The 144179-nt window shown below is 41.8% G+C and overlaps 1 protein-coding gene across 1 annotated transcript; it reads right to left on the bottom strand.

Moving 5' to 3' along the window:
- Positions 1-69113: 69113 nt before the first annotated feature.
- ADGRE1 (adhesion G protein-coupled receptor E1) lies at positions 69114-119542 on the bottom strand. Its single transcript, XM_036740767.1, has 20 exons — positions 119473-119542; positions 112815-112859; positions 109753-109932; positions 105922-106071; positions 104633-104776; positions 104364-104483; positions 97806-97952; positions 94322-94407; positions 92714-92797; positions 90961-91138; positions 89848-89979; positions 87714-87913; positions 86662-86832; positions 86198-86392; positions 83921-84156; positions 82603-82669; positions 80322-80413; positions 75131-75299; positions 74930-75034; positions 69114-70654 (listed from the first exon to the last, which is right to left on the bottom strand). The coding sequence occupies exons 1-20, from the start codon at positions 119501-119503 to the stop codon at positions 70649-70651; spliced, it is 2538 nt and encodes an 845-aa protein (XP_036596662.1). The 5' UTR covers positions 119504-119542; the 3' UTR covers positions 69114-70648.
- Positions 119543-144179: the final 24637 nt, after the last annotated feature.

Here is a 144179-nt window from a genome sequence, read left to right as displayed (position 1 = left end):
GAGTCTGGCTGCCCAGTTGAAAGGCTAGAGGTGTCAGAGAGAGAAGAGTTCATCACTATAGAGGCTGGGCTTACCAAAGGAGAAAGTTCATCTTTAAAGGATGGTGAGTAACTGTATATAGGCTTCCCGCGGTGTAGGCCTGGAGGGCCTAGGATACCCCCGGAGGAAGACCATCTTGGGAGGGCAAAAGGTGGCAGTGTCACTGGTTGTGGCCTGCGTAGGTGAGGTCTGTACTGTCTCACAAAGCCGATAATCCTTCTGGGTAGAAAGGAGGGGAAGCTTCCCAAGCTGCCAGGGAACCCCAGAAGTAAATCTTGCTCCCAAGGTCGGCGTCTGGAGTGAGCATGTAGTGTCGTTCCACCCTTCTGCCAAGTGGAACGCCTTGAGAGAGAGCTGGGTTTCCAAGGGGGGACGGTGGTAGCATCCTGTACTTTTGCATTCTTGGTGGATGCTGAGGAGGCCATAGAAGCAATCAATTTATAGAGGGACTGGGGGTAGCAGTGTCTGGATTCCAAATCTTCATGGAGAGAGGAATGGTGGTGGCGGTATTGTCTCTGTGGCCTGCAGCCTCCAAACCTGATATTGGTGACTTTTAACTTTTCACTGGAGGAAGGTGGTCTCCCAGGCAGCGTTGTGGTCTCCTGAGTCCTAGGCAGGGTCTGGAGTAGTGCAGGTTGACCCTGAAGGAAGCCAGTTGTGGAGGGTTGGATGGTGGTGGTGGTGGTGGTGGTGGTGGTGGCCAGTTGCCACTGAATGAAGCTAAGAGGGCGAAAAATGGTGTCATTGTGTTCTCCCCTGCTGTGGGAGGGTGCTGGGGGAGCCACAGTTGCCATGTGAGAAGAACTGAACCAGAAGGATAAGCTGTGGTTGTGTCGGCGCCTCCTGTGTCTGGGAGGTAGAGGTGTCATGCCTTGCTGGTGAGATCTCAGTTGTCCCCAGAGTGGGCAAGAGATGTCAGTGTTAGGTTGCTGTTTCTGGGGTTCAAAAGCCATGTTATAGCAGCCCTGGGGCTCCTGGGCCACAAGTGGAGCCTTCCAGGTAGCCTTCAGAGGACGGCGATCTTGAGGGGCAGGAGAGGGCCCCATCTTGTCCACCCACCCTTCAAGAGAGTGCTGGCGAGACCTGAAGAGAAACGGGTGCCTACGGAGACGGGAAGTGCTGTTGGTGACCCGACGTCGTGCTACTCCCTCCTTGCGAAGCCACTTGGGCACCCGCGGTTTCAGTGTTGGTGTAGGGGGTGCAAGGCGGCGGTTTGGAATCCACCCTATTCTCAGGCGGAAGCCAGAGCCAGAGTGGAGGGCATGAGTCAGTATTACAGAAGCAGGAGGTGGCAGTGTTCCAGCCTCAGCTGGAGAGGCCCCAGGTGCCACCAAAAGTTTGTCTTCTAGGGTGGGAGTTGATGGTAGCATATTACATATAAAATAAACATAAAAAGAACAAATGCAAATACAAAGCAGTTAAATCCAAAGGTGGATTGGGCAGGATGCCACTAGCAATTGCAGGGTTATCAGGAAGGGTGTCATGCACAAAGTGGACCTTGAGCTGCCTGGTGACAGATATTGGGGATTCTATAAGGTGGAGGCAATGAGGAAATGCATTCCAGACATGGGGACTGCCAATGTAAAAGCAGGGAAACTGGAGATACATTGTCAAGGAAGAGAGAAAGAAAGAAGGCCATTTTGGACCACAGAGTATGAAAGGGCTGATAATATCTAACGAGACTTATAAAGATAGGTTAAGGCATGATTGTAAAGACCAAACAAGGCCAGAGTTGGCCTTTTTTTTTTCTCCTATAAGGAATCACTAGGGTTTATTGAGCCAGGGAACATACAGATCTTCACTTAAGGAAAATTACTTTGGCAGCCATGTGGAGGATTGATGGAGTGGGGAGAGAATTAAGGAAGCAAGACCAATTGGGAAACCCTTGTTTATTGCAAAATAATCCCCTAGATTATTTCTAGGGGAGAGGCAGTGGTTGCTGTGGGGCAATGAAGGCACCATCTGGTAACTTGAGGACATATTTGAGGTGAGGATAACAAGGATGTGAGGAATGTGGGAGACCAAAATAGAATGTCTAAATAGAATGGTGGCTACTTCAATAGAAATAGCTAAGTACAGTGGAGGGTTAAGTTGGAGGTGGGGTCAGATGATGAATTCTGTACTAGAATTCTGCTGAATTTAAGATGATGATGGGACATCCAATTAGAAACATCCAATAGGCAGTTAGTGATACGGAACTAGAGAGAGACTAAGACTGGAAATAGAGATGTAGGCATCATCTGCATTGAGACAAGAAAAGACATGAGAGCTGATTAGGTTACTGAGAGATTGTATGCGTAGAGGGAGAGGGAAAGAGGGCCCGAGACAAAGAGAACCTTTCAGAACATTTATAGTTAAAGTATGTGATTTGGTTGACAAGCCTGCAAAGGACTGAGAAGGAGCAGGCAGACATGTAGAAAAAGAACCAGGAGGAAGGTGTGTCACAAAAACTCAGATTTCTCATTGTCCAGGAAGAGGGTCACTTTTAGTAGATGATTGAGAAGGACAGAGCCTGAGAATAAACCATCAGATCTGACAATTAGTAGATCAGTGGTCAATTTGAAGAGAGTGATTTCAGTTGAATGATGAGGCTGGAAACCAGATTGCAAAAAGTTGAGGAATAAATGAGAGAAGAGGACATAGAAGCAGCAAGAGCAGACAGCTTTTTCTAGGAGTTTGGCTCAAAAGGGGAAGAGAGATATAGAACAATGACTTGAAATTGGATTTTATTTTTAAGAATGTGGGAAATTGCCGTACTTCTAGACAGTGCATAAGAACAGTAGGTAGAGAGAGAGATTGAAGATTAGAGAGGGGATGACAGAGGCATCATTCCTCTGGAGATGAAAGAAAGGGGTTGGGTTCTAGGGCACAGGTAGAAGGGGTTGCCTTGGTAAGGAAAAAGTCCAAATCATTGCCAGAGACTGAAGGAAAGGAGGAGAGAGTAAGAGGTGATGAGTAAGAGATGATGACAAGGGTTTTAAGATGAAGAAAAAGTGAGAAGAGGTAGCTCACATCAGACGGCATTAATTTTTTTCAGTAGTATAAGAGGTGATGTCCTCAGATTGAGGAAGAAGAATGAGGGGAAGGTATGGGAAGTTGGATGATAGAAAATGTTTGGAACAGTTTCTGAGGGGAGTGAGGTAGGGAATCAATTATAGACCAATAAAAAGATTGCCTTGCCTAGCTGAAAGTGCATGCCATGGATTTATACTGTAGTGGTAACTTCTCCAGTTTGGAGCAGCAGCACCTCAAGTAGGGAAGAGAGGAGTGGTAGATGATAGGAAAAATCCAGAGTTTGGCTTTGGCAAGGGATGAGCAACAAAGAACAAGGGGGCAAGGGATTCAGTAGTAGAGGGCAGTGTAGAGAAGAACTGGGTTGAGATTAGAAAGGGGGGAAAAGGGAAGTCAGAACAGGAATAATGACCTAAGAAAGTATTGAGGGATGAAAGGAATGGAGGTCAGGGAGAGTGCAAATGGTGGGTTTAGGAGGGGTGAGACATAGAGAAAGGTGTAATGATTCTAGGTTATGGTCAAATAAAGAAAGGCTATATTTATTGCTTTGGTGAGAGGGACCATTAAAAACCAATCTTAATTCTGCTCTCCTCCAGGTTAAACAGCCCCAGTGCATTCAACCTTCTTAGCTAAATTGTGGTGACTAGAAATGAATGCATTATTTCAGACAGAGTCTGAACAGGGAAGCATACATTGGGACTGTCACCTACCTAACTCCAGAAATAAAGTCTCTCAACACAATCTAAGATTGCTTTCTCTTTCTTAGTTGCTAGACTATGTTGGTGGGTCCACTTTTAGCATGCAACTCATCAAAGCTCCAAATGTTTCTCATAAGGACTTTTTTCTAGCCACACCTCCTCACTCCTATCCTGTAGGCAGCTGGATAGCATAGTGGATAGGGCCCTGGGCCTGAAATTAGGAAGACCTGAGTTCAAATCTGGCTACAGACACTTACTAACTGTATCTTGGGAAAGACACTTAACTCTGCTTCAGTTTCCTCAACTGTTAATTAGGATAATAATAGGATCTACTTCCAGGGATGTTGTGAGGACCAAATGAGATAATGTTTGTTTGAGATAATGTAAGTTTTTAGCACTTTATGTAGTAGGCATTTAAAAAGTGCTTATTTCCTTCCTTCCCCATCCTGTGCTGCTACATTTTATTATTTGAGCTCAAGTGTGGGCCTTTATATAAGTGTCCTTGTTTCTAAATATCAACATACCTTGACTTGATGAAATTTCAATCTTCAAGAAATAAATGAAGCAGATGCCACCTGGTTGAGAGAAAAAAGAGGGCAGATTGATCATTTGAGGTATTTTGTTAAATGTGTGGTGGACCCACAAAGCTCTTTCAGGTACCTACTCAACAGTCCTCCCTGGTAGTGCAACTCAGAATCTCAGACAGGGAAAGCCTGGGAGTTCATTTAGATTCATTAAAACCAGACCCCAAAACCCCTATATAACATCCCTGATGAATGATCATCCAACAGCCACTTGAAACTGTCCCTCCTAAAAAAGATGGGGAGATCACTTCTTCCTTAAGCAGTCCACATTCCTTTGGGATAGAGATAGCTCCAGTGGTTAGGAAATATTTTCTTTCTTGGAACCTACATCTGCCCTTTTGCAACTTCTATCCATAGCTCTTAGTTCGGTCCATAGAGGCCCTTGAGATACTTGAAGACGTCACTATCCTCTCTAAGTCATTCCTTCTCTGGCTAAACACCGCTCAGTTCCTCATGCAATTCTCTTTTGGCGTGATCTCCAGTCCATTCTTCATTCTGATTATCCTCTTCTGGAAATTCTCCAGTTTGTGAATTTCCCTCATAAAGTGTGATCTCTGTCCCATATATACCAAAATATTTATAGCTATTGTAGTCCTTTCAATAGAAACAAAAACCTTGTAAACAAAGTGGGTTCCCATCAATCAGAAGAGTGGTTGAATAAATCGCGGCCTGTAATGAAATATCACTGTGCTGGAAGAAACAATGAATGTGAGAAATTCGGGGAAATATGGAAAGACTTGCATGAACTTGTATAGACTGAAGCAAACAGAACCAGTAGGGCAATATTCACAATGAGTACCATAATGTAAATATTAACCATACTGAAAGGCAGGTGAACTCCAGTTAATTGTATTGACCAGTCTTGGTTCGGAAGAACAGATGGTGATAAGCATATTTCCCTCCTCTCAGTAAAAAAAAATCACTTTGATAGATGACTTAAGAGAACATCCCATGTTGGTGAATGACATCATCATTCCACTGAAATTGCTCTCTCCAAAGTTACCAGTGATCTCTTATTTGCCAAACCCAATGGCCTTCTCTCAATCCCCATTCTCCTTGACCTCTATGCAATCTTTGACACTGTTAATTCCTCTCTCTTCCTTGATGCTTTCCTCTAGGTTTTTGGAATACCACTTTCTTCTGGTTCTCTTATTTTGCTGGATCCTCTTCCAGATCACACCCTCTAATTGTAGGTGCCCCACAGCGGCTCTATCCTGGGCCTTCCTTTCTTCTCCCTCTGTGTTATTTCTGTCTCTATTTGCTATCTCATCATCCACCATAGATTTATTTTATTTTTTAATTTTTTTTGGAGCGGTGGAGGACCAGGCAATTAGGGTTAAGTGACTTGCCTGAGGTAGCATAGTTAGTATGTGTCAAGTGTCTGAGGTTGGATTTGAACTAAGGTCCTCCTGACTCCAGGGCTGGCGCTCTATTCACTGTGCCACCTAGCTGCCCCCCTATCATCTACCATAGATTCAATAACCATCTCTACACCAATGATTCTCAGATCTGGCTACATTGCCCCAATGTCTCTGCTGACCTCCAATCCAATTGCCTTTTCAAACATCTTGAACTGGATTTCTAGTACATATCATAAACTCAAGTATGACCAAAATAGAATATTTCCCCCTAAGCTCTCTCCACTACACACACACACACACACACACACACACACACACACACACACACATACCCCTTACCTATTACTGTCAAGGGCAACACCATTCTCCCAGTCCCTTAGGCTTGCAACTTAGGTTTGATCTTCAATTCCTCATTATTTCTCAACCCCTATAGTCAATCTATTGACAAGACCTGTTAATTTCACCTTTACAGCATCTCTCAAATATGTCCCTCTTCTCTTTTCTGACCCTGCCCCCATCCTGGTGCAGGCCTTCCCCACTTCACCCCTGGATTATTATGATAGCCTGTTGGTGGATCTGCTGGCCTCAAGTCATTCTTCTTTCCAATCTATCCTCCATTCAACCAAGTGCTTAGTGATTTTCCAAAAGTGCAACTCTGACCATGTCACTCCCCCTATTCAATGAGCTCCAGTGGCTCCCTGTCACCTCCAGGATCAAATACGAAATGCTCTGTTTGGCATTCAAATCCTTTCATAACCTCGCACCCCCACCCAACTTTCCAGACTTTTCAGACCTCCTTCTTTGCTATGTACTCTTCAATCCAGTGATAATGGATTGAAGACATTCCATTTCTCCACTCTGGGCGTCTTCTCTGGATATCCCCTCATGCCTGGGATGCTCTCCATCCTCATTTCCCCCTACTGACCTCCCTGGCTTCCTTCAAGTCCCAGATAAAATTCCATCTTCTACAGGAAGCCTTTTCCAACTTCTCTTAATTCTAGTGCACTCCCCCATTAATTATTTCCTGTATGTAACATGTTTGTATGTATTTATCTGTTTGTTGTCTCCCCCATCAGATTGTGAGCTCCTTGAGATCACAGACTCTTTTGGCCCTTTTTCTTTCTCCAGCACTTAGTAGAGACTGTTCCAAGAGAGCAGATGGGCACAGCCAGCAGATAGGCATCAGCCTCTCTCTCCCCATTGGCTGTGTAATCAAGTGCTGAGAATTTCTTCTCTCATTTCTTCTTTCCATATGAAGATGATTTTTTTCCTCTAGTGTTCTCCATCTATTACATAGATTTTTCCCCTGTGCAATGGTGTTTTTTGTTATTATTAAACCTTATTCATTTAGAAAGTGTCCATTCAAGGGCAGCTAGGTGGCAAAGTGGATAGAGTATAAGACAGGAGGACCTAAGTTCAAATCTAGCCTCAGAAACTTGACACTTGCTAGCTGAGTGACCCTGGGCAAGTCATGTAACCCTGACTACCTCACCAAAATGAGAGAGAGAGAGAGAGAGAGAGAGAGAGAGAGAGAGAGAGAGAAAGAGAGAGAGAGAGAGAGAGAGAGAGTCCATTCTCCATTATTTTGCCCAAGTATTGGTCACATGCAGCTCTTAGGACATTTAATAATTCACAGAATATATAAGCTAGAGGCTCTCAATCCTGATTTGGTGGTCTATGACAATGGTATCAAATATAAATAGATACATCTTCCCGCTGGCTGCATAATGATTTAGAAGACCACAAGTTAACATTATCTATATTGTGTTGTATTTTCATTTATTTTGTTAAACATTTCCCAATTATATTTTAATCTGATTCTGGCTGCACTTGGGCATTTTTCAGGCCATTTTCAGTAGCCATGAGTTAGACACCTCTATTAGGAGACTACCTAGGGTCATATTTTAAAAGCAACTGATACTATGTGGTTCATGGCTAAAACCCAAGAGCAGAACTGGGATGGAACCTGGGGCTTTCAGTCTGCTCCTCATACCCCAAATCTGTCTTTCATTTCTATTGCTAAGTTAGTTTGGCAAGCCCCTGAGGTTAAGCAATTCCATCACTTCAATTCCCCTTCCCCAGAGAGAGGAATGATGAGTGAGGAAGGAGAAGCCAGAGATGAAAGCCTTGCTCCAGCTGACCCAGGAGGCAGGGACAGGACAGTCTGAATATTTTTCACCTTGCCCATTTCTGGTTGGGAGGGACAGGGGCGAAGAAAGGACAGATTGCAGTCTACTGGAATGACATCTAAAGGATACAGGCTACAGAAATATGGTCACAGAAAAAGAGCCTCTTGCTCTAGCACTTCCACAGCCCCAAGAAGATGGGAGATTATTGTAGCTGATAACTGGACAAAGCATTCCAATGAAGGGGGACCACCTGACGGTTTCTTTGAAATGTTACTATGTATAATCAACCATGTGGCTGCAGAACAGTTGATTGCCCGTTTAATGTCAACATAAAGGGTAAAAATTGGCACCGTGCCTGCAACATAACTTAATACAATGCCTAGAACACAGTAGGTGCTTAATAAATGTTTATTGAGTGATTGATTGATTTCTAGAAACCGAGGGAGGAAATTTCCTAGAAAAGCAAAGTAGGAAAAGCCAGAGGAATGTCCATTCTCCTTTGCCAGTTTTTCTATTGATTTCAGATTGATTCTGAACCTGGGTCACTGAGAGGTTTCTTCATGCTTTTTTCTTTTTAAACTAACCTCACAGAAAATTTTTTAGTCATGTCTCAAAGGGACCTTGACAGACGCACTAGGCTGGTTTTTGGTGTATCATGCCACCTGATGGGCAAAATTATAAAGCACACTCCCTTGCTGGTTTATGGTAAAGTGATAACTGCAGTCTTTTGGAAAACAAGACGCAGGGCTATCTCCAGTCATCCTGATCTGTATCTGGCCACTGAACCCAGATGGCTCTGAAGGAGTAATTGAGGCTGGTGACTTTGCACAGCCCTCCCTCACTTCAATCCAATTCACTTGCATGTCATGTCATCAGCTTCTTAATGTTGTGGTCCTCTTGGAGAACAAAGGACAAACAACAAGCAACAATAAACCCAAGTTAGTGTAGGTTGCTACGGAGACCGTTGCATCTCACATGTTATCTGGGATACGCATCATGCGCCTGTGTCAGCTAACAGAAAACAGCAACGATACTCCACTCTAATACTTCCCTTGACTTGGTTGCTTCCTTATTGAATTTAATATGGGTAATTTTGTTTCTTTTAATAATTACTAAATAATAGAAATGGACAATCACAATTCTTTTTATGATATTTTAATTCATGTTTTTGATGGGTACTTTTATTCTTTACTGACTCTTCATATATTTGAATGCCTATCCTGGGCAAGGGGAGTTGAAAATGAAGTATGTTAATGAAATAATTACTACTACTGGTTCCATAGAAAGCCTGATCTGGCCCATTCCTATGTGATCTGACCTGGTCTGTTACTTTTGTGCTGAAGTTCCTAACCCAGCTCCCTTCTCAGCTTGCCAGACAAAATGATAATATTGAAGAAGATTTGCTGAGAAGTAGCTAGTTCTGGGAACCACTTTTGGCTTTCATGAAAAATTACAATATAATACTGCGATCTCAAAATGTCCATATTCTAGAAACTCGTGGATTGCTAAAACCAAAACCCATCGGTATCAGGAGCCTGTGATTGGATCAATGTCTTCCAGAGTCCCTCCTCCTTACCCCTACCCTCATTAAATAGGCCAGGGTAGTTCTTTCCCCAAAGGTCAGGGAGCCAAGACTTAATTTATGTTGCTTTTGATGGGGCTTCCTGATGGACTCAGGCCACATTGGCTTGGCTTCCAAGTCACTTGCCCAGGGTCACACAGCTGGGACCCAAACTCAAGCCTTACTGACTCCAAGTCCAGTGCTCTATTCAAGGTGTTACTTTTTTGTAGATCCTTAATGTCAGAATTATATAATGTCAGAGTTGAAAGTGGCATTAGAGATTATCTAATCCAATTGGTTCGATTTACATGTGAAGAAACTGAGGCTGAGAAGGAGGGAATGAATTGTTGCCATGGGGCTAGAAAATTAAAGAGCCAGGATTCAGACCTAGGACTTCCTCCAAATATAAGGCACCTTCTACTGCAACCATGCAAGTTAATTTTTATAAAAAAACCCATTTATTAAATGCCTATCATGTTTAAGATGAATGATGGTATGGGATACCAGATAGGTGGCCAGACTTAGAGTCAGGACGACTTAGTTTCAAGTCCTGCCTTTGATACACTCTTGCTATGGGTCCCTGGGCAAGTCACTGTTCCTCTTGATGCCCCCGTACAACTCCCCTCCAAGACTGGGAGTTACAGATGACTTGCTGAGCTTCCTTTTCTGTGGGGTTTCTTCACCAGAAGTTCCCTACACTGATAAAATCACAAGTCCTGATAGAAAACAAAACAAAACAAAACAACAGAAGCTGGCAAGGCACTGGAGACAAAAATATAAAAAATGACTTGTCCCCTCAATTTCTAATGAAATTGTTTCCCACCGTTGTGGACTAGAGTGATAATTCTCCAGGAAGAGACACACCTACATGGAAAAATCAAAGGAGACTGGGTCAAGTAAAGAATTAAAATAATAACATGAAGATCCAAGGTGCACCAAATCAGATTCACAGAATTTGAGAGCTGGAAGGACCTTCAAAGAGCATTTAGTCTATCCAATACATGAATCTCCTCCACAGTATGTTCCCTACAAATTGTCATTGAGCTAATGCTGAAGACCTTCATTGATGGAGAGCTCACTACTTCCCGAGGGAACCTTTACCACTTTTGGACAGCTCTCATCGTTTTTCCTCAAATCATACTGAAATCTGACTTCTTAAATCATACTGAAATCTGACTACTTAAATCATACTGAAACCCAACTATCTCTACCTTCTACTCTTTGATCCTATTTCTTCCCTCTGAGGCCAAGAAAAACAAGTCCTATCTCTTTCCCACATTACATCCCTTCACAAAGTTTAGGTTAGTTATCGTGTCTCTGCTATGTTTTCTCATCTCCAGACTGTGCATTCCTAGTTCTTTCAACTGTATCACTTATGGACTGGTGTCTAGTACTCTCCTTACTTTTTTGACCCACACTTTATAACTTTTCAATGTCCTTCCTAAAACACATAAACAATTCTCCCACAGCTGGATGCAATACTCCAGCATGTCTGGGGCTGATGGTTGAGCTAGATTGATTACTGCCCAATCATAGGAAGATGCAAGGCTGCTTGTCTATGCAATAACAAAGAAGTGCAAAGGGCATAGATGCCCATCATGGTAGCATAAAACACATTCTAAAAGGGAAACAAATTGTTTGATCCTCTGAGGTACGTATTGAAGACAATAAATTTTCTAGAGACCAGCTCACAAGTTGAACATTTTTCAATTAGTCCAAATTGGAAAAGAATAAGTTAGTGAACACTTACCCCAGAGTAGCAAGCCCTGACACCCAGCCATGGCGGTTCTTCACTGTTTACTGATAAGAAAGAAGAAACTAGCTGACCATCCTCTTATCATCTGAGGTTTCTCAAGGAGTCTGGGAGGCTGTGTTTTCTTCATATGGTTGAAATAGCTTTGTTACTTGAATTGGGGAACATCGCATAATTTGACATTCAGAGAAGTTACTTATTCTAGAAAGGGGCCGTGAGCATCATTATTATAGCATTCAGCCAAAAGCATTTTCTGTAAGTGCCCAGTTATACTGAAAGGACCAATTTGGATAAATTTCAGTTTCTCTCATAAAATATATTTTAAAAGTCTAGATTTATCTTTTCACCTGTGAGGTAACTCCTGTCTTGACAAGTCTGTCCGACAGCAACTGATAGTCATAGACAGTTGCCTAGAAGCACATACAGGTTAAATGATTTGTCCATGGTCACATGGCTCATATTTGTCAGCAACAGGTCCTGAACCTTATCTTCCTGACCCCAAGGCTGGTCTCCTATCCATTCCATACCTTTCAATTACCATGTCAAAGCCCCATGCAATAAGAGAAAGGTGCAGATATATAATCAGGGTTATGTAGAGATAATGTTAAAAAAAAGTGCTCCATAAACTTTAAAGTACTTTATATAAATTAGTTATTGTTATTATTATTACTATATGAGTAATTTTGCTATGATTTGCTGTTTTTATTTTGTCCTAACTAATCTAGTCTCCTCCCCACCCCAAAAGAAAAGTGTCCTGTGAAAGGCAGCATGTCTTGATGGGTAGGAGGACCAGTCTCAGAGTCATAAACATAGAGCTCAAGTCCTGCTCCTAACGTACTGCCTCTGTGAGCATGGGCAAGTCACTCTTTTTGCCCCCGTGTAGCTTTCTAACACTAACAGTTGTCACTGGTTGGAGTTTCCAAACTTGGCATCTCCTATACAGATTAAGACAAGGTCTACCTGTGTTCCGAGGAAACGACATAACAAAGCTGTGCCAGAAAGGAACTGTGCTCCAAGCTGGACAAAAACAGCATGGCAATGGTGGCAGCCAGTCTCTTCCTTCCTGGTCCAACCTCAGAGTTTCATTGTCAGTGGAGAAAAGTCTAGGGGTAATGCAGCAAGCCAGGGACCCTTTAACCCAGGGTCTCTACTTCATGTCTGTACCTTCTGAATTTTATTCTATTATGGTCAAGCAATCACTGTCTGTCCTAGGGGCTTTACCCTCTCTGGATTTCAGTCTCCACAACTCTACCATGAGGGTACTGGACTAGAACCTTAACAAAGACCTTTCTAGCTTTAAATAAATGAGCCTATGAGGGGATGGATACAGAAGAGGCTCTCCCTTAGGTGCTCTCCCTCAGGGGGCAGAGCACCCCCTCAACTTTTGGAGGAGGTGATCTTCTCCCTCTAGGAATTAGGTACAGGTGTGTGTGCCCCTGCCACAGGGCCCAGAAGGTCCAGCTGATGGGGGAAAGGGGGAAGCAGTAGCAGAGATAGGTAAGGGAGAGGATGGGGGAGGAAATAGATGAGATGGGGCAGAGACAGGGAGAAGACAGGGAGCTTAGGAAAGAAAAAAGATGAAGAGAGGAGGGAGGGGAAGAGATTGGCAGGGGCAGAGTGGGGAAGAGATAAACAGAGGAGAAGTTGAAGAGGAGGAGCAGGGAGAAGTAAAGAAGTATGTAGTGAGATGGGGGTAGGAGGGAGGAGATAGGTAGGAGAGAGGAGGATAGGGGACAGAGTGGGAGAAGATAGGCAGGAGTGTGAGAAATGCAGAGATGAGGAATCTGAGGTCTCTTCTCACCCCAGCACCACCTTTAAATCACCAATATAAAATAGATTGAGATAAGCCACGGGATATTTATGTGTGGTTCCCAACCTTTAAAATGTTGAGCTTATTCAGAAACCCCTGAGAACAGAAATGGAATTCTCATTGTCGATGGGGAATGTTTTAGGGGCAATGAATTAAGGCAAAGACCTTTGATTCCAGTCTGTACCTTATGGACCGTGTTCAGTCATGATCAAGCAATCAATGACCATCCTTGGGTTTTCAGGATTCATTCAGAAGATCTCCATTTTTATTTTGCAGTCATCCTTAATAAATGCTATTTCGATTACTAAAAAGCAAAGTAAAAATTAAAACCAGGGAGCTTGTAAGTAATCTCTATTTTAACACTCAAAGGATCCATGATTTCATCAGCATGGCTGTGCCTTCTGATGATGTTGATCCTAATTCTTCCATGCCAAGATGAACATCGAGAAATTCATCACACAGCAGCCAACCTGGTGATGAACGTATTTGGCCTCATCCAGTCTGGTCCCCAGATGGCAAGCCCAAAGCCTGCTGGAAGCCTTTTCAGCTTGGGAGGAGGACTTGCCAGAATTGTTCTCTCTGTCTCTCTTTCTGTCTCTCTCTGTGTCTCTGTGTCTCTGTCTCTCTCTCTCTCTCTTTCTCTTTTTCTCTCCCCCTCCCTCTTCCTCCTCTTCCTCTCTCTCTCTGTTCTGTCTCTCTCTGGCTCTGTATCTGTGTGTGTGTCTGTCTCTGTACGTCTCTCTCTCTGTGTCTGTGTGTTTGTCTGTCTCTGTATCTCTGTCTCTGTCTCTCCTCTGTCTCTCTCTCTGTCTCTTTCTCTCTCTCTCTTCTTTCCTGTTTCCTCTTCCTTTCCCTTTCCTTCTCTTTCCTTTCTTCTTGTTCTCCTCTTCCACTTCTGGAATGGTCTGTTAGAGCCCAGGGTCACCTTCATACATGAGCAGATATAAGAGAAAGACTTTAGGGAGCATTCCCAACTCCACTAAATGTTTACTGAGGGCCTTCTACATCTCACTCAAAATGCTAAGTGATTGCCCCTCTGCAAAGCATTGTGGAGTGCAGAAAGAAACGGGATTTGGAATCAGAAAACATGGGTTCAAATCTAGCTTTTGGAGAATAGGCAATTTACTTCACTTCTTTGGCCCTATATTTCCTCATATTTACAATGGGCGTGATAGTATTTGCATCACATGCCTCAAAGAGTCATTAGGAGGAAACCCCTCTGTAAATTGTAAAGCTCAAGACAAATGTGAGTTGTTATTTTTATTGTGAAACAGTGAAAGACCAAAAAAAAAAAGCCTAAACAGCAAAGAAATATTTTCTCATAGTCATGAAATGACTTTTAAAAATAAAACTATCTGAAGACAGATAAATGATAAATAAATACACCTAAAATATAAGGTGATTTATCAACTTCCCAGGTGGGAAGGCAGGATTATTAGTCCCAGGTTCCTGATATGGAAGAAAAGAATCTTACCACTGTCAGATGCTCACTCTTTATCATGTTTCCAGTGCTTAGCACTGGCACATAGTGGGTACTTAATTAATGCTTATTGAATTGACTAGGTAAGAAAACATTTTTATCTGGGGCTAGACATGAGCCAGTCTCTCAGCCCAGCACTCTATTTTGCAGAAAAAGAAGCCAGAAAATAGAAATAAAAAGAACCACCACAAAATATTTAAATAGGCATGCTGTAAAATTACAAAGAATAAGCATGACCCCGAAGAAGAGAACCGAGAAGACGCCTCCACCCGATTCCTTTGCAGAAGTGCAAGGTCCATGAGTGGGGCATATTGCATATGTTTTCAAACTTTTTTGATATTTTGAAGACTTTTGCTTATTTTTAATTTTCTTCCTCTTATTTTAATTTTTTTCTCTTAAAAGATCCATTGTTCTATGGAATAGCTCTCTGGGAAAAAGGTAGGAGAAGGGTACTGGGAGAAATTATGGTGATGAGAAAACAAGATGGCAATAGAATTGTTTTTTGAAAGAACAAAGTCCTAAGAGCTAGAATACTTAGATAGCTATCTCCTCAAGCTATTGTCCTATATCTCCCTGTCTCCCTTTCTCAGCCAAACTCCTAAAAAAACTGTCTGTATTCATTGTCTCCACTTCCTCACCTCCCACTCATTTCTGGACCCTTTTCAAGCTGGCTTCTGATAAAACCATTGACTAACTATTTCCAAGGTCATTGATCATCTCTTTTAAAAAATAAGGCTGATATCTTGTTTTACATCATTTTCAGTTACTAATAAATCCTCTCTTTCTCCTCTACCTTTATGAGTCATCCCTTGTAAAAAAGCAAAAAAGAAAAAAAAAGGAGGGGGGGGGAACAGTTCATCAAAATTAACCAATACATTTCAGGCAACAGTTAGTTACAAAACATTTATTAGGTGCCTACTATGTGCCAGCCACTATTCTAAGCAATAAGGATACAAAGAAAGGACTCTGATCTCAAGTAACTCACAGTCTAATGGGGAGACAACATGCAAGCAATTATGTACCAATGAGATGTATAAATTGGAGATAATCAACAGAGAGAAAGCACTAGAATTAAGGGGGATGAAGGAAAATTGCTTGCAGGAGGTTGATGAAGAGGGAGAGCATTCCAGGCATGGCAGACAACAAATGAAAATGCCTGGAGAGTGGAGATGGAGTGTCTCGAGCTAGGAATAGCAAAGAAACCAGTGCCATTGAATATCAGATATGTGAGAGGTGTATGGAGTAAGACTAGAAAGGGGGAAAGAGGTCAAGTTATGGAGGGCTCTTTAAAAGACAAAGAGAACATTGTATATTTAACTGGAATAATAAGGAACTATTAGAGTTGATTGAAGGGGAGGGTGTTGATGTGGTCAAACTTGGACTTGAGGAAGATCAGTTAGATAGATCAGATTGGAGGATGGACTGGAGTGGGAAGAAACACAGGGAGGGGAGACCAACCACCTGGCTACTGCAGTTGTTCAGGCATGAGATGATGAAGACATGCCCCAGGGAAGGAGAGAAGATGATATATGTGTGAGACGTTGTTAGAAATGCCAGGACTTGGCAACTGATTGGCTATGTGAAGAATAAGTGATAGTGAGGAGTTGAAGATGGCACTGAGGTTTTTGAGCCAGAGTAACTGGGAGAGTAATGGGGTCCTTGTCAGTAATGGGGAAGTTAGGAAGAGGGAAGGATTTGGCAAATATAATGTTTTCTGTTTTGGACATGTTTGATTTGAAATGTTGACAGGAAACCCAAGTGGACATATCCCCAAAATGCTTGGTTATGCAAGGTCATTGAATCCATGTGAACCAATGGGATGGCCAAGGCAGCCAATATAGAGAAAAAAGAAAAAAGGGAAAAACACAGATCCTTGGCAACCTCCTCAGATGTGGGGTTTTAACTATACAAAAAGGAAAAGTTGGGATTCTTTTGAACATTCTGCTCCACTCTTCCTCCCCTCTCTGAAGTAAAGAGACTATGACATCATCACTCCAATGTCTGAGTAGGTTTGGAGGATCACAGTCCTCCTCCTGTGCCTCTAGCCCTCCTGGGGCTTCAATTAGCTATGCTGAAAATCCTTTAATAAATTTCATTTAGACACATAAATCTCATGAATGGTTTTACTCAATTTCTACTCACACAGAATCACACAGAATTTGAGGGTTGGAAGGGAGCTCAGTAGCTGTCTAGTCCAGCCCACAGTGTAGATGCCACATAATCATCCAAATGGAAAGACCTATCACTTCTAAATGTTGGCATTGAAATGGGTAGGAGAAATGGACCATCTCCTCATTTTAAAGTGACTAGAACTCACAGAAATAGCGATTTCAATTGCACCAGTGAGTGACTTTGGTTGAATGAATGGGTTCATAAAATCATAGGGTGGGCACTCTAGAAGTTTATTATGGAATTAAAGTGTTTTTAAGAGAAAAGAAAAAAGTAAAAAGCAATATATAAGTGTCAACTACTTTTTATTATTGGAGAGCACTATGATATGGTAAAAAAAAATACCACTAAATTTGTGGTTATAAGATCTGAGTTCAAAGTTTGCTTATGATACCACCTGTGCTCAATCAGTGCATAAACACTGTCCTAGTTGTAGTCAGAGAGTCTTGCCATCCAGAATGGATTTCTCCATTGTCTTCACCCTGTTGATGTTCCCTCAAATAACCTAACTTCTCGGATCCTCAGTCTATTCAGCTTCCATTACACTTCAGTTGCGTACAAGATTGTCACACCCTGGATCTCGCCATTACTCACAAGTATTCCACTTCTTCTTCCATGGGCTCAAAATTTCCTTCATCAGTTCGGAATCTTTTGTCCTTACATCTCTCCATAAGCCTCACTCTTTTTTCAACCTACTTTCAATCTACTCTTTATCTTAAGCATGACTCTTCCAATGTATCCATCCCTCCCTCAGGCCACACCACCACCCTTGCTCTGAATATACTCTCCTCTCTTCCCAATCTTGCCCCCAGGGTGAGCAAGATCAACTTTAAATCATCTTCTATTTCTCTTGTCTTTTCATATATCATACTTTTCCCAATCTCAATCCTGAGGTACTCTTACCATCTACTTCCTTCCTTCCTATACATGTGCTACTGAACGGAACTAGAGGAAATCATGGAAACCATTTGGTCTACTAAATATTTTTACTAGCTAATCTTGTCACTACAGCAAGGCAATCCTACTACTCCTTCCTAAGTGATCCCCTATCCCACTCACAGCAGCTATTCCAAACCCTTATTTCTCTCTTTAAGCTTCTCATATCTCTCTATCACTCCACCATCTCAGCTGAGAACCTCACTTCCTAATTCACTAGAAGTCTATCTTCAAAAAGTCACTTCTGCTCCTCTTAATTCTCATACAAATTCCCTACCATTAGACTACCAACCTCATCATTCAGTGGAAACAGTTCTCTCTGAAATTACCAATACTAAACCTTTTCTTCATTCTCATCCATCCTGACCTCTTTGCAGCATTTGACACTGTTGCCCACTTCTCTTTTAGGGTTCACTGTCTTCTGGGTTTTATGACTCATCTTTCTCCTACCCATCTAACAATTCCTCTTCAGTCCCTTTTGCTGGCATACCCACTAAATTTGCTTGTCTCTCAAGGCTCTTCTTTTTTTTATCTCTGCACTCTCTCACTTGACGGTTTCATCATCTCCTATGAGCTCAACTGTCATCCCTATGCAGATCATTCCTAGCGCTATTTATCTAACCCTCATCTCTCTCCCCTGAGTTTCAGTCCCATACTACTACTTGCCCATTGGATATTTCAAGCCGAGTTTTCCATAAGCACCTCAAACTCACTATGCTGACCCTTATTATCTTTCCCCCCAAATAACCCCATCTTCTGAACTTCCTTATTACAGTCAAGGACACCACCATCCTCCTAGTCACCCAGTTTTGCAACCTTGGTGTCACCATCCTTGGCTCCTCTTTCTTGATCTCCCCACATATCCCATCAATTTTGTCAAATCTTGTAACCCCTTTTCTATACAACATCATTCACATATATTCCCTTCCTTCTACTCACAGAGCCAAGAACCTAAATTAGGTCATTGTCACTTCTCACCTGAAATACTGCAATTGTCTTCTAACTGAAGTCTTCGACTCATCTCTCCCCACCTCAATTTGTCCTCCATCCAACTGCCAAAGAAACATTCTTAAATGGTAGGTGTGAACATGTCACCCTCCTCCAGTGGCTCTCCCTTACCTCCAGGATCAAATGTACAATCCTTTTCCATCTGAAACTCTTAACAACTTGACCTCTTCCCACCTTTCCAATCTTTTTATATTCTACTCTTCTCCATTAACTCTATGACACAACCATACTGACCTGCTGGTCTACTTGCTGTTCCTAGCCTAGGACTCTACATCTCCCATCTTTGTCCCTTTGTACTGTGTGTTCACCATGCCTGGAATGTTCTCCCTCCCAACATCTGACCCTTAGAATCCCTGGTTCCTCTTTGAGACTTAGTTCAAGTATCACCTCCTCTAGGAGAGTTTTTCTGGTCCCTCCTGGTGCTGTATTCACCCTCTAAGGTTACCTGCCTTTTACTCTACAATTATCTTCTATGTACTACTTTCTATATGTTCCCTCATCCATTTGAATATAAGCTCTCTTAGGGCCAAACCTATTTTACTTTTTCTTTTCTTTGCATCTCCAGCACTTAATATAGTCCTGGAACACAATAAGTGCTTAGTAAATACTTGATTGATTCTTTGATTATTTCTGAGGTTAGGGCCAACTTTGAAGGTGCAGTGATAAATCCCTGACTGTTGTAACAGGTGGGATTCTGGAGGCACACACAGTAATGTAACACTCATTTGAAAAGAGCAAGAGGGGCAAGGATCATTTGCCATAAGATTAGAAACATATGAACCTGGGGCCAATCCCAGACATATCTATCAGTAAATAAGCGTTTAATCATTTAAAACCATGAGGACAACTCTGATGTTGCATACACGTTGGATGAGGCCTGAACCTATAGGGATCCAAGAATTTCCTTTAAAGGAAAAGAATCCAGGCAGAGAGCTTCAGTTGTATTTTGCAGAGAATGTTGGTTGGTTGGTATTGGGATCACAGAGTTAGTGTCTGGAAACAGTCACCCACATCAAAGTGGAAGATGTATCTGTTGAAAAGCACTGTGGTCATTGAGATTTCATCAACAGGAATCAAGGCATTTACAAAGAAATACATGTTGGTAACACACCTGAGAAGCATTAGGAGATTCTGAATCACAGAACACAAGGTTGTAAGGGACATCATAGGACAACCAATCCAAACTCTGGCCAAACAAAAATTCCCTTTACAGTCAAACAGACTCCCTTTATGGACCTCCCATCCAAAGGGACTCACTAACTGCCCCAGCAATCCCTTCTGCTTTTGAACAGTTGTCATCATTAGGAGATTTTTCTTTGTGTAATGGGTCTGTCAGTTTGGGGGCAGCCCCGGGAGCTTCTTGGTGGTTGTTTCCCTAGTCACTGCTTTGGTGAGACATTTCCCTGACTGAGCAATGAAAAGCAAATGGTACTACAGCTCCCCATCTTCATTCAAACAGTAAGGATGGCTGGATGTGTGAAGCAGGACGTCAGAACATGCAGCAGTGAGAGGTGAGTTAGGAAGGGAAAGGGAAAGGCAGAAGCTGAGAGGAAGGCAGCCAAGCAAATGGGATCCAATAGGTTATGTCACCTCCAGGACCAACTAACTTATGGATATCAAGACCTGCTCTCTCTGTCTTATACGTGATAGCATAGTGGATGACCATGAATATTTCCTGGTGCTGAACCAGCAAACTCCCTAATTTCCTTTCCTGTAGTCCAGGAGTCCTGGGGTGTAAGAATTGAAATTGGCTGTGGTTTCTTCTACTGGAGCTGCTACTTCTGATATTGCCATGCTTTTTCAGGACATCCACATGATTTGTTAACAATATACCAGATTTAAAGGGATAATAATTTGTAAATGGATGGAGGTCAAATGAGCCAACGAGAGTGTGTGTCAACCAGAAAGTACTAAAAAAGAGAACTCTGGGAGGTAACGTACATTACCCTGATCACTCTTATATGGAATCGAAAACTTCCTACGACTTCCCCAAATTTCTCTTAGGTTCACCCATGGGGGGCTAGAAGAAAAAGTCTAATCCCTACACATTGTTCATCTTTATGCAATTTATATAAGTTCTTGTAGTTCTGGCTTATCAATCAGCTAGGTAGTACAGTGGTTAGAGTGCTGCCAACCCTAGAATCAGGAAGACCTGAGTTCAAATCTGGCCTCAGACACTTACTACCTGTGTGCTTGTGGGCAAGTCACTTAATCCTGTTTGCCTCAGTTTCCTCATCTGTTAAAATGAGCTGGAAAAGGAAATGGCAAACCACCCTAATACCTTTGCCAAGAGAACCCCAAATGGGATCACAAAGAGTGGGACATGACTGAAATGACTGAACAACAACAAAAAGATCTGGCTTACTTGCTTCTGAGATGATACAACAATCTATATCCTGCACAGGCTGCACTCCTGCCTACCCCACCCCCTCCCACATGCTTGGAACACACACCTTCCTCTGCCTCTTAGAACTCCCAGTTTCCCTCAGAGCTTAGCTCAAGCACCACCTTTCCTATGAGACTTTCCCTTAGCTGCCAGTGTCTACCCCCTCCACCACCAAATTACTTTGAATATATGTTTATTTACTTTTACATGTACACATTTGTCCCAAATAGATGTGATCTTCTTGAGAGCCAGGTTCTATATGGCTCTCTGAAGAGAGATGTTTTTCTTATGCCATTTGGCTATGTGACCGCCTTTGAGGCTCAGAGAAGTTTGCTTAAAGCTTAGGTTTTGACTCACATCTATTCCCAAAGGTAGGAACAAAGAGGTACTCAATGTGCAATGTTATTCAGATACATTATAGCTATTTATTTTTTCCATATACAAGAAACCCGAAACATATTCATGCTAATAAACACTCAAAATAGGATACAGTATGTCTTTAACTAACTACTGTTACGCTCTCCAAAGGATGCTGATGCAGAAAAAACTGAAACATAAAATATTTTGTGAAATCTTTGAATCAGCATTTCATCTATACTGTCCAAACAACTCCTTCTGGTCCTTGGCTTCTCATGAGCCAGATCAGGAGCTGAGTGTCTCCCTCTTTAGAGGTTCATACTCTCCAGCTCACACTTGCCACCAATTAGCTCTAACTGAGGGATCCAGGAACTCTAGATCCCTTGAATATAGCTAGCATTTATGTAGCACCTACTGTGTGTGAGGCACTTTGCTAAGTGCTTTATAAATATTATCTTATTTGACCCTTACAACAATCTGGAGATATAAGTGCTATTATTATCCCCATTCTACAGAGGAGGAAATGGAGGCAAATAGGTTAAGTGACTTGTCCAGGATCACACAGCTAGTAAATGTCTGAGGCCGAATTTGAACTCAGGTCTTCCTGACTCCAGGCCCAACACTCTATCCACTGTACCACCTGACTGCCTTGAACTCAATGGGTCGCCTCCAAGGCTGAACTATCCGTCTTGGGATCCCTATTTAGTCACCGATGATCAGACGAAGAAACAAAGTGGTAGTCAGAGGCCAAGGTTCATCTAGCTAACCCGCCATTCTAGCTGTCATACCATGCTATTGGGTAAGTGAAACCACCAGCACCATCTCCATCCCCATCCTACTAGTGAGAAGTTCTAAGAGTCTTGTCATATTCAGCAGATGGGAGGAGAGGGAGGGGCTGAGTGTCATCTCTATTTCAAGGCCCACTGAGTTTGCAGCTCTTCTTGCTCAGTGGCCAATAAAAGGATGGTTTCACCATATCAAAGCAGCAAACCCTCTTGGTGTTGAGTCAGCTGGTGAATTCCAGAGCTCCTTTAGCTAGGGTAAGGACAGCTAGGTGGCCCAGGTGACCCTGTTTGCCACAGTTTCCTCAGCTGTAAAATGAACTAGAAAAGGAAATGGCAAACCACTTCAATGTCTCTGCCAAGAAAACCCCAAATAGAGTCACAAAGAGTAAGACACGACTGAAACGACTGAACAGCACAAGGGCCCTTAGCATAGAATAAGCAGAAGTCTCTTCTCTTTGACTGCCTCAGAGACTCAGCTTTTCAGAAGAGAGTAGACTAAAAGGAGTAAAAGATGCGGAATGATCTTATGAATTGTGAGATGAGAAAGAGGGGGTGTGAAATGGGAACAAGGGGGAAAAGAAAGAGCTCTTGGCAAAAAGCCTCAGTTTCATGGAGATAAAAGATGACATTGATGGAATCCTATTAAAACTGCCCCAGCCCCAATATTCTAATTTCCTTATGAGCCTCACAGAATAGGTTTAACTGTACAACCTGGCTTTTACCACACCACAGGCCCCCAGACTCAAACATAGACCTCATGGAAAAGCAGGCCCATTGCCCCTAGCTAGCCACTGCCCTGCCTCCAACTCAACATCCTAACTTCTTCATACACACCTCACTGCCTCACTAGAATATCAGGTATGTCCATGAAGCCATGCTCCACTAGAAAAGAAGGTGTGTCTATGGGATGGAATGCTTGCCACTGCCTTTAGTTAGCCACTGCCCCCAGACCCATTCCTCATATTTCCCATAGAAAAAGAAGGAATGTCCATACACTCAACCACAGCCACATCCATCTAATCTCAGACAGGACCACAATAGCCAGCCAATCAGAAGGCAGCACCACCAGGATGTCCAAGCAGGATGTGGACCCCAAAACAATAGAAGGGACTTTTCCTAAGTAGGCACCTGTGCAGTAATAGCAAAAGCTGTCCTTTTGGCAAACTTATGACATAGAAAGGCTTTTTATAATATCATTATTCTATATTAATGCCCCCCAGTTGGGTTTTTCTATATGCATTGTGGGTAATTGCATGCTCAGTTCCACCGAGGCTGTGACCCCTCCCCTATTAACTGATCTTTTAACAAAGCCCTCCAGCCTTTTTCATATTCATATATTCTGTTATGTAATTGCATCTTTTGCCCCATAAAAACCCCCATCTTCCTCTGATAAGTTGCTGGTTCCCCCTTGTAACCCAGCCCACTTCTGAGATGCATCACTCTCAATAAATGCTTTTGCTTAGGTTGGGGATGGTCTGAGTCTGTGAATTCATTTGAGATGACCCCTACAACACACTATGAAACCAAAACAACATGAAGGATTCAGATGAATGGCTGGTGTTAAGGAATGCTGTTAGAGTCTTGAAGAGAGAAGGGGTTTGGACTAGTCATTGTGGAGAGCAAGACTGAGAATCAGCTAGGGAGGAGTAATTTCTACCATCTTACCTCCTACCCAAAGAAGCAACCTAATAATATGGATCCCAGAAGCGGTGGAACCTTGCTGTTGGAGCCATCAGATTTGGAGGAATTCTATTGCCTTGCTTCAGTGAAGGCCCAGTAGAGATTAGATGAGATAAATTTGTACTGGATCAAGTTAACAGGTTGACTTCCTATAGTAGCATTCTGGAGCAGGTGAGAACGAACGGAGGAGGCAGATGATAGAAATAATCCTAGATTGAGGTTAAACCAGGCGTGAGCAGTAACAGGACAAGGGATCATGGGATTCAAGAGTGGTGGATGGTATAAAGTGGAGCTAGTTCACTAAGGGGTCCATATTGTGAAGGGAGGGGAGTATAACAAGAGCATGCTGATGGCTTGGTAAACCACTCTGCAGTAAAGAGATTGCAAGAAGCCATGAGGATGAGCAATAGGTTTTGGGAGGAGTGGGTTGTGATCTGAAAAACGAATTTTGAGTTCTCAAAATGTGGAAATGGAACAGTTATGGGTAATGGGAAAGTCAAGAGTGTGAAATCTAATTTAACATGTGCATGGGCATAAATTATTCTTGAACACCCCCAATGTGTCATCAGTCAGCCTCATGGGAAGGCTTCCAAACGCATAGCAGAGCTATAGTGGAAGAATAGGAAGGACATAGAGTCTGGGCAGATTGAGGAACCAGGCTAGAGTGTTAGAGAGGATATCAGCACATATATTGAAGTCTCATAGAATGAAGGCAACAGCTATGGATGGAAATGCTGTGAGCCAGGGACTGAACTCATTGAGGAAGAAGGGAGAATGTCCTGAGGCTCAGATAATAGCCACCAGGATTTGGATTGGGTGAAAAATTTGGATAAAGCAAAGCTCAGAGTGGTAGAGGGAGAATCTGGAAGTGGCAATAGAGAGCAAGGACCAGTGAGTTTTGAGACACAAGAGAAAGTGCAACCTATATTAGAAGGGAAGGCCTTGGGTCTTCTGTCATACAGGAAAATTCATACAGGACATTTTTGTGAGAGCCAGAAGATGGAAGGAATGTGAGAGGAAGAGGTCTAAAATGAAGAGAAGCTTCCAAATTAAAGAGGAGGATTTCCAGAGGACATAATGTAATAGGTGAAAATATGTGGGAAGTACATGGGTAAGGGACATAGTTCTGAGGCTGATGGGGATGAAAGAGTTAGCAATGGGGGCTGGAAACTGGAATTTTCTCTTTAATAATCTGGGTTTTAGTATCATATGGCTCGGGAGAGTAAGAAGAGGGTAAGAGCTAGCTAACTAACCACTGGGGAATAAGTCTAGGAGTGTATCAGGAGATGAAAGGAGCTACACTAAATGCAGGCAATTGAGTAGGACAATTTCCACAATCTCACCTCCTACCCTAATAATATGGATCCCAGAAGGGGTGGAACCTTGCCGTTGGAGCCATCAGATTTGGGCGAATTAGAGAATTGTTGGTAATTTTGAAGAGAGACTTTTCAGTTGAGTGCTAAGGTTAGAAGTAAGAAAGGAAATGAAAAGAAAGGAAGTGGAGACAATAAGCATAGTTTTTCCCCTAGTAAACTGGCTGAAAAAGAAAAGGAAACTATAGAGTGATTGAGATGCAAACTTGAAAAACATTTTAGTAGCCCATACTGACAGGCAATAATCAAATGAAATGAAATTTAATGGAGTTTAATGTCAGGTCTTACAATTAAAGGTCCTTTTTAACTGCACAAGTATTAGGATTGAGGAATTGTAGATAGAGAAGTGGAAAACATCTGGGTCTTTTAGTTAGATCCTGAGTAGAATGTAGATGAGAGCCAATAAAACTGATGCGATCTTAGGATGCCTTGAGAAAGGTTTATTGGTTTACAAAATGATAGTCCCACTGCACTATGTCTCAATCAGACCCCACTTGTGTTATTATGTTCAATCTGGGTCCTACATTTTAGAAAGAACATTGTGACAAGCTGAAACATACCCAGAAGTGATGGCTGGAAACTGACAAGTGATGATTAGTTAAAGGAACTGGGTGTAATTAGCTTGGAGAAAAGGGACCTTATGGAGAACATAGTAACAGCCCTTCGTTATTCAGAAGGACATTGTGTGGAAGATGTATCAGGCTTGTCAGGCTTGACTGGAAGACAGAGTGAGGAGCAATAGATGTGTGTTCAAAGCATAAAGATTTTTAGCTTGATGCATGAAAAAATTGCCCAACATTTAAAGCTGTCCAAAACTGGAAGGAGCTGCTCCAAGTGTACTAAGTTCCCTATCTTTGTAGGCTTTTCTGCTGAGACTGATTAATCACTCACTGGGTACCTCAGTCAATAGAGTTCCTGACCTGGCATCAGGAAGGTTCATCTTTGTGAGTTCAAATCCAGCCTTAGACATTTACTAGCTTTTGTGAACTTGGCAAGTCACTGAACCCTGTTTGCCTCAGTTTCCTCATCTGTAAAATGAGCTGGGGAAGAAAATGGCAAACTACTCCAGTACCTATGCCAAAAAAATTGCAAATGGGATCATGAAGAGTCAGGCATGGCTGAAAAAATGACTGAACAGCAACAAAAAGATGAGATATCCTACTTGAATGTTCCAACTCCTAAATTCTATCATTCTGGTAGTATAACCTTCCTGAAGTCATTTCCTTTCTCTGAATCTGTTTCCTCATCCATAAAATGAAGGTGTTGGACTAAATAACATCTAAAGTCCCTTCTAGCTGCATCGGTCTGCAGAAGTTCCTTTTTTTCCTTCACAAAAAGTTGTGTTTTGTGTTCTGCTTAGACTTTTGTAGGAGACTTCTAACTGGTCTCTCTACCTTCAGGTGACCTCCTTGCATGAGTAATTTTCTCCTCACTATACTCCAACCATGTCACACTTGTACTCAAGTCTCAATTAATAATTGGTTATTAATATGAGAGAAAAATTATTTCTTTCATTTGGAATGCAAATGCACAGAAGTGAAAGAAACAAGAGGAAGAAAAGCAAAAAACAACTTTAAAAGGAAATATGCTCACTATATAAGCAAAACAGACAGACATGATGAGTACAGACAGCCTAAGTGAGGATCATAGATGTCTCTTGCTTGGGGTATTCAAGAAGCAAATAATCTCTTCAATTCTGGTTTTCATTCTAAAAATCTCTTCTTTATTTTTGAATATTCATCTTTTATCCTGTATATTTAAGCTCAGATTTTCAAGACAGGTCACCCTGAGCTGCAACCTGAGCTCCTGTGTTCCTCAGAACACATTATTCCATTCCCTTCTCTTTTTCTGGTGGGTGCAGAATAGTCTTGTGTTATTCAAATGTCCTTTCCTTTATATTTGAAGGTTTTTCTCCTGATGGCTTGCAGAACTTGCTGTTTTTGAATTGTTAAATTTAGCCATCATGTGTTTTGGCATTTGCAACATCAGTTGTTATTTTCTTGGAGATGATCTGTGAATTCATTGGAATTCCATTTTCTATGTTCAGAAATTCTGGGCAGTTCTCTTCTATTTTTCATTCATTATGGTGTTAGGGTTTTTTGTCTTGTTATGTTCTTCTGGGAAATCTATCCTGCAAATCTGAGCTTAAATATACAGGATAAAAGATGAGATTTTTAGAAAGAAAACCAGAACTGAAGAGATTATTTGCTTCTTGAATACCCCAAGCAAGAAAAATACAGGAAGAGTGAATAAATGTAGACAGCAACAGCTGTCATGATTAGTGAATGAGAGTCTAGAGTAAACAGAAAGAGAACATGGATAATGAAGACAGTGAAAGAAATCTTTTCTGGAAAGGTACACCAAACAATACATTTAAAAAAACAACTAATGAACAGAACTAACTGAAGTGGAAGAAAAGAAGGGAGAATTTACCTAAGAGGAAAAATGAGAAGGAAGAAATACATAACCATGGGCAGTTAGGTGGCACAGTGAGTAGATCACCGGCCCTGGAATCAGGAGGACCTGAGTTCAAATCTGGCCTCGGACACTTGACACATGTACTAGCTGTGTGACTTTGAGCAAGTCACTTAACCCCAATTGCCCTGCCAAAAAACCAAAAACAAACAAACAAACAAAAAATAAATACATAACCAGATAAAAGCAGGGGATAGGAACTAATAAACAAAACTCAAAAGAGAAAAGGTAATAAATGAGAAGAGAGGGTGGGTCAGAGGGAGGGGAAGAGAGGGGAAGAGAGCCATCTTAAAAAAATTAAAGTAACTGAAGAAACATAATATTATGTTTACAGCAGAAGTAGAGAAAAATCAAAACCAGAAGAAAAAAATGAATTTAAAGAAAGATGGAGGAAAATATAAACCTAACTATTATCACTTTAATTGTGAATAAATTAAACAATACAATAAAAAAAGAGTTAAAGGTGAGATAAGAAAGCAAAACCTGCAATTTGTTGTTTACCAAAAAAAATTTAAAAACAAAGATATACACAAAATAAAACTGAGAGGGTAGAAAAAATATTCACTGTGCATCAAGGGAATACAAAAAAATAGATGTTGGCATCATGCATCCAAAAAATAAAAAGACAAAAGAAGAAACAATATTATGTTGAAAGGAATCTTAGATCAGAAACCAATATCAGTAATAAACTTATACACTGCAAATACCTTAGCATCCAAATTCATAAAGGAAACATCTGATCTTCAAAAAGATACAAACAGTAACACAATATTGACAAGAGACTTCAATAACCCTCCATCAGTTTTGCTTAAGTTTAACATCAAGATAAACAAAAAAGAAAATATGGAACTGAATCCATTTCTGGAGAAACTTGAGTTAAAAAAAAGTATGGCATCTTCTGTTTTTCAGCACAACATGAAACTTTTATAAAAATTGACCATGTATAGGGTACAAAGATATTACAAATATATGTAAAAATAGTCCATTCATCTTTTATAGACCATAAAGCAATAAGAAAAGAAATTGGTGCAAGAACCACAAACAAAAGATACAGACCCAAAAGGAGAGTTAACACTGAAATTTTATATAGTGAGTGGGTTGAATAACAAACTGTAGAAACAATTAACAACTATGTAAAAGAAAATGATAACAATGAAACACATACCAAAATTTCTGGGACATAGCTAAAGCAGTTGTTGGGGTGGAGGGGGAGGAAATCATCTTTATAATCATACATTAACAAAATAATAAAGAGAAGATTAATGAATTGAATGTGTATTTTTTAAAAAATTAGCAAGGATGTTTATTCTTCCTGCTATTATTTGATATTGTTTTGGAAATGCTAGCAATAACATTAAGACCAGAGAAAGGAAATAAAAGAATAATGATAAGTAAGAAGGAGATAAAATTATCCCTGTTGGCTGATGATATGATGGTTTACTTGGAAAACCCTAGGGAACCAGCAAAGATACTATTTGAGATAATTAATAGCTTCTGCAAAGTTACTGGCCACAAAAGAAATCCTCAAAAATCAACATCATTTCTATATAACAAAAATGATACACAAGAAGCAATAATAGAAAAGGAAACTTCATTCTAAATAACTACAAAATAAATAAAATATCTGGGGATCAACCTCCCAATGCACATAAAAGGATGTGTAAATGCAATTACAAAATACTCCTGAAAGAATTAAGAAGCAACCTAAATAGCTGGAGGACCATTCATTTCTCATGGATAGGCCATGCCAATATAATCCTTCTCTAAAAAACATACTATTTGTCATTTGAGATGGTTCTTGAGGGAGAGAGGGAGGGGAGAAATGCATGGGATGCCATGGTGATGTAAGAAATAGAAAACATCAGTTAAAATTTTAAAAAAAAACTTTAAAAAGCATTTTTCCCTTCCCCCTTGTTCAGTTCCCCTCTGTCTCTCCTTAAGTACTATTATATAAATCAAGTCCCACCCATTTTTCTTCTATTTGTCCAACACACTAACGGAGAGGTAAAGAAGACAAGTTGTCAGGATAGCTACCCTTAGAAGCCCCTTTTAAACCTAGTTAATGGCAAAGGTACAGTATTGATCTAAAATCTCATAACCTCTCTAACCATCCTAATAGTCCTCAGCTCCTCGGATCCAACCCTTTTCTCACATAGGAGAGAAGAATATAGCCTTCTCAAAAGAAGAAATGTAATCTATCAACAACCAAATAAAAAATTTTCCATGATACATATGATCACAGAAATGCAAATTAAAATAGCTCTGAAGTTTTTTTTTCTTATTCTCAGCAATTTGGGAAAAACTTACAAAAAGTGGAAATGTTTCGGAGAGGCTGCGAGAAAACTGACATATTGATGCACTGTTGTCTGCACGGTCCAATCATTATGCGTGGAGGGAAAATCACCTAGATAGAATGTGTCCTTTCATGCAGAAATCTCATTACTAGCCACATACCACATACCAAAGAGGTCAATAATAGGAAGAATATATTAAAATATTCATAGTAACACATTTGCGATATTAAAAAAAACCCTAGAAACAAAGTGGTTGTCCATCAACTGGGAAAAGGCTGAATAGATTGTACCATAGGAACATAATGAAATGTAATCTTGTCATAGGAAACAACAAATATGAGGAATGCAGAGAAACTTGGGAAAGAGGCAATACGTTTTAAGGAAAAAATTCTGGATTTGAGTCCAGGGACTTGAGTTCAAATATTGACTCTGCAATATTATTTCCCACCTAGCTATACTTCTCTGGATTTCATCATGCTCTCTGGAATCTCATCATCATGCAAGATCATAGCAATGCTGGAACTCACATCTCCTCAGCATCCTTTAGTCCTGTGGTCCCTCCCTCCCTCTGATTGGAGAAAGTGGTTGGGGTGAACAGTGGAGAGCTCCTCCTAGATTCGCCATTTAAGGAAGGAGCCTAGGGCAGCCACCTCATCCTTTCCCATCTAAATGATCTCCTGGATGTCATTATACCCCCAAGCAAGATATCTTGTCCCACCTCACTTTTCAGCTTCTTTTTATATGTTGTCTTCTCCCATTAGATTGGAAGTACCTTGAGGTCAGGGACTATATTTTGTTTTTCTTTGTATCGCTAATGCTTAGCACAGTGTCTGGCACATATTGGGCACTTAATAAATGCTTATTGATGTCTGATTGATTGAAACTTATTACCTGGGTGATCTTGGGCAAGACACAACCTCCCTGGACCTTGTTCCCTCATCTATAAAATAAGGATGTTGGGCCAGATGACCCACAAGGTTCTTCTTGTTCTAAATCTATCATCTTATGATCAATGATCATCACACTTGTATGAACTGATGTAGCACAAGGTAAGAAAAGCAAAAAGAGCAATTTACACAATCACCACAATATTGTAAAGGAAAGCATGGAAAGTTATCAAGGCTGTGATTGATATTGTGGCCAGGCACGGCTTCAGCGAACTGATGATGAAGGATGTTTTCTCCCTATTGGCAGAGAGGAAATAAATGGTCTTTTGGCACAGAAGGAGGGATGGGTTGTCAGATATATGAGCAATGTATTGATATGTCTTGCTTAACCCAACTTCTTTTTTTATAGGGGAAGGGTGTGATGGGGCAGCTAGGTGGTGCAGTGGATAGAGCGCCAGGCTTGGAGTCAGGAAGAACTGAGTTCAAATCCAGTCTGAGACACTAACCAGCTGTTATGATCCTGGGCAAGTCACTTAACCCTGTTTGCCTCAGTTTCCTCATCTGTAAAATGAGCTGAAGAAAGAAATGGCAAACCACTCCAGTCTCTTTGCCAAGAAAACCCCAAATAGGGTCATGAAGAGCTGGACAGAACTGAAATTGACGAACCACAACAACATTTCCCAACAGGGCACCTAGGTGGTACGGTGAACGCTCATCTTCATGAGTTCAAATATGGCATCAGGCATTTACTTAACCTTGTTTACCTCTGCTCCTCATCTGTAAAAGGGGTTGGAGAAGGAAATGACAAACCGCTCTGGCATCTTTGCTAAGAAAAGCCCAAATAGGGTTGGTCACAAAGAGTCAGACACAACTGAGCACAATGACATTATTGGGGAGAGAGAGCCATGGGGAAGTGACAGCTATTTCTTAAAAAGACATGCATAAAGCATTTTAGCTTTAAAAAAAAATGCACAAACACATGCCAAAGAGGATATAGGTTTCACTCCCAGAGACCAACAGTTCTTCTATGACATGAGAAGACATTCACTTTGCCCAACTTCCTCATTTGTGCTGTTGATACTTCATGATGCAAGGTCATATCGACAAGTCAGGATGTTACATTGAGACTTAGGTAATGTCTGCAACCTTGTTTTCAAGTCAGGTTCTTAGAATAAGGAAACTAAGAGTCTGAGATGTGACTTTCTAAAGATCTAGTAACAAGTGGCTTGGCTGGGATGTGAACCCCGTTTGTTCTATGTCCCAGTGCAGGTTAACAACCGGCATTGACACAGTGCATAAAAGTTGGCAAGGCACTTTATAGATACTATTTCATGTCATCTCCACAAAAGTCAGGGTACTCGGCTTTAAGAGAACCCTTTTCCAGCTGAAGAAAATGAAGCTCAGAGAGGTTAAGTGACTTACATCAAATAATTATCGCAAGAAGTACTTTAGGTCTCTCTCATGTCAAGTCCAATATTCTAGCATCCTACACAGGCTAAGAGCTGAGACAGAATTTCATCATTAGAATCACCCTCAAACACCATCTACTCAAAACTGTACCTGAATGAGAATCTCCTCCGTAGTCTTACACATAATAAATGATGCTGAAGTAACTAGTGAAAGACATCCAGTGACAGAGAACTTCACTCTCCCAAGCCTGCCCCTTCTGTCTTTGGTCAATTCTCACTAAATGGAAGTTTTTCTTTATAGTCAACTAATATCTACCTGCCTATACCTTCCACCCATTGCTGATTCTCCTAGATAATAGTCCTTCAAATACTTGGCTTTATGAGTTCAAATCTGGCCTCAGACATTTACTTAACCCTGTTTGCCTCAGCTCCTTATCTGTGGAGGAGTGAAGTGGAGAGGAAGAGTGGAGACTCATGTCTCCCCTAAGTCTTGCGTTTTACAGGACAAACATTCCCATTTCTTTCAAGTGAGTGTTGCATAAATATTCTCCAATCCCCTCATCATTCTGCCTGGCTTCAGTTCTTTTTGGACACTACCCCTTTTTTCTCATCTCTTAAACTGACCCCCTGAGAAATCTCCATCTTGGGATTCTTCTCTCCTTCTCAATGCTTCCCTCCCTGGAACAACCATTTTGGGATGGACTCCAGTTTCATTTCACTCTTGCCTTGATTCTCCCTGAGCTTTATCTTCATCTCCTTATCAACTGAATTGCTCCACTTGGGTACCCTTCATCACCCCCTCCCTTCGCTGTCTAGTACCACTATACATGTTGTATTTCCCCATTTTAATGTCATCTCCTTGTAAGGGAAGGGAGGGGGTTATATTGTTTGCTTGTATTTTTGTCCTCAGAATTTAATGTAGTGCTTGAGAAATATGTAGAGAATAGTAAATGCTGCTAGATGGTGCAGTGGATAGAGCACCAGACCAGGAGTCAGGAAGATTTTTCTTCTTGAGTTCAAACCTGGCCTCACTGGGCCTGGGCAAATCATTTAACCCTATTTGCCTTGGTTTTCTCATGTGTAAATTGAGCTGGAGAAGAAAAATGGCAAACCACTCCAGTATATTTGCCAAGAAAACCTCAAATGGGGTCACAAAGAGTGGGACACAACTGAAAAACAACTAGATGACAACAAACGCTTTATCCTTCCCTTCTCCTCTGGATGCTATCCAACTTCTCAATGTCTTCCCTGAAATATAGTTCCCATAACTGGATGCAATACTCTAACATCTCTGGGGATCAATGGTTATTTACAATGGATCTGCTCACCATCAGTTTACATGAGCACATGATAAATACATGGTGGTCTCCCTAGGTAATTGTCCATCTCTATAAAGGTAAAGGAAATAGATTGTCCTGTAATGATCATGGGGAGTAGGGCAGGGGAGGGGTCTCTTTCTTAGTTACTGCTGGCTAGATTCTTGCCAAAGTCCTCCTTAATAGGCTGATCCTTCACCCGGAAGATGGCCATCTACCTGAGAGCCAGTGTAACTTCACACAGGACCAAGGAACAGTTGATATGGTATTTGCTGCCCAAAAACTCCAGGAAAAATGCCAAGAGCAGAAGAGAGGTCTGTGCACAATGTTCATCAATCTGATCAAGGCCTTTGGACACTGTCAGCTGTGAGGGCTTGTGGACAATTATGTCAAACTTTGGGTGCCCAGAAAAACTCATCAGTATTGTATGTCAGTTTCATGACAGCATGCTTGGCACAGGTTCCAGATAATATACAATGCTCTCGTGCTTTCCCAGTCACCAATGGAGTGAAACAAGGCTGTGTGCTCGCTCCCATGCTTTTCAGCATGATGTTTTCAAAAATGTTTTCAGATGCCTTCAGTGAGGACAAATAAGGCATGAAGGTCAGCTACTGCACTGATAGTAAATTATTTGACTTGAAAAGGCTACAAGGCAAGACTAAAGTGGAGGGAGTATTGGTGCATGATCTTTTGTTTGCAGATGATTTAGCACTCAGTGCAGCCTCTGAGGTTGAGATGCAACAAACTGTGGATAGATTCTCTGTTGCTTTTGCTGATTTTAGCCTAACAACACCAAGAAAGCACAGGTACTCCACCAGCCAGCATCACACCATCCACATGTGGAACCATCAGTTACAGCAAACAGAGAAATTTTGAATACTGTGGATAAGTTCACTTACCTTAGCAGTATACTTTCCAGGGATGTCCACATAGATGGTTGGTGTAGACCACTGTCAGAGCTAGCTCAGTGTTTGGGAGGCTCTGAAGGAAAGTGTGAGAGAGAAGAGGTATTATTAGATTTCTTGCCAAATTGAACGTCTACACAGCTGTTTTGCTGACCTCATTTGTATGCCTGTAAAACCTGGACAGTCTACCAGCACCACGGCAGGAAACTGAACTGCTTCCATTTGAATTGTCTCAGGAAGATTCTGAAGATCACCTGGCAAGATAAAGTATTGGACACTGAGGTCCTTTCTCAAGCTAAAATGCCAAGCATTCAAATTTTACTGCAAAGAGTGCAACTCTGACAGACTGACCACATTGTTCAAATGCCCGATGTACTTTTTTTGCCTAAAAGATTATTTTACAGAGAGCTCACATAAGACAGGTACTCATGTGGAGGTCAGAAGAAGAGATAAAAGGACACTCTCAAGGTCTCTTTGAGGAATTCAGGAATCGATTATGAGACACAGGAGACACTGACAAAGGCCCACTCAGCTTGTTGTACCCACATCAAAGAAGATGCTGTATGCTATGAGTGAGGCAGAATTGCAGTAGCTCAAAAGAAACATGAGATGCACAAATTTAGAGACAACTCTGCTCTAAATGTTCAGGGAGGCTATTTGTATCCAACCTGTGGTAGAGTCTTTTGAGCTCATGTTGGTCTGATCAGCCACAGTTGGATGCACTACACCTTGACTCCAATACAGTAATGTCATTTTGGTCCTCTGAAAATGAGGAAAATAACCAGACAATCTATGCAATAGTAAATACCAAAGAGCATGGATCCCTATTATTGTAGCATGCAATAAAATGTTAAAGCCACATAAATAGCTTATAACTGTTAGGAAAACTTCAAAAGCAAGACATTTTCTGTAGACTAGCTCTCAAGTTAGAAGTTTTGAAAGAGAATAAGTTAATGAATATTTACCCAGAAGTTCAAGTCCTGCCATCGAGCCATGGCCATTGTTCACCATTTACTAATGACAAAGAGAGAACCAACTCCATGACCTCTTCTTGTTTGAGGTTTCTTAAGTAACTTGGGAAGCAAAGGGGTTTTGAAAGTAAGTCCAGAAGGTCTCTTTTATAAGACTATTGCAAACATTAGAGCTTTATGGTAGCTTAGAAATAATTTAGTCCAATCCTTTCATTTGATGGAGGAGGAAACTTGGGACTATCTAGGCAAAAATGACTTGCTTCCAGTCATACACCTAGAAGGTCATGGGCCCAGAACTCAAACATGAGTCTTTTATACCTGTTCTAGTTCCCATTCCCTTATAATATGGATGACTCTTTTTCTCTTACAATAATTTAAATGATCGATCCCCATATCATATACTAGGAAAGAGGCATGTGATACAACACCTAGAAGAGAGGAGTTATCTTTGCTAGAGGCATAACTAGGGTGAAGTCATCAGGGCTTTCTCCCAGGACACTTGCAGTCTTTCAGCAGCATAGAAACAACTGGGATTGGTAAGAACAATTAGTTAATATAAGAAGGGCCTATGTGAGTGAGATATACTCTTCCCCTGCCCCCAAATGACAGCCATACCCCAGGGATGTTCTGGGTGTGTTTCATACCCAAGTATATTTTCCGCAGCTTAATTTAGGTATAAAAATTGCTAGTTATGGCCCTGTTTGTGTCGTCATCATAATTATAAAAAGCATTTCTTTTTTTTTGAAAAGAAAAAAAAGAATTTTATAAGAAATTCAATGTGTCACATAGATCTCATTTTAAAAATACATATACTGTGCACCTTTCTGAACTTTCTTCTGTTCATTTCTGTATATATTTGAATGTTTTGTTGATACTTTTCTTCTTTTTTTAATAAATTTATTTTTATTTTCAGTTTACAACACTCAGTTCCACAAGTTTTGAGGTTCCAAATTTTCCCTCCCTCCCTCTCCTTCACCCTCCCCCCCAAGATGGCATGTAATCCAATGTAGGTTCTACACATACCTTCGCATTGAACTTATTTACATAATTGTCCAGTTGTAAAGGAGAATTATAACCAATGGAATGAATCATGAGAACGGAGAAACAAAACCAAAAAAGAAGGAAAAAAAAGAGAGCAAATAGTTTGCCTCAATCGGCATTCAGACTCCATAATCCTTTCTCTGGATGTGCATAGCTTTTTCCATCACGAGTCCTTTGGAGCTGCCTATCAAAAGCATTTCTTCACCAACCTAATGTCATGTTACCATGTTGAAAGTCAGTGTGGTCGAGAGGCGATAGTCCCATGTCTGAAGTCAAAGGGATAGAATCAGGTTTGAGTTCTGACTTAGAAACCTTGAGACCTTGGCCAAGTCCCTTAACCTCTCTGAGCTTCAGTATCCTCTTCTGTAAAATTCAGATGACAAAATCTGTATCGTTTAGCTAAAAGTTGGAACCATCATCTGCTTGTCCCATTTTATAGATGAAACTGAAGTTAAGAGAGGAAATGTCTGTCTAGTAAAGGACAGAGCTTGGACTAGAATCCGGGTGGCTACCTTCCAGTGTAGGTCTCTTTGTTTTTCAAAAACTTTTTTTCCTTACTTTAGTAATATGTTTTATTTGGACAAAACAGTCATTTCGCAAGAACAACAACAAAAAACCCCTAAATAATCTCCACCACAAACAAGTGCATTTACATTGGGCCAAAAATGCCCAATTACATAGGCATAAAAGAGTATGTGTTACTTTCTGCTTTTGTAGCTTAGTCATTGCCAACAGAAAGAAATAAGCCCCATCTCACCTTCCCCTTATAGAATCCCTCCCTTCTTTCAAGCCTCATTTCAAGTACCATCTTCTAAATAATCATTATTAGTAGAGCTAGCATTTTTATTTAATCCCTGCTAAGTGCCAGGCTTTTCAAATATCTCATTTTATCCTCACAACAACCCTGGGATGTAAGTGCCATTCTTAATCCCATTTTATGGCTGAGGAAACTGAGGCAAACAGAGGTTACATGTCTGGAGTTAATTAAAAAAATGTCTGAGGTCAAATTTGAACTCAAGTCTTTCTGACTTCAAGCCCAACACTCGACTGTCCACTAGACCCCCTAGCTGTCTACAAGCAGAGAAGGGGAGGAGAGACATTTAATCCCAATTCCCACAAGCACAATTCAGTCTCGGGAGTCCTCCACCACCAGATCTGACCACCATTTAACTCACTGCAGATGAAATATCTGCTTCTGAACTGGCTTGCCGTGTTTATACACAGGCCCAGAGATATACCTGATCCTTTCAGCCAATTTCAAGACATTTCGTAGATGGTACCACCTGTTTTCATCCAATGAACAAAGCATTTCACTTTTCCCAAATTGTCTTTTTCATATCTAGTTTACTTTTGACTGACTGATTGACCCAGTCAGTAGAGTTGTCTTGGCCTTCTATAATTAGCTGGAGAAGAGGTGAATGCCTACCCTTACCCTTATACATGCCTATGTTGTCTCCCAGATTAGAATGGAAGGTCTTTAAGAACAGGGACTGTTTCATTTTTGTCTTTGTATTTCTACTGCCAAGGGCAGTGCCTGGCACACAGTAGATAATAAATAATTGTTGACTGATTGAATTGCTCTGGTTAATCTCCCTTCCTCAGGTCACTAAAAGAACAATGGGCAAGGCACTTGAGAGAAAAAAACAGTGTAGAATTGAGCTGGTTCACCAAGGAGTCAAGATGGGGAAGGGAGGAGATTGTAGTCAGCAAGGGAGTGATGTACTGTGAAGGAACTAGGGGTAGAGGGGTGGAAGGTTACAGTAAGGACAAAGAGCAGGGTTTGGTGTGGTAAGACAGATGTAAAGATGGAATGATAAAAGATTATGATTGGATAAGGGAATTTCAGAGTTCATGAACATTGAAGTGGAACAACATGGATAATGGTATAAGTAATGGTATGACTATATATACAGCTAAGGCGGTATATAATAACTCATGGGAAGTGAATAAGTTGAGGAACTCAGGAGTTAGCGTGCTTGAAGGAGTATCCGTATGCATGTTGAAATCATCTTGTAGGAGGTCAAGAGTTGAAAAGGAAAAACTGTGAGCCAGGCACTGAACTCATCAAAGAAGGAAGGAGCAGATCATGGAGATCAGTAGATAACAGCCATCAAAATCTTGGTTAGTTGATAGAGATGGATTGGATGAATGTGAAAGGAAGAGAGGCTACTGAGTGATGATGCAGTGCCACACTCGGAAAATGTGTAGAGAGAACCGATCTTCTATGCTGGGAAGAATATTCTAGACAGTAATTATATTATTGGCTGGTAAAGGCAAGAAGGTGGAATGAAGCAGACAGAGGCCAATGGTCCTGTTGTCACCCTAGCACTACTATCTCCCCTGGGTAGAGTCTCCAAAATGCTTTGGGGGATTATATGCTGACAATTAGGTATCTAAAAGAAGTTAAAAGGAATTTTCTAACCCTAAGTCAGAGACCTGGCTTGGTTCAAAGGAAAAGGCAACCTTGAGTATGGAGCAATACTATTACTAAGCCTATATCCCAAAGAAAGAGGAAAAGGACCCAAATGTACAAAAATATGCATAGCAAGTTTTTTGTGTGTTTGTAGTGGCAAAGAATTGAAAACTAAGAAAGTTCCCATAAACTGTGACAGGCTGAATAAATTATGGTATATGAATGTAATGCAATGCCATTGTGCTGTAAGAGTGTATGTATGAATAAAGCATTTATTAAGCACTGACTGTGTGCAAAGAGCTGTAATGAGCTCCAAGTATATAAATAGAAAAATAAGACAATCCTTGCTCTCAAGGAGTTCGTGTTCTAGTGGGAAAGACAACACATATGGAAGGTCAGATAGAAAGTTCCCATGGTGCTTAGGATGCAGCAGCAAAACAGATATTAATGCTTCTTCTTTAATGGTATTTCCACTGAAAATTGTATTGGTTTCTCATGTTGGAATAATTTGACACTGGGCTGGAAGCAATGCTGCTTCAAAGGTTCTTGGTTTCAGGGTCCTGGGCTGTCTTCATCTGGGTTTGAGGGGAGAAAGTGGTCAAGATAGTAGTGGTTAGATGTCCCTGATCTATGTTGTCTCTTGTCTCTCCCTCACTGTGCCTAACTACAGTTAGGCTGGCTTGCCTGCCCTGTGAGTGGCCGTTGGTTGGTATTTGGTGGGGATAACTGGCCCCTTCTTCACAGGAGTTGCCTTTCCTGACAATAGCTCTGGGGGCAATACTTGAAGCAAGACCTGTGTGTGGTTGTGGTGAGTGAGGGAAGTGTGGGGAGGTGGGGAAAGGGTGTGCTGGTACCCCCATAACTCCTGAACTTATCTGCCCTTTAGTGGCAGTTGGTTAGCAGGTGTTGCTGGTGGTGAAGAAGAAAATGTCCCCTTCTCCACAGTGATTTCTCCCTTCAGTGAAGGCTGTCATTGGGGGGGCTCATCTGGAAGCAGTTCTGGTGGACTTGGGGGACATTGTTATTCTCAAGCCTCTTGTTTCAGGGTCCTGGGTTGTTTCCATCAAGGTCTAAAGGGAGATGGTGGTCGAGGGAGATGGTGGTGGTGGTTCTTCTCATTGGACATATGCTGCCTCCTGCCTCTCCCTCGGGGTGCTTCAGCTAGGCTGGTTTGCCTTCCTGGAAGAGATAACAAAGGGAATAACTTCAGAGAAACCTAGTAAGACTGGAATGAACAGATATAGTAGGAAATGGAGAACAATTTGTACAATAACAACAGACAAATTTGAAAGCCGTGAAATCCCTGATCAATGCAATAACCAAGAATGATGATGAAGTCTGTTACCCAGCTTGTGGGATGTGATGGACTCAGAGTGCAGAATGAGATATATTTTTGGACATGGACAATACAGGAATTTTTTTCTTGACTGTGTATTTGGAGCACCACCTGGTGGTCTAAACGTGTATTGCAGTCCCCATCTTTCTGGGGCTGAATAAGAGTGAAGCAGAACCTTTAGAGTTTAGGTAATAGGGTGGGTATTTTCTGAGGTCTCTTTCAACTGAAATTCTATGACATCAAAAATAAGCCAGTTTTGACTATAAGCCTCCCTTTGAGTGCAGAATACAGGGACTCAGTGCTGTAAAGAGAACCTTGGGTTGAAAGCCACAACACTTTCAGAACAATCTTTCTGAGAGAAACGTCTCTGTCATTGGTTCTCCTAAAACATCAGGTTAACTGAGGTAGTCATTAACCCAGCCCTCTGCAACTTCAGAGCATATTTCAATGATAGGAAACTAGAGGTAAAAACCAGAGTACGCAGCAAAGACAGGGACCTCCTCCAAGACACACATAGAAGATGGTAGAAATGCTCCTACTGAATATTGGAGAACCTAAGAAAAGTGTTAGAAAGTGGGAAAAGAGAAGGCACCAATAACAAATAATGAGGCAACCAAAGGAAGCTGTTTTTCCTGTGTACAAAATGTTCTCTGAAGGTTTCTGGTGATGGTGAAGCCCTCCACAATGACTTATATGGCTATTCAGCTATTGATTCAATCAGGAGAAATTCAAAAACCCTGAGAATAGCCCAACATGAAGATCTGAGGATGGGCTTTAAAGGCTAGTCCTCTGCTAACAACTTTGGGACCCTCCGCATGCTTCTAATCACATTAGGCAAGTCACTTCCCTTCTACCAGCCTTTGCTTCCCCTTTCTCTAAAATGAAGACAGTAAAGCAGGAAATCACTCAATTTCCTTAGAAATCTAAATCAATCACCCTGTGATCTCATGACTAGATAATTTCCAGAGTCCCTTCCAATACGGAGTTCTAGAAGATGAGAAGAGTACTGACTTGAGTCGATAGACCTGGATTTCAATCCTGGTTTGATAGAAGCTGTACAACTTTTAGTAACTCGCATCCTCCCTCTGAGACTCTGTTTCTCCAGCTCTAAAATGAGGGAGTTAAATTGGATGACTTCTGAAGAGTCTCCCAGCTCTAAATCCCAGGAGTCTATGACTACAGTTCTGGAATTTCTGACAGCCATTTTCTATCAGAAGTCCATTTTGATAAATATCATCATACTCACTAAATCCCCAGTCAGAACTTTGGGGCCAGAGTGGCATTTCCCAAGCCTTTTACAAATAGAAATCCCCAAGGAGGGTATCTCAGGTTCAAGTCACAGGGTCCTTCTCCTTTGGGTACCTTCTTACCCTGTCTTTTGGATGACAGACACCTCTTTGTTGACTGAAGGAAGTCTGTCTCTCAAAATCCACAGTGCCATCAAAAATAAGACAAGCTGAGCCATTGGAACAATGTGAAACAGTAACTTGGAAGAATTTTTCAGGGTTAACATTTAGAGTCACTGAAGTATAGCTAGTTTCAGTATTGGAGGACCTGGGGTCAATTTCCTGGCCCTGCTGCTTAATACCTGTGTGACCTTAGATTGATGCCTTCCCCTTTCTGGGCCTCAGTTTCCTTCTTTGTAAAACAAAGGAATTAGTTAGATGTCATGAGCTCTAAGGTCCCTCTAACTCTAAATTTTTTCGTGTCATGCATTGCCCTCAAAATTTGATTATAGTCAGAGAAAAAAAATGACTTTGCTCTTTCTAGAATATATTCCTGTCCTATTAGGGAACCTCTCTGCCTAGCTTTCTATTAAATGAACAAATACAACATCAAAGAGGCCATTAGCTCGATAATGCAGGAAGCTGAGAAGCAAAGTGGAAGAATAATAATAGGGGTGCTGCTTCCTGGGGAGGAGAAAATAACTGAGATGAAGTATCATCTAGCAGCAGTCCTCAGAGGCTTCTTAAGTTCAGCTCCTTCAAGAGCAAGGAGATGGTAAACACTAGCAGAGAAAGTCTAATGACCTCACTAATGATATAAGTAGTATTTATATAGCACCTACTATGTGCTGGTTAATAATACAGGTAGTACTTATATAGTACCTACTATGTGCCAGGTAATAATATAGGTAGTATTTATATAGTGCTTACTATGTGCCAGGTAATAATATAGGTAAAATTTTTATATAGTATCTACTATGTGCCAGGTAATAATATGGTAGTATTTATATAGCACCTACTATGTGCTGGTTAATAACACAGATAGTATTTATATAGTGCTTACTATATGCCAGGTAATGATATAGGTAAAATTTTTATATAGCATCTACTATGTGCCAAGTAATAATATGGTAGTATTTATATAGTACCTACTATGTGCCAGGTAACAATACAAGTAGTATTTATATAGTACCTACAATGTGTCAGATAATACTATAGGTAGTATTTACATAGCACCTACTATGTGCTTGCTTTACAAATATTATCTCCTCTGATCCCCACAACAACCCTAAAAAGCAGTTGCTATTATTATCCCTGTTTTACAAATAAGGAAATTGAAAGAGGTTAAGTGACTTGCCTAGGGTCACACAACTAGTACATGTGTGAGGCCAGATTTAAACTCAGTTCTTCCTGACTTTAGGCAAGTGCTCTATCCACTGCACCATCCAGCTGCCTCGAATGAATTCCATGAACGAGGAAGAAAGTTAAGACTTGCTCTCCTGAACAACTAAACCAGTCACAATTCTTCTCCCACGTCGATTCTCAGGATGGGATATGAACTTGGGACGCTCCCCAGGATTGCTCACAAGGATGGAAAGGTAAAGAAATGTTAAATGGAGAGAAAAGCAAATGAAAACCAGTTCCACACAGGACAAGGGCCAGCCATAAGAAACCTTATGCAGTGGTCTTCAAACACCCAAAGCCAATAGTCAATAGTCAGTCATCAGTCAACAGGCATTTATAGGAACTTATTATGTGCTAGGCATTGTGTGAAGCCTCGGGAATACAAAAGGGAAAACTCTGTAATCACAGAGGAAAGGCTGGGTAGTGGGGGTGGGGAGAGAGAAACGGGAAAGGCCTCCTGCAGAAGGTGGGTTTTGAGCTGAGCCTTGAATGAAACCAGGGAAAGTAAGAGATGGAGGAGATGGGACAGAGCATCTGGAGCATGGGGGGACAGCCAGCGCACAGGCAGCGAGGGGCAGTGCTGGTCCATAGCAGAGAATATGCAGCATCTGTAGGGCTGGCTGTAGGCCATGACACACATCCAGCCAAAGCAGCCTGGGCTAAGAGCCACACCTCAATGGCTGGGGCCCAATCAGCAGATTGGCACTTGTGTCAACATCAGGGTTACTGCCTCCTTCCTCCTGCCCTCTCTGTTTGAGCTGTTATTGTTCAGACTTTTCAGTAGTGTCTGACTCTTTGTGACCCCATTTGAGATATTCTTGGTAAAGAAACTAGATCGGTTTGTCATTTCTTTCTCCAGCCCATTTTACAGAGGAGGGGAAAAAAGGCAAGCAAGGTTAAGTGACTTGCCCAGGGTCACACAATTGGTAAGTGTCTGAAGCCAGATTTGAACTCATGAAGATGAGTCTTTCTGACTTTATCCAGTGCACCACCTAGCTGCCCTCTTTGGGCTATTAGAAGTGAACGAAAGAAATATGATGCGTCTGGTGTACTGATAACCTTCCATCTCAGTCATGTACCTTTGTGCTGACTGTCCCCTATGCCTAAAATGGAGGAACATCCTTACCTCTGCCTCCTAGCTTCCTTGACTTCTTTCAAGACTTTGCTCAAATCACACCTTCCTCAGGAGGTCTTTCCCATTCCCCCTCCCCCTCTCCAGCAGTTCCTTCTGGGACCACCATGATTTTGCCTTTGTATTCCCAGGACTTAGCACAGTGCCTGACACATGGTAAGCACTTAATAATCCCTTGTCGACTGGTGACTGTTGACTGATTGATTGACTAAGAGGGCATTGGACGCTGTGTCAGAAGATCTGGATTCTGGTCTCAGCTATTCTGTTTACTAGTGATGTGATCCTGGAATAAGGATTTAACCAAAGTTAGTAAGTTGTCGAATCATTGAACTGAATAGAAGCTGTATAATAGTCAACACTCCCCCCAGGGTGAGTATTAGGATCAAACAAGGTGATGTCTGAGGATGGCAAGCCAACCCTACACCAATGTCAAGGGCTCTTAGTATTTACACTATCTTCTTTGATAACCACAGCATGGGAATCTGGGACACCCTCTACCTTAAAAAAAAAAAAGTGGAAAAGACCGATGCAAAATAAGATGTTCCAGAAACTCTCCAGGGGCTTGAGAAACACTGAGTGAAGCTAGAAAGATCATCATAATGTGGGAATGAGTGAAAACCCACCAGTCCAGAAATGAAAGAGAACTCTGAAATTGCTAGAACTCCTTTGTTGTGCATACTAAGGTGTGGCTATCAATAGTGCTTTCAATAGCCAGCAGGAGCTGGCTTATTGCCTTTCTCCCTCTTTGCTATTCTGGTGAGAAAGCAGGCTGCCATATGATCTGTCCATGAGTCATCCGACGGGAAGGGAAATATATTGTTTGGCCACCAGATGGTACCCGAGATAACAGATTGGACTCTTCCACTCCGCCCCACCCACAACTTATTCCAGGTTCCATGGCAGTCTAGTGGCCGCGTTCTGGAATATTTTCGGAAATTCTCAAAAAAAGATAAAAATCTCCCTCTCACCTAGCATGTCGAGCTCTTCACAGTGAAGCTGTGGTCTGGCTTCACCGCCATCTGTCGTGCCCCTCAAAATGCATAGGATTTGACATCTTACTGTTAATAGCTATGGGATTTATTGCCACAGGCAGATAGTATGATAAAGAATAACTAGAACTCCCATTAGCAGGTTGTGCAAATGTTCCAGCTGGGGTTGATTTTCCTATTTCCCCAGTATCTTCCACCAAACCAGTCCAAGGGGACGCTGAAGGGGAAGGAACAGAGAAGATCTAAAACAGCAGCAGGTGCTTCCTCTACTGCACTCTGAGGGAGAAAGCGAGAAACAGTGACCCTGAAGTCTGCTTACTCTCACTGTGGGACACTGACTGTGTCTCAGCCTCGGGCATCTCTCCATTTACCCTGTTCCAGTCTCCACCATGCATCCTGGAATCCTGTGCCTCTGCATCCTCCAATTTGCCTCTTCTGGTTTGTGCCAAGTCTATTAAGGGCCTCATAAAGTGATCTCTCTTTGGCTCTGATTTCTTCTACTTAGAGCAGCTGAGCAGCATGCCCCTCTCCCATTCCTTGCCCCATGGCAGGGAAGGCTTGGATGGCTTCCACTTCCTCTTCTTTTCATAGTCCACAAAAGTCTATGTAGAAGTCTTTTCAAGTGTTAAAAACTTTATTATATATTTAAAAGGAATAGCAAGTTGTGCATAATAGATTTGCAGTTTCATGTACAATAATCTTTTTTTATTCTACTCTGTTATGGAAATGCTTGTTCAGAATAAAATAAAAAAAATTTAAAAGGAAAGTGGCAGACACCACTGGCAAGCATATTTCTCTCTGTTTTATGCATTATTTGAAAACAGTAGAAAAGTTGCTGAACAAGGTTATCTTTTATTGTATTTTTCAAGGAATCAGAAATTATTTTTAACAAATGTGTTTGTAACACTTTGTTGGAGAAATAAATTGGCATTTAATTCTCTTTTAAAAAAAAAAGAGTAAAGATATGGGAAACCTCAGCTCTGGGAATTTTATGCCTGCATACATTTCCTAGCTTCAGTCTCTATTATTCTTTCACCTGATCACGGTAGGAATCCTAGAGAGGCCATACTATATTTATCTAAACCATGTGTATGCCTCATTTAGCTATATCCACAAGAGGAGAAAGAAACCTGAGGGAGAAGGACCTGACTCACTGATTAGACATTGTGCCCCTACAAACACACGCCCTCCTTTAGCAAAGGGGCTTGGGAGTAGAAGATAAAAAGAAACCTAGAAAGTGGGATGATGTGAAAAAAGTCATCACACCTCTAAGGACAGGCCATAAGATGACTAGAAAGGAAGCTGAGGCAGATTGACTTCTGGGATTGTTTGCTGAGGGTCATGGTTGAGAAAGCATAGAAGACAAATGGAGATCCTGTATGAGCAGAGGAAAGCACAATTATGAAGGGCAAAAACACACAAAACCCCAACCGACAACACCTTCCTTCCCCTCACCTAGTGATGGATGAGGATGGGGGAACTTCTCCTTATTTACTGCCTGAGTCTTTGACTCACTTATCCCTTATTTCTATTGAATCCTGCTTGGGAGCTTGAGAAGGTAGCCCAGAGGGCTGGATGTTTCTATCCTTTCGTTTTCTACTCTCACTGTTTACTTTCTTTTTTAAGTATTTATAGGTGATTAAAAAATTGGCCAATGTGAATCTAAGGTATTTGTTAGTTTATTATTCAGATTTAGAGATAGGGGTGGGGTGGTGGGGAGGCATGGAGAATTCTTTGTTCGAGATGATTCCTGATTTTAGAGACAAAATATTTGGTTCTGACTAGAATGGCTAGACTTAGAGCCTGGGGCCATTAAGATGAAGTTTAGAGATCAATATTGGAATTTTACAAGCCTGGCAAAAGAATCTGAGGTCCAGACACCCCTACACCCCTAGTCTCTCTCTCTCTCTCTCTCTCTCTCACACACACACACACACACACACACACACACACACACACACACCAATAAAAATGCTACAGGAGCATGGGAGGAGCTAAAGTGAACAGAAGAGACATCTCTCTGTGCTCACAAATCAAAGTGGGCTAGTCATGGATAGGGTTGTTAAGGAAGGTAGAATGTGAAGGGAAAATGAGTTCCTTAGGCATGCTCAGGTCATATAGGACATGGCCAAGGCATGATTGAGCAGCGGTGCCCCTTGAGGGTTATACCTAAAAATCAAAAGACGCAGGTTCAAATCCCAACGAAGTCCTTGTGAATGAATGAATGAGCACACTGTTCTCTCTAACCAGACCATAAGCTCCACGAGGACAGAGACAATGTTTCATCTAAACTTTGTATATCCTCTAGCTACTAGTACGGGACTGTGCACATAGGAGGTGCTCAGTAAATGTTTGTAGAATGATAGAATGCTCTTGTTTTCCAACCAAATCATAAAGTCGGCGACAAACATTGTCTGAGTCCATTAATTCGGTCCTGCTGCCGATCATACGATTAATGATACAGAGATGGTCACCTGCAGTTTATTGTGCTCAGAATGTAGGCTACGCTGAATAACTACCAAAAAGTCAGCGAGCCCCAAGCATCAGTTTTAAGAAATATTCTGTGGGTGTGGGTTACATAAGCAGGAAAGAGACAATGTAATTTCAAAGAACAATAAGAGAAGATGATGATTTACATGTGCAAGAACAGATGACCGAAGGGGGAGATCTATGTCAGGTAAAACAGAAAATCAGCCAGTTAATACCAAAGTTATAGTTGATGTATCAGGCTTGATTTTGTGAACTCATTCATTACATGATGTGCTTATCTTGGGAAAAGGGCGGAAAGAAAACTAAGTCAGAAATTCTCTTATGTTCCATGAGGGAAGGAGCTGGATTTCATCTAAAGTTTGCACTTACCCCAATGTCCAGCACAGGACTCTGAATACTTCAGCCACTCAGTAAATGGACATATAATTAATGAAGAAATATACTTCTCTTCCTCAACCAGATTGTAAGTTCTTTGTGGGCATATACTCTATAGTAGCTAGGACAATGCCTTACATAGACTATCCTCTCAAAATGGATTCATTGGTTGCTTGGAAATCAAAGTGCCTGCAACTGACAAACACCACTCCCTTCATATACATCCCAAAGTAAGGTAGTCATGGTCAGTAGCATCTTTGTGAAAGGATAAGGTATTTTGCCAGTCTAGACATGGGTGTGGTGCCATCATTTTATGTCAGAAAGAGGATAAAAACTGAAACTTTCAAAAATTCAAAATAAGATTTTCCAAATACAGATAGCTCCATTGCTTATAGCCATAATAAAGGAAATTTTTCCCTAAAAAAAAAAAAGCAGGAATGAAGAATCAAAATTGTATTTAAGGTCTAAAATAGAGGGGAAAATTCAAAAAATTTATCCCCAAAAGAGTCACTACCACTTACAAGAAATGATTGGGGATGGAAGTGTTTGACTAACAGGTGAATTGTCTTTTCCCTCTCTTTGGCTCCTACTGTCCCTTGGGTGTGGTTATTCTTTCTCAACTCCTCATTTCAGGCATGCCTCTCTCTAACCACTGCCCAGATCTCCACCCCTGGAGAGATGTTTACTTGAAGGAGACTAGAGTGAGGAGATAAGTCTGCAGTAACTCTGACACTATCTCTGAGAGAAGAATTCCAAATCCCTACTTAAACAAGACTTCTTTCCTCCCCACCCCCCGCTCCCACTCCCACCCCCCCAGCCCCACCCCCAGTACCATCACTAGCTTATTCTTTGCTCTGGTGAATCCAGGAATGGTCTGGTCTCATTTTAATTTCTGCTTTCCAGGACTTTAATAATACGCTTTCCATAAAAATTTTGGTTCGTTTCAGCCATAGCCAGACATCCAGACAAATTAGAAAGAGAATGTCTGACTCTCCACTTTTACTTCTCTGTCTGTCTCTCTCTCTCTCTCTCTGTGTCTCTATATCTTTCTTATTTAAACTGTGAACTAGGTGAACAGTAATGACAAAATACAATCTTTATAGAAAAGGAGATAAGTTTCAGAATGCATGCACCCTCTCTGGGAGGGAGAGAGGGGAGGATAAGAAAGAGAAAGGAGAGGGCCATCTTCAGTGGCCAGAAACAGCTACATTCCACCCTGTTTCAGCGTCCAGGTGACCAAGCAGTAGCAGTGGCAAGATGACCTAAGACAAATTCCAGAATTGGGTGAGGGCCAGTAGAACAATAGAGTTCTATTTGGAAATCAGAACCTCACCACAGAGCACTGAGGCGGGGCAGTGCAATCCCATTGAAGGCGCTGCCTTAAGTCACTAAAACTAATCCCTAGATGGGGGGGGGGGGGGGGAATAGGTATCCCTTGACTCCTTATGGGCTCAGATCCATAAATAAAACTGCTCCATGTTTCCAAGCATTGGGACGCTTCAGGCCAGTAAGGGGAGTTGGTGGCTTGCCTTGGGGGCAAGACAGATGCCAAAGTGACCAGATTCTAGCTCAGAGCTTGTGTTTGTCTTTTGTTTTCGAAGAGGATCATGGCATCAGGGAAATGGTGACATGACTTGCAGTTGACTTTGATTTGAGTGAGGGAAGGCTGTGCAAGGTCACCAGCCTCACTATCTCCTCCAAGGCCATCTGGGTCCAGTGAGCAGATATTCATCAGGATGACTGGAGATGGCCCAGGATGCAATGGGAGACCCTTTTAGGCTAAGTAAGGCCTCTTCATGTACTCACTTAAGAGTGAGGTAATGTTCATTCAGTGAATAGGCCTCTTTGAGAAGTGAGTCAAAGGATTGCCCCTTTAATTAGAAAAAAAGAGGAAAAAAATCAAGGTGGGAGGGGAAGACCCTCAGGATTGCTGTTCCAAAGAGGAATAGTTACCATTGACATTCACTCCAAGCCAGGAGGGTCCAAAATACAGCCATTAAGTGAAACATAGAGAAGTGTGAGGTCTCTAAGGTATACTATTAGGACCATTTGTACACAAAAGCAGGCTCTTACATGAAGATTACACACAGATACAAGGTATTTTTTTCCCCAGAAAGGAATACAATGCTGGAGCTGATTGAATTTTCCATGTCACACACAAGTTCAAAGCTGGAATCAAAAACTCCAGTCGTCTGGCGTATGTACAAACATATAGACATATCCATGTGCAAGCATGCGCACGTACAGATGTACATGTAGAGACATCCATTCAGACACGCATACACATGGTCAAGTCAATTAGAGAGAGGGAGAGACAAAAAGACAGAGATGGGAGAGCAGAGAGGCAAAGAGAGATAGAAAACTGAGAAAGAGGCAGAGGCAGAAATGGGTGCAATTGGGGGTGATTTACCCACAGAAGGTAAGCAGCGTAGCACAGCAAACAGAGAACTGGCCTCAAAGCCAGAAACACCTAGCTTTAACTCTTTCTCCTGACACATCCTAGCTGTACAACCTTAAGTGACTTAATTTCTCAGTGCCCTATGCAAATGTCTAAGATTCTAAGTCTCCACCACAATCATCTGCCTTGGTAGGGGATCTCACCCAGGACTCCCCTATAACGAGATCACAGGTCCAATCTCTATCTCCTAGCCTTATTCCATCATATAGCAGCACGCTTTAGGAAGAAGTAGAGGGAGTGAGCAGCGAGGAACATGGTGATCCCTGAGTATACATTTTAGCACTGCTAGCCAAATACTAGGTGACACCACTCACACACACACACACACACACACACACACACACACACACACACCATACTTCTACTGAACACTGAAAGAACAGTCGGAGGTTATGAGTTCTCTGCTCTTTCCTTAATTCCCTGTGGTCAAGTAGACTAAGTTTGGCAAAACGTGTTTTCCTTCTCTATAAAATGGTTATCATCCTAGCAGCCTTTCAGAGAGGCATCGTGTAGGAAAATGATATTGTTGCTCTGGGATGACCTTCCTTTAACCTGTATAAAGTTTGGAATTCTGTTGTAATCTCTTTGTTTTCTTTCCATGTCTATGAGCCAGACAAATGTTGACATTGTAGAGGTGAATTGCTTGGGATACTTAGTGCCAAAGCTTTTTCCTATGATACTGATAATGTTACATGGTGGGGGTGGGGGAGGTATTTGAAAAGAGAGCCAGCCTGCTTTGCAGAGAAGATGTCTCTGTGTATTGGAGAAAGATGCCTGAGAAACACTCCAGAGACCTGTGAGAAGGTCCAAGATGGTGCTTGAATAAGAACCCACTAGTGACCTGTAGATAAGCTATTCATTCATCCAACCAATTAATCAATAAAAATGTATTAAGCTCCCTATTGTGTGCCAGGCACCCTGCTAAGTCCTTTTGTTGTTGTTGTTCAGTTGTGTCCAACTCTTTTTGACCCCATTTTGGGTTTTCTTGACAAAAATACTAGAGTGGTTTGCCATTTCCTTCTCTGGCTCACTTTACAGATGAGGAAACTGAGGCAAGCAGAGTTAAGTGACTTGCCCAGGGTCATACAGTTAATAAGTGTCTGAGGCCAGATTTGAACTAAAAAAAGATGAGTCTTCCTGACTCCAGGATCAGTACTCCATCCACTGTGCCACCTAGCTACTCCCACTAAGAGCTTAGGAAGCAAAAAGAAGTGAAAGACAATCTCTGCCCTCAAGGAGCTTACAGTCTAATGGGGGAGACAGCAAATATGTACAAACAATCTGCATATACAGGACAAATAAGAAATAATTAAGGGAAGGAAGACACTAGAATGAAGAGGGGTTGGGAAAGGCTTCTTGTGGAAAATAGCATTTTATTTGGGACTTGAAGAAAGTATGGAAGGCAGTTGTTAGAAATGAGAAGATCATTGAGGCATGGGAGACAGCCAGGGAAAATGCCCAGAGCCAGAAGATGCAGCCTAGTTCATAGGACAGCAAGGAGATCAGTGTCCCTGGAGTGAAGGGTGCATGGGAAAAGGGGGAATAAGGTATTAAAAACTGGGAAGGAGGGAGGGGACTAGTTGATAAGGGGCTTTAAATGCCAAACAGATTGAGTAGGTTAATTGGGGGAAAGGGGGGAAAAGGTGTCATGGTCAGACCTGTATTTAGGAAAATCACTTTGGTGGCTGACTGGAGGATGGCTTGGAGTGGTAAAAGACTTGGCAGGGAGACAGACCCTTCGGCTATTCCAACAGTCCAGGCCTGAGGCGATGAGAGCCTGCATCAGAGTGGCGGCAGTATCAGAGGAAAGAAGAAGACGTATTGGAGAGGTGTTGCAAAGGCAAAATTGACAGGCCTTGGCAACAGCTTGGATACAGAGGGAGCAGAGATAGTGAAGAATCCAAGATGGCTCCAAGGTTGGGAGCCTGAGGGACTATGAGGATGGTATCGCCCTCTGGTTCGTTGTTGCCCTCTGTTCTCGAAGAGGACCAAAATGTTGGAGTCAAGATACATTGTGCCTGACTGGCTGATCAGACCAATACAAGCTCAGAAGGCTATACCAGGGGTCAGGCACAAATAGTCCACATGAATATTTGGAGTGGAGATGTCTCTACACTGGCACAACTCACATTTCTTTTGAGCCTCTGTAGTTCTGAAATGCTCATATAGCACAGTGTCTTCTTTGATGCTGGCACGTCATGCTGAGTGGTCCTTTGCCAGTCTCCATGTCACATATTCGATTCCAAAATTTTTCAGAGAGACCTTGAGAGTGTCCTTGTATCACTTCTTCTGACCAACATGTGAGTTCTCCACAAAATAATCTTTTGGGCATATATACATTTGGCATTCGAACAACATGGCAAGCCCATTGGCGTTGCACTCTCTGCAGGAAAGTTCAAATGCTTGGCAGTTCGGTTCAAGAAAGGACCTCAGTGTCCAATACCTGACCTTGCCAGGTGATCTTCAGAATCTTCTTAAAACAATTCAAATGGAAATAATTCAGTTTCCTGGCATGGTGCTGGTACACTGTCCAGGTTTCACATACAACAATGAGGTCAGCACCACAGCTCTGTAGACCTTCAGTCTGTTAATCACTCTAATACCTCTTCTCTCCCATACTTTCCTTCAGAGCCTCCTAAACACTGAGCTAGCTCTGACAATGTGTGTGTCAACCTCATTATCAATGCGTACATTCCTGGAAAGTACACTGCCAAGGTAAGTGAACTTATCCACAGCATTCAAAACTTCTCCATTTGCTGTAACCAATGGTTCCATGTATTGGATGGTGTGGTGCTGGCTGGTGGAGAACTTGTGTTTTCTTGGTGTTGTCAGGCCAAAATTAGCAAAAGCATCAGAGAATCAATCCATAGCTTGTTGCATCTCATCCTCAGAAGCGCATTGAGCGTACAATCATCTGTGAACAAAAAATCATGCACCAACCCTCCCTCTGCTTTAGTCTTGGCTTGTATTGCCCTCTACAGTAATAGGGAAGGTAGGAGGTGGGGAGTGTTTAGAGGGAAATATAGAGTTCTGTTTTGGACACATTGAGTTTAAAATGTCTACTGTACAACCAGTTGGAGATGTCTGAAAGGCGGTTGGAGATGCAAGACTGGAGATCAGCAGAGAGGTTGGGAGCAGGATAGGTAGATCTGAAAATTCTCTGTAAAAAGGTATCTAGCTAGAAGGAAAGTAAAAAGCCCATGAAGGCAGTGAGTGAAAGTCACTACTTGTCCAGCCAGGTGATGAAAAGAGATTGGTGAGGCAAGCTAGAAGCTGTCATGTCAAGCCTTTGAAAACAAAATACTTATTTTTTCCATAAATTAAAATAAAATAGAAAAGAAAAGAATATGTCTGAAGCATGATCCTCTACCAATATGGTCCCTGGAGAACACTAGGTATGGAAGGCTGGGTAGAAGATGACATTTCGGATCTTACTAGAAGAGGGGATTGGACAGTACTCAGAAGTTTTAAAACTAACTTTGTTAATTTTGTTTTCTTTATAGTAATTTACATGTGAATGAATAATCCTTTCAGGTCACTGAAATCGAGAAATAGATTGAAATCTTTTGTGAATGCGGGCAAAAGCCAAGCAAGTTATGCATTATGATGGCATTAAATCATGGTTTTAGATGGAAACCCTGAAACAGAAACCTGGGGAAAGCAATTATTGTGGAAGGAGGAGATAAGATCTAAGGTTTGAGCATGCTTCAATAACACAGAGCAAGACTGGAATTAAGAAGTTGCTCTCACAGAGGAATAGCTAAAGCATGCAGTGCCACCTGGTGATGAGAACAGGTATTGCACCACAAATAGTTATTTCAGCCCTCGTCCTGCCTACGACAAAGGGAAACCAAGAATTTCACGTGGAAAAACAACCTGTAATAGGATGGGCTGCTTTAAAAGGTAGTGAGCTGCCCATTGCTGGAGGTCTTCAAGCAGACTCATCTGACATTTTCTAGAGGATATTCCTGTTTAGGTAACAGTTTGAACAAGATAAGTTCCCTTCCAACTCTGAGACAACTCTGAAGATGGCACAATCCCATTTTGTTAGTCTCCCTGCTGTGTGTAGAGGACAAGACAATGGGCCCTGTTCTCAGAACTGGAGGTGAAAACCACAAATTTTTATAGGACCTTTTTGGGAAAAGCAAGATGTTTCTGTCATCAGTTCTCCTAACACGTCATGTTAAGCAATAATTAAAAATGACAACAACCTCAAAGCATGTTTAGATAATAGGAAACTACAAAGATGAAAACTGGATAATTTGGCAGAGGCAAGTTCCCCCAGACACACACATGCAGAAGAGAAGAACAATCTTTGGAAAGAGAAAGATCAGAATATATACACAAGGAGATCCTAATGATAATATTAGCAGCAAAAAGTAGGACCAGCAACCATAAAATAGACCTTTGGGAGGAGTCAATGACACAGCCAAAGGAGGCCATGTTACCTGGTGACTGAAGACACAGTGCACCAGGAAGGTGTAGACCCCTTGTTGGGTGTTGGTAATGGTAAAAGTGTAGGCAATGAGTACCCTAGCAGGTGTAGATATTGATTCAATCAGGAAAAAGCCAAGATGAAAATCTGAAAAAGGTTACTGTAAAAGTTAAGGTTCTGTGGGGTGGTGGTATCAAAGGGTCTTTAGATTAACAGGAATGGGAGGATAAGGGAGGGATCCTTGGGGCGGGGTAGGTTAAGTAACAAGAGGGCAAGGTAGCAGCTAGAAGTAAAATAGAGGAGTCAGGAGGGATAGTAAATAAGAGATAGGCACAAACATAAAATAAAGATCAGGAGTAGAATTTATTAGGAAAAAAAAGCAGGGGTAGTAATCATGATCTCAGACAAAGTTAAAGCTAAAAGAGATTTAATTAAAAGAGAAAAATAGGGAAACTACACTGTATGTCAGATATATTAATCGGTATTGTTTTAGACTACTTAAAATAACTGGACAGTATGTAGTTGGAATAGTGCTATGGTGTAGGAAATGATGAGTTGGTGGGCTTAGAAAAATATGGAAAGACTTGGACTTATGAAGGAAGATGTTATCCACCCTCAGAGAAAGAGAGAACAAACAAGTATAGTACCATCTTACATAGGTGCATATGAATGTATATGCCTATATATGAGCATGATTACAGATATCTAAGTATATGTATGTGCATGTAAGTGCATGTATGTGTATATGCATGTATAGATGTATGTTTGTGTGTATATATGTATATATTTGTATGTGTGTATATATTGTGTATATGTATGCATATACATTTATATGTATATGTATGTATATGTGTCCATGCTTAATTGTAGTCTTTTTGGAGGAGGTGGGGGAAGAGGATGGGGAGAACAAAGTAAAAAGTGCCCAGCAGAGAACAAAAGAAAACTTATGGAAGCAAAGAAAAGATGGACAGTTCTGAACACAATATGTAGTATTTATTATATCGGCTTTCTTGAAATGGAAATGTATTGCTGTATATTTTGAATCCTCTCTTACATTCTGCTGTGCACACGACAATGCTTTTTTTCTTTTCTTATTTTGTATTTAAGTTTTAATATTTAAGTTTATAATATGTTTATTTTCTTATTGTGTATTTTTTAGTATTTAAGTTTAAAATAAAATTTTTTAAAAGTCAATGTTCTGTTAAAAATTAAAGATGGAAATAGGATATCTCTCTGTTTCTAAACGTCGCTCAGGTAGTCATCTGCCTTCACCTCTTCTTTCTTGAGATGAGTGATGGATTTCTGGTCAGCCACCAAATATTTATTAGTTACTTACTATCTGCCAGGCAAGGTGCTAAGCCCTAAGTTCTAAGGACCAGGGTTCAAACCCTTGTTTAGCTGCTTATGACCGATATGATATGGCAGTTCTCTTCCCATCTCTCGGCCTCCCAGCTACAAAATGAAGAGGTTAAGGTAGATGAATGCTAAATTCTACTTCAGTTCTAAATTTGGGATCCTATGAGGAATCAAAGAAGACAATTTCTAAGATCTTCTCCAGCCCTCATTCCTTTGACATTAATATGAAGCTGGAATTTATTGCAGAGGTTGAATATAAAAAATCCATTGGCCAGCATAAAAATAGCTGCCACGTGTTTTCTAAATTCCTCCTTGTCACTTCTCTCCCCCAGTCTAGGGAAATTCATACTGGTCCTTGCTCAGCATTTTTTTTAACAGAGAAATCTCCCAGCAATGTAAGTGATATTGTCATCTATAGGAATTCTCTCTACAGTAGGAACAACAAAGTAAGCTCAAGTCACTGAAACCTTCCTGATGCCTTCTTACCTTGGGTTATGAATGGTGGATACTTCTTTGTTCAGGGAGGAAAGTCTGTATCTCAAAATCTACAGGGTCATCAAATTAAAGGACAAGCTGACCTGTAGGAACAACATGAAATAATAACTTGAAGGAATTCGTAAGGTCTACATTTATAGTTCTTGTGATGTGGTAGAAAGGATGCTAGATTTGAGGACATAAATTTGAGGATATTATTTGGGGAAGAATTCCCTTTCTGACAGGATTTTTTTTGGAAAAGTGGAAAGCTATCCAGCAGAAAGTATGTTTAGATCAGTATCTTATGCCATAAGTTATCATAAGCTTAATATGAGCCCAGGATCTAAATTTCAATGGTCATACCATAAAAAAAATATTAGAAGGGAACCAGATAGGTATCTTTCAAAGATATGGACAGAGAATGGATTCTTAACCAAACAAGGGATACAGGCTTTCATACAAGATAAAAACAGATAATTTTAATTACATAAAATTGAAGATATTTTGCATAAAGAATGCAAATAGGATCAGGAGCAATTGATTGGGGGGAAATATTTGTATCAAATATCTCTGATAAGGGTCTGATATTTAGATGGGAATAGAGATGTGGACATCCACACACACACACACACACACACACACATACACACACACACACACACACCCCATCAATTGATATAGTCACTGAAAGCCTAGAATGCAATCACAAGGTGTTAACAGAATTGTAAAGCTAAGACTAAGACATGATACTTTTATGAGGTATATGAGAACATCTCTGATTGAGTCAAAGAAGCAAACACCAAGTTAGCAAATTAGTTTTGTTTACAGGGGCTTTATAACCAAAAATGTTTCTTTAACTGGAAATTGTTTAAAGGCTATAAAAAGTTCCAAAAGAAGTTGCCAACACATGGATAGCCATGTGGAAATCTCTAAATCATTAATAATAAGAAAAATGCAAATTGAAACAACTCTTACATTACCGAGTGAGTTGGTAGACATAACAGAAGAGAGGAAGAGCCAATATTGGTGGTGTTGTGGAAAGACAGACATATTAATGCATTGTTGGTGGTGATATGAATTGGTCCAACCATTCTGGAAAGTAATTTGAAGTTATGCAAAGTATGCTACTAAAATGTCCTTATCCCTTGAGGCAGAGATTCCATTGCTAAGGAGATTTCACACCAAGGAGGTGAGTGATGAAAAAAAAGGACCCATATACATTTGATGTCCAATTGGATAATGGTCAAACAAATTGCAGTATTAAATGAAGAGATTAGAGTAGATGGACTGTAAGGTTCACCCTCCTTCTAAGTCTGTGTTCCTATGAGGAGTTGGACTATATGTTTTCCAAGATTCCTTCCAGTTTTCAATCCCACAACAGAGGCTTGGAATTTATTGCAGTGAATTTATATAAAAATCCCATTGGACCAGAATAAAAACAACAGCTGCCACATATTTTCCAAATTTCCCCTTGTCACTCCTCTCCCTTGGCCTAGGGGAAAAGTAATGGAATATTGCTGAGCTGTAAGAAATGATGAATATGGTAGATATAGAGAAGCATGGGAAGATATATATGAACTGATACAAAGTGAAGCAAACAAAAACAAGAAAATAATGTACGTATTATAGAGAAAATGATGTACACCATGTAAATGAAAAGACAACAATAGAACAATAAAAAGTGAAAGATGCAAAATAATAATGACCAAGCTTGGCCCCAAAGAAAGGGTGAAATGACACCTCCTCTCCCCTGATCCCATTTCCTGCTTCTTTGCAGAGGTGGAAGACCATGAGTGTGGAACACTGCCTATAACATTAGACTTGTTCTAATATCTTAGTTAGTTTTGCTGAATTTTGAAAAAATCTTCTTTTTTATTCTTTATTGTAAGGTATGGCTGTCTAAGAGGGAGTCAGGGGAGGGACATAATGGAAAATGTGGGTGATGCCAAAACAAAATACACCAAAAGATTATTTTTAAAAATAAGAAAATGCACCTTAAAAACTAACCCTATTTCATTTCACATAGATGACAAAACATGGGAATAGTCAATGTTGGAAGGGTTGTAGAAAGCTAGGCATGCCAACATGCTGTTGCTGGAGCTGTGAATTGGTTTGACCATTCCAGAAAGCAATTTGAAATTGTGTGAAGAAAATTATTAAAAATGTACTTTTTTCAATGGCAAAAAAACGACAAATAATTTAGATGTTCATCAACTGGGGAATGTCTAAACAAGTTGTAGTACATGGATAAAAAGGAATAGCTGTCCTACAAGAAACAATAAATATAATAAATATAGAAAAGCATAAGAAGATTTTTATGAACTGATAGAGAACCAATAAAAGAAAAACAGATACACAGTGACTATGACAATGTAAATGGAAAGAACCACAAAGTGATTGAAACTCCACGCTTTGAAATGATGACTAAGCTTTCCTCAATTCTTTGCGGAGGTAGGGAATTGTGAGTCTGAAACACTGCATGGAATGCCAGACTTTCTCAACACATTTAATTTTGCTGAAACATGTTTTTCCTTTTTAAAAAATTCTTGGTTATCTGGGTGGCTCTTGTTGGGAGGAGAAGAGTAGGTGGATCCATTGAGAAATTACATGGCAAAGAAACAAAAGATATCAACATGAACTTGAAAGAACAAAGTGCTGGATTTAGAATCATGCTCTGTTTCTTTCTCTCTGAGTAGCCTTGTGTTAGCCCCTCTCTGAGTTTCAGTTCCGTCTTATGTATGACAAGGAGGCTGGACTAGATGGCCTCTGGGGTCCCTTCCTGCTCTAGTTACATGATCTTGTTTCAGGTCATATGCTGTCCTTTCTCGGAATATTGCAGCCCAAGTTTCTATTAAATTGACAAATATAACATCGGAGAGGCCATTGACTCTATAATTCAGGAAGTTAAAAGGCACGGCAGAGAAAAAAATAATTAGGCCGTGGCTTCCTACGGAAGAGAAAAAAACTGAGACGGAGTGCCATTTGGCAGCAGTCCTGAGAAGCTACTCAAATTCAGCATCTCAGAGAACCCAGAGACGGCAAGCTCTGGTAACCAAAGGGTACTAGCGTCAGGAGTATCTGGATTCTTTTGTAGTACAGATGACAATTTTCTCATCTGTAAAACGAGGGGGGTTGGGCAAGATGCCTTCTGGGGTCCTTTCCCACTCTGAACCTAGGATCTTATGAGCACTTTTAGGGATGCTTTTGTGAGTAGATAAACCAGTGACAGGTCATCCCCAATAATAAAGATCCAGGGAAGGAGTGGGAGGGACATGTAGGTAGGACACTGCTCAGCACCGCCTGTAGGAACAAAATAAAGAAATGCTGCCATAGGGAAAGATAATCAAACGAAAACAAATTCCATATGGTGCTGGTGTCACAAGACAGTGTCTTCAAGCAGCTGGAGCTAGCAGCATGGTGGAAGGCATCACAAAAAGCAATCCTGGCTTTTCACTGGGGCCGGAAGACACAGGTAGCCTCGTCTGGCCCACCAGGATAATTTTCCAGCCAAAGGAACCCAGACTGAGAGCCATACCTCCTGGCTGGGGTCGAGCAGATTGTGTCACCTGTCCTAACAACCACCACTGCCTCCTTCCTCATGCTCTCTCTATTTGGGCCGACTCAAGGAAGCAAAGGAAGTGTGATGAATGGGGTACAGTGGGAAAACCGTTGGATGAGGAGTCAGAAGACCTAAAGGTGCCACGTACCGGCTTGAGTGACTCGGGCAAATCCTTTAACCTCTCTGAGTGAATAAATGCTCTCTGAATTGTTGAGTTGAATCGACTGTGTAACACATCCTGGGTGGTTATTGAGATGATTGACAGCTAGGTGGTTCGGTGGATAGAGTGTTGAGCCTGGAGCCAGGAAGACTCATCTTTGTGAGTTCAAATCTAGACTCAGACACTTATTAGCTGTGTGACCCTGGGCAAGTCACTTAACCCTGTTTGCCTCAGTTTCCTCATCTGTAAAATAAGCCGGAGAAGGAAATGGCAAACCACTCCAGTATCTTTGCCAAGAAAACCCCAAATGGGGTCACAAAGAGTCTGACATGACTGAAAACAACTGAATAACAAGACTGAGATGAAATGAGATGGTATCTGTGAGGACACACCAAGCCCATAGAAATGTCTAGATTGTTATTATTACCGCTCCCCTCTTCATCAGCAACAGCCTGGGAAGGATGGTACGTTCCATCTGCTCCACCCTGGGGTTCTTGTCTCAAGTGAAGAGGCGATTCATGGTGTCTGTTTCAGAAACTCTCTATGGGATTGGGAAACATCAGCTGAAGCTGGCAGGAGTATCATTGTGGCACCAGGAAAAGTCAAACAAAATCATGGGGACCAAGAAATGAATGAGGATACGGAATGCCCTTTTTTTATCTTATATAAGCAAGGAAAAGAAAATCAGGTTACACCAGGAGTAAATAACATCATAGTACAGTAGGGAAAGCCCTAGGTTCAAATCCCGATTCTGCTACTTCCTTTCAGTGTGACCCAAAACAAGTCATTCGATTTCTCTGGGCCTCACTTTTCTCTTTCATCAAACAAAGGGGTTGGGCCCTCCTGTGATCCCTTCCAACTTCACATCAATGACCTCTCAGTCCCTTTCAGTGCTAAATCTATGATCCTACTTCGATGTGCCATCAGGGTATCCCAGTGACTCTGGGTTCTCAAAGGTCATACAAGCTATTCTGTCAAGCTTGAAGGACTTCAAGTACAAATCTGGCAATGGAGATTCAAGTCCCCCATCCCTCAGTTGGTCAATCTGCTCCTTTTGACCTACCGACTTCATTTATAAGGCAGGTGATCAGCTTTTTAGTGGTTCTATGATTTATTAAAGGGCAGGTGGAGGGTGCAATGGATATGGGGCCTTGAGTCAAGAAGACTCGTCTCTATGAGTTCAAATTCAGCCTCAGACACTTACCAGCTGTGTGACTCTGGGCAAATCATTTAACCCTGTTTGCCTCCATTTCCTCATCTGTAAAATGAGCTGGAGAAGAAAATGACAAACCATTCCAGGCTCTTTGCCAAGAAAACCCCAAACAGGGTCATGAAGAATCAGACATGACTGAAACAACTAAACAACAGCATTATAAAATATCAACAAAAACTTATAACAGTATGATGACTATTTAAAAAAAACAACATATACAGTAGAAAATAAAACTGTAAGGAATCTTTCCAACAGCAAAGAGCAAAGACATTGCTAATAAACCCACACAAATCACTAGCCTTTCTGTATATTATTACCAGCAAAAGCTAATAGGAAGAGATAGAAAGAGAAATTCCATTTAAAATAACTACAGACAGTATAAAATACTTGGGAGCCTACCTGCCAAGATACCCACAGGAACTATATGAACACAATTTCTTTTTTTAAATATATTTTATTTTTTCCTCAATTACATGTTAAAACAATTTTTAACATTTGGGTTTTTTTTTCAGTTTTGAGTTCTAAATTCTATCCTTCCCTTCTTCCTTCCCCTCCTCCCTAAGACAGTAAGCAATTAGATATAGGTTATACATGTGCGATCATGTAAGGCATTTATGAACACAATTTAAAAATACTCTTCAGTATAATAAATAATAAGTGCAATAAAGTATACTCAGTATATTCAGTATAATAAAGACAGCTGAATAATTGGAGAAATACTAATTATTCATAGGTAGATTAAGCCAAAATAATAAAAATGACAATGCTACCTAAATTAATTTGCTTATTCAGTGCCATGCCAATCAAACTCCCAAAGAATTACTTTATAGGACTAGGAAAAATAATAAAATTCTTCTGGAGAAACAAAAGGTCAAGAATATCAAGGGATTCAAAGGGAAAAAAACATGAAAGAAGGGAAACTAACAGTGCCAGATGTTAAGGTATACCACAACGTGGTAATAATCAAAACAACTTGGTATTGGGTAAGAAATAGAGAGGTTGATCAATGAAACAGGTTAGGTACAAAATACAGAAACAAATGAAGACAGTAACCTAATGTTTGATGAATCTAAAATCCCAGATTTTGGAGAAAGAACTCACTATTTGACAAAAATCTATTGGGAAAACTGGAAAGCAGTCTGGCAGAAACTAGACTTAGACCAATATCTCATACTCTTTACCAAGATAAACTTAAAAAGGGTACATTATTTAAACACAAAGGTAATATTATAAGCAAATTACTGGAGCATGGAAGAAATTGCCTGTCAAATCTATGGATAGTAGAAGAGTTCTTAAGAAAAGAGAGAGAGATTCAGAGGAGGTAAAGTGGATAATTTAGATTACATAAAATTAAAATTTTTCTGCAAACAAAACCAATGCAACTAAAATTAGAAGGAAAAAATGAAACTGGGAGGCAAAAATCTTTGCAGCAAGTTTCTCTAATAAAGATCACAATTTCTAAAATATATAGAGAACTGGGTCAAATTTACAAGAATGAGAGCTATCTGCCCCACCAATGGTCAAAGGATATTAATAGGCAGTTTTCAGAAGAAATCCAACCTATCAATAGCCACATTAAAAAAAATTCTCTGGATCGCTAAATAAAGAAATGCAGATTAAGACAACTCTGTGGCACCACCTCATACCCATAAAATTAGCTAAGGAATAAAATAACAAATGCTGTAGGGATGTGAGAAAATAGATATACTGATGTCTGTTGGTGGAGCTGTAAACTAATCCAACCATTTTGGAAAGCAATCTGGAACTATGCCCCAAAAGCTATTAAGCTATGTACAACCTTTGGTCCAGCAATACTACTAGCAGGTCTACGTTGCAAAGTGATCAAAGAAAGAGGGAAAGGACCAATATTTATAGCAGCTTTTTGTGGTGGCAAAGAACTGGAAATCGATGGCTTGTCCATCAATCAAGGAACACCTGAACAAGTTGTGGTATATGAATGTGATAGAATACTTTTATGCTGAAATGGTGAAGGGGATGGTTTCAGAAAAAACTGGGAAGACTTATGTGAACTTATATGAAATGAGCAGAACCAAAAAAATCTACACAGTAATGACAGCATTTTAAAGATCATCAACTGTAAAAGCCTTAGGAATGCTAATGAATACAATGACCCACCACAATTCCAAAGGGGTCATGATGAAACATGTTTTCAACCTCCAGATGAGGAGCTGTTGGACTCAATGCGAACATTGCTTTTTTGAGAGTAAAATAGCTACCATGGAAATTTCTTTTGGATAAGTATACATGATTATAACAGGTTTTGTTTTTCTTACCTTCTCAATGGGTGGGAGAAGGGGAAGTGAAAGGGAAATAATTTAGAACTGAAAATAAAATCCAACTGATTTTTAAAATAATATGAATGAAAGAATCAGCAACAACAAAATAATGAACACTGGATGCCACAAAAGTCTAATGACCAAGGTTGACCCCCCCGAATAGCTATGAAAAGTGACCTCCCCTCATTGCTATCTAACTAAACCTAAGGATTTCACTTTAAAAATAAGACATGGTGTGTCGTTTGTCCTAGAACTATACTCTTCCCTCTCTATGGTACAAGGATGGCTCTGGGTTCCTAAAGGTTGTGCTGCCTGAACACAAGCTCTGGAAGGTCCAGCCAAGCTGGTCAGGATGCTTCAGGGAGGGGCTTAATGTCAGAATGTGTGTCTGCTGTCTGAGGACCATTCCCGCTAAATGTGGAGAAAATCATCACCAAGTGACCTGCAAGATGGTGGCTTGGGGGAGGCCCTGGCAACTCTCAGTTGCAGAGGGGTTACTTTCCATGTTGCTGGAGGTATCATTCCCATTGATGAAATTCTGAATGCTTGGAGCATTGAAATAAGTAATGTATAATAGGATACATAGCTTTCAAAGGAGGAAGTGATTTGTCTTCCATACAATACATGGGGAGAGTTGTGACAGAAGCAACAAAACCAATTATATAAAGAGGCCTCCTTATGAAATACTACTCACCAGTCGCCTCTTTGGACGTGTTTCCTTTCCTTCCCTAAAATAAGTTCACCTCCACTCCCCCACCCCCAACCTGACCATACCCACGTGGGCTAGGTGGTCTCCCTTTACAGCTGGAGATTCCTAGGGCTGTCTGAAGGAGGAAGTGGCTTTGAACTTCTCATTTTCTATGGGGTACTTTTGTGGGAAAGTGCATTTCCTTCTCTTTTTGAAATGTTTTTCCCCCTTGCATGATTGTTTGTTATAAACTGCTCTGCTTCCCAGAATGAATGCAAAGGAAACCAACACTTGAACTCAGCTCATTTTTATTATTCCACAAGGTAGAATCATGATGAGGAAGGCAAGCAGCTGGGCAGTGTGGTATGGAAAACATTCTGGATTTGGAGTCGAGGGAATGCTGTCCATTGTCAACCATGGTGCCTTGGGCAAGTCACTTCTGTGGATTTCCATTACCTCCTCCATACAATTTGGATGCTGAAGTAAATGAAGTGTAAGGTCTTTCCTGCTCCAAATCCTGTGAATTATCTTGTCTGGTCACAACAGAGAACATGGGTCAGGAGTGGTGTGGAGAGGGAAGGAAGAGGCTGGAGGAAAGATCAGTAGGGAAGACGGACTGCCTGGGCTTGGCATGGGAAGAGCTCCAGCTGTCCACATGTCTTGACAGTAGGTAGCTGCTCTGACACAAATCTACTTACCTTCTCTGTACTTCAGCATCATCTTAGTCTTTCCTCTCCCTTTTGCAGGATCACACAGGAGCACATGTGCACATATACATACACACACACCACCTAGGTGTTCCTTCCTCAGAAGGGTGACGAGTCAACGTCTATGAGTCATTGCTCCACTCCTGTCACTCCCACAAGAATGCCCAGTATTGCCACAGCAGCCCTTGCAAAGTTCTTCCCAGAATCTCAGGGCTGGCAGACATAGCAGAGGGCACGTGTGATGGCTGAGTCACTATCAGCGATCTACGTATGATCTTAAAGAAGAGGAAAGTTACCACAGGAAGAGTGAAGGGAGAAAATGGCAAAAGGTGGGAATTGGTGACTTAGATTTCTTGGCACATTCTAGACCATATTGTTAAAAGGAGGGCTAATGAGCATCTAGAAAAGGAAGCAGCAGGTTCCAAAGCTAGCCTAGCTTAATCAAGAACAGATCATGCCATCCTAACCTTATGTCCTTTTCTGATAGGATTGTGACACTGGAACAATTAAACGAGAGAATGCTATAAATACGATATTCAGAACTGTTTGCATGACTAAATACATGGAATCATCCTTGATGCTACTGAGTCAATTATTCATGTCCAACTCTTTGTGACCCCATTTGGGTTTCTTTTGGCAACGATACTGGAGTGGTTTGCTATTTCTTTCTCCAGCTCATTTGACAGATAAGGAAACTGAAGCAAACACGGTTAGGTGACTTGCCTAGGGTCACACAGCTAGTAAGTGTCTGAGGCCAGATTTGAACCCAGGAAGATGAGTCTTCCTGATTCCCAGCCCAGTGCTCTATCCCCTGCACCACCCGGCTGTCTCATAAAGCTTTCTTAGGCTACATCAAGAGATGTAGTGTACAGGTTGAGGCATATTCCAGCGTAGCCTGCGCTAGTCAGCCCACAGGAGAAGTCCTGAGTGCTCCATTCCATGCCAAGTGTGACAATTTAACAAGCCGGTGGGTATCCAGAGAAGGATGACTGGAATGCCAGTTAAAGAACAGGAGCATGTGTAGACCATAGATAAAATGACATGGGGTGGAGGTTGGGGGCTGGGAGTGGAGAATACAAGCATCTTCGAGTATTCAGAAAGAGGGATCAGACTTGTTCCACTCAGCCCCAATGGGTAGAACTAGGAACAATAAGGAGAAGTCGCAGAACATTAGATTTGGGGGTGGCGCCTGCGTGAGCAAGTAGATCCTTCCTTCTCATTCCCTTCATGTCCACCCAGAACAGGCCACTACAGGAATGAGAAACGCAAGGCTTCTGGAGTGGAAATGACAGGGATACTGTCCCTAATTCTCATACCAAATGAAACTTTTAAAACACAATTGACTGCTTTTTTTTTGACAGAAGGAAGAGGCATTCTGGAGAGAAACCACATGAGTAATACAGCGTAGTAAGAGACTCCTCCTTCTTCCTCTTCTCTCTGACTCCCTTCGTTTCTTCATCTGTAAAATGGGAAGGATAGATTGAATTAGATGGTCTCAAAGGTGCCATCCAGGTCTTGATCTATGTATGACCCTATAATCCTCTTCTCAATCTCCTGTCCTGTTTGCCTCCATCCCTTTCTCTTAGACATCTGTGGTTAGAGATGGAAACCTAAGAGCTTCTGGGAAGGAAGGGAGTATTTGTTAAGTACCCACTACACTCCAGGCACTGTGCTAAGTGCTTGACAAATATTTCATTTGATCTCTACAACAACCCTGGGAGGAAGGGAGGTGCTATGATTATCCCCATATCGTAGATGAAAAAACTGAGGCATGTAGGTTAACCCAGAGTCACACAGCTAGGAAGTGTCAGAGGCCAGATCTGAACACAGGTCTTCCTGGCTCTACGTAGAGCTCTCTGTCCAAGGAGCTTCCCATAAGACAACTTGGCCCAAGAGGCAAGAAGTTCTTTCTGTTGGCAGAGTGAGCAGGCTGTAACTTTCTCCCCTCAGGAGGTAGAGCAGGTTTTAGTGAAACTAGTCCTTTCCTTTCTCTTTGAAATTCTGACCTTGAGTGCAATGCACAGGATGCTGGGAGTGCTTCTTCATAAACTAGGTGTGGCCTGGTTATAAGTGTTGAAGGCAGGAAGCTGGGAAGGGGGAGCCCAAACCAAGCTGTCCCCTTGGGGAAAATGAAGTTTTTAGCTCCCAGAGGCTACTATCACTGGGCATGAAGGTGGCTCAGCCATTCGTTATCTCAGTGGCCTACAGTGTTTAGTGGAAGCTGTGAAGGGGCCCACCTGGCCAGAAGTGATGGGGGCAGCACAGAGAGCTAGCCCACTGTCCCCTGAAGCCATATGGTCTCTTGCCAGGGATCTCATTAAAGGGATTCCTACTCAGGTATGAGTTGGTTTAGTTGGCCTCAGAAAGCTTACTAATGTAATGGGAGGGTGGGGGGAGGGACGATGTTAAATTACCTTCATCTGTGATTACTGTATTCTGGGGTGGGGAACCTGGGGCCTTAAGGCCACATGTGGCCTTCTAGGTCCTTAACTGCCCCAGTATAATCCCACCTATATGCAAGAATATACAATTATGGTCCCCCTATCTTAATGGTGTGGCGTGCTTGCTGTTTTCTCTCTCCCTTATCTGTGCTAGGTGGCATGGTGGATAAAGCACTGGGCCTGGAGTCAGGGAGACATGAGTTCAAATTCAACTTCAGACAACTTAATAGCTGGGTAACTTTGGACTAGTCACTTAACTTCTCTCAGCCTCAGTTTCAACTATAAACCAGGGATAATAACAGCACCTATCTCCCAAGGGTGGTTGTGTGGATCAAATCAGATAATATTGGTAAAGCATGTAGCACAGAGTGTGGCATATAGTAGGTGCTAAATAAAGGCTTGTTCCCCGCTCTTTTCTATTTTAACTGATCCTCCTACGGCCGAGTCTCCAGTGTTCTCCACACCAGGCACCCCATTCTGAACATTCATCAGCTTCTCAGTGTTATATTTTTTCTCTACGCCCCATCAGCTTTGCGCACTCGAGGTAACTGCCCCATTTGCCTCACCCTTGTTACAGCTCTACTCTGAGGCCCCACCTGACTCAGAGAGACTGTGATTCTCTCCCTTCCAACTCTACGATCCTATGATTTTAGCACATGGCTTGACAGGAACTCCAATAAAAAAGACCCTTTTATATATCCCCTGATGCATTACAAGATTGCACACAGGAAGGGAAGCCTGCTGCTTAGACACCCTTCTATGCCCATGCCCTGCCTATTCTCTAATTAGAAGAAAAGCTGGTATCTGCATTAAGCAAACAAAGAGCTGTATTTGTGTGGGAAAACAGCGAAAATGCTTTCACATTTCCTGGGGCATCCTTCCTGAAGGCCCTCACTATTTCATTATCCTGCTGAGAGATGAGGAGGAGGAAGCTGAAGGGTAATGATAATGGAAGTGTACGGGATAAACATTTGCCAGGCTGGGCCTGGCCAGGAACAAGGTGGCCCAGGGAAATGCAAGGCATGGTTAGAAGTGAGTACTTTTCCTTTCTCCTCCAGAGGTCCAAAGTGTGGATAGACATTGAAGGAGTTCTCATTAAAAGGCAGGGATTCATTTCCATCGCCATTACCTTTTATTCTATTTTTAAAAATTCGTTCTCAGTAGTAAAGAGGTCTCCATCTTCATCCACTCCATAATTAATTTTTTCACATCCTAAGATTTCTTTTTCAAACATTTATTAACTACTATATGCAAAGTGAAATTCCAGATGTCAGGGCTACAAAGGTAAATAGGACGCAGTGTCTACTTTCACTTAATTTATATTAGGGAACTATAATAGGGGAATTAACAGCAGGAAGGTGGTAATAAGGGAAGTGCCAGCAGGTAGGCAGTGGATAGAGCATCAAGCCTGGAGTCAGGAAGGCTCATATTCATGAGTTCAAATCTGGTCTCAGATACTTACTACCTATGTGACCCTGGGCAAGTCACTTAACCCTGTTTGCCTCAGTTTCCTCATCTGTAAAATGAGCTGGAGAAGGAAATGGCAAACCACTCCAGTATCTCTGCCAAGAAAACACCAAATGGGGTCACAAAGAGTCGGACACAAGTCGGACACAGCAACAAGAACAGGAGAAAGACAGTTGCTCAGATTACTAGAATATAATCTCTTGTGAGTTAAGGAGAAAGGCAAGGTTTAGGTAAAGTACTGTGAGAAATCGGAAGAGGGAGAGATCTCTTCCAATTGGACACATAAGGAAAGGCCTTGTGGCCTTGGAAGGTGGAACTATAACAGATGCTGATGAAAGTGGGAAAGGGAGTCCATTTGTAGGCATGAGGATGGTTTGAGCAAAGTCCCAGAGAAGGGAAAGGGAAAGGTTAGAATAGGGGATTGACAATCATTCAATTTGGCTGGAACAGAAAGTGTTTGAAGGGAAGTCATGTGGGCAAGCAGAGTGGAGCCTTTGGGTTGTCTTGGCCATTTTTGAGAAAGAGGGAAAATTTGTCTTGGGGGGAGAGTAGAATCATTGCTGTTCCCCCAAATAAACTTCCCAGAGGGAAAAGTAATGGATAGAGATGGTTCTATTCATCACTGATCTGAGACTCCTAGGGTCAAGAGCTGGAAAGGACCTTAGATCATTAGCATAATTCTCTAATTTTGCAGTTAGAAAACTGAGACCCATAAAGGTTAAATGACCTACCCAGGGTCACTTATATATAATAGGATTTGGAGATAGAAGAGATCTTGGCAAATTTATCATTGAGGCCTTATCATTGAGTCCAACTCCCCCTTGGGAGATAAGGAAACTAAGGTCAGAGGGCAAGGGACTCACCCAAAATCATACAAGCAACAGTTGGCATTTATTTGTAGCAAGTTGTTAAAAAAAACTGAGAAGACTTGTATGAACTGATGCAAAGTGAAGCAAATGGAGCCATTTATACTACAATAAAAACATCGTAAAAATGAAGAATTTTGAAAGACTAAAGAACTCTGATTAATACACAAGGATCAAACATGATTCCAGAGAACCAGTGATGAAGCATGCTACCTACCTCCTGACAAGGGGTGATGGATTAAATATGTAGAATTAGACTCATATCTTTGGATAAGGCCAATGTGAGAATTTGTTTTCTTTAACTACCCATATTTACTGCAAGATTTTTATTTTTTTTTTCATTTGGGAGAGAAAATGGAAGGAAAGGGAAAAAAAAATGTTTGATATTTGGATGGGGGAAGATACTTTGCAAAGAATAAATTAAGAAATAGAAATAATATTTGTTAACAAAATTGACCAAACTCAGGAAATGTGGCCTTTGCTCCCCCAAGAGAGAAGAATTAACTATCCCCGTGGCTTTGGATTTCTGGAGCAGAAGTCATCACTTCCAAGTGGGCAAAGGGAATCACACTGGGATACAGGTGATTCAGGTGTCTTCTATGTACCTGACCACTGGGTCAGGTGACTATCCTGCTCCATTACCATGTTAAGCTTTGGATAGTTTACAAAAGAATCCCAGTGAGTTTGTCTTTGCTGACATTTTTCTTGTTATTCTGTGGTATCTTCAGGAGCTAAGATAGACTTCAGCCCTGTAAGAGAGAAAGAGAATAATTTCCCAGATTATAGAGAGAAGTGCCTATATCAAACCCCTCCCCTCCCCCAAGAAGCTTCAGTTTCTATCCCTGCCATCTTCAAATGTGCCACTTCAACTGGAAAGGTCCATTCAGGGAGCTCTAACCCAGCTAGACTTCTTACTTGCCCTGACCGTCCCTGGGATTTTTCTGCCTCTACATCTTACTCAGCCCAGTCTCCCAGAATGTTCTCCTACCATCTCTACCTGTCAATGTTCTTCCTACCTGTCTTCCAGGTCAAGTCCAAATACCATGAAGTTTTCACTCATATCCCTAGTCAAAACATTCCTCTCCTTCCTCTAAGCTCTCAGTATTTTCTGCTAATGCTCCAGCCCACAATAGCATTCTCCTTTGGCTTGTATTTATTCACATTCAAAGTTGTAAATTCCTGAAGGGTTGTTACCATGTCCTGTTCAATTTTGCTCAAATATACAAATGGATCTGTGATCTCATTATTTGGAAGTTCCCTCCGATGACAGAGATTGCAACCCATCTGTGCCTACCCAATTCTATGCGACTCTTGTCCATGTTCTCCCAAAAGTTGACAACAGGTAACTTGCTGAAGGCCTTCCTCACTTTCTCCCTGGGCCCAATTAATTGTCCAATTGTACTGTCTGAGATACATACTGTTGGACAAGTTCTATAGGCTGTCCAATGTGCATATTGAAATCTGGGTAGTAGACCTTCTTCATCCACTTAGTTTTTCCTGTGTGGATGAACAAACCAAACTTCTTTGAGTAATACTAGATCTCATCCAGGATGCAGAGATTGATTCAATCATTATGATGTCAGTCATCCATAAATAGGAGCATTTAAAGGACCTTACCAACTATAAGGAATCCCTCCTTGGTCTAGATTCTACCCTTGATTTCCTCCACCACAGTAGTAAATAATACTTTTGGTGAGCTACACCTATCAGTTTCATGCTTCATCTGATGTTTATTATCAGGTCATTGAACAGGGTTATTTCATTATTATATCTTCTAAAGAATGATTTTGATGTAGAAATGGGAGACCCCTTGCTCTAAAAGAGCCTATAAGGTGAAACTTCTTAATCAAATGCTTTTTTGTAATTAACAGCAATAAGCACAGTGAGATCTTGTAGCCTTGAAATTTTTCATTAATTATGAAATGGCAAATATTTAATCCATTGTTGGATATTGCCTGTGAAAGCCCACTTCTTCCCTACTAACATCTTCATAGAGAATGCCCTGGTTTTGTATATAGATGATCCCTGTAAAGATGTGATATATATGGCTGAATAGGCATATGGCTTGGTTGTTATTAATGTTCTCCCAATAATCTTTTTGGGGGGTATTAAAAAGGTTTTGTTGTCGAGTTGTTTCAGTCATGTCCAACTCTTTGTGACCCCATTTGGAGTTTTCTTGGCGAAAATACTGGAATGTTTTGCCATTGCTTTTTCCAGCTCATTTGACAGATGAGGAACTAAGACAAACAGGGTTAAGTGACTTGGACAGGGTCACACAGCTAATTTGAGGCCAGATTTGAACTTATGAGGATGAGTCTTCCTGACTTCAAGTCCTATACTTTAGCCACTGCACCACCTAGCTGCCTTTATTAATAAGGTTAGAGATTTTATTCCATATCTTTGGTCTCTTCCCTTCCTTCAGATACCTTTATTTTACCATATCAATTTATTTTAATAAATCAAAGCATTGCTTTAATTTTTAGTGAACAAATCTATCCCCGTATTTTGATAAAGAAACACATTTCTCTATTTTATTAGACAACTTTTTGTGTCTCATAGTACCTCAATGCCCTCACAATTATATCACCTCTAGCATGGATAGTCTCTCTGTGTATTTAGTCCAATGTGGCTGTTTTCCTCATCTTTGTTCTCTTTAGCGTAAAAAGCACCTAAGCAATCATAATGTTAGAGTCCAGATATGGTAGCCACACTGTCATGCTGGAGAAGAGTTATTGGAATGATTTTTACAAATCATGTCTGTGTGTGTATGTGTATGTGTGTGTGCTCATTCAATCCAATCTGCTTATTTACTTCAATTCAATTCAAACTTTTGTTAAAGCATCTACTATTTATAAAGCATTATGATGGCTCTGAAGATACAAAGATGACAAATGATGTAACCCTTGCCCTCAAGGACCATCTACCCTAATAGAGGAGATATTATAGGGACACAGAAAATTATGGTACAAGGGAGACTATGATAAAGACAAAGGAGGGATCAAGGTGAAACAATATAAAAATGAAGAGGGAAAGGTCGCTTTCAGTTGGAAGGATCTTCATGGGGGAAAAATCATGGGAAAAAATGGTACCTGAGCTGGACCTGGAAGAAAGAGAAGGATCTGAATGGGTAGAAACATGGAAGGAGCTCATTCCAGACTGTAAGAATACAAGGAGACAGGAGAGGGCAGAACAAGACTGGATAACAACTAGAAGTGCATTTTGGCAGAAATTTGAAGAAAAGGAAGAGCAAGACATAGGTCTGAGTGGAGTTTGATTATACTTCGATAGACTCATGGTCTCATCAGTGAGGGTGCTCCTTCCAATGAGGCAGATCCCAACTCACTCATGCTGGACATCCTTGGTGTTGCTTGTCCATATCTTGTCATATAGGATCATATACCTAGAGTTGGAAGAGGCCTCAAGGTCCATTGAGCCTAATCCTGACATTTTACAGGTGAGGAAACTGAAGCTCAGGATGTTTAAGGGACTTACCCAAGGTTTCCCAGGAAAGTATGCATTAGTTTGCTTAATATGATGTGAACTTTCCTCTCATTTTCTTGAAGTCTCTTGATAACAATGGAGCACATGGGCTGGCCATCAGTTTATCTCTTTCTCTCACTACATTACTGACTTATCTGTTTTTCTGGTCATGTGTTTCTGATAACATGTACTTCTACACAATCAGATTGTGGAAATGCTTAAACCCAATCTTTGTATCTCCAACAGTACTTAACACAACACCTCCATGCACACATACTGAGTGTTCAATACACACTTGTTGACTGAATGGATAGAAGGGCATAGTAAATATGTATTGAATGAATGAATGAATGAACGAATGAATGAATAATGAGCAGAGCTCTTTGCCTACTGAACTCCTACCAATTTTCTAAAACCCAAATCATATGCCATATCCTATATGAAGTTTTTTCTGAATCCCCTAACAGTAAAGCCTTTCCCTCTCTCAACTAAAAGCACTTTGTCCCATACCTGTCTGATGGACTTGTGTGATATTTTTACTAGAATTAGTTTTGTTTATACATCTATCAGACTGCAAGTTCCATGACAGCAGGGACCACATCTTACTTTAATTTTATATCTTCCCTCTTATGAAGCACACCATAGTTCATTAATATTTGTTGAATGAATAAATGAATAGGACTTTTATTGGTCAGTCATTTTTCTGTTGTGTGTGACTCCTCATGGCCCTGGTTGGGCTTTTCTTGGCAATGATTCTGGATTGGGTTGCCCTTTTCTTCTCCAGCTCATCTTACAGATGAAGAACTGAGGCAAACAGGGTTAAATGGTTTGCCCAGGGTCACATAGCCAGTACAAGTCTGAGGCTGGATTTGAACTTATGAAGATGAGTCTTTCTGGCTCCAAGCCCTATCCACTTGCCCCGAAGGAGGCTTAGGAAAGAATGAATAAATGAATAAGTCATAGAGCTTAGTAAACAATGATTAAATGGATGAATAAATTAACAACAGGGCTCAGGATTCCTTGTTGAATGAATGAATAAGCAGATTTATTATAGGACTCAGTAAATATTTGTGGACATTGACATTTGGTCTGTCATACCTATTAGATCTCCCTATTAGGGTATAAACCCACATAGGGCAGGAACTGCATTGTTTGCTATCTTTCTATCCTCAGTTATCATGTTCATTCCATACAGACTTTAACACTATGTCTGCATTCAGATACCTTCATCTTCCCCCCTCAGCCCCCCCCCACACTCTCCTGCCCTCTCCTCCTACCCCTTTTTTCCTCCCTTTTGTGTGTTGTTTTCCTACTTTGGAATATAAGCTCCTTGAAGACAGGGACTGTCTTTCTTTATGTTCGTATTAGTATCCCTAGCACTTAGCACAGTGCCAGGCACGTAAGTGTTTAATAAAAAGTGTGTTTCCTGCCAACTTTTGGAAGCCCTTTCCTCTATGGTAACTCTTCTTCCTAGCCACATACTCTTATGAGGGAGAATGTTTTCCTACCCCAGACCAACACCGGGAGCATGAGGGATCTCTTACCGATTTAGAAGTGGATGGCATTGAAGATAACAAGATCCCCGATGACTGAGAAGTGGTTCTGGATTTGGCCCTCCCTGTGAAACATCTTTTATACTCTTCTCGCACCTGGAGATTGAGAAACAAGGTTATTTGTTGCTGGGCTTCAGCTGCCTTCAGGAAGGGAGGCCATGTGGAAAAGGAAGTGGTAGCTATGGCTTTTACCTGGCGATTTAAGACACAGTGGATGATGAAAATAAAGGTTCCTTGCAGGCTGTTGATGATTGTAAATAAATAAGCCATGACGCTCGCTATGGGACCAATCTGAAAAACTCCCAGAATCCAAGAGCTTCCCAGGATGAAGAGTTGAGCAAAGGCTTTAAATGTTAGTAACCTGTGGTGAAAAGATTGGGAAATGGAATCATTCCTTTAAATTCCTTGAAGAGATATACCTAAGGCTAGGTGATACGGGCTTTTGCACAGGGTACCAAATTTAGAGAGTGCTGAACTAGAGCATTCTGTTAGCACTTGTAACCCTTCAAAAGTATAGAAAGATAAGAGCTTAGCACCTAGTCATCCAGAATAGTTCAAATAAGAAGCTATAAGATGACAGGTGAGGGTGAGCTCCTCCTCCACCCTGCTTTGTACCACCCCAACAACCACCATGATAGCAGTGTCGATATCTCCTCACAACAGGGTCAAAGAGTCTTTGGCTCTTTCCATGAGGAGGTACTCTACCCACCCCATAAAACTTCTTACTTTGGGCTCAGTTTATAGGACTTGCCCTGGGCTCACAAATTCCTAGTTATTACTCTGCTTCACTATTTTTGCTCTCACCTTCCTCCCAGTCATTCAGGCTTGAAACTTTCTGTGTATCTGAGACACTTCTGTCACCCTCAGCCTTAGAGAGGCTCTATGGCATGGTGGATAGAGTGTTGAACTTGGAAGCAAGACAGCTTGGGTTCATATTACAACTCAGGTCCTCGCTAGCTGCCATTTATCTTCCTTATCTGTAAAATGAGGGAGTTCTATGGTCTCTCTTAGGTCTAAATCTACGATCCTGTTCACTCTGAACATCTGTCCCCTCCTCACTCCTCAGAGCCAGCATCCTGGTGCAGGATCCATCATCTTTCATTTGGACTTTTGTAACAGTCTCATAACTGACCTCACTGCCTCCATCTTTTTACTTCCTCCAAGCTATCATTCCTGTATTTACCTCAGAACTCTTCTGGGAATATCACTCCTCAATTCAAAAATGTCCTGCCATTCCCTGTTGCTAGCCACATAAAATATGGACTCTTTCTTGACATTCAAGGCCCTACACTGTCTGGCTCCAGCCTTAACTGAAACTTCCAGTGATTTCTGCCCCAGTCACACTGAATTTGTCTCTTTTTTATAGAAGGATAGAAGCATGGATTTGGGGCAGAAATGGAGTCCAACCCCCTCATTTGACAAATAAGGCTCAGAAACTTCAGATGATTTGCCTAGGGTCACACCTATTGAATGTCTGAAGCAGGATTTAACTCTAGGTCTTTCTGATTCCTATGTCTAGCACTTTAGCTAACCATCATCCCCTGTTCTCTCCCATTTCTGTGCTTTTTCTCGTGGCATTACTCATACCAAGCCCAGAATGGACCAAACGAGGTACTATTTGTAAAATATTTAACACAGTGGCAGGCACATAACTATGTGCTTAATAAATGCTTATTCCCTTCCTTTATTTTGTTGGTTGTTTCCTCCCTCCTTCCTTTCCTTCCTTCTTCCCTTCCTTCCTTCCTCCATTCCTTTGCTCATGGGGTGTGGCCAGTACATGAACTTTTCAGAGAGATTGCGGTAAGAAAGATATCAGTTAATTGGGAGCAGTCTGATTCCCCTCCCTCAAGTCATTTGCTTTTTCAGGGACTCTAATAGCAGACATCAGCTATCTTTTCCTCCTGTGAAAGCCTAACAGACTTTGTTCAAGGACTAGAGGGTCAGAGATTTAGGGAGAAGACTGAAACGAGTTGAGCATTTGGAGAACCCTGGCCCAGCACCTTATGCTACTCTGCTTAACAAGCTATGTCAGCCTCAGGAAAGACGCCCAAGGGGTTCCAAGATTCCTTCAGTGGGGGCAGCTAGGTGGCAAAGTGAGTAGAGCTCCAGCCCTGGAGTCAGGAGGACCTGAGTTCAAATTGGCCTCAGATACTTGACACACTTACTAGCTGTGTGACCTTGGGCAAGTCACTTAACCCCAATTGCCTAGCCTTCCCCCCTTAAAAATTAAAATAAAAAAAAGATTCCCACAGCGTATCAATGGAGAGTCTAACTTTAAACACCGTGGACCGTTCTTCAGTTCCCATTTGGAAGCGCCTGAGAACTGGACTTCTGCATTCAGTTAAGAAAAGGAAAGATGAATTTCGTCCCCAAAAGCCTTGGCAGGGGATGGTTCCAGAGATCTAATGTATATCTATTTATGGCCTATGTCTCTTTTGTTTGCTGTTTAATGCCTCTATTTGTATTACTTTAAATTTAATTCAATTAAATATTTATTACAATGTAGCTTTGACTCATAGGAGAATTGATGAAACATGAACCAGGGAAAGAAGAGAGAGGAGGAATTTTCCTAGTAGATTGGGGGCTTAGCCAAAACTTGATTGATGAATACACACACACACACATACACACACACACACACACTAGATGAAAGAAATAAGTATTGCTATCCATATAATGCCAGAGCTAAGGGGAAAGAGGCATCTAGCTCTCTGAGAGCCAAAGATAACTTGGCGGCTATTCTCAGAATACTCTTTATTAGGTGGTGTGCATAGAAGATAATGTTGAGTGTTTGATAGATGTCCGCTTGTCCTTACTACTGAATGGAGTTGGGGCAATGGTGGTAATCTGTCCCCCTCCCATGACGACAGACAAAAGGGGAAGCAAAGTAACTTTTATCTATTAGCAAATATATTCATGGGAAGAAATCAAGAATCACGAACAGGGAAGAATGAAGAAGAATTAGGTAAATAAGAAAAGGAAAGTCATCCATGATGTTGCAATACAGTCTTGGATGCTGTTGCTCACCCTCCTCTCCTTGGTTTTCTCTCAGTTTTCCCAATACTACTCTCTCCTGGTTCTCCTCCTGTCTCAGTATACTTTCCCCTTCTCAGTATACTTTCCTGGATCCTTATCCAGGTCACATCCTCTAACCGTAGGTGTCCCACAGGGCTCTGTCCTGGGCCTTCTCTTCTCCCTCTCTACTACTTCACACTGATCTCACCAGCTCCCATGGATTTAATTATCATTTCTATGCTGATGATTCTCAAATCTATCTTGCCCTAACTTCTCTGCTGACCTGTAGTCTCACATCTCCAGATGCCCATTAGAAATCTTAAACTCAACATATCCAAAGTTGAACTCTTTATTTTTTACTCCAAACCTTCTCCCCCACTTCCAAACTTCCCTGTCACTATCAAAGACACCACTGTCTTCCCAGTGTCCCAGGCTCACAACCTAGGTGTCTTCCTTGACTCCTCACTATCTGTCAGTCCTGCCCTCCAAATCCAATCCATTGCCAAGGCTTGTTGATTTCTCTTTCGTAACATCTTCCAAATATGCCTTCTTCCCTCCTCTGATACTGCCTCCACCCTATTGTAGGCTCTCATCCCCTTATGCTTAGACCATTGCAATAGCCTGTGGGTTGGTCTGCCTACCCCAAATCTCTCCCCACTCTTACCTGTGCTCCATTCAGCCATCAAAGAAATTTTCCTTACAGTACAGGTCTGACCATGACACACACCCCCTACTCGATAAACTCCAGTGGCTCCCTATCTCCTCCAGGATCAAACAAAGAATCCTCTGTTCGACATGTCAAAGCACTTCATAAGCTAGCACTGCCCACTTCCAGTCTTCTTACACCGTATGCCCCACCATATACTCTTCAATCCAATGACAGCAGCCCCCTTGCTATTCTACAAATGAGATACTCTGTCTCACAGCAACAACAAGAGAAAGGATGTGAGAAGATCATAACAGGCTAATTCGAATACTGAAGCATTACCTAGTAAGCTAAGAGTCAATAGGAATAAATGTAAAGTTCTAGGCTTTGGTTCAAAAAATCAGCTTTCCAAGTATAAGATGGGGAGATATTCCTGGAAGAAAGGACACTCAGAAGAGTAGAGCCGGGTTCTTTTTCCCTTTTTTTTTTTTTGAGCAAAAGTTGATGCGTCTAGATGTGTTGGAGCACACCTGAGTGTTAGAAAGACCAATAATGCCAATAACTAATTTATACACATGTCAAGCTTACGATTGTGTAATAACTGATTTACATAGATGTCAAGTTTATGGTTGTGTTCAAGGAGTACAGCTGACAGGATGCATCTGCCAATACTTAGCATCAGTCATGGGGAGAGAAGGCTGTCTCAGCCACACGATGACCACAGAGTGAACAAGAGAAATCTCCAACCACAGGCTACCAAATACCACAGAAATGTCTCTGGGGCCAACTCAGTGGGGCAGATTTGCTCCAAGTAGCACCCAGGCATCCCTCACCCAAAGAAATTATTGGATGATCCCTCTGTTCAGAGAAAGGAACTAAAGTTAAAAATATAGGCTAATAACTGGAGCAAAGGTAGCATTGCAAAGTGGTTTGGAAAATCAGAAAAGCGGTTGTTTTTCTAATGCCTCTCCAGACCCCTGTTCATTTAAGTGTCTGGTACAACTTCACACAGTCTGCTCCCTTCAGCTGTCCCCTCCCAGGAGAAATCCAATTCTGCCCCGGGGGCCTTGGCTCCTGTTGATGAGCTCTTCTCTTATCTTGCCCAGAACTAGGCTACCAGGATACTTCCTGGCCATTTCCAAACCATGGGGCCTGAATTCTAATCATCATCTGTGTCTCTCTCTCGCTGGAACTCAGTCTCTGTTCCTGGTACTACCCCAGGCTTTGAAAGGTTAACTTTCCCTTATCTAGCCTGGAAATAGGCCAGCATGTCAGTTCTCAGCCGTTTCCAAATCACATGGCCACATGGACATTTTCCCCTCTGTCCTCTTTCCCAGTTCCCCTTTATTATTGTCTTTCTCCATTAAAATGGGAGGTCTTTAAAGAAAGGGACTATCTCGCTTATTTATTTGTATCTCCAGTGCTTGGCACCTAATTAGTACTGAATACATTCTTTTTCTCATGTTCATTCATCCTATGATGCTCTTTGGGATACACTATTAAAGGTCTCAGTCTCTGCATTATCCTGTGACCCCAACCATCCATGGAATGTGATAGCAGGAAACCACTAAGAGAGCAGGTGTTCTGAGATGAGCACTGGACTGACTCTAAGTTGTTCCATCCAGGCCCCTGTGGCATCAGGGAGGGATCCCTCCCTCCCTGGCCCTCATTCCCATGGCACCCTGGAAGCACTTGGTCTGCTGGGCCTCTAACTAAGCCCACCTGTTGTCCTTGAGGGTCGATACTTCTGCGTTGACACTGGACAACTTCTTTCTCAGGATCCAAAGGGTCCACATCAGAAGGATTGAATTAATCTGTAAGATCACAGAAGATGGACTTGAAACTAAAGCTGAGATATAGGAGGGACCTGGAGACCCCTTATTTCCACCTTTGGCTTCTCTCTTGAGAGATTGTAAAATCCAAAAATGATAGATGAACACCTAGAAGAGATCTTGAAGGTACTCGAATCCAGAGGTTCTTAACCTGGAATGTGTGAACTTGTTATTTTTTTTTTCCAAGGCAATTGGAGTTAAGTGACTTAGCCAGAATCACACAGCTAGTAAGTATCAATTGTCTGAGGCCACATTTGAACTAAGGTCCTTCTGACTCCAGGACTGGTGCTCTATCCACTGCGCCATCGGGCTGCCTCTGTGAACCTGTTTTTTCAAAATATTTTGATGGCCATATTTCAAGATAATTGATTTCCTTCACAATCTTTCACATTTCATTTCATGCATTTAAAAGCATTATCCTGAAAGGGGGCTCAGAGGCTTCATCAAATTGTTAAAGGGCTCCATGACATAAAAAAAAAAAGTCTAAATGCCTTTATTTTACGTAGGAAGAAACAGAAGCCCAGAAAAAAAAAAAAGGATTCACTCAAGGCCACCCAGGTGCCAGAGCAAGATTCGAACCCAAATTCTCTAATTCTACATCCAGACTCTTCCCACTGCACCATTCTCAGAATGGCTGTGGTTCCATTATGCATCAGTTTCTTTTTTAAAAACCAGTCCTCCACCAACAATTTATGCCCATCTTCCTGTGAGTTTCAGACCTGGACCCTCTTTTTCAGTAGAAATATTCTTCACTCACACTCACCATTCCAATTCACCAGGAGACTTAGGCCCATAATAAAACACAAGGCTCCACTGAATTAGTAATAATTAATAATTTCCATTACAATTAAAGTTAACAGAGCACTTTCTCCACAACAGCCCTGCAAAGTTTATAGCATGTCTTACCCTACTCATTTTCCAAATGAGGAAATGGAGGCTGGGAGAGGAGAAGGGATATTTGCCCATGGTCAAACAACCAGCAAGTAACAGGGACTCAATGACTCGCAATCAGTTTCCAGAAGAACTAGTCAATGGTACCATGTTGTAAGTTTCATCTTGAGGTCCACCCCTCCCCAAGACATCCAGAAGCAAAATTAGAAACAAATATAAAAAAAAGAAAAAAAACCCTCAAGTTTTCTCAAAAGCAACATCCCTTCACTTTTATTGCTTCCCTAGCTGCCCATTCAGTGGCATGCTCTCCTTACCACATGGCTCTCAGAGTTTTCTGGTCCCTGTCCACCTCCCATCCAAACCTGCTATCAGGTAAAAATCCGATCACCTCATTTACAAAATCTGAGAATTAGAAGGTACCCCCCAAAAGCAACAAATCCAGTCTATAGGTGAACAACAATTGTTCTACAACATACCTGACATGTGCTCATCCTTATTTTGAAGACCCCTAATAAGGAGAAAACCTACTGTGTCCCAAGGTGACCCATTCCACTTTGGGATATTTCTAATTTTTAAATTTTTTTCTCCTTATTTTGAGCATAAATCTGCCAACTCCTCCCCATTGCTCCTGATTCTATCCTCTAGGACCAAGCAGAATAAATCTGATCCCTCCTCCCTGTGATTCCCCTTCACATACTTGAAGACAAGTTCCATGAGCCCTTCAAATCCTTTAAAGAATGAATTTCTAGCCAGCTATAGTGGCCAATAGCCATGATCCCTGCTACCTGGGGATGCTGAGATAGGCAGATGGATCTCTTGAGCTCAGGAGCTCAGAGCTGATATAAGAGACAGAGTTTAGGGTAAGCCCAATAGGTGTACACTCTAAGTTTGGCATTAACATGAAGAGGCCCTTGGGAATGGGGAGGTGAAGCAAACCAGCTAAGGTCAGAAAAAAGAGCAGCTCAAAAACCCCGTGCCAATCAGAGTGGAGACTGGTCCATCAGCCCCTGTACTTCCAACCTGGATGAGATAGGGAGACCCAGTCTTAAAAATTAAAATAAAAAAATAACCTCTAATCATGTAATACCAGGGAAAAGATGGAGAAGACACCCTCTTGGGACCCCTAGAATCATGGCATTAAGCCAGCTGCCCATTCCCCTGGTGCATAAGGCTAGCCCAGCCAAGTCCAGAGCTCAGTGAACTCCCAACCTTCTCAAGATGAACTGGAGCATAGGTCTTGGGCTGAATTCCCCCCATTCTCCAAGTCATGACTCACATACCATTATTATTGTGCAAACAGGTCCCAGGAAACTCCAGATGAACCCAGTGTCTGTATTCAGCCAGCAGCTTTGGAATGACAAAGGAAAGTCAGTGTCATGTCATGGGGTTGAGGGGGAGGGGGTGAAATAATCCTGCTCCACCCTGCCCTATCCTTCAAGTAACAGCTGCATTTCCTGAGTCACTGTTGCTTTGGAGAAGCAGAATCTGGGGGTAGTCTCATGGGATATCACAGCTGGAAGGTCCCTTAGAATACAGAATGTCACAGCTGGAAGGGCCATGAGAGTATAGAATATCAGGGCTGGAAGGGTTCTTTGAATAGAGAATTTTAAAAGGGAAAAGAGCTTAGATCTGGGGTTTTTAACATGTGTCTGTGTCTGTGTCTGTGTGTCTGAGGAAGCCTACAGACCCCTTCTCAAAATAATGTCTTTAAATGTATAAAATAAATATATAAAATAAAATGCATAGCATCACAAAGGAAACTAATTACATTGAAATATATTTATAAAAATATTTTTAAAAACAAGTTCCCAGGCCCCAGATTAAAAACTTTTGGCAAAGGTGGAAGGGACCCTATAACACAGGATGTTAGCACTAGAAGGGTCTTCAGGATGCAGAACATAAAATGTTAGAACTATAAAAAATAAAAATCCCTAAAATCACAGAAACTCAGTGTTGGAGAGTATCTCAGAATGCAACTAGTTCAAGCCAGGGTTGAGCCAGAATTCCATCTCTAACATGCCTGAAACCAAAGCCCCCTGACTGAAGACGGGCTGAGAAAAAACCCCTCCCACTATAAGGCCAGCTTCTAATCGGGAGGACTCCTTCCATGTCTTTATGCTAAACCTTTCTTTCTGCAACTTTCCCCCTCCCTCACTCCTACTTTGGCCCCTTGGGCAGAACACATCTAGGCCCTCTTTCATATGACAAATTCTTCAAAGATTATGTATCTCAAGAAATCCCCTTCCTATTCTAGGCTAAATGTCCCCCAGGTGCCCCAACCAGTACTGGCAGAACTGAAAAGGACCTTAGAACATAGAAAATCAGAGCCAGATGGAGCCTTAGAACATAGAATGTCAGAGCTCAGAGGAACCTTGGAACAGAGGTGAAAGGGATGTTAAAACATATAGTATATCAGAGCTAGCTATAAGCTAGTTCAGCCCTAAAAATTGAGGAGGAACCTGTGACCCAGAGAGGGGAAAGTATTGCCTCAAGGTCACAGGAAGAATAAACAACGGAAACCAGATCTGAGCCTCAGAATTCTGTTTCCTTGGTCCAGGGCTCTTTCCAGGGCAGCAAACTGCCCTTCCCCACACTCACCGGTTATGCATCCCGTAGCCTTCCCACTGGCTTCCTGCAGACACCCCTACAATCAGCCCTGGCAGACCATAGCCAAAGGCGCAGAGATAGAGCATCTTGATATTTCGGGAGCTAAAGTAGTTCACAACCTTAAGGTTCCTGACCATCAGGAATAGCATCACAGCCTCCACCAGCATCCAAGCAAAGCAGGCCAGGAAGAGGTAATGCAGCAGGCCAGCAATGATCGCACACACTATCTGCAAAGAAAGGCCATCCTGTCATCCTCCCCTGGGTGCAGCATGGGAAGGGTGGGGAGGAGGAAGGAGTTCCCACAAAGTCCCTGCACGCAGGGTGTCCTTCCTTGCCTCCACTAGGTCATGGTGGAAAGTACCCAGCCAAATAGACCAGTGAACAAAGTGCCTCCACTGGCCAGAGAGCTGGGAAAGGGATGTTGTAGGTTCTGTACATCCGAGCTGGGTCAGCAGGAGAGTAGGTGTTGGGGTCCTCTACCCCAACACCCAACTTGTTGGGGTCTGTTATCCCCCAACACCCAGGCCTTTGTCCAGCAAAGGACCTGATCTCGCAGACAATGAATGGGGCAGGAGCCGAAGGTGGTGAGTAACTCCGTTTTATTCAGGTTAGCAGCAAACTTTTACATCTTTGGTGATGCAGGTACTATCTTTGGTTACGTAGGCACTAGGACCACCCTGGTTCCGCCTACTCTCCTCCCCTTTTTCTCCCGAGCTCTCCTGAAGCTCCCTGTGGTCAGGCAAGTCCTGATAAAGAACCAGAAGAACCATGTGCTCAGGCAGGTCCAGACAAAGGAACCGGAGTTGCCACACGGGTAACAAAGGCGAGACCACTCCTCCTGTATCTCAGAGCCCTGAGTTTACCTCAGCAGGCCCTGGGCGTGGAAGTCCGAGGAGGGCAGGGATCAGCTCTAACTCGCCCGGTAACAAGTAGGGTCCCTCTGACGTAGCCGAGACTCCCAAGAAAAGTTGGAGACACTCAGAAGGTGTTATCACAGGCTACCCCCATCATTAGCCTTTTGGCCTAGGCTCATGAGATCATAGTATCTTCCATCTAGATAGGTCAGAGTGTGGGAAACAAAAGGAGGAATTCTGTTTCCACAGAATTAAAACTGCTCCCAGCCTTGAGTGATACCAGGATGTAAGTCAGAGGTAGCTGGTTCTAATCAGAGCTGTGACCTAGCAGAACCAGGCTGCTGATCAGATAAAAGATCAGAAGTTTGTACCTATGCTTAACAAGCTATTTGAGGGGGGAAATGAAGTGGGAGCTTCAGGAGGTTGCATCTAGCCAATGGAGAGCAAGGGGGCAAATTCGAATTAGGAACAGCATAAAAGGGCTTGCATTTGTCTGATTAAGCGTACTCTCTATTCAGGAGGTACCCATTCACTGGGAATGTAGAATAATTGGCTAAAATAAAACGAGAACTTTCCTGGCTTCACAACGAGCATTGTTCTTTCTAGAGTGAGCATGTTTCTCACAAGAGAATTTAGAGCTAGAAGAGACATGAACAATTATCTCGATCCCTTAATTTCTAAATGGGAAAACCAAGTCTTGGAAAGGCAGCATGACTGGCCCAGTCACAGAAAGAGTATATAACCAAGTCAGGATTCAAATTCAAGTCTTTGGATTTCATATCTGGTGCTCTTTCAAATGGACATGCCATGCCTAAGAGCTTGGCCAGCATAGTCTAAAGAAGCAGACTTCCCTCAGGCACAGAGAAGTCAGGGGGACACAGATCTAGGCACAAATGAAGAGGGGAAGTCAATCAAATCACCTGACTCCTCAGGGTCAATTCATCTTGGCCATAAAGAGAGCTCAGGTGATTCTCTTACTTTTCAATACTTTTATCACTCTCAGCTGTACTGCCATGATGCAATGGGCCAGGCTTCCATGGGCCAAGAGGTTCAGTGTCTCATAGGGTCTTGACTTAGAGGTGGAAGAGACCTTCAAGCCCATTAAGTCCCAACCCCTTTATTTTACAAATGAGGAAACTGAGGCACAGAGAGGTTGGGTAATTTATCTAAGGTCACAAAAACCAGTAAATGTCTAAGGCAAGATTTGAATCCAGTTCCTCTGACTCCAACTCCAATGCCCTATCCTCTACACCATGCTGCCTCTCCATATTTACCTGTGGTCTTACGGTACCAAGAGTGGAAAACATATAGGAAATGGATGGTTTGGGGAGTATAACCTAAGAATGGGGAGCAGGGAAGAGGCAGACCAAAAGGATGGTGATGAGGTTATATGGCGCAGGGTGGGAGGATGTACCTTGTTCTCTGTCTTGACCACTCCTACGAGGAAGAGGAGCTTTGCCAAGAAGAGGCAGACACACAGGTGCAGGTGGAGGGTGGTGTTGCGATTCTGGATGGAGTGGCAGAGCAGGAAAGTGGCAATGGCCAAGGCAAGACACAGCAATGACAGAATCATCCCCACGTGGCTTATCAAAAACAAGGCAAAATCCACCTGAAAGGAAGTTGGCTCACATGGCTCATCTGCTGAGCACCAGCTTTACAGGTACCTTCTGGGTTACAGAGACCTTCGGGGTTCACGGTCTACCACCCTTTTCCCCCCCACCCCATCCTCAGGAAAGTGTCTTCCTGTGCCATGCCAAATAGCTGAGACTCTAGCTTATGCAAGGATGGGCTCTAGGGCTTCTTGCCACAGAGAACTTACTTTTACTGATCAGACAAATCAACCAAGAAGTACTGCATCCCACAATCGTCCCCACTGACCGTGATCTCCCCAGATGCCATGATAACAGCCATGTTGGCCAGGTGTTTGCAGCTGCATGTGGTAATTTTCTCATTGGAGTTCAGTGTCACACAGCCTGTAGGTATCCACCGCCCACCCTCGATCTCTGGATCCCAAGTGATGCAGATGGATATGTCCGACCTCTTCTTTGGCTGCGAAAGCATAAGCCCAAACCACTGAGATAATTCACCCCTGATGTATTCAGTGTTAATGGCAAAAGTAGCATGGTCTAGAGGGAATAAAAATCTGGTTCTGAGTTAGAAAAACTCGGTTTGAGCCTGACTTCTGCCACCAGACAGCTGTGCTACTGAAGCTGAGCTATTTCCTGTCACCGGGTCTCATTTTCCTCATCTGTGACATTATTTAGTTGCCCTCTATACCTCATGGGGCTAGTACACATAAATCACTTTGTCACTATAAAGGGGCTATAGAAATAGGTGTTGTTAATGGCAATGAGAGCTGGTAAGAGTGTGCAAGGGCACAGATGTGGTGGAATGGAAGGACTGAGATCTCTATACACAACACACCCCCTTCCACTAACAAAACTGAAAACCTTCATGGCGTCAGAGGCAAATGCCATGGAATTCAGGACTGGCCATGTAAGAGGCAGAGGCTGCAACCAGGAATTTTTGCTTCTGGGGCAAGTACCACAAACCATGCTTTGGACAGAATGTATCCTTAGGCAAGTCAGAGCATAAGCTACTACATCTGGGGAGGAGACAAAGACAGTGGGATACTGAGGCAAGGTCCCGCAGGTGGGGAAGGTGGGGCAGTGGAGGAGCTCAACACAGCACACCATCCAGTAGCTTCCTATTAAATTCCGTTATTCCTAAATGCCAAAAGATTACAAATGCCACTAGCATCCTCTAGATGTGATGTCCTGGGGAAAAGCTCCAGTGACCTTACCGAGGAGGTATTCAGTACATATTTAGGGACTGACTGATGGGTAGAGACAACTTACCAATGATTCATCAAGGGCCCTTAGCAGGGATTGTGGGAGGTGCAGTTCAAAGACAGAGATAACGGTCCTTACCCGGAGGTTCTCCAGAGTATAGATGATTGGATTGGAGAAGTTGTCTTTCTTATCACCGGTGATGATGCCACCTATGACTCGAGAATTCATCTGAAGCTTCCAAGGAGATCTGGTTAAGTTAGCTTCTGGGTTGTAGAAGAACTTTTCATCCAGAATGGACTCCATGCCCAGGAGAGAGGTGAAAGCTACTCCCGTGATACCTGACCAACATTCCACAGAGAAACACCCCAATTAACAATAATAATAACAGCTAACATTTATATAGGACTTACTATGTGCCAAATAATGTGCTAAATGCTTTACAATTATGATCTCATTTTACAGATGAGGAAACTGAGACAAACAGACCACGGTCACACAGCTAGGAAGTATTTGAGGCTGGCTTTGAACTCAGGTTTTCCTCTCTCCAAGTCTGGCACTCTAACCATTGCACCAGCTAGCTGCCCTGGTTAGATGTGAACCCCTGAAGAGCAGGTCCTATGTCCATAGCTATCTTTTTATCAGGACTTGACACATAGCCTTATATGTAGCATTTCATGAATGTTGGTTGGTTGTTGAAGAAAATAATCTCAATTTTGCTGAGGCGGGGGTAAAATGTACCTTTCTCTTAGTGCCAGAAAGGAAGCATGCATATACACCCAAAATATTCATAACACACAACAGCACCCTCTGGCAGACTCTCTCATAAGACCTTCCAGCACCTCTGTCCCTGCTCTCAGCCCTACCTAAATTTCCCAGCCTACTGGGATTTTTAATCAGGGCTCTGTATAACGATATTATCTGTGAAAGCAAAAACAAAGAAACAATGTGCATGGGGATGACTAAACAAGTTTTGGTATGTGAATAAAATGGAATATTAATGGGCCATGGAGAACAGTGAATATATGGAATTGAGAGAAATCTCATAGGAAATGCTAGAGAAAGAAGAAAGTCTAGCAGAGAGAAAACAATGCACACAATGGCTTAAACTTGTACCGACGAGAGCAACACTTGTCATGATGAATAACCACGGACGATGTTGATTCCAAATGACTAAAGTTATAGCCTTAGTGCCTCATTTCTGGTCAACAGCAAACTCCCCAAATAGAAATTAACTCCCCTTCTTGGGCACAGCCATTCAATTGAGGAAGTTTTGCTGAACTTTTTATGGGAATCCAAAAACAAGCATTTATTAGGCCCCACTGTTTTCTGGGAATTTTTAAAGATCATATTGCCATTATTCAGAGGCAGTGTGGTTGAGTGGATAGAGCAGAGGACTTAGAGTCATGAAGACCAGAGCTCTACTTCTGATTAAGTCACTTACTAAATGTGGGACCCTAAGCAAGTCACATCTCTGAGCCCCAGTCTCCTTGTCTGTATATAATGGGGGCGGGGTGAGATTAGCCAGTGAAGCCCAATCTTTAGAAGATGCTCAGTATCTTCTGCTTGCTGACAATTCAGGTGGATTATTATGCATGCTCTGAAGACTGGTCAGTGGCAGACCTGGAGTCAGGAAGACTCATCTTCCTGTGATAAAATCTGGCCTCAGACACTTACAAGCTGTGTGACCCTGGGCAAGTCGCTTAATCCTGTTTCTTTATCTGTAAAACGAGCTGGAGAAGAAAATGGCAAACCACTCCAGTACCTTTGCCAAGAAAACCCCAAGTGGGGTCACAAAGAGGCAAACAGGACTGAAAATGACTGAACAGTTAAAGATTCGTCCCACCTTATGTGGCTCATTGTGAGTTGTCGCATCCCTGTGGCCAATCCACATGGCTACTGAGTATTCTCTAGGGAGTGAACCCTTGTTGCACAATCTCCTTATTACATACAAAATAGCCATAATATTTATAGCTCTCACCTCACTGGGTTGTTGTACAGATCATGTGATGTAAAGTACTGAGAAAACCTTTGGGCACCTGTACAAAGGCCTGTTATTAGTAGCTTTCTTATTGCCAAAGCTCATCACTGAAAGAAAGGAATGGACTGGGACAATCACCCTGGTCTTCTAATGTGGCCACCTTAGCAGAACCACAGTGGCGAGGCTAAAATGGGCCCCCTTTCTGGCCTTGCATGAAGGCAGCTGAGTCACACTATCTATTCCCTCCAGTCTATCTCAAGCCTTCTCCTAGAGTCCCCCAAAGTTTTGACGCACCTGATAATGTGCCCGAGGATACAGATTCATTTATGGTGCTGCACTCAATCTTCATGGAATCACCTTTGGCTGACAAGGTCAAGACTAGATTTTCCACCAGGCAGTCGTCTTGGATGACTTTGCTCTTGATCTCTAGAAAGGGAGGGAAGAGCTCATGTTGAATAACAACTCCCATAAAAGTAATTCTCTGAAATGCTGCAAGGAATTAAGTTCCTACAGTTCCAAGAAAAAGCAGACTATTATGTTGTGGAAAGAGTCAGAAGAACGTGGGTTTCAAATCCTAGTCTTGTCATTTACTGTGGGGCCTAGGACAAGCCATTTAACCTCTCTTGCCTCGGTTTCTTCTTCTGTAAAATGAGGAGAGTTCAATAAGATGACCTCTAAATGCCCTTATAGCTCTAAAACCTATGATCTTATGACTCAATTTTTCAGTAAAAGGAGGGAACTGAAGGGTCAGCTGATGTCTGAGAACAGATCCCAGAGGGCTTTGATTCTGAATTCAAGGGAAGAAGAGTCATAGACAGCAGAGGGATGAGGGCAGAGGCTGGAGGAAGGACAGAGGCAAGCTCTACCTGCCAGCATTCCTCAAATCTAGAAATGGTTTAAAACCTAAAGGCAACAGAACACAGGAAGAGGAAGTCACTTGCTGGGAGCTCTTCAGGGTGGCTGTAGATTACCAGCTTGCTCAGATCCACAGTGGTGGGAATCATGGAATCCTAGAAATGGAAATGCCACCTCCTTCATGAAGCCTTCCCTGATCAAGTCCCCCCAGTTAGTAACAATCTTTCCCTCCACAGACTTCAAATAACACTTGATTTTGTATTTCTGTCATGCACTTCTCTTGTATTATTTTGCACTGTGGTTTATCTAGGTTTATGTCTCATTCACTATTGAGTTTGGTAAGAGCAGGAACCCTGTTTTACATAAACTTTATACTGTCTTCAGAGTCTAGCACTGTGCTCTGCATGTGGTGTGTTGAATGAATATAGGAAGGAAGGAAAGATGGAAGGAAGGAAAGAAGGAAGGAAGGAAGGAAGGAAGGGAGGGAGGGAGGAAGGGAGGAAGGGAGGGAGGAAAAAAGGAAATGGGTTTCAGCTTGTCAATGGTTCCCACCTAGATATTCATTCGTCACTGTCTGACTCGTGTTCTCAGAGGGACTAACAAAAGCTGCCAATGTGACACTCTCCACACTGTCCAGAAAAGCTGTTGCTATGGCCGAGGTCCCCTCCTGACTCAAGTTGTGCCATGTGGATGTCTCTTCAAGGACAGATGCCAAGTTCTCAGCAGCTTTCTGTCAGAAGAGAAGACTTTTCTCAGTATACATTTACTGATGTTTATGTAATGAGAGACTCAAGTGTGCACAAGAGTCCACTCAGCAACATCTAAACTTGGCCACTGAGAAAGGCAACAGACTCTTAGGGACAGGGGAAGGGATTCATCCTCTTCCTGCTTTCCTCTGACTCCATTGTCATCCCAAAGGCCAATCCTGGTCAACTTCCAATATAATCCATTACCTCTATGAAAGGGAAAAAGAGGACTAGAGGTGAAAAAGGAGGGGAAGATGGAAGTGGGGAGGAGGGAGAGAGAGAGAGAGACAGAGGGGGGAGGGAGGGAGGGAGGGAGAGGGGGAGGGGGAGGGGGGGAGAGGGAGAGAGAGAGAGAGAAGAAGAAGAAGAAGAAGAAGAAGAAGAAGAAGAAGAAGAAGAAGAAGAAGAAGAAGAAGAAGAAGAAGAAGAAGAAGAAGAAGAAGAAGAAGAAGGTGGAGGAGGAGAAGGAGGGGAGGGGAGGGGAAGGGAGGGGAGGGAAGGGGAGGGGAGGGGAGGAGAAGAGTCATCAGTGTGAGACAGAGGCCCGGGGGTGGGGGACCTGAATCCCTTCATAGCTGAAATAAAGTCCCAGAGCCCTAGCCCCTAACCCACCTCCATCTTATTTACCTTGCACTCATAAATAAAACCATGGTTTAGGTCAAAATCTTAGGCCAGACACAGAGCTGTAAACGGTGAAGTGAGCACCCAGGGTTTCCACTCCTCAGAATAAGTGACACCAACTAGGGCAAGCAATATGAAATATGTCCTCAAAATTCAAGGAGGGATTAGTGTGACAACCAAGCTTGTAATGACCCCGAGAAGATGTTGCAGAGGCGGGGGACTATGGGTGTGGAATATTCCATATACTGTCAGATAGGGTTGATGCTGAATTGCTTCCTTCATTTTCATTCTCTGTTACAAGGGATTATTCATTTTATAGCAGAGGAGGGGTGGATATATTTGAAAACGAAGACAACATAAAAACAAAAGAACCACATAAATGTTTTAATTATAATTAAGAAAAATTCAGTTGGGATGGGAGTGGGGAGTAGAATCTAATACTAGTGCCATAGGGAATAGTATCTTAGAGTTGGAAAGGATCTCCGAGGTCATCTAGTCCAACCCATGGGTTTGGGGATCACATTATCTTTTGCTTCCTCTGAAAAAAATGCTGCTTGTGGAGGGAGGAAAGGAGAAAGGCTAATTCACTTGAAAAGGAAGGAGGGGAAGGGAAGGAGCACTGAGGAGTCAAGTCCAAAAGTACTTGACTTAATTGGGGAGGGGTCTGGATGAGACAGGTTGTGGATTTCCCTGCAGAATGGAAGGAGCAAGCTTCCTCTACTTCTCTGGTATCTTCTCAGAGCATCATCTCTCCTCACCTCCTAGTACTCTGCTGAAATGGAGTATGTGTTACATTTTTGCACTCCCTAAATTTCCAGCCCTGGGACAAAGTCTTAGTTGCCCTACCTTAGTTTCAGTTCTGGTCAGCTGTTATTAAGCTTCCATGTCTGTGTCTCAATGAACTTCCCCACTGATGACTCCTCTGACTTAATGCTTACCTCTAAAGACACAGTGGTGGTCTTATTCTCGTGGTTGTCTCCCAGAACACTGAAGATGGAGTCCATTAGCATACAGAAGGAAGTCTGTGCCCAAAGGGGTAAACCAGTATAAGATCATGTTAAATTACAAGTCCCTAGAACGTTGGAACCTTGAGTCCAACCACCCAATCTTGCTACGCGATGCAACAGACAGAACCCCAGATGTGGAAGGAGAGGTCTTAGATTCAAATCCCAACTGCTCTCCCTTCAAACAGCCCTTGAGAACCTGGGATCATCTCACTGACATGATAAGGCTTTGGAAAGATATGGTAGTAGAGAAAATTTTATACAAAGAAATCAAATCTGACTGTCTGATAAAAGATAGAGCTTTGTCGTATATCAAACATGCAAAACCCACCCCAAACCAGCAAGGCTATATAAACAGGACCCTAAAAGGGAGAACTTAAACAAATCATAAGCAACAAAGTTCATAAGCTTCCATGGGGGATTTACACAGTTACTTTTGCAATGGTGGTCATCAGTCTTTCCCCCACAGTTGTCATGGGCCTATGGTCCTTGACACTGACCCATCACATTGCCAGGAAGTCTGAACAACTATCTGCCAAGTAGTTCCCCCTTCCATCACACTGCTATTGCATCCCCTCTGAGATTGTCTCCCTCTCCTCTGTATATGTCTTATATGTGTAGTACATAGTTGTTTCCTTATTATCTCCCCCTCTAGAATGTAAGCTCCGTGAGGGCAAGGCCTATGTTTTCGCCTTTCTTTATATCCTAGAGCTTAGCACAGTGTCTGATGCATACAGGCTTGCTGACTTGACTTGGCTTGCCCATCCTTCAGGGTCTAGCAACCATAGACTATCAGGGTCCTACAACCTTTGAGCCAAGTATAGCCACAGGAACAGGGAAGGCTTCAGAAGGCATCAAGGATGACACTGTTGCTGAGCTTGTGGCAGAATCATCGCCGGCCAGTGCTTTCATGTATCCTGCGCCTAAGTCCCCAGGCAGCTTCTGGCAGAGTCCCGCTAACAAGCATTACCCAAAGACACCCACAGTACAAGGAAATATAGACCCAAGATAGGCAGGGGAATCTACCCAAGTCTCCATCTTCCCTACAGCAGCATTTCTTTGCCATGATGACATCTTACCTAGGTCTTTTGCTCTCCCTCATTCTAAAAACCTCAGCTTAACCACTATAATGCAATGTCCCAGGCTAAAGACCAGCCCAGGGGTTTGGATTCTCCTTCCTTTTATCCACTGAGTAAGGGCAGTGGAAAACCTGGTGCCTTCATTAGGCAAGTCGCCTATCCACTGAAGAAAGAAATGGCAAGCCACTCCTTTATTTTTGCAAAGAAATGCTTACACAGTACTGGTGTGCTATGGTCCACAGGGTCTCCAAGAGTCGAACATGACTGAACAACCAACCAACAAGATCTAGCTCTCTGGCTCATAGATCTACTGCCACCTTCCAGATATAGCCTTCATTTAGAGCCAAGTCCTGCCCTCCTCTCCCCTTCTCACCCGCTAGGGTTTTTGCTTCTGGATCTACAACGATTCCCTCAAAAGCAACCAAAGGACCTGAGATCATATTTTAGGAAAATCATCACTTACATGTTCCGGGAGCATGGTTGAATTGCTCTGGCAATGCTGCACCTGTCCCTTGTCCATCAAGTCTGCTTTGCTCCTGACAGGAATCTCTAGGAAGCCCAAAATAAGCATGTTTATGCTTCAGCAAGACGCGGCATAGTTCAAGGTCCCAAAGCATCAGTCAGGCCAAGATAGGGTAGAGGTGAGGATGGCCACAGGTTTGGGGAGGGGAATGAAGGGAAAAAAAGGAATTGCATAGGCCTCACCATGTGGATAGACACCCCATTGTCTCAGGAGAGGACCTGGTACATGACTCTCCCTACCCATACTTCTCAGCCAACCCATCAAGTCTGTGTTCTGTATTGGTATTGTGGGAAGAATATTATAGTTGAATCCTAGAGGGTTCAGAATTTCCGACCAGCTTTTCATTTCTCACCAGCTCCTTGGCTTGCTTTCAGCCCCATGAATATCATGCTCCTGTGCCAGGTACCCTCTGGAACACCACACACACACACACATACACATACACACACCCACACACCCACACCCACACACACACTCTTCAGCTTTTTTTTTTTTTTGGTACATTGTCTTCCTGATTAGAGTGTAAGCTCCTTGAAGGCAGGGACTGTCTTTTTCTTAGTTGTATCCCCAGGGCTTAACACAGTCCCTGAGCACAAAGTAGGTGGTTAATAAATGTTTATTGACTATTGATGTGTGATAATGCTTGTACCACCTACTTCATTTGGTCATTTTAATTAAAGCACTTTGCTTTAATTACTATATACATGGTAATTGTCTTTGTTATTCTTTTTCGTAATAGCCAGAGAAGTCTTATTTTTAAATAGATTTGGTTGTGTGATTCCCCTCCTCAATAACCTTCGGTGGCTCCCTATTTCTTTTAGGATATAGTAAAATACAAAGTCCTCAGCCTGGGGTTTAATGACCCACAATCTGAGCCCAACCTACCTTTATCTTTTTTTTTTTTTTACAGTTACTGCTCTTCACTCCCTATTTGTTAATGGGCAAAATGGATTATTAGCGATTTTTGCACTCATTGTTCCATATCCCATCTCCATACATTGAACATGCTTTCTCAACACCTCCACCTACTTTTCTTCCTTCAAAATTTAAGATTTCTCATATTACCTCACATCTATTCTGTATAAATCTTGCATGTACCTAGCTATTTGCGTGTTGTCTAATGTGAGAACTTTAGAATGTAAGCTCCTTAAGGACAGGGAATTTTTTTTTTATTTTGCCTGTCATTGTATCCTCAACAATCAGCATAGTGCCTGACACATAGTAGGTGCCTAATAAATGCTAGTTAACTGACTGAGGAGCCTAACCTCAAACTTTTAGAAATGGGGAAATGAGGACCTAGAGAGGAGAAATGAGAGAAACAAATTTAGCAAAACAACAACCTCCTAGATGGATCTGAGGCCAAGATCCCTTCCTGTTTGGGGACATTTCCTTATAGCGATTCTTCCCTATAGTTCAAGGATCAGTGCAAGCTCTCTCTCCTTCAGGTCCCTTATTCTAGGAAGGTTTCCCTGACCACACCAGCCTCAAAGGATGTCTCCCTCCTCTCAGCTACTTCCCTGCCTCTTGTTCATATCACTCATTCATCATTAATCATTCATGGCTTGGGACACTTGTGTCTCCCTGGCCACAGCATATTACAGATCCACAGAGGTCCAGAATCTCAGAATTGGAAGGAATTTCAGCAGTAATCCAATGAAATCATACCCAAAAGGAGTTTTTGCTGTAACAACTTGCCCCAGGTAGGTTTCATGGGTCCCTAAAGGATAGCCGTATAACACTGAATGCTATATAGGGTGTGACTCCTGAACGACTGAGAGATCTCTGAGCACAAGATATTCCATATATATGGGGGACATGACTTTGCATTTAGAAAAAGAGAGAATTCAGAGTTTGAAAGTAACAAATTGAGAGAGGAAAGATACAAAATTTGAAATGGCTGATGGGAATCCCTGGCATCGTAGACATATGGAGAAAGTCAACTCCTCCTCCTCCTCCCCAACATTTCCCTTGATTCCCAGAGTTTGTATTCCCAGAGGCTGCTAAGAGAGAAATCTCTGCTGAGATTGTTCTCTCCTTGGATGAACTGAGAGTTTATCTCAATATTGTCAGGGTCCACTTATTCTGTATAATTTCTCCCAATTTCTGCTTTGCTGCTTGGTTAGATAAATGTTTTTTCACTATTTTTGATGATCTTTTGTGTAATAAGCATTTGGTAGGAGAGAGGTAACTCTCTAAGGTGGTTAATAAGAAGCTCGTTGTTATCTTTCACTTTAGGAAAAGCCATTTTCACCCTGAGCCACTAAAAGTGCATCATACTCCTCAAATGCAAATACCAGATTTGTTACAGATAGATATAATTCTATAATACTAGCCCAATATCCATTTCAGAGACTAGAGAACAGAGAAGTAAGCCCTAGTCATAGCCCATCTCCTGTTCTGCCCAAAGGCAGAAATGTCAGTCTCCCTTGAAATGTGGGATAGAGCTTCCCAGAGCCCAGATATTATCTATCTAAATTATCCCTGCAACTTGGGCTCCCCTGGGGTCTCTATGGCCAAGGATTGATCTCTGACATGAGTCAATAAGATATTATGTCACTCATCAGCCTTTTCTTGAAGACCTCCAGTGAGGTGGACCCCCCCGAAATATAGCGTGATTTGTCCTCTTTACAACTTCCATCCCTTGCACCCTAGTTCTGCCCTCTGGGGCCAAGAAGAACAAATCTAATCCTTCTTCCATAGAACAGGCCTTCAAGTACTATCATGTCATACATGGGCAGCTATGTGGAACAGTGGATAGAGTGTTGGTCCTGGAGTCAGGAAGACCTGAGTTCAAATCCAGCCTCAGATACTTATTAGCTATGTAACCTCTATTTGCCTCAGTTTCCTTATCTGTTGAATGATCTGGAGAAAGAAATGGCAAACCACTCCAGTATCTTTGCCAAGAAAACCCCAAATGGGGTCACAAAGAGTGGGACATAACTGAACAACAACACCTTCTCTGAGTTTATAGTCTTAGAGATTTGCCTGAAACACTGAGGCATTAAGTGAATTTGTTCATGGTCACACTATATCAGGCAGTATGGGCAGAGGGGTGAAGTGACTTAAAATCAAGTCTATTTGACTCTGAGGCTGGCTTTCTGTCCACTACGCCTTGCTGCCTCTCTATTTTATCCATGCCCTTCCCAAAATGGTGTACCCAGAAAAGTAGAGAAGCTCATATTTTTTTATCCCCCAGTCAGGCGTCTGAATAAAGTCCCCAAGACATTCTCTAGTTCTGGTGTTCCAGGACTGGGTGGATGAGCTACCTTTTAGCGAATCCAAGTGTCTCTTTCTTTTATGGACTATAATCATGGTCTTCCTCTCTGCTTCCATCCCTCCAGACTAAAGAGGCCTCATGGTCTAAATTCCCTGCTCCTCTTTGCTGACCAGCTCAGATGGACTTCACAGGAATCCCTTCACTCACTTCTGCACTGTGTTCCTTGGCCTCGGAAGTTCACTTCTGAAGTGCTTGACTTATATCCACGTTTGCAGGTGCAGAAATAGCTTCCTGGTGTGTTGGTACAGGTAGCATGTGTTGGGCAAGCTGTGGTATCCATACATTCATCCACATCTGGGGATTGAAGAAGAAAATGCAATCAAGTTCCATAAATTGACCATTGCAACCAAATGCCATTGGAACCCCAAACCAAAGACAACTGCCATGTGCCCCTGGTCACCCTTACTGCCACCGCAAGGGCTAAAAAGTGTCCTTGTTCCTATCTCTCCTCCGTAAAGACTCAACAAAACATTGTTCCAGCTGCTAAGAGCCTAAGGAACTTCTTTATTCCAGCGTGTGTGTGGGGAGGGGGTGGCAGGGGGGGCGGTGCTGTAAGTGAATAAGTCATAGAAAAGTTGATAAATGATACCTGCCTAGAGAATATACAGAATGTGACTGTGTCTAAGTGTAGTAGCAATAAGATTTGAAGATCTTTCCCACCCATTAATGGGCCATGTGACCTGCTTCCATCAGAGCAAGCCTAAGTTATAAGGTGGGCAGAGCTCCCTGACAGGAAAAGGAAGTGACGTCAGAGGAAATGCTGAGGGAGATGTTATGGTTGCTAATGGCTGCTAATGGCTGCCCTGGTGATTGTTAGAGCTGAACAGGCTGACTTAGCTGTGCTGGGAGTTTGTTTTGGGGAAGACCCCAGCACTGGGTCGGAGAGGTTTGGGATGGTGAGGCTCCAGGTTGTGATATTGTGTGTAGAATGTTTTACTGCTCTGATAGACTGGGTGAATGGCTTGTGGGATCTGGTTCTCTGGTGTCTGAATAATGGTTTACTTCCACCTTCCGTGTGGAGAGTCTCGTGTACTTTGCAATACAGAAGCATGTGGGCCTTATGACAATTATCATCTACATTGTTATTATCGCCTTCCTGTTACACCAAGGCACAAGTTCTTTTTCTCAGCTCTTCTCCTGCCCCCTCCCCCACCAGCCTGTCTTCCCCGCTTGCCCACCCATAATAACTAGAATTCTCTCTCAAGCCCTGGATTCTATAGGTAACAGTGCTGGTTCTTTGGGAAGAATCCTAGCTGCGACTGGTCAGAACCTTCATCAGGTCACTTCTCCTCCTTGAGGATCAGTTTCCTCATCTGCAAAAATTTGGATTACTTACCCCATGGTTGGGGGTTGGGGGTGGGGAGGACAGAAGGATGAAAGGGCTTAAACCCAAGATTTCCATAGTGTGGGAAACTCCCTCCACCAATGCAAATTGTTGACTCACTGGTAACATGTAGGAGGTGTACTGTCTCTTTACAATCTTTTTCATAAGAAGTTAATGATATAAAGGACAGGAAAAAAAAATTTTAGATAAAGGAAGAAATTTATATTGACCATCAAGTGATATGAGATATTGCCATCATTATGAATATTTTGATGCCTAATATAAGTAAATATAATATATATATATAAAGTAATATAAAAGTAAAAAATATAATTTAAAAAACCCAAACTTTAAAAAATATATATACTGGCAATATGTGTATGAAGAATTGTAGCTTTCAGATGGTTTTTGCACAATTTTGGAAAGAAAATTACCTATAGTGTAGATGTGAGAACTAGGACCTCTTTATCAACAAGGTGGAATGATGCCTCATTTGTATGAAAACAGTTTTAAAGAGGCAGAGAAAGAACATATATTTTAAAACTAGAGAAATATGAGTGAAAATAAACAGTAATTTACATATATGGTTTGTGTTTTATGTTCACATATGTTTTATGACTAAAATATGAGAAATCATATAAGTATTCGGAGACTATTTTGGTCTCCTAGTGAGGGGAGGTGTGCTCTGATTGGTCAGTTCAGCTCCCAGGTAAGTGAATGACGTTTTGCTGTTTTCTAGCTTAAAGGGAACTATTTACATTCTAAATGTGCTTATAAGGGTGATGGTTGACTGGAAAAGTTTGTGAAAGCTATGTTTTGAGGAGAGAGGAGCAGAAGGTTTCTTCGACTCAAGAGTGGTAAGAATTAAAAGTGAAACATTATCCAGAGAAAGCATTTCATGTGGTGCAGAAATTCTTTAGTGGACTAATCATTGGAGTCTATAGTCCCAAGATGTGAGTTATTCCACATACATGAGTTTTCCTCCAACATGTGCTTTTCTGGAAGAGTATGTTCTGGGTTTACATATGTATTTTGATATTTTTTATTATTTATTTTAATTTAGGATCAATAATATTATTTCTCTAACCTCATTGTTAAGTAAATGTTTATGTTAAAGATATTGAATTGTCATTAATATGAATGGCTCATTGTGTACCTATCATATGGGTACATTACCTTGTAAGTGGCAGGTCTAATAGTTTGAAAAAAACACATCTGATGGGGGCTCAAGAGCTAGAGAGGTAAGTTAAGGGGCATAGATTTCTTCTCACCAGGATTACCCTCAGGACACTGAGAGACTGAAAAAATACTAAAAATATGGTGATGGCTTATTTATGCTGCTAGTGTGAGAAAAGGTTGGATTGAGCCAAACAGAAGTGAGGGGGTCTCACATACCTAGAGGTGAAGTATGAGGATCCTACACAGGGAGGGTTTTAAATATACCCCTACCATGGTAATTATGTTATTATTATGTTATCTGTATTACATATAAATTATATGTAATTTTATTTTTATTTAATTTTATTATGCTACATATTTTAGAGAATTTCCTGGGGTACTGAGAGATTAAATGACTTATCATTGATCACACACCTAGTATTACAGGCAGGACTTGAACCTAGATCTTCCTGACTCTTAGGCCAGACTTCTATCTACTAAGCTCTCATACAGCCTCAATCCATTAGCATTCTCTTTATTGTTCATGTTAATCACATTGATTAACAACCTCATTAATAAACCAGGAGATGCAAATCAAGACGACTTTGAGGTACCACCTCAGATCTGTTACATTGACAAAAATAATTCAAAGCAATGAAATTCAGTGCTGGTGGAGAAACAAAAATGCTCATTCATTATTAGTGGATGTGCAAATTATTTTTTAAAAAAAATTTGGCAGAAGAATCTAGAATTATTCAGTAAAAGCTTCAAAAACAATCAAAGCCTTGGTCCCAATCAAAAATTCTGTTATTGGTAATAAACACTGAAAATGTTGTCTCTCCCCCTTAAAAACAAACTAAAAAAAAAAAAGCCGTCTGTTCAAAAATTTTCCATAACAACAATACGTGGGGAAAAAAATGGAAAATCCTGGAAGTAATCTCAATGTCTAATAGGGAAATGGTTCAATAAACTGTAGGACATTAACGTGATGGAATTCTATAACGCAATTAAGAGGGATAAGTATGAGGACACCAAAGAAATCTAGATAGACCTTAATGAAATAATGCTGAGGAAAAAAATTTAAGAGAATTGAGTACATACTAAATATGATCATATTTTAAAAAAGGAAACTAAAATGAATGGACAAATGAATAACTGAGACTTGGAACAACTAAAATAATGTCAATATACTGTAGGCAGTGAAAATTATTCATTTAAAGGTAAATAGAATTAAAATTGTATATCAATCTTGATTTGATTTGTATTGATGCTCAAGTGAGGCAGTCAGGCGTAGTAGAGAGAGCCCACCCTCAGGTCAGGAAGACCTGGGGTCAGTCCCACCCCTCACACACACCAGTGAGGACTCTGGACAAGTTGTCCCCCAGACAATCCTCTCAACCAGAGGTATCAAACTCACAGCCCGCAACGCTCCAGAGTGCAGCCTGAGCCACATTAAAATGTACTTGGGAGATAGTGAACAGAATAAATAAAAATTCAATAAAGCATAGATAACAGTACATTTTTAAACAAAGATACTATGCAACTGCAGGGATCCTTATGTAAGGATTGGTGGCTATCAGTTCTAGCTAACTTAAACACCATTGCTCTAAACTGGTAAGTTGTCACACAGGTGCTAATCTACACTGGTAAAAGGAGTTTCTCCAATGGGAAGAATTCTCTACATGAAAGCACAGGATAGATTTTTTTTAATGTTTAATGTTAAGTATCTAATGAGGGGGAAGGGGACAGGAATCTGCACTTATGTCTTGATTGGTACATGGAACTCCCAGAGAGGAAACTTCCTCTAACAATAATTAGCAATTGCTCCATAGTCTTAGAAAGTTGCCTAGGGCATGTGTCCAGGGTTCACGCAGCTAAAGGTGTAGCAGAAGCAGCATTTGACCCCCAGGCTCTCCTAATTCCCAAGGAATTTCAATCCATTACACCATACTGCTTCTCATAAAGCATATTTTTAATATTAACTTAAAATAATAATTAGTATTAAGGTAGTCATCAGTATAGATATTATAATGACAATTCTGGGAAATTGAAACTGTCCATTCCGTTTTCTCTGCCTAGAATGCCTTCTCTCCTCTCCTCCCTGCCAATCCAAGCACTTTATGTACATGAACTGAGCATGGCCTTGTGGGAAGAGCCCTGGATAGGAAACAGAGGATCTGGGCAAATTACAAATCATATGCTGTATTGTATTTTCTTCTTCTGGGAGGGGAGAGAAAAAGGAAGTATAGGACCAAATGGCTACTAAAACCCCTTGCTACTCTAAAATGGTGATCCTATAATCATCTGTTCCTACCTGTGAGGTAGATAGCACAACTATTATTATCTCCATGTTACAAGTGAGGAAACTGAGACTCAGAGAAAAGCGGTGTCTCCAAAGTCACACAGTTAGTAAGTATCAGAGATGGAGCTATATACCTCATACGTTCTGACTACATCTCATGCTTGATTAATGCTGCCACAGCTGCCCCCTCTCTGAGGTCCCTTTCAAGTCTCATCTTCTCCAAATGACCACCTTTAGACACTGACATTTCTCTCTCTCTGTGCCACACATTGGCATGTACTTTTCCCATGGCATCTTTGGGATTTTTGTTGGGTGGTATTATTTAACTCATTTCATGTTACCTAGCTTCTCATGTATAAGATGTCACTAACCTGTGGTTTTTTATGTCATGGACATACATGCCCTTGCTTTCCTAAAGTCCTTCTCTGGTGACTTTCCAAGGCATGGAGGTCATCCTTAGCTTTGCAAAGGCTAAAGCAATAGATCACAAGTTTTGGTAGACCCTACCAAACAGGGAAGATGCTCATATGGGTTTGGCAAGTTGCTGGGGATTAGTCTAGCTGAGTGCAGAGAGAATTATCACTAGGTGATTGACTACCAGGTGATAGATTGGCGGGGGAGGTGGGGGGTTGTCCTCAATAATTCATGAAGACATATATTAAGTCAGTGGTATCAAACTCAAATAAAAACAAAGGCCAATAAGAATCCCCATAGTCTGTGTGTTGACTTAGTTTTTTAATTTAATGTTCTCTATGTTTTGTTGTATTTTTATTTATTTTGTTGAATATTTCCCAATTACATTTTAATCTGGTTATGGCTACACTCAGGTGTGTTGTGGCACAAGCAGCCCATGCGTGCCGTGATTGATACCTCTATATCATGGCATCTGCTTTGGTCGTATCATCCTAGCATCATGGATTTGTAGCTGGTAAGAGCCTTAGAAATCTCCTATTCCAACTCCTTCATTTTACATGCAGGGGTGTTCAGGAGGCAGTTTGGACTAGCTAACCAGAGCTAACCGTTCAATTTTCAGTGCAAATGCTACAAATTAGACCTTGACTAATTGTTTTGCTGATTGTCTAGACTTAAGAAAGGGAAGGAGAAAGCATCAATTGTGCAGTTTAAGCTTAAAATGTCCCATGTCTATATTTTTTTTGGTTAAACATCTACCAGCAAACCCCTGAATATACAGCATGTACCTATTGGGATATAATCCTGGAACTTAGAGGGACACTAATTAGTGGGACTTCTTCCAATCTATTTTAATGCCAGCATAAGCTAGATTGGTCACATTTGTAAGCATGAAGAAAGGCATGAGAGCAGCACAGAGAAACTGGAATAGATGGAGGAGAAATAGCAGCCAGGGCTACAACAGAGGGAGAAATGTGCCCTGCTTCTGGTTGGGGTTATATTTCTGGCAGTCAAGCAGGATCCATGAGGGTGGGCAGAGAGTTAACCTTTGGGGTATTTAAGGAGTGCTAAAAAAAAAAAGAGAATCAATTTTACAACTTCTGAAATCAGAGAGAAAAAAAATATATCTAGACCTTTCTAGTCAAATTAATTGACAGTTTTGGTGGAGGGAGGCAGTGATGAGGGAATTTGTACTTAGATTCTCTGATTCCAAATTCAGCCTCTTTCTGCATCACCTGCTTCCACACACAGGCCAACATAATCCCAGAACCTTGAAGTATTCATTTTCTTAATGAACATCCTTCCAAGTATATTGCAGAAAACATATCTTGTCTTTCTAATTACATTACAACGTCTCTGAAGACAAGGACCATCACCCACATTTGTTTATGTACTTTCACAGGGCCTCTCGTGGAGGAGGCACTCAGGTAATAAAACATTATTTTTAAGTGAATGAAAAAATGAACCCAGAAAAACTCCAAGATGGATAATGTCTTAGTGTCCTTGGTACCTTCACATTGAGAGTTCCTAAAGGTGAAGCCAGCACTGCAGTCACAGTCGTAACTTCCTGGGGTGTTCCTACAGGTATAATCCTGGGGGCAGGCTGTTTTATTGAGACACTCATTGATATCTACAGAGCAGGGAGGAGATGTTTTCAGTAAGTCGCAAAACACCCAAGCCCAGATGAGATAATCCTAGACACGAGATCAAGTCAACAGTGGCACCATGAGTATTACCTGTACATTGGAAGTATTACCTGTTTTATGTTGGGAGTATTACCTTTACATCCCCTACCGGGGATCCAAGAATTTCCACCAGGAAAAGAGAATCCAGGCAAACAGCTGCATGTAAAACTTCCCTTGATGTTGGTACAGTTACTATTAGGACCACAAGGATGGGGATTCTGGGAACATTCATCCACATCTAGGTAGAAGGTGAATTTGGTCAAAAGAGTTCCCTAGACCAAGGCTGTCAAGTTTCTTGTTGTGAATGAGAATCAAAGTATTTTGCTGTTCGGTTGTTTCAGTCACATCTGACTGTGATCCCATTTGCAGTTCGCTTGACAAAGATACTAGAGTGGTTTGTCATTTCCTTTTCTAGCTCATTTTCCAGATGAGAAAAGTGAGGTCCAAGATCACACAGATAGTAAGTGTCAAAGCAGAGATTAGAATTCAGGATAGCTGGGGGTAGTGGCCCTGACCTATAATCCCACATGCCAGGGAGGTTGAGGCTAGCGGATCTTGAGCTCAGGAGTTCTGAGCTACAGTGGGTTAAGCAGACAGAGTGTCCACACTAAATCCAGTGCCAATAATTTGAGTCCCCAGGAATAAGGACCACTATGGTGACTAAGGAGGGGGAGGGGGGACAAACCAGACCCAGTGAGAAATGAAGCATGTCAAAGTTCCTGGACCAATCAGTAGTGAGGTTGAATCCATGAGTGGCCTCTGAACTTCCAGCCTGGGTGAGATAGGCAAATCCAGTTTTTTTTAGATGAGATTAAATTTAAAAAATTTTAAAAGCAAGAGAATTGAAGACCTCTGACTCCAAATTTAGCCTTCCTCCTCTTGTCCCAGGTTGTCTCTCAAGATGTTCATTGCCATGAAGGCACATAGCTTTCGTACCGCCAGTGATACAATATGACTGCCAGTCATGGAACATCCCAATCTTAGAGGAACTTACATTACAAGTTACCCAAAGGGCAGTGGAAAGATGCATGGTGTGTAAAAAGAGATGAGCCAATCATGGCGCAAGAAAGAGTGATAAAGGATGGGCAATTCAAGTACTTCGTGGGTTTCTGCAAAATGAAAGATTTTTTTTAAAAACTGGAAGAATTGTCTATTACACTGAGTGACTCTTCTGTGGAGAATTCATAGCATGCCATCAGTAAGAGTCACCTGGGATGTGAAGGCATGAAAGGGATGTGATCCACACAGCAAACAGAGGGGGCAGGGGGAAGGGAATCTAACCAAACATCTAAATAGAGCCAGGTTCAAATTCTTTCCTTTCCAGACCTAATTTCATTAAAACTAGACTCCCATTTTACAGGAATCCCCACCAACCCTACTCACCTTGGCACTCCATTCCGTGGAGACCTTTAACCTGGCTTTCCCTAGTCCTCATTACAAAACCACGTTTGCAGATACATGTGTAGCTTCCTGGGCTGTTGATGCATTTGGCATATGGTGGGCACACTGTGGAATCTTCACACTCATCCTTATCTGGAATGTAGAGAGGATTATGCAGGACCCCAGCTGGGCTATGAGTAATATAATGTAATCCTACAGTCAGTCAATAAACATTTATTAAATGCCTATTGTGTGCCAGGCACTGTGCTAAACACTGGGGCAAAAGATACTCTTTTCCCACAAAGAACTCACAGTCTAACTGGGGAAAGAATATGCAAACAAATGCGTTCAAACCAGCTATTTATAGGATAAATAGGAGATAATTCAAAGAAGGATTTTGCTAGAATTTAGGAGGATTGGAGAAGGCTTCCTGTAAAAGGTGGGATTTTATCGGGGACTTGAAGAAAGACAGATGGCATTGATGAGGAGGGAGAGCATTCCAGGCATGCGGGAGAGTCAGAAGAAATGCCCAGAGCCTAGAGGTGGAGCATCTTCTGATAGGAACAGCATGGAAGTTGGTATCACTAGCTCGAAGAATATGTGCAGACAGGATGCAGGGAGTAAGAAAACTACAAGCAGGAGGGATTATGAAGGACTTTGGAAGCCAAACAGAGGATTTTGTATTTGGAGGCGAAAGGGAGACATCGGGGTTTATAGAGTGGGGAAGGAGGTTTGCGCTCTCAGTAGATCACTTTTGGCGGTTGAGTGGAGAATGGACTGGAATAAAGATAGAATCGAATAGAGATTTGTGGCAGGGAGACCATCCACAAGTCTGAGAATGACTAGGTAGGAAACATAAGGAATGAGCCCATGTGAACAAAGTCATTTCCAAAATGTAAAGGAAGTGTGTGTGAAAACTGAAAAGCAGGGGAGTGATAGGACCATACCTACAAGGAGGCTTGGTTGCAATGTGTTCTCCAAGTCCTGGATGTTAATAGTCCCTCCACCCATTCAGGGCTTTTTTAAAAATTACAGATTTACAAATCTAATTAAACTGCCTGTTTAACCACGAATTGGAGGTCTGAGTGATTGTTAATTGCCTAGATCTAGAAGAGAATTACCAGAAGGTGGGAGCCAATGATTGACAAGTAACCATGAGGAGTGCCCATGGGATGTACCCATTTGATCCACCAAGTGCCTCAAGCCTGAAGTAGTCTATTGGAACTCCCTGTGTCAAAGCAGCACTGGCTTATTATATCTTTGAACCTATCCTATCACAGGTGAGAAATGGCGGGACACCTTTTACATAAAAATAAGGAAACTGAGGCTGAGGGTGGTTAAGGGAATTATATGAAATCACACAGGTTATAAGTAACAGTGCCAGGATCCCAACACAGGTCCTCTGACTCCAAATCCAGTGCTTTGACCACCGCATTCATTCTGCCTCAGCACCCAACCACTGGTATTCTTCTTTTTTCTTTTTTTTAATTTTTTTAATCTTTTTTTGAGGGGGATTGGCAGGGCAGTTGGTCAGTTAAGTGATTTGCCTAAGGTCACACAATTAATGTGTCAAATGTTTGAGGCCAGATTTGAACTCAGATCCTCCTGACTCCAGGGCCGATGCTCTACTCACTGCACCACCAAGAATACCCCCACTGGTATTCTTACTACCACAGGCAGCTAGGTAGCACAGCGGATAGACTGTCAGACTTGGGAGTCAGGAAGATCTGAGTTCAAATCCTGTTTCAAACATTTGCTAACTGTGTGACTCTGGCAAGTCGTTTAACCTCTCTCAGCCTCAGTTTCCTCATCTGTAAAATGGAGACAATGATAGCACCTACCTCCCAGGGATTTTGTGAAGCTCAAATGAGATAATATTTGCAAAGTGCTTTGCAAATCTTTAGTGCCATGTAAACGCTCACAATTCTTATTATATCCTTACAATTACATTGAAGTCGATACTACCCTATCTCCAACTAGATTGAAACCCCTACGAATAGAAAAAATTCTCTCTCACATTTGTCTCCATACTCTCTCAAACCCTACCACTGAACTGGCCACAGAGTGGGTGCTCAGGAAATAAGTATTTAGATGACAGACAATAATAATAGACTACTGGGTCATGTGAACGACAAGACGGTAGAGTATAAACATTATCTCCAGAACTTGCAACGTCTCAAACCTCCCCAAAACAGAAATTACGCACCAAAGAAAATAATAATGGTTTGCATTTATAGAGCACTTTAAAGTTTGCAAAGTACTTAATACGCATTATCTTATTTTGGTCCTCACATCAATCCTGGGAGGTAGGATAGATGGGGACACTGAGGCTGAAACATACAACTAGTTGAGTGTCTGAAGCAGAATTTGAATTCAGGCCTTCCGGACTCCAAGTCCAATTCTCCATCCACTATAGTACCTAGTTGCTGAATAAATAAACGAACCCCCCAAAACTCCAACATGAATAACGTCTGAGTTTCTCCTGTACCTTCACAGTCAGAGTTCCTGAAGGTGAAGCCGACACTAGAGGTAGAGTTTTACCTCCCTGGCATGCTGGTGCAGCTGGAATTGGGACCCTAAAGATAGAAACTTTGGGAAGATCCAACCACATCGAGGCAGAAAGTAAAGCTATTAAGGCAGGAACTATCCATGCCAAGGCTGCTGGGCTTATTGTTGCAAATGGAAACCAAAGTGTTCACAGAAAAGTTAGTATTGGCAATTCTCCTCTAAGGCACCAAGAAGGAAACCCAGAGCCTCAGAGTCTCTGCGTTGGAAAAGACCTTAGAGGTCACCTAGTAGAGCCAAGAGCAGAGCAGAACTCCCTTCTAAGTAGTCACCAGCATCTCCTGGAAGACTTCAAATGATGGAGAACTTTGAGACTCTTTGGGAGCCTGTTCCAGTGTTGAATAGCTCCCAGTGTAAGAAGAGTTCCTCCTTAGACTGAGCTGAAATTTGTTTCTAGGCACCTTCCCCTCTGCTGCCTCCCATCCCTTGTTTCTAGTTCTTCCTTCTTGGACCAATCAGAACAATTCAAATTCTTCTTCCCCCTGAGACCCTTCATGGCCTTGAAAACACTGATAATATCTCTTTCTACACCTCCTTAGGCACTCTTCCAGAGTCTGCAACAGCTACTGAGCCAATCCGAGGTACCCTTCTGCCTGAGGGTTGCTGGGCTGATAAGATCACCTCAGTTTGACTTTTAAAGTCCTTTATAACCTGGACCATTTCTACCTTTCCAGTTTTCTTATTCTTACTCTTCCTTCCAAACACCTCAGTATCTATTGACATTAGCTTCCTGAACACAAGACACTCCCTCTCCCAATTTTCTGCCCTTTCATTACCTTTTCATTACCTGAATACCTAGAATGTTCTCCCCCCTTCATCTCCACCTGATGTCTTCTTCCAAGACTCAGCTTAAATCTCACCTTGTGCAAGATTCCTTTCCCCCTCTCCCCAAAACCCACAAGTCTCTTCCCTCTGAGATACCTTCCATCTACCGCGTATATATCCAGTTATTTAGATGCTGTCTCTCCCATTAGACTGTGAGCTCCTTGGGGACAAGAGACTATGTTTTGGCCTTTTTTTCTATCCTCAGCACTTAGTATTATTCCTGGCACCTAGTAGTTACTCAATAAATGCCTGTTGATTTCACTTCTCCCCAGACAATCCTGTGGCACCCACCAGCCCCTGTATGTCTCTCTCAGGAGCAGGCTTCTGCCCATAGAGCCTCAGTTTCCTGGTTTGTCCACATGCCTGGTTTGGGTTAGGTTACCCATGAGTCTACACCCATCCCCACCCACCCCACCCCGCACTTTAAGTTCCACTATCTCTCACCTTCACATATCTCATTTGGGTCAGTGAAGACACGGTCTCCAGAGGCTAGTGAAAATCCAGGGTTACAGGAACAGAAGTAATCACTTTCTGCATCTATGCACCTTGAATTAATAGGGCAGGCCATGAGGTTCAGGCATTTATTGGGTATTAGAGATGATAGAGTTGGACTAACCGAAGTACCTGAAAATGGAGAAACAGGGAAACCATGAGACACTTAGGTGCAGGTGGGGTACGTGAGGCTCTCCAAATTTAGGTATGGTGATGATAATAACAAATCACATAGCGCAAGTCCCATGACTGGAAACCTTTTACCCCCTTCTTATTTCTTCTTAGGATATTCAGGTTCCTATGCCCAAAGGGCTACAAAATCATGCATAGCTTTTGACTTAGTAATACCACTACTGGGGCTGTATCCCAAAAGAGATAAAAATAAAAGGAAAAGGACCTGTGTGTACAAATATATTAATAGCAGCTGTTTTCTGGTGGTAAAGAATTAGAAGTTGAGGGGAAGCCCATCCATTGGGGAATGGCTGAACAAGCTGTGATATGTGATTATGATGGAATACTACTGTACTATAAGAAATGATGAGCAGGATATTCTAAGAAAAACCTGGAGAGACTTGCATGGGCTGATACAAAGTGAAATGTACTGTGGACAAAGTAACAGCAATATTGTTGTGAGATGATCAGCTGTGACTGACTTAGCTATTCTCAGGAATGCAATGACGCAAGCCAACTCTGAAGGACTTAGGATGAAAAATTCCATCCATCCCCAGACAAAGAACTGATGGTATCTGAATACAGACTGAAGCATACTGTTTTAACTTTATTTTTCCTGAGTTATTTTTTGTTTTTGTTTTCTGTCACAATGTGACCATTAGGGATATGTTTTGTATGACTACACATGTATAACCTATATTGAATTGCTTGCCTTCCTTAATGAGGTGGTGGGGGAGAGGAAAGAAGAAAGAGAATTTGGAACTCAAAGTTTTGAAAACAAATGTCAAAAATTGTTTTTACACATAACTGGGGAAAAATAAAGTTCTAAATAAAAGCTAAAAAACAAAGGAAAAAAAAGAATACTCAGATTCCTCTAAGGTTCAGTTCAGAGGTCCCTTCTTACGAGAAGTCATAGCCGATCCTTCCCATTGTCAGTGTTTCCTGCCTCTTCAAATTCACTTGCATTTACTTCACATAATCACAGAATTTCAGAGTCAGAGAGGATCTCAGCGGCCATCTAGTCCAACCTGCAGAAGAATCCCTTCTAAACCCTTCCTGTAAGGAGGTGTTTGGATTGGAACACTTCCCCAGGAGCTGGTAATGCATTTGGGCCACTTCTGGTGACGGGTGTGCTCTGGGCCCCTATTAAAGGGCATATAGGACCAGAAAGCCCAGGTTGGTTCCCCATTATCCCCATCACTGGGAGCTCTTTTGATAATGACTTCCTACTGAGCCAGAAGAATGTCCACTTAGTGGGCTTTAAAAGAAGAAACAAGGTATGCTCACACTCTCTTCTCTACTTCTAAACATGTGGATTGGCAATACATTTGACTCTCTTCCCTCTCCCTTCCCAACAGCAGCTATGGTGGCTACATGCCTGTGGCAGTGAGTGCATGTGCTTGCCTTGTGAGCCTGAGACTATATTTCAACTGCCTTTTCTGCTTTATGTTTCTTTCCATGAGCACAAGCGGCCAGACTGATCCTGAGAGATGGATGTTTCTAGTATTGGTTACATCATGAACTTGAGAGATACAGAGTCATTTAATTGAGTGCTGGTTGCCCAGCAAGAAGTATTCACTGCAACTAAACCCTTCTCAGAAGAGAAGATGACTCCTGCCAGAGGGATGAGTCATGCATGTCTGGTCCACAAAGAGATATAGACCTTAAGTTGCTACTCAAACACTGCAGATCCAAGGCAAATGTGAAATACCTGTTCAGCAATCCTGAAAGTCTCCTGAAAGACTTTTCGCTACCTCCTAGTAAAGTATAATAGGAATTATTGTTTCATATTTTAAGGATTTCTCAGTATGTATTTATAAGTCCTTTGTGTTTTAAGCATCTCTTTTGTAATGGAAGAAATAAATAACTGTCCTATATCGATTACTCAGCTCACTGAGTAATCTTCCTAGAAGGATCTCTGTTAATCCTTTTTAGGAAATTCCTTTTGGAAAATCCCTAAACATGAATCATACCCAAGCTTTGTTTTAGAGATTTTTTTCTGGAGCTCTATTCTGGAGTGGGAGTATAATGAGCCAAAGAGTGTGGTAAAAGTCTTATCTCCTTTCTTTGATCGTTCAAGGAAAGATTTCCCCCTATTTCTTTGATTCTTTCAGTGATGAACAAGAACATTTCTAGAACAGAGAGATCAAAATGGTGAAGGGGACTGAAGTTCAGGCCATCCAAAAATTAGCTGATCAAACTAGGAAAGAAAAAATTTAGAGGGTAGCATGAAAAATATCCAATTGAAGAACAGTTGTCATGTAGAAAAGGTGCCAAAGAGAAAAATTAGGAATGATGTGGGTCAGGTACAAAGAAGTCAGTTTCAGACTCTATGGAAAAAAATACTTGGTAAATATATATATATATATATATATATATATATATATATATATATATATATATATATATATATATATGTATATATATATATACACATATATATATTACCAATAAATATTGGTAAATATGAGAGCTGTCCCAATGTGGAAGGGGCTGCTATGGGAGTTAGTGAGTTCCCCATCACTGGAATTCTTCAAACAGATATTGGATAGATATTTGCCAGGGATATTGTAAAAGGGATTCAAATGCCAGTATAGATCAGACTAGCTGTCTTTCATCTCTGAGCCTGAAATGCCACTTCCTTCATATATTGCCCCACATCATGGATAGCTCCAAAGAGTCTTACTCCACTCCATTGAGCAGAAGAGTAGGAAGACAGCTGCCTAGCAAGGTCCTGAGAAACTATTCACTACCTGTGAACTTCCTAGAGATTACTGACTTTATACTCCCCAGCCCTGACTATCTCACCACCCCCTCATTCCTAGTTGAAGGAGGCAGCTTACCTCCATACGTCTGTGTCCTTATCCTGGAAGTGAGATAGACCAAACCTAGGAGAAAAAGATAGAAAAGTCATTATCTCATGGCCATCAAGTCATCAGCAAGCACTTAAAAAGTACCTTCTGTTATGCCAGGCACTGTTCTATGTACCATCACAGGAAAAACCCCAGGAAAACAATTCTACATTCCCCCATATGGGATCCCAAGGGCTGGGGAACCCTCTAGTCTCCAAGGAGTATGTGTATGTCTAAGGAGTTATAACAGCAACCACACTGACACACCCAGGATGGCTGCTAGTGCAGGCTCTTTTATCTGCTTTACTAGGAAAGACAGCTGTTTCAGGGGTCAACACTCTTCTTTAATTGCATAAAACATGAACAGAGAAAATACAGAGAAGAGAAATAAAGACCAACAGACAGGGCACTACTGCCTGAAAAAAAACAATATTGCTATCTACTTTACATCCACCACTGAATTGACAGAGCCTTTACCTCTGAGCAGTTGGGGAGTTCTGAACATATGGCCACTCAGAGTCTTGACTAGGGAATCACAAGATCCTCCTTGTAAGCAAGACCCCAAAGCAAAAGCTCACCTCTGAGAATATATACTCTTTCAGCTAATAGGCTCAGGGCTAGAAGGCATCACAACCTCCTGAGTCAGTGCCTAATTAGCAAAATCTGTGTAAGCTTTCCTACAAGCAAGCAAGCTTCCCTTAAAAAGACCTTATTCCCCATTAACCTTACAGGAGTCAGTTCATTCATTCATCCATTCATTCCACAAATATTGACAAAGTAAACACAATGTTTAAAGACGTAAAGTTTAGATAAGTGCATGGATGGGAGGGAACAGGATTTGAGTGGTAAAGGTAGGGGAACATCAGGATTCAATCAACCAACAAGCATTTATTAAGCACTTACCATGGGCCAGTAACTGTACTAGGTGCTAAGGATACAAATAAAAGGAATCAAATAAATTCTACCATCATGGACCTTATATTCTGAGCAAAAGACAAATGATTGGGAGCTGTCCCATATTACCCAAGAGATCACAGGATTTAGAGCAGAGGGACCTCAAAGATGATGAAATCCAATCATTTCTTTTTATAGTAGAAGTGACCAAGTCCCAGAGAAAGAAAGAGACTTAACTAACATCTTATAACCAGGAAGTAAGAGAGCCGGGTTTCAAACCTATGTCTTCTGACTCCAAGATGTGGGTTCTTTCAATCACGCCATCGTGCCGTGTGTGAAACATCGCATATACTGTCAGACTCAGCTGAAGTATTTGTTGCTATGGCTGCCTTCTTTGCTCTCTTTCTTATATGGGGTGACTTGGTGGGTAGGAGAGGGGGAAGGGATATGTTCAGAAATTAAGATCATAATCTTAATCATAGCCTGCATTTATATAGCACTTGAAGGTTCCAAAGCATTTTACACGTGCTGTTTCATTTGGTCCTCACAAGAACCACATGAGGTAGATACCATCATTATCATCATTTTACAGAAGGCGAAACTGAAGCTAGAAGGCAGTAAGTGACTTACCCAAGGTCACACAGCTAGTAAGTGCCTGAGGCAAAATCAATCAGTCAACATTTATTAAGTGACCACCATGTGCCAGGCACTGTACTAAGCTCTGGACAATTCTGACTTGGGGTCTTCATGACTCCAAACAACAGTCTAACCACAATACTACATAAAAATATCCCTGAACAATATTTTAAAGAGAGACAAATGATGAAAAAGAAAATGGGGCCCCTTCTAACTCCGAGATTCAGAGACTGTGATATTGGAGGGGGCAATCTCCAGTCATCTTGGTGAATATCTGGCCACTGGACCCAGATGACTCCATAGGACAGCGTGAGGCTGGTGACTCTGCATAGCCCTCCCTCACTCAAATCCAATTCACTTGCATGTCAGGGCACCTCCCTGATATCATGGTCCTCTTCAAGAACCAATGACAAGCAACAACAACAGTGATATTGGAGACTGCCAGTAAAGCATTAGATTCCCATAATCATAGACTTGGAAGAGGGCTCAAGAGCAATCTAACCCAACCTGTAAATGAACAATATTCTCATCTACGGAACAGACAGCAAATGGTTATCCAACTGGTAACTTCTCTGGTGAGGTAGGGGAGGTGGGGGGGGAGGTCCTCTGCCTTCAGAGAAGTTCATTATGCTTTGGAGAGCACCATTTGTTAAGACTTTAGCTTTTTCTTTTTATTAAGCCAAAGTCTACCTCTTGGTGCCTTCTTTCCCTGCCCCTCTTTCCATCTGCTGGAGCCAAGTGGAGCAAACCTAATCCTTCTTTTACAAGACTGCCTTTCAAATACCTGGCTCCCTGAGCCTTCCCTCTTCTCTAGGCTAAACACCCCAAGTTCTTTCAACTGATCCTTATGTGGAATGATATTTGGGGTCCATTTCCATGCCAGCTGCCCTCCTCTAAATACTCTCCAGATTATCCATGTCCTTCCAAAAATCTGCCACCCAAAGCTGATTGCAATACTCCTGTTATTGTTTGACAAGGGAAGACCCATGGCACTTTCAGTAGCTAGGTGGTATCATAGAGTGCTAGACCAGGAGTCAGGAAGGCTTGAGTTCAAATCCAGCCTCAGATACTTGCTAGCTGTGTGACCCTCGGCAAGTCACTTAACCCTGTTTGCCTCAGTTTTCTCATCTGTAAAATGAGCTGGAGAAGGAAATGGCAAACCACTCCAGTATCTCTGCCAAGAAAACCCAAAATGGGGTCACAAAGAAGATATGATTGAAACAACTGAACAATAAACTAACTATATGTGACTTTAGGCATCACCCTTGGTCTCCATATTCTCATCTGTAAAATCAGGATGTTTGACCCAATGATCCCTAGGCCCATTCCTCTTCTAAATCCTGAGATCTTGGGCATTTGCATTGAATCAAAATACATCTAACTTCAACCAGACCTCATGTTTCAGCCTGTTCTAATCCTTGACATTCAGTGGCATTAAAAAAAACAACAATCTTCCCTGGAAACGCAAACATTAGAAGGCAGAAATAACATTGGACTGACAGAAGACCCGAGATTGAATCTCGGCTCTTCTCCTGACCAGCCACATAACCTTGGGTGAATCCCTTTCCTTCTATGGGCCTCAGTTTCCCTTATTGTAAAGGGAGTTAGCTGGATGCTCCTCCCTATCTCTGAAAGCCCATGGCTCAATGGCTCCCAGAAGCTGTGACCACACGCAAGGGAGTCAGCACCCCCAGCAGGATGAGCATTCAGATCCCCTGCCTCCAGATCAGGGCCTTCTCCTTTGCTCTGAAGCTATCTACCTTCCCAACACCACCTTCTAAGTTCACCACCATACTCTGACCAGGCATCAGGATCACAGAATATCAGACCTAAAGAGACCATCTGGAATCCTTTGGGGCAAGCAACGAAGGAAGGTACAGACCATAGATTTCAATTGCCTGACCATTAGAGCTAACCAAAAGCGAAATGAACTGACTGCTTCAGAAGGTCATAAGGTTCATAGGATCAGAGGTCTTCTAAGACAGGCTAGATAGCCACAGGATTCCTGCTCGAAAATGGGTTGGAGCAGATGCCTTTTGAGGGCCTTTCCAATTCAAAGTTTCTAATCCAATTGGTTCTTCACTAGTAGGGAGTCAAAATGGTGTAGTATAAAGCATTCTGGCTCAGGAGTCAGAAGACCTGGATTCAAATTCTGCCTCTGACACTTACTAGCTGTGTGACCTTGGATTAGTCACTTAACCAATCGATCAACAAGCATTCATCAAATGTTTACTATGTTGTTAAGTGCTAGAGATATGAAAACAAAAGTAGAAAAGGTCCCTACATTCAAAGAGCTCACATTCTTTTTTTAAATAGTTTATTTTCAAGGAGCAAGTATCTATTTTTCAAGTAACAAGTATTTTTATTAATCTGTTTTTCCAACTACTCCCTCCCCATTAAACAAACTTAAAAAATAAAAATAGAGGGCAGCTAGGTGGCACAGGGAGTAGAGCACCGGCCCTGGAGTCAGGAGGACCTGAGTTCAAATCTGGCTCAGATACTTGACACATTTACTAGCTGTGTGACCTTGGGCAAGTCACTTAACCCTGATTTCCCTGCCTTCCCCCCTGCAAAAGTAAATAAATAGATAGATAGATAAATAAATGAATGAATGAATGAATGAATAAAAATCTCTCAATACATGGTTGCATAGTCAGGCAAAACAAATTCCCACATTACCTATGTCCAAAAAAGATAAGTAAGGATTCTACATTATTATAAGAAAGGATTCTAATGAAAGCAACAACATAAACATATAGAACATATACTAAATGTATAGTTTATTTCAGGAGGAGAAACCTCTAGAAACTGGGGGAATCAGGAAAGACATAGAAAGTGGTCCTTGAATTGAATCTTGAAAACAAACAGGATTTCTGAGAGGTGGCCGAGAAGAGGCAGTGTATTCCAGGATTGGTTGTATATACAATATACAGGTACACAAAGATGAGAGGTGGGTGTGAGCTATCAACCAGTATGGCTGGATTTAAGAGAGCAAAAAGCGACTGGAAAGGTGAGAAAGGGCCAGGTGATGAGATTAAAATGTCAAAAGGTCCTTGATGATAGGTAGCCACTGAAGTTTATTAAGCGATGTGGGGAGATGGGATGAAGCCAGGATCACAGAAATTCTCTTTGAAGGCTGTTGGGAGGATGAAATGGAATAGGGGCAAGCTAGAGGCAGGGAGACCAAATAAAATCTATATAGTCTATATAAATACACTATTGAAATAAATAAAGGACTACTGTAATAGTCTATTCCAGAGGTGATGAAGGCCTGAACTAAGAGAGAGGCTGTGTGAGTGGAGAGTACCAAGAGGGTCATATGTGAGAGATGTGATGAAGAGAGAAACAACAAAGTTTGACAACAGATTGGATACGTGCGATGAGGGAGAGTAAGGAGGATGATACCTGAGTTTGCAAACCTGTGTCACTGCGAGGATGATGGTGGCCTTGACAAGAACAGGTAAGTTGGGTGGATGGGTTTGGGGAAAATATAATGAGTTCTGTTTTGAGCATGTTGAATTTGAAAAATCTCTGAGAGATTCAGTTGGAAATATTTAAAAGGTAGTTTGCATTGGAAGATTGTCACTCAGGAGAGAGACTAGGGCTGGATATAAAGATCTAGAAGTCACCTGAATAGAAATGATGGTAATTGAATCCATGGAAGGAAGGAAACTAGCGTTTATTAAACACCTACTATGTTCCAGGCACTGTGCTAAAGGATTTATAAGTAATTTCTCATTTTATCTTCACAGCAACCCTGGGATCCATAGATAGATAGATAGATAGATAGATAGATAGATAGATAGATAGAGATAGAGATATATAGATATATGTACACACACATATATAGATATATATGTATAGGTATAGATATATGTATATGTGTGTATATACATATATGTATATATGTATGTATATACATACATACATACATATACATATACATATATATAATGTCTTTTTCATGGTTTAGGAAACAGAATTTAAGTGACTTTGGCCAGAGTCACACAGCTATCAAGTGCCTGAGATTAGATATGAACTCAGATCTTCCTGACTTAAAGTCCAGTGTTCTATCCACGGTGCCATCATGGAAGCTGATGAAGTCACCAAAGTATAGAAAGAAAAGGGAAAGATAGCTCAGGATGGATCCTTGGGGTTCACCCACCATTAGTGGAGATTACATGGATAAAAAACCAGCAAAGGAATCTGAAAAGGAAACATCAAGCAGACAGGAAAAGAATCAGGAGAGAGTAATGTTCTAAAATCCCAGAAAGGAGAGAGTATCCAAGAGGAAATGGTCAACAATATCAAATTATGTGTGAAGTCCAAGAAGAAAAAGGATTGGAAAGAGGCCATTAGATTTAATTAAGAAACTGTTGGAGGGGCAGCTTAGTGGTGCAGTGCATAGACCATCAGCCCTGAAATCAGGAAGACCTGAGTTCAAATCTGGCCTCAGATGCTTACTAGCTGTGTGCCCCTGGGCAAGTCACTACCACAATTGCAGAGAGAGAGAGAGAGAGAGAGAGAGAGAGAGAGAGAGAGAGAGAGAGAGAGAGAGAGAGACTATTGTTAACTCCAGAGAGAACAATTTCAGTTGAGTTATGAAGTCAGAAGACAAATTACAAGGAGTTAAGAAGAGAGGAAATGGAGGTCCTACATGTAGACAGCTTTTTTTCAGAGTTTGGTTTGGAAAGGGAGGTGAGACTAGGATGCTGGTTAGTGGAGCTGATAAGCTCTAGTGAGGGTTTTTCAAGGGTGGGAGAGACTTGGCCATATTTGTAGGTAACAGGGAAGGCACCAGTAGAGAGGAAGAGAATGAAGAACTAAGTATGAGGAAAGGGATGATAGTTAGGACAATCTGGAGAAGACAGGAGGGGGTGGGATCAAAGGTATATGTAGAGAAGTTGCCCCTGTTTATTCCTCTATAAAATAAAGGAATTGGGTTAGATGTCCCTCCAGCTCTAAATGTATAACCCTATCACCCTCTGTTACCAAGGCTGGGGAAACTTAGGCCCAGAAAAAGGAAAGAACTTTGTCCCAGGTCATATGGTGAATGAGTAGTTCATTCTCTACCCCTTGGCCTACTAGAACCAAGTCAGCAAGCTGACCTCATACTCACCCAGGAGAAGAGTGATTCCTCTGCCCCACATGGTGCTGGTGCATCTGGCTCTTCAAAGAGGAACTTCTCCTTCTCTAGCCTGCTTTTGAATGATAAGTGAGAGGGAGGGAAAAGGGTTACCCAACTCTTGACACCCAAGAAAGGCCTACCAGAGGAAGAGTTTTGTTTTGCTGAGTGTTCACTTCTAAAAGTTTTCTATTGCAAAAGAGGCATTTACAGTTGATTCTCTAATTTTTCCCCTTGAAAAAATGGCTCAAGGCCCAAGTGAAATGGTTCTTTGAGCACAATGTGACTGCTGAGACAAAGTCTCCTTTGATCTAAGGCAGCAGGGCCCAGGTAGGAGAGTGTAACTTCCTTAGGGGCACTAGGGAGGTGAGCCTCTGAAATGCCACCCCCATCCCCAGACAACAGAAGGAGCATGAATTCTCCTAACTCTGTACCAAATTTGCCGTGAGCTTTTTTTTTTCTTCATTCAACTTCATAGACATTTATTAAACACTGACTATAAGCCCAATATCTGCTTGGCTCTTGGAATACAGATGAAAAGAGGCATAGTCCATGCTCTCAAAGAGTTTAAATTCTTACAGGACACATCAGCCATGTTCACAAACGTATACCTTGCCATCTAGTGAATCTGGCCCTCTAGCTGGTCCTCACACAAGACATTCCATTTCTTGACTCTGGGCATTTTTTCTGGCTATTCCCCATGCCTGGAATGCTCTCCCTCCTCATCGCCTCCTGGCTTCCCTTCTTCCCTCCCCTTAATGCTAATCCCTTCCCTCCACTGACTATTTCCAATTCATCCTACATTATGTCCTCGTCTGGACATAATAGCTTCATGTCATCTCACATTAGACAGTTAACTCCTTGGGAACTGGAACTGTCTTGCAACTTTCTTTTTATCCCTAGAGCTTGACACAGTTCCTGGCTCATAGTAGGCACTTAATAAATGTTTGTCAACTGACCAAGGAGAGGGCCAGGCAAAATGCCCAAATACGTAGATCCAGGATAGTACAGGACGAAATAGAGGAACTGTTCAAAGTCCAGTTTGGATGGAAAATAGAATACATTAAGGGGAAGTATTCACAATAATATCAATTAGCATATATCAGGCACCGTAAAGATCACTTTATATGCTTTATATATGTCTCATTTGTACTTATGTAGCACTTCATTTGATCCTCACAATAAGGTAGGTACTATTACTATCTCCATCTTACAGATGCAGAAACTGAGGCTTAGAAAGGGCAAATAACTTCTCTAGGGATTTGAAATCAGGTCCAACACTCCATCCACTCTGTCACCTTGATGTTTAAAGAGTGAAATAAGACTGGAGAAGGACTTCAAATGCCAGGCTAAATATTCTGGTTTTTATCCTAAGGACAAAAGACGGACGCTGAGTGTCATATGAGGAAAACACAAAGACTCTGTGTAGTAGGTCAGAGGGCCTTTGTGTTAATAGCAGGGATGATGGACAGGCCAAATGTGATCCCTGACTATCACCCCTATACTTGCTTTATGTACCAACAGCTGCCCTGGCCAGTCATTTAAATGTTCTAATTGCCCTGGAATCCTTCAGCATCCAGGTGGAGCCAACGTATAGAGGGTCTTGAACGCCAAGCTGAAGAGCATGGCCTGTGTCATCCGGGGGCCATGAGGAGCAGGGCAGGCCAGGATGCTATGACCCAAACCTAGAGGAGCCAAAGTTAACTCCTCGACAGGTAGATTGGCCTGAAGCCTAGGTGTAAACTGCCCTGCCTTTTAGGCTGTGGCTTCTCAAACTGATAGGACTTTCCTCAGGGCTACTTTTACACAGGGGAACCCTGACTAAGTGTTCATGAAAGTCTGAAGGAAGTACTATTCATTAGGTACCTTTGCTTAACAAAAATAAGAGTTTAGAGGCAGCTAGGTGGTACAGTGGATAGAGGATGGGCCATGGAGTCAGGAGGACCTGAGTTCAAATCTAACATCAGATACCAGACATTTACTAGCTGTGTGACCTTTGGCAAGTCATTTCACCTCAATTGCCTCCAAAATAATGATAATAGTTTTACTGAGCTTTTGGACTTAGAGAAGGCCGTTATGTCAGGGGTGAGGAGCTACTGAGGGATTTTGAGCAAAGCAAGGATGTGATGAGAGCTAAGAATTAGGAAGGAGGATCTAGCAGCCTGTTCAGAATGGACTGTAGCAGAGAGGCTGGAGGGGGGAAAACCAGGGATGTTCATCTTGAAGGCAAAAAGGCTCGGGAGGAGGTGATGGGTCTTCAAGTAGTTCAAGGATAAACACGTGGAAGAGTGATTAGATTTGCTCTGACTGGTGCCAGAGAGTGAGAGTGCCTAGGAGCAGGGGAGTGGAAGGAAAGAGGCTGGAGGATTAGCATAGAGGTCAAGAGAAACTTCCTAATCATTAGGGGAACTCCTAAGAGTTCTCAAGTGTGCCTAGGGAGGCAACAGGCTTCTTCCCCATGACTTCACCTCACCCATGACTGGCTACATACAGGCTCCCTCTATAGGAATTCATCATTTGGCACATTCCGGCTTTGCTGGTCATTTCCACTTTCAGGAGGCGGAGGAAGCAATGAGAGAAAGTGCTTCTCTGGCCTTTTCTGACCATCAACAATTGATTGGGGATGTGAAAGCAAAGACAGGCTGGGAGAGGGGAAGCTTGTGCTAGGACAGGGGAAGAGAGGAAGCATGCAACAAGTGATTGGGATGAACTTGAAATCAAGAAGCCTTGGGTTTGAATCCTATTTCAGACACGGACTAGCTGTGGGAGACCATAATCACTCATCACCACCACCACCAGCCTCCATGTCTTCATCTGTAAAACGGGATTGATAATAATAGCCCCTACTTCACAGAGTTGTGGGGATTAAATAAGACAATTTCTGAATAACCTCTGGTAAACTTTAAAGCACTAAATAAATGTGAGTGTTCTGTGTCATTACTGTTACTATGAAGACCTCAGGGTAGTTGTGAAAAAAAATGCTTCGTAAACTTTAAAGAGTTACACATAGGTGAACGATAATTATAGTTTTATTTAGGAAAGCAGGTTTCTAAAAGTCCAGAGAAAAAGAACCATGTTTAAGCTCTTCATATAACGTCAGACTTGATTGACATTGTTTTTGACTAGTTTTTCCAAAGTAATTGGGGGGTTTTTCTTCTTTTATAAACTTTGTTATAAGGTGTGGTTCTCTGAAAGGAGGGAAAGGGATATATTGGGAAGTATAGGCAACAAAGAAGCAAAATACACCAATAACCATTTTTAAAAATTAAAAGAAAAGATGATCCCAGAAGCAGAGCTTTTAACATTCGATTCAATTTAATAAACACTTATTAAGCACCTAGTATATACTGGCACTGTGCTGAGCTGAGGACACAGAGAAGAAAATGAAAGACAGTTCTCACACTCAAGGAGCTTAGTGGGAGAAGAAAATATGCAAAAAGGAGCTTAAAAAAAAGATGACTCAAGAGGGACTGTTGCTGTTCAGTCATTTCGGTCATGGCCAACTCTTCATGACAGTATTTTCTTGGCAAAGATACTGGAATGGTTTGCCATTTTCTTCTCTGGCTCACTTCCACTGAGGCAAACAGAGTTAAGTGATTTGAGTTGTCACACAACTAGTAAGAGTCTGAAGTCAGATTTGAACTCATGAAAATGAGTCTTCCTGACTCAAGGCCTCTATCTACTTCACCACCTACCTGCCTAAGGATAATGCCTAAGAGAGACGGGAGCTTTAAAATCCAGAGCATCTCTTCCTCCTCTTCGTAATACAACTATATATGATCCCAATGAGGAAGAAAAGAGAGAGGTTTCTAAAGATACAGATGTGTCTACGTAGGTTGCTCTTTGACCTCAGATTTTGAAAGAACATGTATAAAAGATGGAGAAGGACCCATAGAAGAAGAGGAATACAAAATACCATGATTCTATAAGACTAGTATCACCAAGGCCAAAGCTTAGGATGAACTGAAACTTGACAAAAGTGCTGAGGACCAGAAAGAAGATCTCGAGCTATTTTGGGATACAAGAAGAGGAACAGAAAAAAAGGATGGGCTCCCTGTTTAAGGAGGTGTAACAACAATGCTGCCAGCAGCTGCTGCAGGGTGGGGGGGGCGGGGAGAGACACGACCGGCAGCGTGTAAGACCAACAACACCAGCACACAGGAGGGCTGCCAGCACAGGTTCTTTGATCTGCTTTTCTAAGGAAAGCAACTTTGAGGGGTTTACAATCTCACTTTAATTAAACATGCATATATCATTCACTTAGTTCAGGGGAAAAAGCCAGCACCCTGAACTTCAAAGCAAATACAAACAGAAATTACAAGCAGAAATTATATAAACAGAGCAAATAATACAAAATAGTCTATCCATAGTAACACATACATAATTCCCAGAGAGAGAAGCACCAACATCTGGGTTTTCAAAGCCAGGGGGCTAGCCAGAGTCTCCACACCAACAATCTTCCAATGAGCGAGCCCTAAACAAAATGCCAACCGCAGAGTATATATGCTTCTTCAGGGTCAGAGTGCTTCACACCTCTTGAGGGTTTCACACCTCTTGTGACCTAACTAGCAAAAGGGTGTGGGCCTTCCTACAAACAAAAGCAAGACTCAATCAAAGGCACTTGATTGCCTTAGTGCTGAGAAGCACTCCAAAACAAAAGACAACAAAAAGTCCCACTTTGCTTGCCCTCACATTGGGTTGGCATAATGTTTATATGCAACAGAGAGATAACAATTACACAAGCCTATTTTGCTTCCATATTCTTTATCAAGGAAAATGATCTTGAGACTAGAAAGGGAAGAACCAACATGGTTAAGGGAGTATTGAGGCCAAAATAGGGCAAGTACAAATCTGACCACATCATTCTCCTACTCAATAAACTCCCCTGGGTCCCTAACACCTCCAGGATTGTAGACAAGCTCCTCTGCCTGGTATTTAAAGCCTCTTACAATATTATTAGGAAATGTATGAACTGATAGGGAGAGAATAGAAGTAGAATGATGATTTCTGTAGTAACAGCTATGTTATAAAGGCAAAGAACTTTGAAAGACTTAAGATCTCTGAGCAACATGATGACCGACTGTGGTTCCAGAGGTCTGATGATAATCTATGCCACCTCCCAGAGGGAGGTGATGAATTCATAGTAAAGAATAAGACATAGATTTTGGGACATAGTCAATGTGGGAATTTGTTTTGCTTGAATAAATGCATTTGTTAGAAGGTTTGTTGTTTTTTCTTTTAAGTGTAGAAGAGGAATCTAGGGGAGAAAATAAATTTTTGTTCATTTGAAAGTAAAAAAAAAATTTTTTTTACATGAAAATTTTTTTACTATGGCAAAGACATCATACAATTTTTATGATCTTGGTCTTTCCTTCTTGCCTTTGTACAAGGCCAGAAGAGAAACATTTGCAACTTTTACAACCTTGAATCAGACTCCAGGAATATCACCAACAGCATGACTTTTTTGACCAAATCCAGCAACCAAAACTTCATCATTTTCCTCAATAAAGTTCAAGCAGCCATCATTGAGAACAAAGGCAGTGATTTTTTTGCCGTTCTTAATCAACTGGACTCTCACACACTTCCTGATGGCAGAATTGGGCTGCTTGGCTTCCACACCAACTTTTTCCAAGACAAACACTTTGGCATGAGATGCTCCTCCAAATGGGTTAGCCTTCAAGGTAGTGCCCAAACGAGCTTTCTTGTATTGTTTGTCATGCCACTTTTGGTCTCTCCTGTGGCTTCGGAGTTTTCGAGCTGTACAAAGACCACGGCACTTACCCATGCTGCCGCCATCTGGGCCAAGGGAAAAGAGAGCAAAAAAAAATATTTTTTTAATTTCACAACCTAGTCCTAAACTACCATTTTATCCTTCTCACGCATTACTCTCCTCTACACACTTATGATTCAGCCAAATTGGCCCTCTTATGCTTCCAATTTTTGAAAATCTTTGAGAAAGGATTAAGATTAAAAATCCTCCACCCTTTGTCACTGTGAAAGGCACTTAACCTAGTTCTCCTCGCCTTTTTTTACGATATGACCTTTTACATACAGCCTGGGTATCAATTTTGAACTTCTCGTGGTTTAGCTAGGTCCCAATTAGTGAGAATAATGAATCCCATGAAATGGTCGCATTTTTCTAATTCAAACTTCATATTTCCATTGGGCTGGAACCAATTAACATATTTTGCATAATTATAACTCTCAATAATCCAAATTTGAGTGCATGCTACAGCTTCACAGGGTTCATTATTCACACTGTTTATAATGTGAGATGTTGGCCTAATCCAGTTTTCCTTGACCTTCTTGTCAAATATGGATTTCTTCCTCAGTAATTTAGGTTCTTGGGTTTCTCCAATGCTGATTACTGCTTTTACCTGCTTTTTATTTCTTGCTTTTAAATATAAAAGTCCTCCTCTATTTTTCTGGGATTTCTAAACCACTACCAAAGAGTTTTGATAATTTTGTTTTTGTTGTTCAGTTGTTTCGATCGTGTCTGACTCTCTGTGACCTCATTTTGGGGTTTTCTTGGCAAAGATACTGGAATGATTTGCCATTTCTTTCTCCAGTTCATTTTACAAGTGAGAAAACTGAGGCAAACAGAGTTAAGTGACTTGCCCAGGGCATATAACTAGTAAGTGTCTGAGGCCAGATTTGAGCTCAGGAAGAGGAGTCTTCCTATCCAGGTCTAGTACTCTATCTACTGCACTACTTAGAAGTCCTTGGTTTTGATAATCACGGCCTTATAAAATAGTTTGAAGTCTGTTAGTGAAGTCTGGAGCACAAGGCCTTTTATTTGTTTTTTTTTCTCCTTATTTCCATGGAGACTCTAAATCTTTTTATTTTTCGTAATACGAATTGTTACTATTTTGTCTAGTTTTAAAGAGTAGCTAGCTCCTTAGCTACTCTTCAATATTACATAATAGTATATAATGTTATTATTATTATAATATTACATAATATAGAATGTATTATTATATTATAATTAGATAATATAACATTATAGAATAATTAACTTCAATAGTATTTTCCTTTTCCTTTTGGGGGTTATTATTTCTATTCTGCACATATGGAGGAAACTATGACTCAGATAGGTTAAGTAACTTCTCTACAATCACAACAGCTAGGAAGTACAGACCCAGCATTTGCACCCAGGCCTCTGGATGCTTCTACACACACCACACCACACCACACTTTCTCTCTGTCTTTCCAGCTGGGTAGGGCTTACTCCCGCAAGCTCTGTCTGCTGAGAGCCCAGGATCACCTCTCCACCAAAAGGCAGTGTCAGAAGAATATTGGTCTAGAAATGCCCACTTAATCAATCTACAAGCATTTATTAAGCACCTACTCTATGCCAAGCACTGTGTAATAAACAGACAAGGTATGAAACAATCCCTCTTGGTGAAGAGGTTGCATTCTAATAGAAGAGATGACAAGTACATAGAAAAATGTATACAGCAAAAGTAGAAAGTAAATAAACAAATACAAGGCTAGGTCACATAGTGGATAGAGTGCTAGCCATGGAGTCAGGAGGACTTGAGTTCAAATGCAGCCTCAGACATTTACTAAGTTGTGTGACCCTGGGCAAGTCACTTAATCCTGTTTGCCTCAGTTTCCTCATCTGTAAAAATGAACTGGAGAAGGAAATGGCCAACCACTCCAGCATCTCTGCCAAGAAAACCCCAAATGCAGTCGCAGCGTGTTAGACACTATAGAAAAGATTCGACAACAACAAGATCCAAATCAGTTAAGTACAAGGTAATTTGGGGAAGAAGGCAGTAGGGAATCAGGAAAGTTTTTACTTAAGAGGTGAGACTTTAGCTTCATCTTTAAAAAAATGGGGAGACTTTATGAAGTCAAGGTAAAGAGGGCATGCATGCCAGGCATGGGGGACAGACAGCAAAAACAAAGAGGCAGGAGATTGGGAGTCAAGTGTGAGGAACAGAGAGAAGGCCAGTTTGGCTGAGTTGCAGAGTGCAGGGGTGGGGGTAATGCCCAATGAGCTTGGAATAGGTTGGGAGGGGGGGGGGGGGGCGGAGCCAAGATGGCAGCTGGTAAGCAGGGACTAGAGTGAGCTCCGTACGGAGTCCCTCCAAAAACCTATAAAAAATGGCTCTGAACCAATTCTAGAATGGCAGAACCCACAGAACAGCAGAGGGAAGCAGGGCTCCAGCCCAGGACAGCCTGGATGGTCTCTGGGTGAGGTCTATTCCACACGGAGCTGGGAGCTGGGAGCTGGGAACGGAGTGGAGCAGAGCCCAGCCTGAGCAGCGTGGAACAACCAAACTTGGAGTCGGCCGGATGGGGCCCCTAGCGCCCTGAATATGTGAGCTGCGGCAGTTACCAGACCCCCTCAACCCACAAACACCAAAGACTGCGGAGAAGGTTAGTGGGAAAAGCTGTGGGAGTGGAAGGAGTTCGCGGTTTGGCTTCCAGCCCCGGGGGCAGCGGAGGTGGGGCAGCTACAGTTGCTGCTGCTTCTGGCCCCAGGCCCACCCAGTGGGAGGAATTAAGTGGCAGATCAGAGCAGGAGTGCACAACCGGTTGAAGATCTAAGCCCAGCCCGGGCTGGGGGTTCTTGGGGAAGGAGTAGTGCTGGTGTGACAGAGCTGGCACCTCCCCCCCAAACGTGGAACATAGAACTCGTTAGTCTACAAGCAGTCATACCCCACTGAAAAACTCAAGGGTCAAGTTAGTTGGTTGGGAATATGGCCAGGCAGCGAAAGCACACCCAGATTCAGTCTCAGACTTTGGATTCTTTCTTTGGTGACAAAGAAGACCAAAACATACAGCCTAAAGAAGACAACAAAGTCATAGAGCCTACAACAAAAGTCTCCAAGAAAAACATGAACTGGTCCCAGGCCATGGAAGAGCTCAAAAAGGATTTGGAAAAGCAAGTTAGAGAAGTAGAGGAAAAATTGGGAAGAGAAATGAGAAGGATGCGAGAAAACCATGAAAAACAAGTCAATGACTTGCTAAAGGAGACCCAAAAAAATACTGAAAAATACACTGAAGAAAACAACGCCTTAAAAAATAGATTAACTCAAATGGCAAAAGAGCTCCAAAAAGCCAATGAGGAGAAGAATGCCTTGAAAGGCAGAATTAGCCAAATGCAAAAGGAGGTCCAAAAGACCACTGAAGAAAATACTACTTTAAAAATTAGATTGGAGCAAGTGGAAGCTAGTGACTTTATAAGAAATCAAGATATTATAAAACAGAACCAAAGGAATGAAAAAATGGAAAACAATGTGAAATATCTCCTTGGAAAAACCACTGACCTGGAAAATAGATCCAGGAGAGATAATTTAAAAATTATTGGACTACCTGAAAGCCATGATCAAAAAAAGAGTCTAGATACCATCTTTCAAGAAATTATCAAGGAGAACTGCTCTGATATTCTAGAGCCACAGGGCAAAATAGAAATTGAAAGAATCCATCGATTGCCTCCTCAAATAGATCCCAAAAAGAAATCTCCTAGGAATATTGTTGCCAAATTCCAGAGCTCCCAGATCAAGGAGAAAATACTGCAAGCAGCCAGAAAGAAACAATTTGAGTATTGTGGAAACCCAATCAGAATAACCCAAGATCTGGCAGCTTCTACATTAAGAGATCGAATGGCTTGGAATGTGATATTCCGGAGGTCAATGGAGCTAGGATTAAAACCTAGAATCACCTACCCAGCAAAACTGAGTATCACGTTCCAAGGCAAACTATGGACTTCCAATAAAATAGAGGACTTTCAAGCTTTCTCAGTGAAAAGACCAGAACTGAATAAAAAATTTGACTTTCAAACACAAGAATCAAGAGAAACATGAAAAGGTAATCAAGAAACAGAAATTGCAAGGGACTTACTAAAGTTGAACTGTTTTGTTTACATTCCTACATGGAAAGATGACATGTATGATTCATGAGAGCTCAGTATTAGGGTAGCTGAAGGGAATATGCATATATATATATATATGTATATATATATGTTTATGTATATATAGAAGTGAATGTGTATGTATGTATATATCTATGTGTATATGTATGTATGTGTATGTATGTATATATATATGTGTGTGTGTATATATATATATGTAAAAGAGAGAGAGCAGACACAGGGTGAGTTGAAGATGAAGGGGAGATATCTAAAAGAAATAAAATGAAATTAAGGGATGAGAGAGCAACATACTGAGAGAGGGAGATAGGGAAAGATAGAATGGGGTGGATTATCTCGCATAAATGTGGCAAGAGGAAGAAGTTCTGTGGGAGGAGGGGAGAGGGCAGGTGAGGGGGGAATGAGTGAACCTTGCTCTCATCAGATTTGGCCTGAGGAGGGAATACCATACATACTCAGTTGGGTATCTTACCCCACAGGAAAGAAGAGGGAGGAAGATAAAAAAAAAATAAAAGGGGGGGGGATGATGGAGGGGAGGGCAGATGGGGGTGGAGGTAATCAAAACAAACACTTTGGAAAGGGGACAGGGTCAAGGGAGAAAATTCAATAAAGCGGGATGGGTTGGGAAGGAGCAAAATGTAGTTAGTCTTTCACAACATGAGTATTGTGGAAGGGTTATACATAATGATACACGTGTGGCCTAGGTTGAATTGCTTGACTTCTTAGGGAGGGTGGGTGGGAAGGGAAGAGGGGAGAGAATTTGGAACTCAAAGTTTTAAAAACAGATGTTCAAAAACAACAAAAAAAAAGTTTTTGCATGCAACTAAAAAATAAGATACACAGGCAATGGGGCATAGAAATTTATCTTGCCCTACAAGAAAGGAAGGGAAAAGGGGATGAGAGGGGAGGGGGGTGATAGAGGGGAGGGCTGACTGGGGAACAGGGCAACCAGAATATATGCCATCTTGGAGTGGGGGGGAGGGTAGAAATGGGGAGAAAATTTGTAATTCAAACTGTTGTGAAAATCAATGCTGAAAACCAAATATGTTAAATAAATAAATTTAAATTAAAAAAAAATCATAAAAAAAAAAGAATAGGTTGGGACCAGGTTGTCGAGGGCTTTAAAAGCTAAGAGGCAATAGGGAGACTGGGAAGTTGCTTAGAGGATCACTCGGTCATTGATTCATAGAAGGTCAACGTCTAAGTCACAGGGGTGGGATGAGGGAGGTAACAGTCCCGTGGTCTGCTCTATTCGAGAACACCTTGGGCATTGTATTCCATTTGGGGAGTCGCATTTCAATAAGCATTCTGACAAGCTAGAGAACAACCAGAGAGGTGGGCCCCCAGGATGGGGAGGACACTGGGAGCCCTGTCATATATGAGAATCAGGTGAAGGAATTGGAGATGTTTAGCCTAGAAAAGAAAAAACAAAACTTGGGGGTGGTTGGAGGAGGGGCAAAATAGCTGACTTAGAGTGTCTAAATGGCTGTCCTGGGAGGTGGGAAGGATTAGCTTCAATGTGCTTAGTCCTAATAGGCAAAACTGGGTATGGTTGGTTGTTGTCCTTCATTTTCAAAGAGGACTAAAATGACATCACTATGCTAGAGTCAAGTTTCAGTGTGTTGGACTGTGGCTGATCAGACCAATATGAGCTCGGAATGCTCTACCACTGGTCGGGCACGAATAGTCTAGGTGAACATTTAGGGTAGATTTTCTAAATTTTTGCATCTTGAGTTTCTTTTGAGCTACTTCAATTCTGCTTTGCTCATAGCACACAGCCCCTTCTCTGACGTGGGCACGCCATGCTGAGCGGTGCTGTGCCAGTGTCTCCCATGTCACACAATCAATCCCAAAGTTCTTAAGAGAGACCTTGAGAGTGTCCTTGTATCGCTCCTTCTGACCACCATGTGAACGCTTGCCCTGTGTGAGTTCTCCATAAAGCAATCTTTCAGGCAAGCATAGGTTTGGCATTCAAACAATGTGGTCAGCCCATTGAAGTTGCGCTCGAAACTGGGACTGATGGGAGAAAGCAACAGAAGGTGTATTCCTGCTCGGTACAAGAGCTAGTATCCAGAATCGGAAGAGATGGAAGAGGAATGGGAGTGAGCTGTCCAGTAGGGGAGGTATCACTATCTGAGGTAAAGGGAAGAGAACTCCCCGAAAGGCATAACTTGACCTCTATTACATCTGTTGCAGCCTCCAGGGCAGCCCCGGGAGAGGAAGGGGCAGAGGAGAGATTTCCCAGATAGTCTGCTCTCCAGGGTCAGGGAGGGGCTGTTTCAGGGAGATTTCTTGTTCGTGACCTCAGTAGCACCACGGGCCCTATCAGGAAGAGCCCCATTGGTGGAGGGGGTAAGGGGGGAAGGAAATATGTGCCTTCCCTAAGGGGACTTCACCCTTCTCCCTCCCACGGCCCCCACTTCCTCTAAAAACCCCCCTCCACTAGAGAGGCAGCCCAGGCTTAGTTTAGCAGAATTACAAAAACTGAGGCCTTCCAGGCTCCGATACCAGATACCACTTCACCACCACCCTAGGTGGAAAAATTCCTGAGCCCAGCATTCAAGGCCACCTCTCAAGTTTCTGTCTTAGAGCAGGAAAGAACCTAAAAGGTCAAACCCAATCCCCTTACTTTACAGTCGAGGAAACTAAAATCCAGAGAGATTAAGTGATTTGCCTAGGTCACACAGCTGAGCAGTGTCTAAAACAGGATTTGAATCCAGATCTTCCTGCCTCCAAGTCCACTGTTCTTATCCATCATACCGCACTGCCTTTCTCCCTCACAAAGGAGAATGGGAAGGGACAGTCATGAATCTGTTAAAAGAAAATCTTTGTTTGGCAATAATGAAGCAAACCCATGAAGAGAAAAATATAAAGGAATTTATGCAGCACCCAAGGCCAAAAGCCCATTGAATGTGGCCAGGCAACGATTTCAAACTGCCCACTGCCTTTATGGACAACTTTCTGTAATCAGAGCAAGACAAGCCAGATAGGTGCACGTTTCCAAAAGGAGATGGGCAGGTGTTACCCCAGAGACAAGTTTAAATGCTAGTAGATGTTGGTACGTAATGCTTCAGCCCCTTATGAGAGGGACGGCATGTACAACTGGGAAAGGGGGATGGGAAATCATGGGTTCACTCAAATTAAGTTGACCATAGTGGTTAAATTCTGTACAAATCAACATCACATGTGATATAAAGAGCACTGTCTCTGGAATCAGGGCATGTGAATTCAAATCCTGTCTCCTACACTTACTGAATGTGTGACCTTGGGCACATTCTCTCAGTATGTCTGTTTCTTCCTTTTTAAAATGGGGAAAGGGGGCTCTAAGACCCTGTGAATCCATCTACCTCTGCTCGATGGTCTTCAGCTCAAACCACCTCACCAGCACCAGGACCAGAGCCAAAACACTGCTCCCTGGCTGCTCTCTTCAGACCGATCCAGGCTGGAAACATCTTGTACGCCCCTCCCAAAAAGTCCATTGTTTTAGGCAACTTTCTTCATCCAACTATTAGCAGGAAAGTGTGAGGCTGAGCTGGGAGGCAAAAAACCGATTCTTCTATCAGCTTCTGTCGCTGCCAGATTGGATGAACTTGGCTGAGTTCCCTCTACGTGTTTCAATTTTCCCATCTGTAAAATAAGGGATCAGTACTGCACGATCCCCAAGGCCCCTTTCAGCCCTGACTTTATATCCAACCCTACATTCTACAATCAATTCACCAAAAATTAATTATTTATATACATTAGTTATTATTCATTATTACACTGTGTACACAAGCCACTCCATCCTAAGGTCTCTTTCAGCTCTAACATTCTAAATTCTAACATCCCCTTCCCACCAACGCTCCTTCCACCTGGCTTTGACAGAAACTTGGCTCTCCCTGAAGAAGTCATATCCCTGGCAATCCTCTCCACGAGAGACCACCCCTTGACTCCCCCTGACTGAAAGAATCCAAACAAAGGTTTACATTGAAAACACTTCTAGTTTGGGGGTTTTTCCCCAAATTGTAAAGAACGGAATCTCTTTGAGGGCAGGAACTACCCCTGCTTTTGTCTATATAAACCTGGTACCTATCGTTGTTCAGTTGTTTCAGTTTCATATGACTCTTTGTAATCCCATTCAGGGCTTTTTGGCGAAGATACCGAAGTTTTCCTTCTCTAGCTCTTTCCTTCTCTGTCTTACAGATAAGGAACTAAGGCAAACAGGGTTAAGTGACTTGCCCAGGGTGGCACAGTTGGTAAGTGTCTGAGGCTGGATTTGAACTCAGGTCTTCCTGACTCCAGGCCTGGCTCTCTAATCCTTTTAATTGGCATTTACATGCCTGTTGAATTGAATTATTAAATCTTTAAGAAAATTTACCTGGCAGGGGATTGTGGGAGTTGAAAGAACCAACAAAAAAAGGATTGTTTTATTTATCCCATTTCAGAAAGGAAGAAAACAAAGCATTTACTAAGCACCTACTATGTGCCAGGCACTGCGCTAAGTGCTTCGCAACCCTGATCTTCACCACAACCCTAGAAGGCAGGTGCTGTTCTTATTTCTGTTTAGCATTTGAGGAAACTGAGGCTGACAGAGGTTAAATGACCTGCCCAAGGTCACACACAGCTAGTAAGCATCTGAGGAGGATTTGAACTCAGGTTTTCCTGCCTCCTGGTTCAGCACCTCTATCCACTGTACCACCTAACTGCCCAAGGTTTGTCCTGGTTGGCCCCACAGGAAAGAACTAGGAACAGTGAGGGAAAAGACCAGTGTGTAGGGTATAGGGGTAATTTCAGATTAAGTATCTAATCTCTCTCTCTGTCTCTGTCTCTCTCTCTCTCTCTCTCTCTCTATCTATCTATCTATCTGTCTCTCTGTCTCTCTCTGTCTCTGTCTCTCTCTCTTCTGATATTACTTCTGTGTTCCCAGATCACCTGGGTCTTCCCATCACCATACTGCCTATACAGCACCTTAGTTTGCCAATGCTGATGCCGCCATAATGCCCCATAGGAGGCACCATGGTTCACATCCCTGCGCAACAGTGGCTATGAAACCAGGGTAATACATTTTCAAATGATGGAAAGTGATGCATTTGGATGTCTCTTTTCTCCTCTCTGGGTCTCAGTTTCTTCCTGTGAAATGAGTTCTAATAATCAGTCCAGGCACTTAAACAGTAACTAGCCGGTGACTTGGACAGATTCCTTCCTTTTTCTCATCCGACCCTTCTTTGGTAAAATTAAATGAATCCTGCCAGATGACCTCACATAGTCTAATAGTCTGTCCTAACATAAACATTTATTCAGAGACTGTGTCTCTGTCTTCTCTTCTGTAAAACAGGGATGGTGATAGCTACATGGACAGCTAGATGGCTCAATGGACAGGGTGCTGGGCCTGGAGTCAGGGAAACCTGAGTTCAAATCCAGCCTCAGACACTTACTAGCTGTGTGACCCTAGGCAAGTTACTTAATCTGTGTTTGCCTTAATCCACTGAAGAAAAAATGGCATGGAAAATGTCAAGAAAATCCCATGGACAATATTGATGTGCTATGGTCCATGGGGTCATGAAGAGTCAAACACAAATGAACAGCTTGAGGGGATTAGGATAGCAAGTGGTTAATTGTGGGAATTGACTAAACCACACTGATTCTACCTTGTGACTCAATTCTGGAGCTAGCTCAGTTCTGTGTGGGATGAAAGACCCTCACCAATTAAATTTATAATAAGGAGCCATCTCAGGATGGAAACAGAAATAAATTTTATTCAATTCTCAAGAATAGGGCATCCTCTGCTAGGACAGATCTAGCAAGGGAGGCACTTTACAAGAGGCAAAGCACCAATAATTATACCTAACACAAGAAAATTTCCACCCACCTCTGACCCTTCTCACCATTGGCTGGGAGGTGGGCTTACAATCTGAGCATGAAAGCTAGACAAAGAACCGGGAAGTCAAGGCACAGAAACTCCAATTCCCATTCCTTTAGTTAATGATTACAACTGAAGTGACATCTATAAACCTAAAGAAGGAGAATAGGATAAGGGGAGGGGGAGACCCTCTCCATTCTCTTACAGTACTTTTACAGTAAAGGAAGGCAAGTCACAGTGACCCTATTCTTTAAACCAGAACCAGAAGAAAGAACAAAAAGTTTCAGGGTAAACTTTCCCAGAGGCTGAGCCATCAGATTCTCACGGCCTCAGAATTTTTTTTTCACTTCCCTATTTCTTGATTTTTAAACATTTCTTAGTATAGATATAGATATATATTTATACATATCTTCCCTGTGAAGTCTTCACATTTTATTTACTTCACACATCTTTCTATTCATTTATGAGTTCTGTCTTGTGAGAAAACTTTATTCAATTGTGGGAATTGGAAGAAAACCCTACTGAACTGTTTGAACCTAGACCTGCATGGCTGGGAAGCTGAACTGCTGCTTAGAGACCCTTACCCAAGGACTCAGGTTATGCTGACCAGAAACCCAGTCAGACCCAAAGACCTTGTCAAGAGGTGTCAAGGAGCTTTCTCATAATTGTACATCTTAAGCAACCCATATGACTTATCTGAAAACTTGCCCCCATACTGATTAATCAGTTATTGTTTCCATATTCTTTGGATTGCATACAGAGACTTGTGTTTAGTGGGAAACCTTTTTTTCTGATTTTAGAGAATTGTATCTGTTCACTCTCCCCCTCCCAACTTGGAAAGTCCCTAATCTTTCCTCCAATTAGAAATCAGATTACCCTAATGTTATATTGTTTCCTCTTAATTAATTGGCCTTATTTAGTTGTTTTGAACGTCTAAAAGTCTGTCTCCCACTATATTGAGGTCCAGCCCTAAGCTGAGGAAGGGATCTGGGCCTGGTTAGTTGGGCAAATGCCGTGCATTGCTTGATAAAATGATATGCTCAGAAGATGGTACCTTCGCTTCCTCAGTCATTTCATCTTTCAACAGCCACAGTTTTTCCAGGAGCCAGGGAGGCAGAGTCATGCTACTGAACCTCAACCCCCAAATCCCACCATTCTCCCCACCCCCAGCTGCCAAAACTTCCAGAAAACCTCCCTGGAGAACTCCTTCACTGAGAGCCTTTTGTGAGGAACACAGTCCCAGAAGGCAGGAGTCCTGCTTTCCATGCCTTTTGCTTCCAGCTTTGGAAAGGTTTAAGGTATACTTTGATTTTTAGGTTTTGAGGCTTAGAAATTTGTTCTAGGGATCAGGGAAATTTAATTTTAGGTTACGTTTGGGCCTACCCCAAGGATTGGGGAAGTTTAGAAATTTGCCATAGGGATTGAGGTGGTTTAGGGTGTAGGTTAAATTAAGGTTCAGGTTTGCCCCCAGGAGAAGGGACGTTTAGGAAGTTTGTCTCAGTGATAGGAGTGGTTCAGGTTTAAATTAGGTATGCCCCAGGGTGTGGGGTGATTTAGGGTTAGATTTTCCCCCAGGAATGGAGAAGAATTATGGGTTCTGGTAGTAGCAAAATACTGAAGGATTTTCCCTTGAAAAGATTTCTTTTGTCATGAGATCAGGGGAAGAGCATACTGTTAAATTGACAGCCCCTTAGGAAAATTCTTGGGCAGCAAGGTGTCACAGCAGCTAACATGTCAGGCCTGGAGTAAAGAAAACCTCAGTTCAAATCCCACCTCAGACACTAACTCCCTGTGTGACCCTGGGCAATTCATTTAACCCTGTCTGCCTTGGTTTCCTCATCTGTAAAACGAGCTGAAGAAGGAAATGGCAAACCACTCCAGTATTCTTGCTAAGAAAACTCTAAATGGAGTCATGAAGAGTTGGACACAACTGAAAAATGACTCAACAACGAAAAATATGAAAACTCTTATTGGTCTGGAAACAGTTGTAGATTCCCATACAGGAGTGGAGGGGGTGACTAAAAGACAGAACTCTCAAATTATGCTAAAGTATATAAAAAAATCCAAATGGGTCCCAAAATTTGTCTGAAGAAGGAGCCTTCGACTACTATGTTTTGGGAAATTGTGCATGATAACATTTTCTGTCTTAATCATTTTGTCTGTGTTTTTGTGTCTTTGTAAAATACAGGATTTGATCCCAGATGTGAAAGGGAGCCACTGGACTTTATTGAATGGGAGATGGAGAGTGAGGGGTGATGTGGTCAGACTTGCACTTTGGGAAGATCACTTTGATAGCTGAGTGGAAGATGGACTGGAGTGGGCAGAAATGTTAGGCAGGCAAGACCAACAAGCAGACTATTGCAGTAGTCCAGGCACGAGGTGATGAGGGTCTACGTCAGGGTGATGGCAGTAGCAGAGAAGAAAAGAGAAAGTGAAGAATTCAAGATGACTCCCAGGTTCCAAGCCTTAGTGACTAGGAAAATGGTGATGCTCTTGGTAATAGGGATCATATACCATTCATATACCACAATTTGTTTACTCATTCTTCAATGTGAGGATGTTACCTTAGCTTCCTTTTTTTGACCAAGAATATAAATACATGTGTTTGTATGTGTGTGCATATATATACATACATGTATATGAATATGTATATGTATACGCATATGTCCTTTTTCCTCTTCATCAGATGACTTTGGTATATAAACCTAGTAGTGGCATAGCTGAATCAAAGTTTAGTTGACTTTAGGGGCATATTTCCAAAATATCTTTCCAGAACGTCAGGACCAATTCATAGCTCTGCCAACATGTTCAGGCATTTCTGTTGTGTCCAACTCTTCATGACCCCATTTGGGGTTTTCTTGGCAAAGATCTAGAGTGGTTTGCCATTTCCTTCTCCATCTCACTTCACAGATAAGGAAACTGAGGCAAACAGAGGTTAGGTAACTTGGCCAAGTTCACACAGCTAGTAAGTATCTAAGTCCAGATTTGAACTCAGAAAGATGAGTCTTCCTGACTCCAAGCCCAGTACTCCATCCACTGTACCACCTAGCTGCCCCAACAATGAATTCGTATACCTGTTTTCCTATAGCCCCTCCAACATTTGTCATTTTCCTCTTTTGTCATCTTTGCCAGTCTGATAGGTATGAGGTAGAACCTCAAAGTTGCTTTTATTTGCACTTCTCTAATTATTTGTTATTTAAAGCATTTTTTCATATGATTGCTAAGCTTGAAAGCTAACCATTCATATCGTTTGATCATTTATCTATTGGGGAATGGTTCTTAGTCATGTAAGTTTGAATCAATTCCTTATGTGTCTTGGATATGAGAATTTTATCCAATTGGCTTCCTGCAAAGTCTTTTCCTTTGGTTACCTGTTTCTCTTCTAACTACATTAGATTTGTTTGTGCAAAAGGGAAAGCACTTCAGAAGCACTATTAGCAGTAGGGATAAGTGAGCATTACTCTATTATGAAATTTGCTATCTCCTCAGGAATACCATGGAGACATCAGTGTTCTAAACATTAGATCACAAATGGTCTATTTCTTATATGAAGAAAATAAGGTACTTTCTACTTAACTCAAAGAAGGACCCAACCCTTAGCCACAGTCCCTGATAGCCTGATACTGATAACCAAATGGGGAACTATGCCTTCTCTGACCTTCCTCAGATATTTCCCAAGACTTTGGGGGAAGGTTTAGTGTGGTTCTTAATGTGCATCTACTAAATTATGCTTCATTGGGAATATGGAACAGACATGTGACTTTTTTGGTTTAATTTAATTGGGAGGAAATTCCTTCTGCCAACGCAAGTCTGTATCTTCCCCACAACTTATGTTCTCAGAGGGTTGCACAGAGCACCAAGGGGTTAAGTATCTTGTCCCAAAGTCACACAACCAGAACAGGTCTTCCAGAGGGTAGGAACTAACTCACCTTTGAATTTTAACTAGATCTAGTATTGGAAGGTACTTCAAAGGGCATCTAGTTTAACCCTTTCATTTTACAGATAAGGAAACTGAGAGCCAGGTTGAGTTCACACAAGCAATAGGCATCCGAAGTGTTCTCTGACTCCTTAGCCAGTGAAGGCTGTAACTGAATCTATACATCTACGCATTCCCCATTTTCCCTTCCCTTTTCCTCATTACCTTTTAATTCACTGCATCAAGGAGTAACTTAGTCACGGTCTTTCTCTGAGTCTATTTCTTCAAAGTGCTCCTGGATTCACCATTTTTACCAAAGAGGTCAGTTCGTGTCAATACTGGTCATCTCAGAGTCCAGAGGACGATGACTGCCAGATTGTTGGGAGAAGGCAAAACTATGTCAGACGGACACTTGTAATACAAGGAAAATTAGGAACCCCTGAGTGACCCCTAGCTACTGACAAGCCCCCCCAGAAAGAATGGACTCAGGTATCTTTGGCACTTAGCAAACCCCCTGGGACTCCGTGACTCCACCAAGGAATGTCAATAGATAGGACCATCCCACTGAGAGATAACTAGACAGACCCTTCCTGGGAGATATCCCTGGGACTCCATGACTCCACCAAGGAATGTAAATGGGATTACCCCACTAGTACGATAACCTGACTGAATCTTTTGATCAGCCAGGACCTTTGTTCCTGTTTTTCCCCCCCGCACTCTGTACCCCCATATCCTATATAAGCCAAGCCATCACCCCAACACATTTGCCATTGATTTGTGGTGCCGTACCCCGATGGCCGCCGGCTAATAAATTCTCCACTTAAAACTTATACTCTGCGGTGTGTCTTGCTCGCTTCTGGTACAACATTTTGGAGGCCCCAGCGAGATGAGGCGGTATTTCGTGTTACCGCCCTGGAGACACACACAGAATTCCGACCTTGACAGGGAGTCTCTGCCCCCGATCCACCTTCTCTCACTTCAGAGGGCCGGCTCCTGGGGATTTCTTTTCCTAGGACTCTGATGTGGAGTGATGGTCTCGGAGAATGGGCTCTTTGCTGACCTGTCCCTTTTCGGCCTACGGAGAATTCAGGTTTTCAGATCTCTAGAGGTAAGGTTTTTCTGGTTTGGGGCTAGCCATTTGGGTCTCCGATACCATGCTAAACCCTGACGAGGCTGTGGTACAGAGCTAGGGGGGCTGGGACGCCACCCTTCCTATTGGGGTGTGGGAAGATTGGGGTGTTTTCCTTGAAGAGGGAACCTGGTTTATTTTCTTTCCTCTGAGGGGACCTGCTTAGCCCCAGTTAACTCATGCCATTGGTTATGTGTTTTGTGTTGGGTGTGGGAAGATTGGGGTGTTTTCCTTGAAGAGGGAACCTGGTTTATTTTCTTTCCTCTGAGGGGACCTGCTTAGCCCCAATTAACTCATGCTATTGGTTATCTGTTTTGTGTTGGGGTGTTTTCCTTGAAGAGGGAACCTGGTTTATTTTCTTCCCTCTGAGGGGACCTGCTTAGCCTCAGTTAACCCATGCTACCGGGTCTGTTTGGGGTGTGGGAAGATTGGGGGTGTTTTCCTTGAAGAGGAAACCTGATTTATCTTCTTTCCTCTGAGGGGACCTGTTTAGCCACCAATTAACCCATGCTGTTGGTCTCTGTTTGTGTTGGAGGTGTGAGAGAGATTGGGGGTCGTATCTTTGAGGAGTTAATCTTTCTTCTGAGGGGACCTGCTTAGCCTTCAATTCGATCCACACCGTGAATTTTGTTGTGTTTTGAGTTCGTCTCTGTTCGAGTGTCTGTGTTAATTGTGAAATGTCTATGTTTTGTTAAAAAATCTGAAACATAGGCAGCCAGAGATATCAGGCTGCCACTAGGGAAACAAAGACTCCCTTCCTTGTGGCTCCCGTTTGGCCAGCGTGGAACCACGGGGAATGGGTTAAAATTTGGCAAATTCTGAGTTTTAAATTGTTAAAAAGTTTGGAAATTGGTTAGTTGAATTTGGGAAGAAAGAACTCCTGAAATTGTAAATCCATTCCAGGAGCTCACTCTTGCTAAAAAAAAAACACCTCCTCCCAATGAATGCCTTCTGGCTAAAACCTCCGTTAAAGTCTTCCAGTGGGACTCTCGCATTTGTCTTAGTCCCCGATTCCCTTAGATTTGAGTACAAAAGAGGTTTTTGGGAGTGAGCAAGGGGGTGAAGTTTACCTGAATTACAATCATTGAGATCCTTTCACTAGGGCTGCAGTAAAAGTTAGAGCAGTTAAATCAAACTCCTCTCCTCCCAGATCAGATTAGAAGAGAATGCTGGAGAACTGTAGGGAAAAACTTAAATCGCCCTCCCCACCAGGCAAAAGGAGGAGAGGGACTGAAATTCACAGACTGACAGTCAGTCCTGTGCCCCTGAGTACCTTTGTAGCCCGTCTTTGTGGTAAAGTTTAAAAGGTAAAATTGTGAAAGAGAGAGATAGAAAACCTGTATAAGGAATTTAGGAGGGTTGTAGAATAGCAGCTTGAGATTACCTGTCTAGTCAGGAGTCCATGTGCTCCTCTTGGCTGCCATGTGCTGCTCCTGGTCTCACCCTTCCCCCACCCTCCACACTGAAAGGTTATCAGAGCTGAAGCTAAAGGAAACTTGTAAAGAAATAGGGCTGGTTAGTTAGTGCTTGGAAGGGTAGGCTCCTTGCCCTCAAGGGGCTGCCAGGCCCCACCTAGGGAGGAGCCCCTTAGAAAACTAAAGGGATTTTTTCCTGCTCTTATCTTCCTTGGGAGTCTGAAAAAAATCCTTTTAGGCATTTTTGTATAAGATGAAGCTTGGAAAAAGTGGGTGCAAAATTAAGTTTCTCTTTCTTTCATAAGTTCATTCATGGCCAGGCAAAAGTTCCTATACCTGGGCCAGAGGTAGTGGTGCTGAAGAATATACAGCTAAATAAAGTGTATTTGGGATGTTAATGTATTAGTATATGTGATACATGTATTTATATATTAATACATTAATATATAATACCAAAAGTAATAAGACCAACAGTTCCTATATTGTATCTGGAAATGCAATAGATGTCATCTGAAAATTATTGCTTCTGTATTTCTAAACTTGCATTGTGTTCCCAAAATTCTCTTAGATTGTGAAATTTGAGAAGACCATTGTGTGGTAAGAAATGATATTATAGCAATTTTAATCTGATTTTGATATATGTGAATTGGGTTTTTAAAGGGATGTGATAAAATTTGGAACTGTTATATGTGGTTATAACAAGTAAATAATTAATAATACTGATATTTAACCATGAGAACAGACTTTCTGTGTGAAAAAGTTTCTATTATGAGAATATATCTGGTGATTTAAAGTTATAGTTTCAAATAATGATATGAAAGATTCTCTGAGCAAGGAGATTTAGAAATGTGTTCACCTAAATTGATAAAAGGGTTGTTTCAAGTTTTAAAATGCATAATTATGTTTAGGGCACTGGTACATTTCTAAATTGTGTAATTTGACAAACAGATGTATCAGCAATATTGAAAAATGTGGTAATCCTTTACAATGCAGAGAATATTGGGCCTTAGAAATTAAAATGTTACCACTAGTGGTTATAAATCACATTTGATTTGCTTATCCAACTCAGTTATGATCACTAGATTGGTAATTAATTGGAATCTGTTTCAAGTCTTAGATACATGATAATTGCTTGTGGTGTACTTATTTCTAAGTTAGTTATTATATACAAATTGGTTAACATTGCATTACCTGTGCTGTTAGAGAATAATTTCTCTTATAATCTGGATGTTGTTAGATTAAGAATCGTAGTTAATTAAGAAATTGAGGTTATTAACTGAAACAAGAACTTTTGAAACCATCTAGTCATGAATTCTTATCAATCTTGTGAAAGTTTTCAGAGTAGAAGGATTCCTATAGACAAAGCTCTTAAAAGTCCTGGTAAACTTGGTCATTGTAATAAAAGCTAATTTAATTGGGTCCATTACAAAATCTTTTTTGACTAAAGGATTTTGTGATATCTAGAAATTCTGTAATAACAAAGAATTGAGTTGCTATAATACCTTGAAAAATATAGTGGTATGATTTTCAAGCCTGTATCATCTAAAGATGTATTTATGTATGTTAATCTGGAGGTTTATGGACTAATTTGTGAATGAATCCAAATGTTTAAAGGTTATTTTGCTTTAAGAAGGGAAAATACTTTTGAAAAATCTTTTTGTATAATTTTAGAAGGCCTGCTGAATTTCCACCTGTAAGCCAATTGGTTGCAGTTCAAACCTATTGTGAGTTCTCAGAGTTTCTGGGTGAGAACCTTATTAGAATTATTAGAATTAATGCTTATCTATAGAAGCCTTGAGAGGGAGGTTGAAGGCCCATTTGATGTCTTATTCAAGTTTTTTTTGAGTAAGGAGGTTCCAAATGACAGTCTGAATTCCTCACTCCTCCCCGCCCTTAGTTTAGATAAGAAGAAAAGAATTTCACCTTAGCCCACCTGTCAGAAGGGAAGGAAAGGGGAGGGGCAGCAATAAGAGGACAGTAGGGGCCAAGAAGCCTCCAACCTGGCTTCTTAAAAAAACTGATAAGATTAGACTAAGACTTGAGATGGGTTTGGCCTGGGAGTTTAACTAGTGAAGTCTGCCATCTGATGGAGAAGAACCCACCCTCAGGGGGGAGGTGAGATGGCGGATCTTTTTAATAAGTGTTCCTTCTTTTAGAATGAGTTATCATGAAAAACAAATCCCCTTTTTGTGTCTTTGTGTGTTTATGAAGCTGGAATGGGATTCCAGTATACACAGTTATGACAATGAAAGTACTAACTTACGAGTTGTTTTGTCTTATGGTTGAAATGTAAAGAAGACTTAGTACTAGGTTTGAAAGATTTGGAAAGGTGAATTAAGGTTGAGGGAAAATAGGAAAGGCAGATAAGAAAGTTTGGGGACAAATGGGAGTTAGCTAGGCCTCTCCTATCCCGAGAATGATAGTTTCAGAAGGTCAAAGTAAGTTGGAGATGAGTGTGAGAAAGTTTTTAGAAGATGGAAAAGTTATGTAGCTTGATTTGATAATTATTAGCTCAATAAAAT

The sequence above is a fragment of the Trichosurus vulpecula genome, chromosome 1, assembly GCF_011100635.1.
Source record: "Trichosurus vulpecula isolate mTriVul1 chromosome 1, mTriVul1.pri, whole genome shotgun sequence".
Classification (NCBI taxonomy): domain Eukaryota; kingdom Metazoa; phylum Chordata; class Mammalia; order Diprotodontia; family Phalangeridae; genus Trichosurus; species Trichosurus vulpecula.
The sequence above is the reverse complement of the archived record's forward strand: the minus strand, read 5'-3'. Positions and strand labels throughout refer to the sequence as shown.

What these genes read in the sequence shown, in the direction of transcription:
- ADGRE1 (XM_036740767.1), bottom strand. Translation starts at nt 119,503, where the DNA reads ATGTGGGGCAGAGGAATCACTCTTCTCCTGG. An exon ending in CCACCACTGTGTCTTTAGAG is followed by an intron (nt 91,139 to 92,713) that starts GTAAGCATTAAG and finishes CTCTTCTGACAG; the next exon opens with AAAGCTGCTGAGAACTTGGC. An exon ending in ACTGTGTCTTAAATCGCCAG is followed by an intron (nt 75,035 to 75,130) that starts GTAAAAGCCATA and finishes CTCAATCTCCAG; the next exon opens with GTGCGAGAAGAGTATAAAAG.